This window comes from Pseudophryne corroboree, chromosome 8, assembly GCF_028390025.1.
Source record: "Pseudophryne corroboree isolate aPseCor3 chromosome 8, aPseCor3.hap2, whole genome shotgun sequence".
NCBI lineage: Eukaryota > Metazoa > Chordata > Amphibia > Anura > Myobatrachidae > Pseudophryne > Pseudophryne corroboree.
This window is the reverse complement of record NC_086451.1, coordinates 221,762,169-221,906,347: the sequence shown is the minus strand read 5'-3', so window position 1 is coordinate 221,906,347 and position 144,179 is coordinate 221,762,169. Positions and strand designations below refer to the sequence as shown.

Here is a 144,179-nt window from a genome sequence, read left to right as displayed (position 1 = left end):
GAAGGAGGAAATTGACACTGAGGGAGTTGGTGGGGTGGTTTGCGTGAGCTTGGTTACAAGAGGAAGGGATTTACTGGTCAGTGGACTGCTTCCGCTGTCACCCAAAGTTTTTGAACTTGTCACTGACTTATTATGAATGCGCTGCAGGTGACGTATAAGGGAGGATGTTCCGAGGTGGTTAACGTCCTTACCCCTACTTATTACAGCTTGACAAAGGGAACACACGGCTTGACACCTGTTGTCCGCATTTCTGGTGAAATACCTCCACACCGAAGAGCTGATTTTTTTGGTATTTTCACCTGGCATGTCAACGGCCATATTCCTCCCACGGACAACAGGTGTCTCCCCGGGTGCCTGACTTAAACAAACCACCTCACCATCAGAATCCTTCTGGTCAATTTCCTCCCCAGCGCCAGCAACACCCATATCCTCCTCATCCTGGTGTACTTCAACACTGACATCTTCATCAGGAACTGGACTGCGGGTGCTCCTTCCAGCACTTGCAGGGGGCATGCAAATAGTGGAAGGCGCATGCTCTTCACGTCCAGTGTTGGGAAGGTCAGGCATCGCAACCGACACAATTGGACTCTCCTTGTGGATTTGGGATTTCAAAGAACGCACAGTTCTTTGCGGTGCTTTTGCCAGCTTGAGTCTTTTCAGTTTTCTAGCGAGAGGCTGAGTGCTTCCATCCTCATGTGAAGCTGAACCACTAGCCATGAACATAGGCCAGGGCCTCAGCCGTTCCTTGCCACTCCGTGTGGTAAACGGCATATTGGCAAGTTTACGCTTCTCCTCCGACAATTTTATTTTAGGTTTTGGAGTCCTTTTTTTTCTGATATTTGGTGTTTTGGATTTGACATGCTCTGTACTATGACATTGGGCATCGGCCTTGGCAGACGACGTTGCTGGCATTTCATCGTCTCGGCCATGACTAGTGGCAGCAGCTTCAGCACGAGGTGGAAGTGGATCTTGATCTTTCCCTAATTTTGGAACCTCAACTTTTTTGTTCTCCATATTTTATAGGCAGAACTAAAAGGCACCTCAGGTAAACAATGGAGATGGATGGATTGGATACTAGTATACAATTATGGACGGACTGCCACGGTTAGGTGGTATAAAAAAACCACGGTTAGGTGGTATATATTGTAATACAATTATGGATGGACGGACTGCCTGCCGAGTGCCGACACAGAGGTAGCCACAGCCGTGAACTACCGCACTGTACACTGGTTGATAAAGAGATAGTAGTATACTCGTAACAACTAGTATGACTGACTATGACGGTATAAAGAATGAAAAAAAAAACACGGTTAGGTGGTATATATTGTAATACAATTATGGATGGACGGACTGCCTGCCGAGTTCCGACACAGAGGTAGCCACAGCCGTGAACTACCGCACTGTACACTGGTTGATAAAGAGATAGTAGTATACTCGTAACAACTAGTATGACTGACTATGACGGTATAAAGAATGGAAAAAAAACCACGGTTAGGTGGTATATATTATAATACAATTATGGATGGACGGACTGCCTGCCGACTGCCGACACAGAGGTAGCCACAGCCGTGAACTACCGCACTGTACACTGGTTGATAAAGAGATAGTAGTATACTCGTAACAACTAGTATGACACTATGACGGTATAAAGAATGAAAAAAAACCCACGGTTAGGTGGTATATATTATAATACAATTATGGATGGACGGACTGCCTGCCGAGTGCCGACACAGAGGTAGCCACAGCCGTGAACTACCGCACTGTACACTGGTTGATAAAGAGATAGTAGTATACTCGTAACAACTAGTATGACTGACTATGACGGTATAAAGAATGAAAAAAAAACCACGGTTAGGTGGTATATATTATAATACAATTATGGATGGACGGACTGCCTGCCGACTGCCGACACAGAGGTAGCCACAGCCGTGAACTACCGCACTGTACACTGGTTGATAAAGAGATAGTAGTATACTCGTAACAACTAGTATGACACTATGACGGTATAAAGAATGAAAAAAAACCACGGTTAGGTGGTATATATTATAATACAATTATGGATGGACGGACTGCCTGCCGAGTGCCGACACAGAGGTAGCCACAGCCGTGAACTACCGCACTGTACACTGGTTGATAAAGAGATAGTAGTATACTCGTAACAACTAGTATGACTGACTATGACGGTATAAAGAATGAAAAAAAAACCACGGTTAGGTGGTATATATTATAATACAATTATGGATGGACGGACTGCCTGCCGACTGCCGACACAGAGGTAGCCACAGCCGTGAACTACCGCACTGTACACTGGTTGATAAAGAGATAGTAGTATACTCGTAACAACTAGTATGACACTATGACGGTATAAAGAATGAAAAAAAAACCACGGTTAGGTGGTATATATTATAATACAATTATGGATGGACGGACTGCCTGCCGACTGCCGACACAGAGGTAGCCACAGCCGTGAACTACCGCACTGTACACTGGTTGATAAAGAGATAGTAGTATACTCGTAACAACTAGTATGACACTATGACGGTATAAAGAATGAAAAAAAAACCACGGTTAGGTGGTATATATTATAATAATACAATTATGGATGGACGGACTGCCTGCCGACTGCCGACACAGAGGTAGCCACAGCCGTGAACTACCGCACTGTACACTGGTTGATAAAGAGATAGTAGTATACTCGTAACAACTAGTATGACTATGACGACGGTATAAAGAAAGAAAAAAAAATACCACGGTTAGGTGGTATATAATTATACAATTATGGATGGACGGACTGCCTGCCGAGTGCCGACTGCCGACACAGAGGTAGCCACAGCCGTGAACTACCGCACTGTACTGTGTCTGCTGCTAATATAGACTGGTTGATAAAGAGATAGTATACAACAATATACTACTATACTGGTGGTCAGGCACTGGTCACCACTAGTCACACTGGCAGTGGCACTCCTGCAGCAAAAGTGTGCACTGTTTAATTTTAAATTAATATAATATTATGTACTCCTGGCTCCTGCTATAACAACCTGCAGTGCTCCCCAGTCTCCCCCACAATTATTATAAGCTTTTATACATTGATGTGCAGCACACTGGGCTGAGCTGAGTGCACACAGACTGAGTCACACTGTGTGACTGCTGTGTATCGTTTTTTTCAGGCAGAGAACGGATATAGCAGAGAACGGATATATTAAATAAAAGTTAACTTAACAACAACTGCACTGGTCACTGTGGTAAACTCTGTCTGCACAATCTCTCTCTCTCTCTCTCTCTTCTAATCTATTCTAATGGAGAGGACGCCAGCCACGTCCTCTCCCTATCAATCTCAATGCACGTGTGAAAATGGCGGCGACGCGCGGCTCCTTATATAGAATCCGAGTCTCGCGAGAATCCGACAGCGTCATGATGACGTTCGGGCGCGCTCGGGTTAACCGAGCAAGGCGGGAAGATCCGAGTCGCTCGGACCCGTGAAAAAAAAAGTGAAGTTCGTGCGGGTTCGGATTCAAAGAAACCGAACCCGCTCATCTCTACTTATAATATATATATATATATAGAAGTCCAAATGGAGCGGCACTCAGCGGGTCTTTCGTATAGAAACTGAGATCTGTATCATTAGTGACGATAGGCCACAACTCTCTTGCTCTCCTCACATTAAATGAACTATTAGAGTGGTATTGTTGGACAAATACCATTTTGTCCTTAATGGATTTATTTGGAGCAGGACATAATAATTTCTCTCTGGGTATTGAGAGGGCCTTGCATTTAGCCTTCATAAGATCTTCGTGAAGATAACCTTTAGTTAGAAATCGCAATATGAGGTCATCAATTGTCAATGCCTCATTGACTGCTGTATCTGAAGTGCGACATACCCGGATAAATTGGGACAGAGGTAGGCTGCTCACACATGCTGGGGGGTGCTGGCTTGATGCATGAAGGTAGGTATTACGATCGGTAGGCTTGCGGAAAACATCCGTATGTTGTTGACCATCTTTCAGGGAAACTGAGACGTCCAAGAAGTTAACACACTCATTGTTGACATTATAAGTGAATTTGATGTGCTCATCCACATTGTTGATTGTGTTGATGGCATCAACCAGTAATGACTCCTGACCTCTCCATATAAGGAAGAGATCATCTATGTATCTAGTTATCCAGATGATACCCTCTGAAAAAACTTGATTAGAAAACAACAGCTGGCGCTCTTTGGTGAACATAAAGGAGTTGGCGAACGCCGGGGCCATACAAGACCCCATCGCACAACCCCTTTGTTGCAGGTACCATTTGCCGTCAAACAAAAAATAATTTAGTTTGAGGGTTAACTCAAGTAAATGTATAAAGAAGTCCTCATCAGGGCCCGTATAATTGTTACTCTGGGTAATTAGTTCCCTAACGGCATTGAGTCCTTCTTCATGCTGTATGTTTGTATACAGGGATACTACATCCATAGTGCAACGGATGCACCCTTCAGGTAGATTGGAAAACCCCTGAATTTTCTTCAGGAACATAGTTGTGTCCCTCAGGTACATCTCCTGTTGCTGCACTGTGGGTTGTAGATGAATGTCCAGGTATTGTGAGATTTTATAGTACAGAGAATCCCTGGCAGCAATAATGGGCCTCGTGCAGGTTTTCCTGGGGCGCCCCGCTGAGTGCGGGTGCGAACCCCTAAAGGGGGCTTTGCTGTACTGGACATGGTAGATTCCTCTCGTTCACTGTGCGAGGTATAATCAGCACTGGACATGTCTGTGTCGAAAGTCCTAGGAGCCCTCCTTCTTTCTCTGAACCTCTGTTGGCGTGTGCTGTTGGGGTTCTGTACCCAAGCATAAACCTTCCCTTCCTGGTAATCCCTTTGTACCGCTGACAGTTTATCTCTTTTGTATTTGATAAGATTTTGTTTATAAGAATCAACTTGCACCTTGAGCTTATCCAGCCAGTCAGTTTGCTTGTCAGTTTTTAGAGACTCCATGTGGGCATTTTCAAAAGATGTAATTTCAGTCTTAATAAGTCCAAGTTCCCGGGCTGACTCCTCAATGACTAGGAGGATCAAATCATAGCTGCACTTATTAAGCACAGCTACCCATCTCCTGCAAAAGTCATGATTATACTTCCCTATGGTCGGGGTATTTTTAATCCTGAATCCTCTAGGGATATATTTACTTTTGTGATAATCGGAGAGTGTCACCCCGTGCATGAAAAAGTCCAACTCCTTTTTCTTGAGCCTCAGAATTTTATAGTATAGTTGTTCATTGGAGAGTGAACTTCCAGTTGTCTCAAAATCCTCATTGAAATAGATGTCACTTGCTTCTGCTTCAGAAAAGCAAATTATTGATCAGGTACCTGTAAATATTAGAGGAGGTGACAGATAAAGGCGACTTCTCCAGCTGGAGGCATGCTGGATTCACTCCCTGGACACTTTGGTACCCAGGGGACTGAATGAACAATTAAACTGGAATTGTTTTCTTTAGTATAATTTATTTGTTATGGCCTGTGCAGTATTTATTCATTATAGTGCACAGTAGTTTATAGTTTGGGATTTTGAGACAACTGGAGGTTCACTCTCCAATGAACAACTATACTATAAAATTCTGAGGCTCAAGAAAAAGGAGTTGGACTTTTTCATGCACGGGGTGACACTCTCCGATTATCACAAAAGTAAACATATCCCTAGAGGATTCAGGATTAAAAATACCCCGACCATAGGGAAGTATAATCATGACTTTTGCAGGAGATGGGTAGCTGTGCTTAATAAGTGCAGCTATGATTTGATCCTCCTAGTCATTGAGGAGTCAGCCCGGGAACTTGGACTTATTAAGACTGAAATTACATCTTTTGAAAATGCCCACATGGAGTCTCTAAAAACTGACAAGCAAACTGACTGGCTGGATAAGCTCAAGGTGCAAGTTGATTCTTATAAACAAAATCTTATCAAATACAAAAGAGATAAACTGTCAGCGGTACAAAGGGATTACCAGGAAGGGAAGGTTTATGCTTGGGTACAGAACCCCAACAGCACACGCCAACAGAGGTTCAGAGAAAGAAGGAGGGCTCCTAGGACTTTCGACACAGACACGTCCAGTGCTGATTATACCTCGCACAGTGAACGAGAGGAATCTACCATGTCCAGTACAGCTAAGCCCCCTTTAGGGGTTCGCACCCGCACTCAGCGGGGCGCCCCAGGAAAACCTGCACGAGGCGGGGGGGACAATGGAGGAGGAACCACAAAAAAGCAGCCAAAGAAAAGGAAATGAGTATAGTCTTTAACTTATCAGACTGGAACCTGACCCCATCTGAAATGAGTATCCTTAACAGAGGACTTTCCTTTATTCCTACTGGAAAATTCGATGAAATCCAATGGCAGACAGATTCTTACAGATTTGCTAGGAATTTACGTTTGAAAGAATTTTTTGACAGAACTCCAGCACAATTGGACACAGGACGGACCGCCATTTCCCCTCAAATAAAGACCAAATCTAAATTTGATCCGTTGTCTCATAACATTTCCCTTAAATGTTTTTCCAGGACTTTGGACAAAGAAGTTCTGCGGTACTCAAGAACATCTAAAGAGATACATAACAACATTTCCAAACAGGAACGTATTGCTTTGAATAATTTACGCAAATATACGGACATTGTCATACGTCCAGCGGACAAGGGGGGAGGGGTTGTCGTCTTGAATCTTAGTGATTATAAAACAGAAATTTATTCTCAATTAGCTGACACTTCTGTATATTTGGCCATTGAGAAGGATCCAACTACCGTTTACAAGGCTGAACTTGATTCCATTCTACATGAGGCATGTCATGCCCATATCATCTCAGAGGAATTATGTAACAGCCTTATACAAGACTTTCCAATAGCTCCTATCCTCTATACTATTCCCAAAATACATAAAAGCATTACCCACCCACCTGGCAGGCCCATTATTGCTGCCAGGAATTCTCTGTACTATAAAATCTCACAATACCTGGACATTCATCTACAACCCACAGTGCAGCAACAGGAGATGTACCTGAGGGACACAACTATGTTCCTGAAGAAAATTCAGGGGTTTTCCAATCTAGGTAAACAGAAAAAGTGCAGTACTTTCAGATGAGCACAGTAATGAAAATAATGCTGCCCAGGCCCAATACAAAGGAGACAAACACAAATCTCCTAAAATATATAGACAAAAAAAGGGTGATATTGGACCCCTGGCGCACAATGATCGTAGAGGCTAATTGGTACTTTTAGTATTGAATAATGGAACCAACATGTGCCAATTAACACATAAACATCAATATTTATTAAGACACAATCCCAAACTTGGTGAATAAAACACAATAAAATGTAATAAAACCAATGTGCAAAAGATGGGGTAAGATGGATGGGAACCAGGTGACTTCATAAAGTGCTTTATGTGCTTAGAGTCCTTCTTAAATGGAAGACAATCTCTCAACATGATCCATGACTGCGGTGGGCTAGCTTAAAGGTAGCTGGGGTCCTAGGCTGAATGGCCCAGCACCACCGCACTAAGCGTATCAGCTCAGAGTCTCCTGTCCCAGAGTGTACCCCTCGTTTGTCCTCGTCCAAATAACGCGTTTCGGTCCTTTATTGGCCTTTCTCAAAGATGGATGGGTTTTCCAATCGACCTGAAGGGTGCATCCTTTGCACTATGGATGTAGTATCCCTGTATACAAACATACAGCATGAAGAAGGACTCAATGCCGTTAGGGAACTAATTACCCAGAGTAACAATTATACGGGCCCTGATGAGGACTTCTTTATACATTTACTTGAGTTAACCCTCAAACGAAATTATTTTTTGTTTGACGGCAAATGGTACCTGCAACAAAGGGGTTGTGCGATGGGGTCTTGTGTGGCCCCGGCGTTCGCCAACTCCTTTATGTTCACCAAAGAGCGCCAGCTGTTGTTTTCTAATCAAGTTTTTTCAGAGGGTATCATCTGGATAACTAGATACATAGATGATCTCTTCCTTATATGGAGAGGTCAGGAGTCATTACTGGTTGATGCCATCAACACAATCAACAATGTGGATGAGCACATCAAATTCACTTATAATGTCAACAATGAGTGTGTTAAATTCTTGGACGTCTCAGTTTCCCTGAAAGATGGTCAACTACATACGGATGTTTTCCACAAGCCTACCGATCGTAATACCTACCTTCATGCATCAAGCCAGCACCCCCCAGCATGTGTGAGCAGCCTACCTCTGTCCCAATTTATCCGGGTATGTCGCATTTCAGATACAGCAGTCAAAGCCTCATTGGCAATTGATGACCTCATATTGCGATTTCTAACTAAAGGTTATCTTCACGAAGATCTTATGAAGGCTAAATGCAAGGCCCTCTCAATACCCAGAGAGAAATTATTATGTCCTGCTCCAAATAAATCCATTAAGGACAAAATGGTATTTGTCCAACAATACCACTCTAATAGTTCATTTAATGTGAGGAGAGCAAGAGAGTTGTGGCCTATCGTCACTAATGATACGGATCTCAGTGGCTTCAAAAACAAGACTATCCTACCGAGCTATAAATGAGGACGTAATCTAAAAGATTTACTAGTGGTGAATGATGTTGGAAGATTACTCCCTGCTTCGACCTCCACATTCCTTACGCGTAAGCCAGGATGCTATAAGTGCACAGGATGCACTACGTGCAGATATATGGAGGCAGGTTCTTCTTTTGCCCACCCGCATACGGGAAAACGACTGACAATCAAGCATGTTCTTACTTGCTCTAGTAAATTTGTAGTGTATTTCATCCGCTGTCCATGTGGACTTCTGTATGTGGGTAAAACCACTTGTAGTTTCAAGGAAAGGATGGCCACTCACAGGATGTCTATTAGACATGCACTTGAAGGATCAGATTCGGAGCAACCAGTAGCCAGGCATTTTAAATTTATGCATCATAGTCTGGCTACTCTTAAATATAAAATTATTGATCAGGTACCTGTAAATATTAGAGGAGGTGACAGATCAAGGCGACTTCTCCAGCTGGAGGCACGCTGGATTCACTCCCTGGACACTTTGGTACCCAGGGGACTGAATGAACAATTAAACTGGAATTGTTTTCTTTAGTATAATTTATTTGTTATGGCCTGTGCAGTATTTATTCATTATAGTGCACGGTAGTTTATAGTTTGGCGATTGAGCAGCGCACTATAAAGTAACAATAAGTAGTAAAGTGTTTTGGATATGTTTAGTGCGATTCTGGTTATCCTGCCTACCAGTATTACCTATGGATTCATATGTCATCTGTCCGGTTGTTATGGTGATGGTGTTGTATTGTTTATTCTGTCTCCTAGTTACGGCCCGACCGGAAGTAGCGCTGCAGAGCGCACGTCGCACTCACGTGACGTCACCGGAAGGCGCCGCGGTCAGCGTCCATGCTGTCTGTCTCACATGGTGAATTCAAGGTATAAAGGTATGTACATTCTATTGCTTCTTTGTTCTGACGAAAGTTTATGTATTAAACTGAAACGTTAACCTCTGCCAGGCGTCACTCCGCCGTTCATTTATTATTTCTATACGAAAGACCCGCTGAGTGCCGCTCCATTTGGACTTCTACATTGTCTGCCGCAATACAGATAAGTGAAGGCACCGGGGCAAATATTGTCCATTATCCGGAGTGCCAGCTTTTGTGTCCTCATATATATATATATATATATATATATATACATACATCCACACACATCCACACACATACACACACACACACACACACACACAGGCAGCCTTATGTGGACATTGGTGGCAGTATGGGAGTCGGATTGCAGGATACCTGCATCTGAAGATTGCATGGAGTGCTCAGTACAACGGTGGGAAGACTTGCACTGAAGGGTTGCTGGTGATAAACTGCGGCTACCTGTGCTGCTGTGGCCGCGGCTCTGGACAGTCAGTGTCTCACGGGATTTGACGTAATTATCCCGCGAGACTCTGAATGTATGAAGCTCTTCGGCGGCCAGTAGAAAGTATATGAGCCAGAGCCGCCGCGGAGGAAGAAACCAGAGGCGCAGCTAAATGCTGTACTCCGGTTTCATGTTAATAACACTTGTGAGTCTGGGGGACAGCATGTGGGGGCCCCTAATGTGGGGGCCCCAGGACGGCCGCCCCTATTGCCCCTCCCATAATCCGGCTATGCCAACTGCTAACAAATTTGCTGCTGCGATCAACTCTGAATTAGGCCCATAACACCATTTTATTAATTGAGATTCTTAGGCGTGAATTTAATTGTGCCCCAAAATATTTCTTGAAAAAAAAAGGGATTTACCGCAATTTTTATGCCCAATATATTTCAGTTTAAATCAGCTAAAGCCCCTTTTATCATGAAAAAAAAACAAAAAACATTTTTGAGCGAAAACCCATAAGACCCAGGTTAAGTTCCTGGACCTGCGTGTTTTAACTTATCGCTGCTGCTAAAACAGGTCACTTATCAGGTTTTTCTTTTTAGAACCTGAGCAGGTCCCGAAAAGAAATGAGCAATAAATGCCAGTATCAGGGCTATCTGGATTGCCCCAGGGGGATCAATTAGTCATGCCAATTTTCCGCAGCCAATTGAATTCCCCCTTAGTCTAAATTGCACTAGATAAACCAAAGGTACTCGATTGTTGGTTTCTATGGGGTACTGCATATTTGTACCTGACTAATAAATAACCCACTGTGTAGTGCTTAAACAGTATTTCCATTTCATGGTGACTCTGTAATGAAAATAAGCATTTGCCTGCAACATACAAAAGTCAAGCTGCACTCATCAGAAGACTCGTGCCAGCAAAGAGTCTAATTGCCTTTATTATGCCAGTTTAATCTAATTTAGGGGGTCATTCAGACCTGATCGCTCGCCAGGGGTTTTTTGCACTGCTGCAAGCAGATAGTCGCCGACCATAGGGTAGTGTATTTTTGCTTTGCAAGTGTGTGATCGCATGTGCAGCCATCCGGTACAAAAATGTTTTGTGCAGTTTCTGAGTAGCCCAGAACTTACTCAGCCGCTGCGATCACTTCAGCCTGTCCGGGGCCGGAATTGACGTCAGACACCTTCCCTTGCCACCCACAAACGCCTTCTTCCTGTTAATCTCCTTGCGATCGCTCGTGTGAATGGATTCGTCATACCATCCATCGCTGGGCAACGATACGCTTTGTACTTGTACGGCGTGCCTGCACATTGCGGTGCATACGCATGCGCAGTTCTGACCTGATTGCAGCTCAGCGAAAAAACCTAGCGTGCTGTCAGGTCTGAATGACCCCCTTAAACCTTCAATTCCTAATACTGTAACTCAAATACCACTACAGCGGCTAATAAAACAAACAGAATTTGAGGATAAATGTAACTCACAGAGAGCAGTGTATTGTGATATAGGGTGTGTTTGAATATTATTGTCATTCGTCTAATTTTATTATAATTACCCAGCACTGCTTCTATAAACAGGCAACTGTGTAACCTCCCTATGAGACTAGCAGACCCACTCAGTATACACTAACATCCCAGAGAGGCAGCTTGTAAAGAGATGCTATCTGTGCCTCTCACAAATTAAACCAGAATGTGTTGATTTCAACCTTCATCATGATCAACTAGCTTCCTTCCCAGGGCTTTAATCACAGCATCCTATGGATTACACCCCCTCATATGCAGCGGGCATGTTGCCAGCTTGTGGTGGTGTGCAGGCTAAAGTAGTGGTCTTAACCACTAACAGGCCGGGAGGGCCTCCCTATACTGCATAATGTAATGTATGTGTGATATTTCAATCACGTCATCTCTAACATGGTCATTAATATAATCTTAACCCGAAAGGCAAGATATGCCATGTATCATTCAATACGTCATCAATGTTGTCTAGGATCTGTCAAGTGCAGCAAGATAATCTCATTTATTGTAATATGACCGTAAATGTATCTACTGTAGAGATTAGTGCATTTGTGAAATGTCAATCAGTCTAAACCTTCTGAGTATATAGAGTAGAGCACAATAATGAAGCCATTCACGGGATGCAGCTGAGGAAAACATTCTTATCTTGCACATCAGCCTTTTATTTTTCTTCATACATAGAAATTACTGTACACTGGAAATACATCATCCACAGTCATACAAGAGAAGCATTTTCTAAATCTCAAAGATGTTTACTTTAATGCAGTTGATTATTGTACCTCTATTTTATGTCACTCTGTCGGCTTAGAATAAGAAAAGAAAAAAAAAATCAGCCCACCAACAATACAGTAAATGGATACAGTTTCTGGAATATGTTTGTGATTTCAATAGCTTAAACTATGGTAAATAATCTAATTGCAGAAGCCACATCTGCACATACTCAGCCAGCTGTGTGATCTTTCCTATGCCTCTCCGTGCTGGAGCAGATAGCTGCCTATGGCTTTCTGTCTACTTCTATTGTGTGTCTGTTTTACAGTCACTTTCTTTCAAAGATTTCTGGAGCAGGCTGAATATTTTAAACAGAGGATGATTTTCCGTTTCTTGTCACAAAATACTGTAAACACTTGTACAGATCACTTCAACGTCAGTGTCTTAGAACAAGAAAGCAACAGAAAAAATACCCCTTTATACAACTGAATTAACAAAACCATGCTGGTCAAAATGTAAAATCAAATAGGCCATACATCTACCCAATGGGCTGTCACAGTCATATAGTCCTTAGTCTGCCCTGCTCCACTTGTCCACATGTCCGTGGTTAAGTGTACAGTGGGTGCAACTGCATTTTTAGGACACTGAGGAGACTTTTTCTGACGTCTCTGTCAGGAGCGGATCTTGGTGCGGGCAAGCAGTGCCTTTGCCCGGGGCGCTGCGGCCTGGGGGCGCGGCCTAAGTCACCCCACAGGCATTGCCGCCTGCCCGCACCCCGCTCCCCGGCTGCAGCAGACGCCATGGGCTGTGTGGGCGTCCGCTGCAGCCGGCTCCAGGCACAGACACTAGAGGTCATTATTGACCTCTAGTGTCTGTGCGGCGCTATGGGAAAGACGTCATGACGTCTCTCCCATAGAGAGGAGCGGGCGGCCAGACTGACGGAGCAGCAGCAGCAGCAGCAGAAGCAGTCGGGAAGCAGGAGCGGGGCAGTGGTAAGTATTGTTTTTATTATTTTGTGTGTGTGTGTGTGTGTGTGTGTGTTTGTAAGTGGCGATAGGGGGCACAGCGACAGGGGGCAAATAAAGAGGGGGCACAACTACTGGGGGCAAATAAAGAGGAGGCTCAAATACTGGGGGCAAATAAAGAGGGGGCACAACTACTGGGGGCAAACAGAGAGGAGGCACAAATACTGGGGGCAAATAAAGAGGGGGCAAAACTACTGGGGGCAAATAAAGAGGGGGCATATCTACAGGGGCAAATCAACTGGGGGGCACAGCTACTGGGAGTATAACTGGCCACGCCCCTCCCCTATGAAGCCACCCCCCCACCCCCCGCACACTAACTGTTTTGCCACCATGGGGGGGGCGCCAGTGGAAACTCTCGCACTGGGCGCCACAAGGGGTAGAACCGTCCCTGGTCTCTGTACATTCTCAGTATCGCCTGCCTAGTGAAGTGGAACCTAGATGAGATTTGGTACCGGAGGGACACTACCTCCATCAATTTTCTAAGTACCACTGCACTAATGGCAGATACCGGACGCACGTCTAACCCCAACATAAGTGTCAAGGCCTCAGTTATGAGGGCTTCCATCGTCATGTGAAGCTGAACCACTAGTCATGAACATAGGCCAGGACCTCAGCCGTTCCTTGCCACTCCGTGTCGTAAATGGCATATTGGCAAGTTTACGTTTCTCCTCAGACCATTTAAATTTCTTTTTTTTGGGTCTTTTTACTGAGCTTTGGCTTTTTGGATTTTACACACCCTCTGCTATCACATTGGGCTTCGGCCTTGGCAGACGACGTTGATGGCATTTCATTGTCTATGTCATGGCTAGTGGCAGCAGCTTCAGCACTAGGAGGAAGTGGTTCTTGATCTTTCCCTGTTTTATCCTCCAAATTTTTGTTCTCCATTATTTTTTTGGAGTTAGATAACACAATGGGGGTCATTCTGAGTTGTTCGCTTGTTGCCGATTTTCGCTATGCTGCGATTTGCTGGTAAATGCGCATGCGCATGGTACGCAGAGCGCATGCGCTTAGTTATTTAACTAAGAACTTAGTAGATTTACACAAGCTCGAGCAAAGTTTTTTGAACGCTCGAGTGATCGTAGTGTGATTGACAGGAAGTGGGTGTTTCTGGGCGGCAACTCAGCGTTTTCACAGCGTTTGCTAAAAAACGCAGGCGTGCCAGGGAAAAACGTGGGAGTGGCTGGAGAAACGGGGGAGTGGCAGGTCGAACGCAGGGTGTGTTTGTGACGTCAAACCAGGAACTAACCGGACTGAACTGATCCCAATCTGTGAGTAGATCCGGAGCTACTCAGAAACTGCAAAGAATTATTTAGTAGCAGTTCTGCTAATCTTTCGTTCGCTATTCTGCTAAGCTAAGATACACTCCCAGAGGGCGGTGGCCTAGCGTGTGCAATACTGCTAAAAGCAGCTAACGAGCGAACAACTCGGAATAAGGGCCAATATGCGGCACAGGAATGACTGATGGCTGATGGCCAGGACACTACCACTGGTCTGATGCAGCACAACACAGCAACACTGTTAGGGACTTGTTTTTATTATTATTATTATTATTATTATTATTATTATACGGCAGCAGTGGACATATAGCAGCAGCGTAGACCACTGTGACTGCCTGGTCACTGGAATGACTGATGGCCAGGACACTACCACTGGTCTGATGCAACACAACACAGCAACACTGTAAGGGACTTGTGGTTGTTGTTGTTGTTATTATTATTATTATTATTATACGGCAGCAGTGGACATATAGCAGCAGCGTATACCACTGTGACTGCTATGTCACTGGAATGACTGATGGCCAGGACACTACCACTGGTCTGATGCAGCACAACACAACAACACTGTAAGTGACTTGTTGTTGTTGTTGTTGTTGTTATTATTATTATTATTATACGGTAGCAGTGGACATACAGCAGCAGCGTATACCACTGTGACTGCCTCGTCACTGGAATGACTGATGGCCAGGACACTACCACTGGTCTGATGCAGCACAACACAACACTGTAAGGGACTTATACAGCTACACTGGATATATGGCAGCAGAGGACACCACCACCGTGACTGGTCACTGGACTGATGCTGCACAAGACACTTCCCCTGGTCTAATGCAGGACAACACAGCCCCACTGAAAGGGACTTATACAGATACACTGGATATATGGCAGCAGAGGACACCACCACTGTGACTGGTTACTGGACTGATGCTGCATAATCGAGACACTACCCCTGGTCTGGTGCAAGACAACACAGCAAAAATGCAAGGGACTTACACAGCAGCCAGCAGCACTGGGGACATATAGCAGCAGAGGACACCAATACTGTGACTGGCTGGACTGATGCAGCACAATACACTGACTATACTGGACTGGACTGAGCAGCACAACACAGCACAAGACTCGCCACCCCACGTTCCCGCCCACACAGACACTGAGGACACATCCTCTCAATACACTCTCCGAGACTGGAGTGAAAATGGCCGTGATGCGCGGCTCCTTAAATGGAATCCAAATCCCGCGAGAATCCGACAGCAGGATGATGACGTTTTGCCTCGTTCGGGTTTACGAATCAGGCGCGAAAACCCGAGCCTGACTCGGATCCGGACTCGGGTAGCGAGGTTCGGTAGGGTTCGGATCTCAGGGTTCCGAACCCTCTCATCTCTAGTTATAAGGCACAATTATCCCTATGGCTACATGAGTTTTAAATAAGGTTTCTCATGGCCAATTACAGTATATGGAACCTCTTTTAAAACACAATACACAAACAAATCCTGCAAAATATCAGTGAATTTTCTTCAACAAGTAGATTACTAACTTTGGGGCTCATTTACATTTGGATGTAAGTCATTTTTATGACACGCCTCTCACATGTAGCAGTACACATCTGCGCTGATAGATATCACTTTCACAATCTCCCTGAAATGCATTTTCAAAGGTAGGCAAGTACAGTGTCGGACTGGGACATAGAGGACACCCCCCCGGGGGAATGCTGTTGTAGGGGCCCATGGTTAAGGGTTTGACCAGGCTCCACTGGGGCGTGGCCAGCCACCACAGAGGTTTGGCTACCCATTACAGAGTACATGTTCTGTACCCCTTCGTAAATATATAATAAACTGTATTCTTGATAAGTAAAATGTAACATAAGTATAATGCATAATTCAAGTGCACTAGTGTAACCCCTATCTACTCGTGACTACCCTGTGATCTGGAGTTACTAATGAGTATATCTATGGTGTGCCTCCACCCAAGCTTTTATAGTTGTCAGGCTTGCTTGGGAAAGCCTACATGTAGTGTTTAACTTAATCTTTATACAGCAAGATACATACAGTTACGCACCTAACCAAATTTACCTAGAATCATCTTTCTTTGTTTTTCAGATCCTTTCCAGCAACCTTCACGGAGATCCCGATGAACAGGCAAGTTTATTAAATAATGACCACTTCCTAGATATTAAATTAGTAACTGTATTAGCCTATATATATATATATTTATAACTGTTGAGATTAAAATGTACTTCCTAAAATACCCTTATGCTATAGACTTTTTTTATGCATGCAATACAAAAAAGTATAACCGGTTGGATAGGAAAATTTTAGAACATATGCAACATGAAAACCTACGATTCCCTGAGTCACTTTTGTATTATTATACCTAGTCACATAATATAGTACTTATACCTCTCTCTTTAGTTAGGAGAGTACTACGTTGGTGCACAGTTGGGGCCCGGGTTAAAGTGTAGTAATGATGAGCCTTGCACGGCCGATCTCTAGGTCCTGTTCATAGCTTTATTTATATATTTATCCTCACCGACCATTTCCCTTAGATCCAAGGCAAGCGGTAGCTAGCACCACTACTATGTGGCAGCTTTCATTAGGTCTCCCACTCTCCAATCCAGCTTCCTCCTCCAATATAAAGGGAATAATGCAAAAGGTGGGTCAGATCGGTGCCTCCGGGTGAACTGCTCTTTTGCCATTTCCAGTAGAATTATACTTCCTTAACTTTCTGCATGAGGTCTGACAATAGCGGAGTCAGTCACCGGCCTTGAGGATTTTCCTTGTCTACCTGGCTGGGCGGTGCTACATCCCTCTTGCCTCTATATCACACCTGCAGTCTCTTAACAGAGGTTCCCATTACTGTATAAGTCACTACTACTCGATAGCTCCCTGGACCACCTTTTTCCATAGATCTGCCTCTCTGTGTCTTCACTGAGCTGGCTGCAATAGGAACAAGGGTGCCTGCTTTCTTACTTGCCCCCCCCCCAGAGGTAGTCCCTCTCTCGTATTCACTGCCTGTGATATATACTGTGGGTGTAACTGTCATTGACTCCCTGGGTAAGTGTCAGATGCAGGGGTTGTCACTCACTGTGCCACAATGTTGCTACTGGGGGCGCAGCCCTCCTCCACTCCTCCCTCAGACTAGCAGGACTGTTGTCAGCTCTGATTACTGCTGCTGCCGCCTCAGTCCGGAGGGTGCGTCAATGTCCTCCCTCCTTCCTTCGTTACGGATGTGGGGATCGTGGCAGAGGCTCTCTGGGCTCCCCCGTCTATAGCGGGTCCCGCTTGTCTCGTCTCACCGCTCCCGGGGCCGGCTCTGTCCAGCGGTTCCTCTCTAGCGGCTCCCGCTTGTCTCGTCTCACCGCTCCCGGGGCCGGCTGTGTCCAGCGGTTCCCAGCCGCATCCCGTCTGTCCTGCGTCACCGGCACCAACTGAACTTAGCGCACCCGCTCTCCTCCTCTCTGGTAAGGTCTCTCTCTCCCACCCCTCATGCGGTCTCTGCCACTTGACAGTTATAGCAGCGCGAGGGTCAGTTTCTGGAACAGTCTCTCCAGCTGCCCCACAAGTAGTATCATCCCTGTACACCATGTTATCGTTACCAGCCACATACATAGTTAAATATATATATATATACAATGGAAAATGCATAAATTCATTTATATACACCATTACCTAGTATAATACAATGGGTCATAGTAACTTTTCATACACCTATATAAACTCCCATGGTCTTCCTATGTTAAGGCGCTACACTAGGATAGAGTCTGGTACCTGATCCCTTGAGGAGGAGGAGGGCCCACAGGCAGTGGGGCCTACCGGTGGTTTCCCCTGTTCCCCTGTGGGCCAGTCCGACCCTGGGCAAGTATGGATTGTATATAACTTATTTTGTCTTCTTGGGCAAAACCATGTTCCTTTTGCAGTTAATACCACATAGGCATTTGCTGCCATCTGAGTTCCTAGCAAAAGGGATTTGTGTTATATGGTTAAAAGGCACAATAACATCAAGAACATGTTTACATTATATCCTCGTATTCAGTCTGCCAGTACACGTATGTGCAATCATCACAGTATATCCTTGTCAGCCTAAATGGTCTATGGGCCTGATTCATGTTTGTAAGTAAAGCAAAACAATCAAGTGACTTTGTGTCTGGAGCAAACCATGTTGTCATGTAAGGAAAGCAAATACAATTATATTGTTTCTGTGCAGGGTAAATACTGGATGCTTTTGCATGTAGCCCACAAATGTCAGACAGCTTTATTTTTACACTGCAATTTAGATTTCAGTTTGAACACACCTCACCCACATCTATGGCTCTCTGCACATGTTACGTCTGCGACCCTGCAGTGAAGCATGGTTTTGCCCAGTGGCTTGCTTTTTTGCTTTACATGCAAACATGAATCAGGCACTATCGGCAGGATGTATTGGAGTCCGAGATTGCCGGAGGTGCGGGATGTCGGCTGATTTTAGACATTTTTTAAATGAGCAATCACTTACAAGGCATGGTTTTGCTTGTAGGTATTTTCCCATTTAAAAAATGTAGAGATGAGCCAGCATCCCGCACCTCCGGCAATCTCGGACTCCATTACACCCCGCCATATATGTGGTAGTGACGTATTCTTTTGGGGTATTAGTGTGAGTAGTTTGCATTTTGATCAGCAAAGAAATTTAACCCCAAATCTGAGCAGGTCTAAACCAGTAAACTATGAACGTTGCAAAATCATATTGAGCCACCTTAGGTGCTATAATATGTCCAATGTTACAGTAGCAATACTATGATAACCAGAAAAAGTAGACTTCATTTAATAGGCTGTAAGAATTCAAGCTACACAGATAAAGTAAACATCCATGATGCTCATTTAGAAGTGAACACATGTGCACAGGATGTGTGTTATGAAGATGAACATAAAAGAAAGCATACTGACAGGCATCTGTTGTGCTGAACGTATCTCAAGATTTGTAAACATATAATACTATAAAGAAATGTCATTTACACAAGAGGGAATATTGTCTTGACAGTGCTGGTAATAAATGCAAGTCACATGTTCCATATAAAATGTGATTAAATAAAAACACAAATACAAAACACAAATACAAATTCAATTAAACTAAATACAAACATCTGCTTTTTCCCCCTTTAAAATGAATGGGTATCTTCTTTCCAGCGATAGTCCAAATGGGAATGTCAGTGAAGTAATGTGAATAGTTAGTCATGACACGTGGTGTAACAGGGCGGCTGTGTGCCTTGTTCTGGCAGCATCCCCAGAGAGCATGACATCATTATGTCGTACAAAAGGGGGCAGGGCTGCCAGCACCAGGAAGTGCAGCACTGTCCAAAGCATCCTGAGGAAGCTCTGCACGGTACTGCAGCAGTAATACTGGCTGCAAGGTGCTATTTCAGGGGTGTGGGTCGTTGGGTCGACTCAACTTAGGTCGACAGTCATTGGGTCGACCATGGAAAGTCGACAGGGGCAATATGTCGACATGGTCATTATGTCGACATGTACTAGTTCGAGGGGTCAAAAGGTCGACATGGGTTTTTTGACTTTTTTGGGTGTAGTTTTCTTCGTAAAGTGACAGGGAACCCCAATTAGTGCACCGTGTCCCCTCGCATGGATCGCTTCGCTCGCCATGCTATGGGCAAGGTGCCTCGCTCCGCTACCGCTGCGCTCGGCACAGGTTACCGTTCTCAATTGTAGTCCACATGGATTGTCAAGTGTGAAAAAAGTCCAAAAAATGGAAAAAAAATTGAAAAACTCAAGTCGACCTTTTGACCTGTCGACCTAGTACATGTCGACCTAATGGCCATGTCGACCTAATGCATGTTGGCCTTCAGTGGTCGACCTTATGACTGTAGATCTAAGCTGTGTCGACCTAACGACCGTATCCCCTATTTCAGGCATCCTACTATGCCACGGGATAGCAATGCTGCCACTCAGGAGTCTGCTCTCTGCGACGGCGCCACTCACATACCCCTAGTTACAGCCCTGGTCATGACTTAAGTACTATCAGTTTGAGGGGTCCATACATTGGGGTTTCTATAATGGGTGCAGTGTGTGTGGTGCACATGGGCCCCTGGATCCAGGGGGGCCCACACCACACACACTGCACCCATTTAATATACTTACCATTCCGGAGTCCCACGGTGACGGTCCTCTAGTGCAGAGGTTCTCAAACTCGGTCCTCGGGGGCACACACAGGTCATGTTTTGCAGGTCTCCTCACAGAATCGCAAGTGAAATAATTAGCTCCACCTGTGGACCTTTTAAAATGTGTCAGTGAGTAATTAATACACCTGTGCACTTGCTGGGTTACCTGCAAAACATGCACTGTGTGGGGTCCTGAGGACCGAGTTTGAGAACCTCTGCTCTAGTGCATGCATAAATCACTCAGAAGATGGCCGTCGAGGTCATTTCCGAGTGATTTGCGTACGCGCTCTGGAGATGTCCCCGGGAACAAGGCGTGGCGCCATGTTCCTGGAGACCTGCGCATGTGCAGTAGACTCTGGCAGTATGTCAGAGTCTACTTGCTGCCGGAGAGGAGGGGGTCCGCAATGGAGGCTGCACGTGGGTCCCCTCCTCTCTTAAAACGCACCTGGGTCGACATAATTAGCCAATCAGAAACAGCCAGCTAGTGCAGATAGTCATCTTCATAATTGCATATTATTATACTAGCACCCGCAAAACATACAATTCCTATCTGCAGATGCTTCTACATCTAATTGTGTCGTAATTACTGTATGTGTCCTTGGACCACACTATTCCATCCCTATTTCTAGAGAAGCCATCAGTAATGGGTGTAGTATGGTATGCCGGCGGTCGGGCTCCCGGCGACCAGCATACCGGTGCCGGGAGCCCGACCGCCGGCTTACCGACAGTGTGGCGAGCGCAAATGAGCCCCTTGCGGGCTCGCTGCGCTCGCCACGCTGCAAGCACGGTGGCGCGCTACGCGCGCCACGCTATTTTATTCTCCTTCCAGGGGGGTCGTGGACCCCCATGAGGGAGAATAAGTGTCGGTATGCCGGCTGTCGGGATTCCGGCGCCAGTATACTGGGCGCCGGGATCCCGACAGCCGGCATACTGAAGACCACCCATCAATAATACAAGTAAACTATATATGGATGTATGCATATGCATTCTGGTGCACATGCCCAGTACGGAAATGCACAATGAAAGGATAAGAACAGACCCACATCCAATTCTGAAGCAGCCTCCATGTGTACAAGGCTTTACTGTGAAATCTAATGACCTGTACTTTCCTTGTATCTGTTTCATCTCCCCAATGCACAACACTATAGAATATGTAGAAATAAAACCCAATAAAACTATTGATCTTTGTTTTTATTAGTAACAGGAGAATAATGTAGCAACAAGACATGAATAAAAAAAATGCATTCTGAGAGTTCCCAAACACACATATGACAAAATGGATCAAATACATTTGCTCTTATGTTTTTTTGAATGTGGTGCTCAAGAATGGATGGGGGGGCTTATTTTACATACCCCACAATTACTGCATGGCTGTACGATATGAGATCCTCTATTTTTCCTCTAACGCAGGCGTTCCTCCCCCACTGTGAGCGGATTTTAGCTTCCTTCTCCATTCTTACCCTAAATCCCCCAGATTTTGCTCTGCTTGTCCTTCAGAAGATCTGTTTTGACATGTTTACAGAAACCTGAGGTGATGACATCATTAAGCCGCATGTCATATGACCAGCAGAGACCATACAACTCAGATGTGTGGCATTGGGGAAAAAAGTAGCCTGTGTCTAAGAGATGACTCTTACATATTACACTTTAGAATTACTTGAAATGTGATAGGACTAAAATCATGGGCATATATACAAAAGTAATAAGTATAATAATATATGTTGAGTGTAAATGTACATGTGCCGTTACTCAATGAACAATTACGCTTCTGTAAATTGTACTGCAAAACTGCTTCTAGCAATCCAAACAACACCTGTATGGTACAAATGTACATTTCTCCAGTACATAAATTACTTTTATGCTGGATCAAAAAGAAATGTTATTCTTGTTTGTACTAACACATTAAAAACATATTGAAATATTATAATAATTAAAATATAAGGTACATTTTCATCACTGCCAATCTTCAGGGGGACAAATGTGTGAAGGCATAAAAACTTGACTACTTATCGGGTGATGTCGGACACACTTTCCAGACAGTTAACAAATTAAGCTTATCTTAAATATGTCACAACTGAGGGCCTGAGCTGACGGGAGGCAGCCTCAGTTGTAGGGGCTGAGATGTACCGGAACCTGGGAGGTTGTATCAGACCCCTGGACATGTAAGTAACATGAATAATAACTGCCCGAAGGCGTGACCACGACAACTTGGATAAAAGTCAATGATGTTTATTATGACAACTCCGCAACACAGCAGCAGTAAAAGAAAACGTAAAAGTCAGCAAAGAATAAATACAGTTCCTGGGTACTACAGGATGGCAGGAGCCACAGGGCACTGGTAGTGTGAGATAGTTCTTATGATCTTCTAGATGGAAAGTCCTTACCAGGCCCGACTGTAGCAATGGAGATAACCCAGGATTGTGCCAGCTGGTGTTCCAGGAAAAGCTGGGTTGCTGAAGATAAAACAGCTGCTGTGGATACTGGCTGGAACCAGACTGTTGTTAGCACGGAGTGGATACTGGCTGGAACCAGTTAAATAATAAATGAACTTGGGAGCGATGAAATATGAACTGAAATGTAGAACTTGAGAGCGGAGAAATAATAATACCGGTGGAGAGTGGTAAAGTGTAGAAAGGACACCGGCCCTTTAAGGGAAGCTGTACTCTACTGGAAGCTGAGCTGGAAGCAGGTAATGTTGTAGCTGGAAACAGATGAATCCACAATGGATTGGAGAGTCAGGCTACACCGCAGGTGGAATGCTGGTGCGGGTCTCTATGGTGGAAGTCTTGAGACAGGAGCTGGAACCTGGAAGACAATCACAGGAGAGAGACAAACAGGAACTAGGTTTGACAACCAAAGCACTGACGCCTTCCTTGCTCAGGCACAGTGTATTTATACCTGCAGCAAGGAAGGGATTGGCTAGGCAATTATGCAGATTATCAATACTGAGAACAGATTGGTGGAAATGATCAGCTGACAGAATCCAAGATGGCTGCGCCCATGCAGACACTTGGAGGGAAGTTTGGTTTGTAATCCATGTGGTAATGAAAACAGTAATGGCGGCGCCGGCCACCGGAGACAGGAGGCGCCAGGCTGACAGATGCACATCCAACCACGCGGACACAGCGGAGGCCGCGGCTGACGTAATCGCCACTCAGACACTCTGCATGCAGAAGTTCAGGGACGGCGGCGGAGGCCGCGGGAGACGCCATGCCAGGTGTAATATGGCGTTTACTGTGACAGCGTCCCAGAGTGACAGGAGAGGATACAGGAATGTACACATCAGGATAACAGATGGGATCCGGTCCTGGAGCGCTGAGCCAGCCTTAGGAGGCATCTGATGGGTAAGAAATGGCGTCCAGATACCCGGATCGTGACAAAATAAAGACACAGACACATATGTTGGTGGCAAAAAAGAGTCAGCTTTATTTATTTATTTATTTATGATAAATGTTAACTAAGTGGGGTAGTTTGGTGATGAAAAAAGAACGGCCCTACTCACAGCAATAACCATCCCCTCAATCACATCAGAACTAGATGGGGCCTTCCGCCTTCCCATCATACTCTACTTAAGGTAGCCAGCTCCCCTCCCAATGACACAAATCAAAGGTCCACCAGGACTGACGGTGCCTCTGGTCAGTGTCAGACTGGGGCATGAATGGGCCACCAGGTGAATGCATTGGTAGGGGCCCATATTTAGGGGTGTGCTCAGTCTCCAGAGGGGGTGTGGCCAGCAGCCACATTGGTTTGCCTAACCATTAGAGAGTGAATGGTCTGGGCACCTTGATAAATATATAGATTGTAAATACTGCTAGTGCATGCATGATAATGTACCAGATTAATAACAGCAATGCATTGTAGCAAATACACCATAGTCCTGTGCAGTGCAATGTAACATTTGTATAATGTATAATGTATAATTCAAGTACACAGCTTGGAACCTGCACTCTATAGGAGGAGGTGGGGCCCCATGCAGTGGGATTCTCTGGAGGTTTCACCTGTACCCGTGTGGGCCAGTCCAACCCTGCCTCTGACCCAGTAAGGTAGAATCAGCCTAACCCATGTGTTTGGGGGAATGGACCCAAGATATAATAACAAGTCCCTGAGGCCATTCTTTTCCTCAAATCCTCAAAAGCAAATAGGAAGGACAGCATCCCAAACAGTCAAAGAAGAAGTGTTGTAGTCATCCCTGAGTGACACAAATACACCCCTAATTCCACCTACAACTAGACTAACCAATAAACTAACAGGAACTAAATAAATTACATACATAAACCTGCCTTGCCAGTGTTAGCTGAGCCAACCTTAATGTTTTAATGTCTGCAAAACATAGTAAATTCCCACTGTGACTCAAAACGGCAAAGCTGTACATTGTAGCACTAATAACAATAACACAGGCAGGCTACTGAGGATTTGCCGAGATAAAATTATGTTGGCACTGGCAGAACATTGAGTAAAATCTTTCTTCGGAATGGAAATGTTTTTGATTGGCTGATGTGTGGTCAGAAGACGGAAAACTGTTTAAACCCAGCATCTTGATTGTGACTTACAGACTCATAAAAATACAGCCATATGACATGTTGCAAGACAATTAAATGAATTACCTACTGTATGAGTATATATATATATATATGTATATATGTATATATGTATATATATTGTACAAATATACAAACATCAGGAGATCAGGGTAGGGGTGCCCTCTCCTGGGGTAGACGGGAAACTCCAAACACACAGCAGCTAGGAAAACAGCACACTAGTCCAGGGTTTTCGTGCAATATAGCCGTGGCTAGTTTTATTGTGCAGTATGAAACAAAACATAAAAATGAATCCTAACCCGTCTGAGCACTAACTAAACAGAATAGATTCCCTCTCACAGAGTGGTAGGACTTAATGCCCCTTCCACAAACAGAGACATATGCAGAGTATTTACAGTGAGTAACTCACACTGTCTCACAACAAGCTTGCTGCCTATTTCCCCAGGTAGTGAGCTCAACCCAAACCCTGGCAGAGCTTATATCAGCTTCCTACTGGTGCAGGGCCTAATTAGACTGCTTTCAGACTGGATTCCTAAAAACCCAAAATTGGCCTTGTTGATGGAGCCCCCCCTTCCATCCCACATCCACACTCCCAGGACCCATATCTGGCTTTTCCTAAAAGCCCACACTCTCAACAAGTCTGTTTAGCAAAACAGACATTTCCTGGGAGTTTAAAATACATACAGGAACCTGGAACAAACATATCTCCCACTTGTCACTTTACCAGTGTATATATATATATATATATATATATATATATATATATATAGTATATATATATATATATATATAAACACTGATAAAGTGACAAGTGGGAGATATGTTTGTTCCAGGTTCCTGTATGTATTTTAAATTTATATATATATATATATATAGAGAGAGAGAGAGAGAGAGAGAGAGTCTATACATATTATTGTGCTGTCATATATAGCACAGAGTATAGCGACACATATAACAAAGTTGCTTACTGTACTTTATTACTTAGGAATGCTGTTTTTTGCTGTAATACTGGATAGAAAACGCCATTATTAGGGGTCTATTTAATTAAACAAAATGGATTTTCTCCAGCATTTTAACTGGCGGAAGTCATAATTTTGTGTTCTCTCTAGATACTAAAAAGTGTGGAGAATTCACTGATTCCTCCACCTTTTAATTTCTCTATTCTAATCTTGTAGCTCTCATAGGTTTTAATGGGGCTGTGCATGAGCAATATTTATATAGGTGAGAGAAGCAAAGCGAAATAGACCCCTTAATGTTTCTGTTGGAGATACTGTTTCTGATTATAATACTTATTTTATATATACTGTTCAATACATTTTGTTGGATCACAGGACGGTTATAGAACACTTGCGCAAATTAAGTAGAATGAGTGGAAGTACGCCTTTTACTTTATGCTTCACCTGTGCCCGCTGCCATCTTTGACCTCCTAGCGTTTTAATCTGAGCTATTATAAATCACACAAAACATATCCATAGCGTTTTTTTGCCTTAATACAAACCAGCAAGAATGGCATAAACTTCTATTATATTGCTATAGTCATATGACATTTGACTATGCTTTCTGGGGTTTTTTTACTGTCAACTATGATTGTCCTCAGTAATGATCCTGCAAACTATTGGCCATTCAGGAGCGATTTGCAGATTCAATTGCTGACTGATATCATTAAAACGCTTTAAAATCAATATAATTTAAACCACCGATCATACTTAGGAAGGTCAGAGACAGAACCTGATCCCTGATCTGAGTTCCTGAACTTGAGAAATGAAAATGTGGGATATGTTAAGCTATTCCTCACCTAATCTGCCATAAAATGTCATAAGCATTAAAATGTCATATGCATCTGGTATCCTTTTATTGTAAACACGGTCATCAAGCAAGAACATCATAGCATTACCCAGAGAAGATGAACTGGTTTAACTCCACTAGTGTTAAGTCGATCACCTTAAGGACCGGGTAGGAGGCTTTCATATGGATTCCTAAAAATAATATATTGATTTTTGTGAGATTAATCCTTCCAGAAAATGCATACAGGTCATTACTATAGACTTTACGTAGGATAGCACCTGGCAACTCTTCAGGAATATTCTTCAGGAATATAAAACAAATAGCTCTAAAGCCAACCAATTCATCTAACCAATTCATCTTATTGGAATTCTGCAAGAAGAGTCGTCAGACATCACAGTGCTCTCCTTATTCATGTTCTCCACTAGCACAATGCTTACGTGAGCAGTCTGGAGTGAGTGGAATCGTGGTGAATCCACATCTAAATGCCAGGGCCTAGGTAAGTATTCACTGATAATGTTTAGTTTTGATTGGAAAGATTTTTTAACCATTCCCATCTGCTCCATATTACTGGAGATTTGCTTCATTTTATACGTGGTAAAGACACAAATGTTTTTTTTTTTTTTTTAATAGGATAGAAATGTCTTTGAAGAAAGAACCCCCTAAATGGAATTTTTGTCTTGTTTCACTCTGTTGGCAATCATAGGTCAGGTACTAAGCAATCTTAACCTCATTGTAGGCCCTGAGTAAAGTAATGTACTAGGACCCTATCCACCCATTCACTGGAATAATTAAATAAATAAATAAATAAAAACATAAATTACCCCTCCTGCATTCCCAAGCCATCTCTTCATACACTTTCATACAGTGAATGGCTGTCAGCACTCTGATTGGTGGATAGCGCTAAACATCCATCAATCAGTATGCTGACAGCCTTTCCTGTCTGGCTGTAGACTAGGAGGCAGGTAGAGAATGCTGTTCTGATTGTTTGTAATTCACAATCAAAGTGGCTAGGCAGCATACACTACCTGTCTCCCAAGAAGCTCCAAAGGCACCAGCCCTGGGATGCAGATGCTCTCCAGCCCATCCCGCCCCTGCTCGAAAGGCCCCTAGAATCGTGGGGTCTTTGCATCTGCCCAGTGACCCAATGCATTAAGATGGCCATGGTCAATTACTGTACATCAAGGGGCATAAGCACTGCACAATGTTTCAAACACTTAATTTTAGTAACTTTTCATGTTTGTGAGGTCCATGTTATACACCTCTTCCAACCTGCAGTGCTAACCTTGAGTAGCTGTCATTTACCGTCCCCCTGGCCTCTTTCAACCTGCTAACCTTCAAGTAGCTGTCATTTACTGTCCCCTTGGCATTCCCATCATATTCCTCAATCACAGAATCCTCTGCCTCTAAACTCCTTAACCTAACATCATTGCTTAGTCTCTCCCAGTGGATCTCCTAACCCTCCCATGTGAATGGGCACTCACTTGATCTTGTCTTCACTCACCAATGTGATATTTCTTACTTCTCCATCTCCCCATTTCCCCTCTCTCACCATCACCTCCTCTCTTTTAACTTATCCCTTTCTGCTTCTCCACCTCTACCTACAAAGGCTACCATCACTAAGCGTAACATTGAGACTATCGACAACGTTTCATTATCCTCCCTGATTGACTCATTTCTCTCTCCCATTCTCTGGTCTCCTATCCTGAACTAGCCACTTCCCTATACAATGCCTCCCTTTCTTCTTCTCTTGACTCTGTTGCTCCAGACACTATTCACCCTCGCAGATCAACACTTCAACCGTGGCATTCCAAACTCACCAGATATCTGAAAAATATGATTTTGGCTGTGATGCTCTCTACCTCTGGATTTCCCTACCTCTCCCTATTAGACTCTCCACCTTTCTACAAAACTTAAAATGGACTCTCAAGTTCTTCATCAAACCCAGATGTCTCTCATACTAACCCTCTGTTACATGCTCACTTCTACCCCATCTGTGTCACCCCTGTCTGTCTGCCCCTCCCATTTAGAATGATCGAGCAGGGCCCTCTCCCCTCATGTGCTTTTTCTCTTTTAGACAATTGTCTACTCCATACTCCCTACAACAGCTCCTAACCCTCGGTTTCTACCTCCCTGATACTGATTTCAGTGTCCTGTCCCCTGGGGCAGAAATTAGAGATGAGCGCCTGAAATTTTTCGGGTTTTGTGTTTTGGTTTTGGGTTCGGTTCCGCGGCCGTGTTTTGGGTTCGAACGCGTTTTGGCAAAACCTCACCGAATTTTTTTTGTCGGATTCGGGTGTGTTTTGGATTCGGGTGTTTTTTTCAAAAAACACTAAAAAACAGCTTAAATCATAGAATTTGGGGGTCATTTTGATCCCAAAGTATTATTAACCTCAAAAACCATAATTTACACTCATTTTCAGTCTATTCTGAATACCTCACACCTCACAATATTATTTTTAGTCCTAAAATTTGCACCGAGGTCGCTGTGTGAGTAAGATAAGCGACCCTAGTGGCCGACACAAACACCGGGCCCATCTAGGAGTGGCACTGCAGTGTCACGCAGGATGTCCCTTCCAAAAAACCCTCCCCAAACAGCACATGACGCAAAGAAAAAAAGAGGCGCAATAAGGTAGCTGTGTGAGTAAGATTAGCGACCCTAGTGGCCGACACAAACACCGGGCCCATCTAGGAGTGGCACTGCAGTGTCACGCAGGATGGCCCTTCCAAAAAACCCTCCCCAAACAGCACATGACGCAAAGAAAAAAAGAGGCGCAATGAGGTAGCTGTGTGAGTAAGATTAGCGACCCTAGTGGCCGACACAAACACCGGGCCCATCTAGGAGTGGCACTGCAGTGTCACGCAGGATGTCCCTTCCAAAAAACCCTCCCCAAACAGCACATGACGCAAAGAAAAAAAGAGGCGCAATGAGGTAGCTGTGTGAGTAAGATTAGCGACCCTAGTGGCCGACACAAACACCGGGCCCATCTAGGAGTGGCACTGCAGTGTCACGCAGGATGTCCCTTCCAAAAAACCCTCCCCAAACAGCACATGACGCAAAGAAAAAAAGAGGCGCAATGAGGTAGCTGACTGTGTGAGTAAGATTAGCGACCCTAGTGGCCGACACAAACACCGGGCCCATTTAGGAGTGGCACTGCAGTGTCACGCAGGATGTCCCTTCCAAAAAACCCTCCCCAATCAGCACATGATGCAAAGAAAAAGAAAAGAAAAAAGAGGTGCAAGATGGAATTGTCCTTGGGCCCTCCCACCCACCCTTATGTTGTATAAACAAAACAGGACATGCACACTTTAACCAACCCATCATTTCAGTGACAGGGTCTGCCACACGACTGTGACTGATATGACGGGTTGGTTTGGACCCCCCCAAAAAAGAAGCAATTAATCTCTCCTTGCACAAACTGGCTCTACAGAGGCAAGATGTCCACCTCATCATCACCCTCCGATATATCACCGTGTACATCCCCCTCCTCACAGATTATCTTCACGTCCAGTGTTGGGAAGGTCAGGCATCGCAACCGACACAATTGGACTCTCCTTGTGGATTTGGGATTTCGAAGAATGCACAGTTCTTTGCTGTGCTGCTTTTGCCAGCTTGAGTCTTTTCATTTTTCTAGCGAGAGGCTGAGTGCTTCCATCCTCATGTGAAGCTGAACCACTAGCCATGAACATAGGCCAGGGCCTCAGCCGTTCCTTGCCACTCCGTGTGGTAAATGGCATATTGGCAAGTTTACGCTTCTCCTCCGACAATTTTATTTTAGGTTTTGGAGTCCTTTTTTTTCTGATATTTGGTGTTTTGGATTTGACATGCTCTGTACTATGACATTGGGCATCGGCCTTGGCAGACGACGTTGCTGGCATTTCATCGTCTCGGCCATGACTAGTGGCAGCAGCTTCAGCACGAGGTGGAAGTGGATCTTGATCTTTCCCTAATTTTGGAACCTCAACATTTTTGTTCTCCATATTTTAATAGGCACAACTAAAAGGCACCTCAGGTAAACAATGGAGATGGATACTAGTATACAATTATGGACTGCCTGCCGAGTGCAGACACAGAGGTAGCCACAGCCGTGAACTACCGTACTGTACTGTGTCTGCTGCTAATATAGACTGGTTGATAAAGAGATGTCTATGTAACTATGTATGTATAAAGAAGAAAGAAAAAAAAACCACGGTTAGGTGGTATACAATTATGGACGGACTGCCTGCCGAGTGCAGACACAGAGGTAGCCACAGCCGTGAACTACCGTACTGTACTGTGTCTGCTGCTAAAAATATAGACTGGTTGATAAAGAGATGTCGTAGTAGTATGTATGTATAAAGAAGAAAGAAAAAAAAACCATGGTTAGGTGGTATACAATTATGGACGGACTGCCTGCCGAGTGCAGACACAGAGGTTGCCACAGCCGTGAACTACCGTACTGTACTGTGTCTGCTGCTAATATAGACTGGTTGATAAAGAGATGTCTATGTAACTATGTATGTATAAAGAAGAAAGAAAAAAAAAACACGGTTAGGTGGTATACAATTATGGACGGACTGCCTGCCGAGTGCAGACACAGAGGTAGCCACAGCCGTGAACTACTGTACTGTACTGTGTCTGCTGCTAATATAGACTGGTTGATAAAGAGATGTCTATGTAACTATGTATGTATAAAGAAGAAAGAAAAAAAAACCACGGTTAGGTGGTATACAATTATGGACGGACTGCCTGCCGAGTGCAGACACAGAGGTAGCCACAGCCGTGAACTACCGTACTGTACTGTGTCTGCTGCTAATATAGACTGGTTGATAAAGAGATGTCTATGTAACTATGTATGTATAAAGAAGAAAGAAAAAAAAACCACGGTTAGGTGGTATACAATTATGGACGGACTGCCTGCCGAGTGCAGACACAGAGGTAGCCACAGCCGTGAACTACCGTACTGTACTGTGTCTGCTGCTAATATAGACTGGTTAATAAAGAGATGTCGTAGTAGTATGTATGTATAAAGAAGAAAAAAAAACCACGGTTAGGTGGTATACAATTATGGACGGACTGCCTGCCGAGTGCAGACACAGAGGTAGCCACAGCCGTGAACTACCGTACTGTGTCTGCTGCGACTGGATGATAAATGATATAAAAAATATATATATATCACTACTGCAGCCGGACAGGTATATATTATATATTATATAATGACGGACCTGCTGGACACTGTCTGTCAGCAGAATGAGTTTTATTTTTATAGAATAAAAAAAAAAACAACACACAAGTGAAGTCACACGACGAGTGTTTAACTTTTTCAGGCAATCACAATATAAGTATACTACTAACTATACTGGTGGTCAGTGTGGTCAGGTCACTGGTCAGTCACACTGGCAGTGGCACTCCTGCAGCAAAAGTGTGCACTGTTTAATTTTAATATAATATTATGTACTCCTGGCTCCTGCTATAACCTATAACTGGCACTGCAGTGCTCCCCAGTCTCCCCCACAATTATTAGCTGTGTGAGCTGAGCAGTCAGACAGATATATAATATATATAGATGATGCAGCACACTGGGCTGAGCCTGAGCAGTGCACACAGATATGGTATGTGACTGAGTCACTGTGTGTATCGCTTTTTTCAGGCAGAGAACGGATATATTAAATAAACTGCACTGTCTGGTGGTCACTCACTATATAATATTATGTACTCCTGGCTCCTGCTATAACCTATAACTGGCACTGCAGTGCTCCCCAGTCTCCCCCACAATTATAAGCTGTGTGAGCTGAGCAGTCAGACAGATATATAATATATATAGATGATGCAGCACACTGGGCTGAGCCTGAGCAGTGCACACAGATATGGTATGTGACTGAGTCACTGTGTGTATCGCTTTTTTCAGGCAGAGAACGGATATATTAAATAAACTGTACTGTCTGGTGGTCACTCACTAGTAAACTCTCTGCACTCTCTACACTTCTACAGTACTCCTCCTAGTCCTAAGCTCCAGTAAATCTCTCTCTCTTATAATCTAAATGGAGAGGACGCCAGCCACGTCCTCTCCCTATCAATCTCAATGCACGTGTGAAAATGGCGGCGACGCGCGGCTCCTTATATAGAATCCGAGTCTCGCGAGAATCCGACAGCGTCATGATGACGTTCGGGCGCGCTCGGGTTAACCGAGCAAGGCGGGAGGATCCGAGTCTGCTCGGACCCGTGAAAAAAACCATGAAGTTCGGGCGGGTTCGGATTCAGAGAAACCGAACCCGCTCATCTCTAGCAGAAATGTTAATATACCATGTACTTCTCCTACATTGTCTTGTACTGTAAGTCATTGTTTTCTTATCTTGCTCATTGTACCTATATATTTTGTTTATGTACTGTGTTAGGCGTTGGGATGCCATATTATTAAAAGCTAGTTATAATCACAAACGTGTTTCTATAATACTATATTATTTATATTCACATATCATATTTAAGGGTATATGTAATTTTTAATCCCTTAAAATATGTTACTTTGTTGCCTTGTTTACCCTGTTTTGTACCTTCAATATGTATGGTGCCTTATAAATAAATAAATAAATAATAATAATAATAATAATTAATATTATAAGTTTTAGTACACAATAAGATTATAAGAAAAGGAAACTTGAGGGGACCAAATACTTAATTTCAATGTTTTACTGTTATTTTCTTAGACATCAAACATAATAATGTACTGTAGGTGATACTATGGCTGTGCAGCTAGTCAATACTAAAAGTAAAGTAGAGCAATGTGCCAGGCAAGGGTTAACTCTTTACAAATAAAAATATTTCTGCAGTTCAGGGACAATTGCCATTTATTTACTAGTTACCAGCCCGTTAAAATGACAGAATAATATGACAGTAATGCATACTTGCCTACCTTGCTGCCCCCTCCTCCGGGAGGAGTCAGCGTTGTAGGCGCATGGGGGCGTGGCTGGCGGCATGATGGGCCATCCGAGGGGCATGATGACGGGGTAGTGGGCAGTCCGGGGGGGCGTAACATCACGATTGCGTCATCGTGGCTCCGCCCCCGCTATACAGTGCCGAGAAACTAGGCACTGTATAGCGGGGAGCGGACCCATGATGACACGATTCAGCGCGAATTGCGTCATCGGATCCCCTCGGCCGCCCACTTGTTCTCTGCTGCGGGTGGCCGAAGGGAGTAGCGGAGAGCCTGATGGGAGGGAAAACAGTAGGGCCACCCGATTTTCGGGAGTCTCCTGGCCATTCCGGGAGGGTAGGCAAGTATGCAGTAATGTCAACACCGGCGGATGTGCGCGCCTGAACGGAGCAAAACTTGAAGTGCTCTGTCGGGTGCCATCTAGTGGCCGCTGGTGCGCAAAACACTTGAATTCCCCCCTTAGAGGTGATGAGCAGCGTTAGCCTTTTATTATATAGGATATGCAGTCTTGCCTCTACATGTTTTTTGGTCATCGTTTTTGAACCACTATGTAAAATATGGTGCTGTATAAATCAGATGTGTACCTACATATGTTCCGCCTATTGTAATACAGTATGTCATATTTGCATATGCTGATGGGAGTACATGGGTAAAATTATGTAAACATGCATACCATGGGATTGAAGATTTTCATATGACCCCAACAAAGACACAGGTTAGAACATATATTTGCATTCTTTGGATTAAAAATGAGTTTATACAGCTTGTTGGCTGCATATGAATATAACACCCCCACCTTGACCGTACGCCTCCTCTCTCCCTCGATTCACTGGCTTCAGTTCTATTCTCCCCATGCCTCTGGTTGAGATAGGAGAAATAAATCTGTACAAAGATTTTCAGGGGGAGTGATATACAAAGGGGAATGGAGGGAGAGATGCCTAGAAAACTCAATGAGAAACAGATGTGGGGAGAAAGCTGGAAATGTTTTCAATGTCTGTCCAGAGAAGTCTATCTGTCACCCACTCCATCACTGTGCTGCTTCCCCATCACTTACAGCCTGCTTATCCTAGCAGCTGTCTGCTAGGCTGTTATACAGCTCAACTCTTTATGTCAGCCCACTTGTCTTGCAATGGATATACAAAGGAGTTAAACTGGTTCATACTATAGCCCTGCATATTAAACATCCCAGTTTGTACATCCACATGTCAAAATAAATAAATGTGTGGCTTTAAAAAAAAAATAGAAAATACTGCACTAATCCCAGCCCTTTTAAAAAACAGGGAAGGAATAGCGCGATCGCAACTGCAGTTCAACTCACCATATAAGGCAACAGCTGCCTGCCCAGCCAGCCTGTGGCACAGACAGAGAAGCATTGCAATCAAAGGGAATACATCTTCCTGAGGCATAGAGCTCCACATCATTGGGGGTAATTCCAAGTTGATCGCAGCAGGAAATGTTTTAGCAGTTGGGCAAAACCATGTGCACTGCAGGGGAGGCAGATATAACATGTGCAGAGAGAGATAGATTTGGGTGTGGTGAGTTAAATCTGCAATCTAAATTGCAGTGTAAAATAAAGCAGCCAGTATTTACCCTGCACAGAAACAAAATAACCCACCCAAATCTAACTCTCTCTGCACATGTTATATCTGCCCCCCCCCCCCCCCCTGCAGTGCACATGGTTTTGCCCAACTGCTAAAAAATTTCCTGCAGCGATCAACTTGGAATTACCCCCATTGTACGTATCCATCCACCGGCCGGCCGGCACTCGGTATATAAAGCAAGCTGCCCTGCCTGACTGCGACCTGGACACAGAAGTGCGACCCTGCACCTCATAACCCATCATTACCCACACACCCTCCCCATCCATCATTTTGTCATAATTAACATATATTTCCTGTATGGTTTCTTATTGTATTGGTCAGTACCTTAACATACAGTACACATTGTTTCTCTTTGCTATATTACACCATGGCCGGCTGACACGTACATTGTGACCCCCTATATGTATCCATAAATACCTCTGCTTGCACACACATGGGCAAGTATCACATTTTGTATTTGCACGCACAAGTACTAAACAGATTTTTTACACCTACTGTACCCCAATTTCTGTATTTATTCATTTACATATCGAACAGTACCATTACACCTTTTTAGACACCAAGGTTAGAGCTAGGTTATCCAAGTTATTTGTACCTAACAGCAGGGCTGCTTTCTGTAAAGTCTAGACTACATGAGTTACTTTAAGCGAAGGTAGGCAGGGGTGTGTCAAACTTGTGGTTATTTGGGAACCCAGACTTGAATCACAGGTTGGAGTGGGGTCAGGAGAAGGTAGCAGGAAGCTGATTGGCCTAATAAAATTCCTTCTCATGGATTGAAGTTAAATACAACTGGACTGAAACTAGGAGCACACAGAATGATATATAATATTAAGAACTTGATGGAAGACTGGAAGATTCACAGAAGAAAGCTGCTGGAATCCAACTAAAAACAGGGATAACTTAATACTGAACAGCCACCCTGCACACTAGAAGAGGCAGATGTCGGAAACACTAGACCCCTGGTTAGCACTTTAGCACTTTAACACTGGATAGCCACCTGGGACACTAGGGTAGGTAGGCATTGGGAACGCTGGACCTTTGAACTGTACAGTAATAACGTGCAGCTGGAGTGGCACCGGGCTGAACAGAAACTGGACTTGGATCGGAATGAGCGGGAACCAGAATGGCATTGGAATGAGCAGGAACTAAACTGGCACCAGACTGAGCAGGAACCAGACTGAGCTGGAATTGGACTGGAGCCAGACTGACTGCAAAGTGGTAACTGCATAGTAGTTTGTTCTGTAATTAACACAGGTAGTTCACATTGAGGAAGACAGAGTCTCTGGAAAAAGACTGTGAACAACATTGCACTGGCAACCTGAAGCTTCTCCAGGAAATCCTTTTATATCTAAGCACTGTTGCAAATTGGCTGGCCGCATCAGATAAGTGAGAGGTGGTATGCCAGTGGTTAAACAGTGGTCATCTGACCAACATGGCTGCACCCAGCAGTCGGCACTAGCGGGAATCACCGCACATGAAACGCCACAGACAGCCTTGCAGCAGCAGGGAGAGAGAGCAGAAGCTGCGGCCAGATGAATAGAGCAAGGAAGACCTGGATCCTCTCTAAGCAATCTGGTCATGGTATGGAGCGGCAGGTAATGGGACTTGCAGTTAGCAGTCTTGGCGCTTTTTGTGACAAGATGTATCTAAAACTATAAAAAAAATCATGCTCCCAACCCCTCCTCCTGACCCCTGTGAGCGACTTTTCATTTCTTGCAAGTGTCTTTCTGCAGAGCGGCTCATATGGTGTCCTGGCCAGCTTCGTCTCTCCTCACTGATAGAGATGGCTACTGACTCACTGTCTCAACACAGTGACTCAAATCATCAGGAAGTGTGAATGATTCGAGTCACTCACTGTTTAATGAGTCGAGACAGCTGCAGCAGTAGCTTCTCTCAGCCAGAGGGAGGAAACTCAGTGTGTCCTTCAGTCAGTGTCTTCTGCTGAGTGTCTTTATCTGTGATTGGCCAGAGTCTATACCAGATGACACCCAGTGGGAGGGGGGAGGGAGCAGCCACGACTCACCAGTCAGTGAGTGCTGTGTTGCTGTGCCTGAGTCATGTCATGAATCATGATTCATCCTGAGTCTGCCAGTGAGTTGAGACAGTTGTACACTGTGTAGACTCAGTGACTCAGTGGATAGATCTGATTCATGCAGCATAAGCCTGCAGGAGGTGGAGCCCCTGTGGTACAGGACTCTCAGCTCAGTGCTCACTGATCCTGCTCAGTGTGATTGTGGGTGGCAAACTCCCTGCAGGCTAGATAGTGGATAATATAATAAATCCAAGCCCACCTAAAATCATCCAATTAGCAAAGTATACAAAATAAAAAATATTTTTTTTTTATTTGGTTTAGTTACAGACTGAATGATGTGTTTCATGGCTGTTACGCTTTCTCTCCTCAACCAGAAGTAATGTGCATATTCTGTAACTAGTATGCAATAAGTGCTTATTAAAAATATATCAACATAACAGTGAATCTATGTTAATATATTATTAACAATCAGTGCATAAGCAGCTGCATCCCCCAGATACACTGCACATTCACTGCAGCTGAATAACTCACTCCATGAGTCCAGCACTGATCTGCCAGCACTGGCAACTCACTGATTCATGTGCAGTCTCTGCAATACATTAAAACACAAATGAGTCATGACTCATGTGCAGAGACACTGACTCCAGACACTTCACTGAACTGAGTCATGTGTCTCAACTCAGTTCAGTGAATCACTTTGCCCATGACTACTCACTGATGCTGGGATGAGGTTTGGTGTGGTCTGAGGATGTCCCAGCAGGCTCATCAGAGCACCGCCCCCTCCCAGCATCAGTGAGGAGAAACAGAGCCGGCCAGGACAGCAGATGTGCTGCTCTGCAGTAGCACACTGCTAGGAAATGAAAAACCGCCTATGGAGCTCAGAAGGTGAGAGCCCATCTACTGGCAGCATAACTGTGTGTAGGGGGAGGGCCTGGCTCCATAGCAACCCCACCCTCTGCACCTATTATAGCTACGCCCTTGAATGTAGGGGTTTATTTATTAAAATGTCAATAGGGCTTTGCTGTGTACATGATTGGATTACCACTAGTGACAGCATTGCTAGCATCAGATATAATTAATGCTGGCAAATTAAAAATTTCACTGAAACGCGTTAAGTTGTTTCTAAGTACAGTGGTTTAGTTCTAGCATACTCTGGGATAGAGACCATCTCATGGTGTTTGGCAAGTTATTACCTTCTATATTTTGTAGCCCATTTTATCAAGCTTGGGAATTCAGGACTGCAGCTTGCTACTTTAGTATTCCTGCTAGTCTCTACAATTTTTTTTTTAGATCAGACACTTTCAACCGGAGAGCCTCCTTGGTGAGAAATCACTATTCCGGACGGAGGAAGTTTGATTGGTTCCGTATGTTCAGGTCTCCATTATAACAATTTCTCTCCATATGATCTCTTATTGTTAGAGACATTATTGCTGCAAATGAAATGAGCCCTGATTATATCCATTTATCTTGGTGAGCTGTATCATGACCTACTTACTAAATATATAAAAAGCTGCTATTTGAAGTTACTGTTCAATATGTTGTAAGATTTTAGGTGATTTTAAGTTAAAGGCTCTGCAATTCATAAGAGTTATTGTATTTAGACAACGGACAATGGGGGTTATTCAGGTTGGATTGCAGATTCTGTTAAAAAGTAGAATCTGCAATCCATTCTTTAGCATGCTGGAGGCCACCCATCGCAGGGCAAGCCACCCAGCATGGTAACCAGACCGCCCAGCAGCTGTGACCGCAATTTAATTGTAGTTGCAGCAGCTGTGGATGACCCCCTGCCTTCACAGCCTGGCTGCAAAGGCAGGCGGCACACAATTATTATTTTTATCGGAGCGGCTGCATGTGACATCACTCAGCCGCCTCGAAAACGCCATTGACCTCTCCCTGTTTTCCCCGGAACGGTCCGTCGCCACCCACACAAATGCTTCTACTTGTCAATCAGGTAGAAGCGTTCGCAGCCATTGGCCGGGCTGCACATGGGGATATTGCGGTTGCATCACTTAGCGATGTGACCTGAATAATCCCCAATTATCTTTATTTTTGTTTTTTAATATCATCATTATTGTCACTCAAGTGATAACAAGGGTCATTTATTTTATATCTAATGCCCTGCTACCTATGTTCTATTTCAATCTCTCAATGAAATGCAATTGAATCACCTTGTAAGCGCTAGGGAAATAGCTGCACGCACACACACACACACACACACACACACACACACACACACACACACACACACACACACACACACACACACACACACACACACACACACACACACACACACACACACACACACACCACGTGAGCCTATTCAAAGAACCAATAACCAGTGGGTCAATTGGCTGCAGTATCATTTGCTGGATGAAGATACTTGCAGAGGAGGAACGGGAGAGAATGCAACCCAAATGAGTGCGTTAGAAGACAGGGGAGTGAGAGGGGGTTCCCGGTACCAAACTCCACCTTAGTGTGTGTCTGAGTTGGTGAGAAAGTATTACATTATCTGTAGTAAAGATAAACTGGGGATATAGTTTTTTGCTCTTCTGTTGCATGTGTTTTTAATGTGTCCTTATAAGTCAGATGATCTGCTAAACTTAAAATAATTTCAACAAATAATCCAAATTCACTCATTCCCTTAGGCAATGTACATGCTGGCGTTACAATTCTGTATTTCTAATACAAGTTAAGCGCATATAAACAGATGTGAAAATAAAAATTACTGTATTACATATTTTTGTCCATGTCTTGTTCCATTCCAGGCTCCAGCAAGTATGTCAGTGCATCAATACCATTGATCAGTTACAGTCAGTGTTGGACTGGGGCATGTAGGGCCCACCGGGGGAATGCAGTGGTAGGGGCCCATGTTTAGGGGTGTGGCCAGTCTGCTGAGGAGATGTGGTCTGCCGCCTCATTGTTATGACTAACCATTAGAGAGTGCAACATCTGGGCCCCGCCATAAATATATACAGTAAATTCAGCTGCTGCATGCATGATAATGTACCAGATTAATAACAGATTCATAACAGCAATGCACTGTAGAAAATACACTATAGTCCAGTATAAGATAACACATGTATAATTCAAGTGCACAGTCTAGGACCTGATCCTTAGAGCAGTGGGGCCCACCGGTGGTTACCCCTGTACCCCTGTGGGCTAGGCCAAGCCTGCTTACAGTATGTACATCTCAATGAGAACACATTATAAAAGCAATGAGATATGCTTAAGAAACGTTTACACATGTATTATTACACAAGCGTTTGGCTTAAACAAAATAATAACAGACACATACTGTATTTAAAAATATACAGCCTGCCATATTTGTAAAATACATGTATTGTACATATAGACACAGAGTGAAGTTTTACTTGCGTTTTAATTTCCCTTATAAAACACATTGTGATCACCAGTGTGAAAGTTGTATTACTGGAGCATGCACAATGCAAAAACGCATAACTCCCCTCCGCCAACCCACTTATGTTTACTTTATGGTGTGTGTCCATGGTGTGTATTTCAGGAATCCACTGCATGGTGCATGCAGCAGGAACCTATCTGTTAATAGAGATCATTGATCTATATGGGAGCCACACAGTTTGTATTTACTGACATCCAGTAGCAGACTCTACCTATGGACTACAGCCCCCACCCCCTGAAAATGCTGCCACCCTGCTCAGTGTCAGTGAGCCAGATGTAGTCAATGACTGCACTGACTTCATTGTGACTGGCAGTGACTTCCTACTGGCAATTATTCCTGTCAGTCACATTCACTACAGGCAGTCCCATTGGGAGATGTTTCCTCCCTCTGGCAGTGGTGGATTTCCCACTAGGCATGAGAGGCATGTGCTTATAGTTGCCCCTTGCTGGGGGGCGTACAGTAGGTTACCCTGCATTAGTGCCCTCCCAGGCCGCTGGGAAGATGAAGCCATGTAATTCTTTTTTTGTGGAGGGGATGGTGAGGTTGGGACTGTTTTGGTGGTGTGGAGGCATCGGGACTGGCCCCACGTGAAGGGGGCAGTGACGTGATGGGGGACGAATAATGTTGTGCCTGACCCCTAAATTTGCCCCTAACCTCCAGGACTGCCAGACCAGGCTGCAATAAGCAGACAGCTGGCTTTCTGTAGCAACTACCTGCCTTTCACGCAGCCCAATTACTTCTATGGGCAACAGCCGGTGCAGTCTGTTGAAGCCGGGGGTTTGCGCATGTGCAGCCGCACTGCAGCATCATCGCATGTGCTGGCCCCAGCAACTGCCAGATCCTTTGCGAAGGTGTCGGGACATGGGGCTGGCTGTCTCCTCTCCAGGCACCGGGGTAGCGGCAGCACCCTTACTAAAATTAAGTAGGTGCTGCTGCTATCTGTTTCACTTGCTGGTCAGCCCTGAAAGCTGCTTTTAGCATTTATGGTCCATCTACAGTTAGGTTGCCATTGAGATTAATAATAATAATAATAATAATAATAATCAGAAATCTATGTTACTATATCATTCCAATTCAAACTGTGTTTGCCATTTAGTGAATGCAGAACAATGCCTGGGCATGGGACTACATCTGGACCGCAACTCAAATTCAAGTGGGTTTTATACTGTACATATGTCCCCTATGATTAAAGATCCCCAAACATTTCAAACCAGTTCTAAATGAAACTGAATTTCACTGGTTCATTGGCCAGGAACAAGTTCATGGCACAATCATCAATACTAGCTGAAATTATGGGTCCAGTTTATAATTACTGCTAGCATTTTGTGTTAGTAGATTGTACAGTGTTTGGCAATACCTAATTGCTTTCAAGGTTTGCTATTCGCAGTTCATGTTCATGTAAAATGAATGTACTTGAATTTTAAATGTCATTGAATTTTAGAACATATTCCAGATATGTGCTCGGTACAAGCATCTCTACTTAAGAGTATCAAAACAAGCAGAGCACAGATCTAATCAAGTTATTTTTAAAATGCTCTTTTGGATAGGAGGTGAATTTGCTGCGATGAGGTCATGTTCTAAGCAGAAAACATGAGTGCTGTCGGACCTTGTCTATGGTAATGTGCAGAAAAGAGGTTATTCTGAAGTGCCCTAGATGGAAACCTGTCCCAGTTAATTTGCAGTTATGAATACAATCTTGATTCAATTTTAACCTGTCGCTGTCCTATCTTGCCTCTGACAATTTGTAGCCAAGCCAACATTTTATGAACTTCACTGAATCCGGTTCACATCTTATATACTGTCATCCTCCCTCTAGTTCAGGATGACTCAGAGCAATGAAGAGGAGACAGCTATTCCTGATAACAGAGGTGGGAGGGTGACAGGACCCTTATTACATGCTACAGTGAAGGTGTTTCCTTTGCTGAAAGAATATGAGAGATGCTGTCAGTGCAGATATGTGGGGAGCTTGGGATTCAGTCCAGACTTACTATCTGTGTAATATATAACTTCCAATTTGAAATTGTTCAAATCATAACTCCTCAAACCTTTCCTCACCCACTCACTGAGCCAAAAAGAACAGAATAAATGCAGCTTACAAAGAAATTAATTTTCCTGTTATTGCCTATGTGTATTTAAGGAAAAACTATATTAAATAAATAATATCACAACAAAATAAACTTTACAAGAGATGCTGACCTACATATATACATTCATTAGAGTGAGGGCACTGCTGCCATACCCAGGGGGCGTTACTCTGGCACTAACCCGGGTCGGTAACCGTAATGGTGCCAACCTGTCCAGAGTACCATTGCAATGGATGAAGCATCCTAATTCCTCCTTCCTCTTTACATTGCATCATGCAACATCATGATGTCACAAAGTCATAACATCTCATCCCCAAGAGAAAAGGAGTGTCCCGACCAGTCCAGGGACCAGAGAAAGAAGAACAGAACTATAGAGGAAGAAGAGATAGAATCAGAGGAACGGGTAAGTCAGATAAACAGACATTTCTATCAGTTATTGTTGAAGGCTACACTTATTTTTTGTAACATAAGGTGTCCAATGACATTCTGCATTGCCTTCCTTTGCAGAAAGAACAGCGCTACCTTGTCTGCTATTGTCTATCCAGCATCAAAACCCAACACATTATAGGTGCAAAATCCACCTTTCAATACTGTGCGTGCTCAGTAAAATAAAATATGCCTCATGCAGACTGACATGTATATTATCTGTTGCTTAGGGAGAAAGAAGGAGCAGACTAGCAAAGTCCTGTGAGGCTATGTTCATGCTCCTTACATATTATGTAGAGGGGAAGATACAAATACTCATATACTCAGCCTGATTACTGTTGCTACCCCACGCATTAAGCCCCAGGAGCTGGGAGGAATACCCCACATTAAGTGCACAGGGTCATTCCATATCTCCAGGCACTTAGCCCAGGAGATATGATTTAATACACGTTAGTTGCGTCTTTACTGCACATGGAAATTGGGAAGTACTTTAATAGGTCTGGTCATTAAATCCAAAAGCTGCAGCCATGTGCTAAGTCCTGCTGCCCTATAGTCTAGGATAGTACTTGTAAAGCTGAGATGAGCAGAAAGTGTAGGGCTCCGACTATCAGCGCTAGGCTATGCCAGCCAGGACTAATGGCGCTTTAGCAGGTAAACACACAGCATGGTTGTCCCCATGCCACAGTGTCAACCAGCAACAGCACAGGAATTTCTTGAGATAGTTTAATAGATGAGTGCAACTTCTAAAAATATAGTCCAAAGGTTTGTCCAAAGAGGAAAAAAAGATTCACCTGATGAGTCCACTGACGTCAAAAAAGAAGTTCTGCTGTATGCTGTCCAATACAGAATATTAAGTTGCTTGCAAATTTTCATTTTAGAGGTATAGATGAAACCTTGACTATCCCATGCGTCACTGATTGCTAGCAGTCATCAGCATGTTAGAAAAACATCAAAAAGAAAGCAACATAGTAGTGATGAGCGGGTTCGGTTCCTCGGAATCCGAACCCCCCCGAACTTCACCCTCTTTACACGGGTCCGAGGCAGACTCGGATCCTCCCGCCTTGCTCGGTTAACCCGAGCGCGCCCAGAACGTCATCATCCCGCTGTCGGATTCTCGCGAGATTCGGATTCTATATAAGGAGCCGCGCGTCTCCGCCATTTTTCACTCGTGCATTGGAAATGATAGTGAGAGGACGTGGCTGGCGTCCTCTCACTTTGTTTCAGGGGGCTGCAGTGCAAATATCTTTATTCTGGGGACCAGCAGTATTATAGGAGGAGTACAGTGCAGAGTTTTGCTGACCAGTGACCACCAGTATTATACGTTGTCTGCATGAAAAACGCTCCATATCTGTGCTCAGTGTGCTGCATATATCTGTGCTCACACTGCTTTATTGTGGGGACTGGGGACCAGCAGTATTATATAGGAGGAGTACAGTGCAGAGTTTTGCTGACCAGTGACCACCAGTATTATACGTTCTCTGCCTGCAAAACGCTCCATATCTGTGCTCAGTGTGCTGCATATATCTGTGCTCACACTGCTTTATTGTGGGGACTGGGGACCAGCAGTATTATATAGGAGGAGTACAGTGCAGAGTTTTGCTGACCAGTGACCACCAGTATTATACGTTCTCTGCCTGCAAAACGCTCCATATCTGTGCTCAGTGTGCTGCATATATCTGTGCTCACACTGCTTTATTGTGGGGACTGGGGACCAGCAGTATTATATAGGAGGAGTACTGTGCAGAGTTTTGCTGACCAGTGACCACCAGTATTATACGTTCTTTGCCTGAAAAACGCTCCATATCTGTGCTCAGTGTGCTGCATATATCTGTGCTCACACTGCTTTATTGTGGGGACTGGGGACCAGCAGTATTATATAGGAGGAGTACAGTGCAGAGTTTTGCTGACCAGTGACCACCAGTATTATATGTTCTCTGCCTGCAAAACGCTCCATATCTGTGCTCAGTGTGCTGCATATATCTGTGCTCACACTGCTTTATTGTGGGGACTGGGGACCAGCAGTATTATATAAGAGGAGTACAGTGCAGAGTTTTGCTGACCAGTGACCACCAGTATTATACGTTCTCTGCCTGCAAAACGCTCCATATCTGTGCTCAGTGTGCTGCATATATCTGTGCTAACACTGCTTTATTGTGGGGACTGGGGACCAGCAGTATTATATAGGAGGAGTACAGTGCAGAGTTTTGCTGACCAGTGACCACCAGTATTATACGTTCTCTGCCTGAAAAACGCTCCATATCTGTGCTGCATTGTAGTATATAGTAGGAGTACAGTGCATCATTTTGCTGACCACCAGTATATAATATATAGGAGTACGGTACAGAAGGCCACTGCTCTACCTACCTCTTTGTCGTCAAGTATACTATCCATCCATACCTGTGGTGCATTTCAGTTTTGCACAGTTTGCTGACCACCAGTATATAATATATAGCAGTACGGTACAGTAGGCCACTGCTCTACCTACCTCTGTGTAGTCAAGTATACTATCCATCCATACCTGTGGTGCATTTCAGTTTTGCACAGTTTGCTGACCACCAGTATATAATATATAGCAGTACAGTACAGTAGGCCACTGCTCTACCTACCTCTGTGTCGTCAAGTATACTATCCATCCATACCTGTGGTGCATTTCAGTTTTGCACAGTTTGCTGACCACCAGTCTATAATATATAGCAGTACGGTACAGTAGGCCACTGCTCTACCTACCTCTGTGTTGTCAAGTATACTATCCATCCATACCTGTGGTGCATTTCAGTTGTGCGCAGTATATATAGTAGGAGGCCATTGCTATTGATACTGGCATATAATTCCACACATTAAAAAATGGAGAACAAAAATGGGGTTGGTAAAATAGGGAAAGATCAAGATCCACTTCCACCTTCTCACCAGCAGGTGCTGAAGCTGCTGCCACTAGTCATGGCCGAGACGATGAAATGCCATCAACGTCGTCTGCCAAGGCCGATGCCCAATGTCATAGTAGAGAGCATGTAAGATCCAAAAAACAAAAGTTCAGTAAAATGACCCAAAAATCAAAATTAAAAGCGTCTGAGGAGAAGCGTAAACTTGCCAATATGCCATTTACGACACGGAGTGGCAAGGAACGGCTGAGGCCCTGGCCTATGTTCATGGCTAGTGGTTCAGCTTCACATGAGGATGGAAGCACTCATCCTCTCGCTAGAAAAATGAAAAGACTTAAGCTGGCAAAAGCACAGCAAAGAACTGTGCGTTCTTCTAAATCACAAATCCCCAAGGAGAGTCCAATTGTGTCGGCTGACCTTCCCAACACCGGACGGGAAGAGGTGGCGCCTTCCACCATTTGCACGCCCCCTGCAAGTGCTGGAAGGAGCACCCGCAGTCCAGTTCCTGATAGTCAAATTGAAGATGTCACTGTTGAAGTACACCAGGATGAGGATATGGGTGTTGCTGGCGCTGAGGAGTAAATTGACAAGGAGGATTCTGATGGTGAGGTGGTTTGTTTAAGTCAGGGACCCGGGGAGACACCTTTTGTCCGTGGCACGAATATGGCCATAGACATGCCTGGTCAAATTACAAAAAAAAATCACCTCTTCGGCGTGGAATTATTTTAACACAAATGCGGACAACAGGTGTCAAGCCGTGTGTTGCCTTTGTCAAGCTGTAATAAGTAGGGGTAAGGATGTTAACCACCTCGGAACATCCTCCCTTATACGTCACCTGCAGCGCATTCATCATAAGTCAGTGACAAGTTCAAAAACTTTGGATGACAGCGGAAGCAGTCCACTGACCACTAAATCCCTTCCTCTTGTAACCAAGGTCCTGCAAACCACACCACCAACTCCCTCAGTGTCAATTTCCTCCTTACACAGGAAAGCCAATAGTCCTGCAGGCAATGTCACTGGCAAGTCTGACGAGTCCTCTCCTGCCTGGGATTCCTCCGATGCATCCTTGAGTGTAACGCCTACTGCTGCTGGCGCTGCTGTTGTTGCTGCTGGGAGTCGATCGTCATCCCAGAGGGGAAGTCGGAAGACCACTTGTACTACTTTCAATAAGCAATTGACTGTCCAACAGTCCTTTGCGAGGAAGATGAAATATCACAGCAGTCATCCTGCTGCAAAGCGGATAACTCAGGCCTTGGCAGCCTGGGCGGTGAGAAACGTGTTTCCGTTATCCACCGTTAATTCACAGGCAACTATAGACTTGATTGAGGTACTGTGTCCCCGGTACCAAATACCATCTAGGTTCCTTGAAAAAGACCTTTGGGTCGAAACGGCGTTGGTGCTCCTAGACAGTGATTTATTCGTGTTTTTTACTGCGTCCTCCTTTTACCATCCAAATCTTGAAGGTATAGTACACGGGTGTTACCTAGGTGTTAGTCCGGAATTCACCTATGTTAGTCTCATTTCATCTGACCCTCCCTTTGTGTATATACCTTGTGATGGTAATATATAAGGAGAAATTTTTATGTAATTTTTAATTTTGTGACAATAAACAAGCTTTTTTGGAAAGAGACGGCTTCGTTCATATCCATTCTAAAGAAACCGTTACATGAGGATACCCACACTCCAAGAAAGTGAGTGTGGTACGTTCAAATTGAACGAATTTCGATTTGTTTTATTGTCTTTTATTCATGAATTGATAAAGATACCTTGATATGTATGATACTACACCATTTTAAGTGAGTTTTGGTACGTTTATCCTTAAATGAAACGGTGGTGAGGAACTGTCCCTTTCTCAGCTATCAAGATTTCCACCATACAGGGTTCTTTTCCCATTGGAGAAGTCACTGGATTCATTTATATCACCTTATAACAAACATTACTACACATTGTGTGCCTCTTTCCCGTTTTTTGTTTCCTATGTATTTCACGTTGGAGATTTATCTGAATTGAAAAAGGAAAAATTTTTATTGTAGACATTGGATGAGAAAGAAATTCAAATTGATACCAGCTCGTCGAAATTCCATGTGATGTATATTTAATTATTTATTTGCTCTACCTTGTTTCAATTATTCAGTATCGCCTTTGATTTCCCCTCAACGACCTTTATTACCAAATACCATCTAGGTTCCATTTCTCTAGGCAGGCGATACCGAAAATGTACACAGACCTCAGAAAAAGAGTCACCAGTGTCCTAAAAAATGCAGTTGTACCCAATGTCCACTTAACCACGGACATGTGGACAAGTGGAGCAGGGCAGACTCAGGACTATATGACTGTGACAGCCCACTGGGTAGATGTATTGCCTCCCGCAGCAAGAACAGCAGCGGCGGCACCAGTAGCAGCATCTCGCAAATGCCAACAGCATCTCGCAAATGCCAACTCGTTCCTAGGCAGGCTACGCTTTGTATCACCGCTTTCCAGAAGAGGCACACAGCTGACAACCTCTTACGGAAACTGTGGAATATCATCGCAGAATGGCTTACCCCAAATGGACTCTCCTGGGGATTTGTGACATCGGACAACGCCAGCAAAATTGTGCGTGCATTACATCTGGGCAAATTCCAGCATGTTCCATGTTTTGCACATACATTGAATTTGGTGGTGCAGAATTATTTAAAAAACGACAGGGGCGTGCAAGAGATGCTGTCGGTGGCCTGAAGAATTGCGGGCCACTTTCGGCATTCAGCCACCGCGTGCCGAAGACTGGAGCACCAGCAAACCACCAGCAAACAGTCCTGAACCTGCCCTGTCATCATCTGAAGCAAGAGGTGGTAACGAGGTGGAATTCAACCCTCTATATGCTTCAGAGGATGGAGAAGCAGCAAAAGGCCATTCAAGCCTATACATCTGCCTACGATATAGGCAAAGGAGGGGGAATGCACCTGACTCAAGCGCAGTGGAGAATGATTTCAACGTCGTGCAAGGTTCTGCAACCCTTTGAACTTGCCACACGTGAAGTCAGTTCAGACACTGCCAGCCTGAGTCAGGTCATTCCCCTCATAAGGCTTTTGCAGAAGAAGCTGGAGACATTGAAGGAGGAGCTAAAACAGAGCGATTCCGCTAGGCATGTGGGACTTGGGGATGGAGCCCTTAATTCGCTTAACCAGGATTCACGGGTGGTCAATCTGTTGAAATCAGAGCACTACATTTTAGCCACCGTGCTCGATCCTAGATTTAAAACCTACGTTATATTTCTCTTTCCGGCAGACACAAGTCTGCAGAGGTTCAAAGACCTGCTGGTGAGAAAATTGTCAAGTCAAGCGGAACGTGACCCGTCAACAGCTGCTCCTTCACATTCTCCCGCAACTGGGGGTGCGAGGAAAAGGCTAAGAATTCCGAGCCCACCCGCTGGCGGTGATGCAGGGCAGTCTGGAGCGAGTGCTGACACCTGGTCCGGACTGAAGGACCTGCCAACGATTACTGACATGTCGTCTACTGTCACTGCATATGATTCTCTCACCATTGAAAGAATGGTGGATGATTATATGAGTGACCGCATCCAAGTAGGCACGTCAGACAGTCCGTACGTACACTGGCAGGAAAAAGAGGCAATTTGGAGGCCCTTACAGAAACTGGCTTTATTTTACCTAAGTTGCCCTCCCTCCAGTGTGTACTCCGAAAGAGTGTTTAGTGCAGCCGCTCATCTTGTCAGCAATCGGCGTACGAGGTTACTTCCAGAAAATGTGGAGAAGATGATGTTCATCAAAATGAATTATAATCAATTCCTCCGTGGAGACATTCACCAGCAATTGCCTCCAGAAAGTACACAGGGACCTGAGATGGTGGATTCCAGTGGGGACGAATTAATAATCTGTGAGGAGGGGGATGTACACAGTGAAAGGGGTGAGGAATCGAACGATGAGGAGGAGGTGGACATCTTGCCTCTGTAGAGCCAGTTTGTGCAAGGAGAGATTGATTGCTTCTTTTTTGGTGTGGGCCCAAACCAACCAGTCATTTCAGTCACAGTCGTGTGGCAGACCCTGTCGTTGAAATGATGGGTTTGTTAAAGTGTGCATGTCCTGTTTATACAACATAAGGGTGGGTGGGAGGGCCCAAGGACAATTCCATCTTGCACCTCTTTTTTCTTTCATTTTTCTTTGCATCATGTGCTGTTTGGGGACTATTTTTTTGAAGTGCCATCCTGCCTGACACTGCAGTGCCACTCCTAGGTGGGCCAGGTGTTTGTGTCGGCCACTTGTGTCGCTTAGCTTAGCCATACAGCGACCACAGTGCACCTCTTTTTTTCTTTGCATCATGTGCTGTTTGGGGACTATTTTTTAAATCGACCATCCTGTCTGACACTGCAGTGCCACTCCTAGATGGGCCAGGTGTTTGTGTCGGCCACTTGGGTCGCTTAGCTTAGTCATCCAACGACCTCGGTGCAAATTTTAGGACTAAAAATAATATTGTGAGGTGTGAGGTGTTCAGAATAGACTGGAAATGAGTGGAAATTATGGTTATTGAGGTTAATAATACTATGGGATCAAAATGACCCCCAAATTCTATGATTTAAGCTGTTTTTGAGGGTTTTTTGTAAAAAACACCCGAATCCAAAACACACCCGAATCCGACAAAAAATTTTCAGGGAGGTTTTGCCAAAACGCGTCCGAATCCAAAACACGGCCGCGGAACCGAATTCAAAACCAAAACACAAAACCCGAAAAATGTCCGGTGCACATCACTAATAACATAGGGCCTAATTCAGAGTTGATCGCAGTAGAAATTTCTGCAAATGTTATATCTGCCACACCTGCAGTGCACATTGGTGGTCATTCTGAGTTGTTCGCAGCCAGCAACTTTTTGCTGCTGCTGCGATCAACTAGTCCACGCCTATGGGGGAGTGTATTTTAGCTTAGCAGGGCTGCGATCGCTTAAGCAGCCCTGCTAAGCTAAAAAAATTTAAAGCAGAACATGACTAGCCCTGGACATACTTACCCTGTGCGACGATCTCAGCAATGCTGGGGCCGGCTTTGACGTCAGACATCCACCCTCCGTTCTCCTGGACACGCCTGCGTTTTCTTCACCACTCCCCGAAAATGGCAGGCAACGGTCCAGTGACGCCCAGGAACGCCTTCTTTCTGTTAATCTTCTTGCGGTTGTCTATGCGACCGCTTTCTTCTTTCTCCGCGACGTAACCCGGCGACCCCTGTCGATGGGCAATGACGCGCGTGCACAGTGCGGCCGCCGCGCATGCGCATTCAAGACCCGTTCGCACCGCATCGACAAACCGCTGCGCGCGAATGGGTCGGAATGACCCCCATGGCTTTGCCCAACTGCTAACAAATCTGCTGATGTGATCAACTCTGCATTACCCCCACAGTGCAATCCAGTTCTTTTTTTATAAAAAGTTAAATTTTTATCACAAAACAAATGATGAAGCTTCCATACAAAATGGTTATCATCCACAGTAATAGATTGGAACCGTGCAGTGTGTGGCATACCATCCAACATGACCCACCCCACTAGGTACAAAAGGCTCTGTTTCTGGACTTCCCTCTTAATTTATTATTGCCATCACTTGTGAAGAAACAGCTTTCTTATCATTTAACTAGTTCAACACAGGTGATGGAAATCATAAATTAAGAGGGAAGTCCAGAAACAGAGCATTTTGTACCTAGTGGGGCGGGTCATGTTGGAGGGTCTGGTGTGACTCCCAGTCAGGAGCTATGGAGAGAATATTATACGGAGGTTCCGGATACCATTACCCACCCCTAAAACAAATCACCCGCAACCAGGCATGTAGGTTCTCAAACTCTTAGGATGCAGGCAAGTGATACCAATATTGCAATCTGTGTCACATGGGATAGCCAAAGTTTCATCTATACCTCTAAAATGAAAATTAACTTAATATTCTGTATTGAACAGCGGTCATAATTCAAGATTGATTGCAAAACAAAATTTTCCTCTAATGAGGCAAAACCATGTGCAGTGCAGGTGGGGCAGATTGTTTTGCAATCAAACTTGAATTAGGCCCAGCATACAGCAGAATTTATTTTTTGACGTCAGTGGCATACTTGCCTACCTGACCCTCTCCATGAGGGAGAAAATGCTCTGTTCCTGGATTTTCCTGGTAATGTATGATTGCCATCACCTGTGGTGAGCTAGTTAATTGATAATAAAGGTGTTTCACCACAGGTGATGGCAATCATACATTACCAGGAAAGTCCAGGAACAGAGCATTTTCTCCCTCATGGAGAGGGTCAGGTCAGCAAGTATGCCGTCAGTGGACTCATCATGTGAACTTTTTTTTCCCCAGCCTTTTTTCCTCCATTTTTTTACACTTTTGAGTTTTGACACACCTTTGACTTTATGGGGGAGATTCAAATGTTTGAAAAGTCAGTTGGGAGTCTGTTTTTTCCTATCTAATAGACAGGAAAAAACAGACACCCAACTGACTTTTCAAACATTTGAATCTCCCCCTATATGTTTTTTTTAGAATTTACATTTATCTGTTGAACTATCTAAAGAAATTCCTTTTATTAATTATTATTTTCCACTTGGCAGTTTGTCTCTCTTTTGTTATAATTATTGCTCAACGTGGGTGGGTTCCACTAAAAAAATACCTGTACAGCTATTGGGCATAATTTAGACCTGATCACAGCAGCAAATTTGTTAGCTAATGGGTAAAACCATCGGGCTAATTTAGACCTGATCGCTACTGTGCGTTTTCGCACAGCGAGCGATCAGGTCTGAACTGCGCATGTTCAGGCGCGGCAGTGCACTGGCGCATACCAGAGATGCGATCGGCATCTCAGCCCAGCGATCGCCTCTGCCTGATTGATAGGCAGAGGCGTTCGCTGGGCGGTAGGTGGCAGGCCAGCGGCATTGGGTCGCTGTTTTGGGGGAATGGTCCAGGCAACGCAGGCGTGCCCGGACCGTGTGTGTGTGGGGGGGGGCGCGACAGTTGCGTGATGTCACACGCAGCTGTTGTGACCCAGAGAGCGACGGATAGCTCACTGTCAGTGCGCAGGAGCTGCGCTGGTGGGGAGCTACTCTTCAGGTACAAAAGCATCGCCGCCATGCGATGCTTTGTACCCGTGCAGGGGGGAGGGGGGGCAGAGCCAGACATGCTGGGCGGACTAGCCTTGTGCTGGGCATCCCCCCGCATGTCTGTGAAAGTGATCGTAGATGTGCTAAACTTAGCCTAATGCTGACTTCACAGGGGGTGTGGGTTAATGGAAAAATATAATTTAACTGTGCTGAACTAGAGATATCAGCATGATATGCTGGCACATGTAACCCCAAGTGCATCCAAGGTATCTTGGGACCTGTAGTGCGCCAAGGAGAAATTAGGTAATAAGAAAAAAAACATGTTGACTTTAACCTTTTTTTATTATTATTATTATTATTAGAAATAAATACTGCCACACACCCTTGTTATGCAATTTATTCCAAAATGTGGGATTTGGAGGGGTAATTTTCGGTCCATGTAGGCATCCATGACTTCATAAAATGGCCCTCATAAAAAGACAACTTACAGTACTCCTTACAGAGTCCCAGTGCAAATAACTAAGAAATGTCTCTTCTGTTGTGACAGGTTTTCAAAAGGTCTGAGTCAGTCCATGTGGAGTCTTCACTTTCATACACTGCAGAACTACACTAATCAGTAAGGTACAGTTCAGTGTAACATTTTCAGTTCTAAAACTTGGTGGTATTTGTGTCCTTGTATAGCCAGCCATCTATGATTACTAACAAGTATATATGCAGTATGGATGGTGTAATGGTTAGCATTACTGCCTCACAGCACTAAGGTCATGGGTTCGATTCCCACCATGGCCCTAACTGTGCGGAGTTTGTATATTGCCCCCGTACTTGCGTGGGTTTCCTCCGGGCTCTCCAGTTTCCTCCCACACTCCAAAAATATACTTGTAGGAAAAAAATTAACCCTAGTGTGAATGTGTACATGTGGTAGGGAATATAGATTGTAAGCTCCACTGGGGCAGGGACTGATGTGCATGGGCAAAATATTATCTGTAAAGCGCTACGGAATATGTGTGCACTATATAAGTAACTGGTAATAATAATAAATAATAATTATATATATATATATCCCTTTGAAGAAGTCCTCTGCCAAAGGATGAAACGCGTTGGGATTTGCTGCTCACCCGATACTTCTAACAGTGGACAGATAAGCCGTTTCTATGTTTTTATCTCGTACATATGCTACCTGCATTTGCTACAGGATTTTAAATTGAACATCTGGTTATGGAACTGGGATTTGCTGTTCACGCGACTTTTCCAATTGTGGATAGATAAGCTATCTAATTGTTTTTATCTTGTACATTTGCTACCTGCATTTGCGTCAGGATTGTTGTATTAAATTCTGTTTATATTTGTAATTTGATAAGCTTCTGTATGGTTATTGGGACCAGCAAGGTTCCTAATTTCAGAGTCTTATGCGGATTTTAACTTTGTGAAAACAGAACACACTATGTTTGTCTTTTGTTTTCTAATTTACATGTCCTAAAGTGTCATCCGATCAAAGCTGTCCTCAAGGAGCTAAGTTGTTCTTTTTTAAATTTTGCACTTTGCACACCTCACAGGGTGAACTGGCTATATAATAATACATATAACACTATTAGGCGCTCTATTGCACTCTATTTTTTATCTATTCCCCCCGTACTGGGCACAAGCTGCCACCCATTGACTGATGGGGTGTGTTTCAATATCTTAATTGATCCCATAATATTTTATCAGTGTGTCTTAATTAGGATTGTCCTAGGCGCTATTCTTCATTTTTCTTCATATATATATATATATATATATATATATATATAAACCACTGATCTGAGAGCGCTAATGGTAATCATAGTCTACTAAATGATTAAACCATCTCAATTGCAATTTAAAATCCTTCAAATGAATTAATAAAATAAAATCAATAACTTTCATACAGATAAAATTTATTCACAGTTAAATACAAAGTAGCACATAGGCAATATCTATGAAGTTTCATGGAAAGGCACTAAAGATTTATCCGAACTGTATTCGATATGGCAGATTTCTTTGTTGATAATTGTTCAAAATGTGATACAGAAATCAAGTGGACAATGAACCCAACGCGTTTCATCCCGAAGGACTTCCTCAGGGGTACAGTATCAGCTGGCTTGAAAGTGATGTATCCATGTATATCATATTGTCTAAGAGCCTAATTCAGACCTAATCGCTGCTGCAAATTTGTTAGCAGTTGTGCAAAAACCATGTGCACTGCATGGGAGGCAGATATAACATGTGCAGAGAGAGTTAGATTTGGGTGGGGTGTGTTCAACCTAGTGATGAGCGGGTTCGGTTTTACTCGGTTCTACTCGGTTCTCAAAACGGCATCTTATTGGCTCACGGATGTCACGTGTTTTGGATAGCCAATAAGATGGCGTTTTGAGAACGGAGTAAAACCGAGTAAAACCGAACCCGCTCATCACTAGTTCAATCTGAAATCTAAATTGCAGTGCAAAAATAAAGCAGTCAGTATTTACCCTGCACAGAAACAAAATAACCCACCCAAATCTAACGCTCTCTGCAAATGTTATATCTGCCCCCCCTGCAGTGCACATGGTTTTGCCCAACTGCTAACAAATTTGCTGCAGCGATCAGGTCGGAATTAGGCCCTAAGACAATATGATATACACAGATACATCACTTTCAAGCCAGCTTGAAAGAATCTGGTAACGAAATAGCATTTTAGATATAGGGAATCAGTAGAGTTGTTGCATAGACATTCTTCAATTGCTAAACAGTCATTAAAAGGACTAATAGTACAAAGTTGGCAACACTAAATGTTGGACTTTATAGATATTGCCTATGTACTACTTTGTATTTAACTGTGAATTAATGTTATCTGTATGAAACTTATTGCTTTTATTTTATTAATTTATCTGTCATATTTTAAATTGTAATTGGGATGGTTTAATCACTTTAGAACGCTATCATTAGCGCCCTCAGATCAGTGTTATTTACGTTTGTTTTGAAATTTATCTAGAGGTGCTGCTTTCTGTCTGTCCTAGCGCAACTGGATATTTGTTGTGTATATATATATATATATATATATACAGGGACGGATTGGGATCAAACACCAGTCCGGGAAATTTATGGAAGCAGCCCTAATGGGGGCAGAGTCTGTTGAGGGGGAGGGGCCTGTCAAGAGGGCCGGGTCACTCCTTAGAGGTCCTGATTCTGAGATAGACACAGTTGGGGCCTCCGTTGCTTTACGTTATGTTAATGTTTATATGTGACTTTATGCATATGCTGCTACAATGCCCTTCCCTGATGGACATCTGCACGTCTGAATATACAAGGATGGATATGCCCACTTTCAGTGTCTCATGACACTGCAGTCATGCCTTTAATCTACTTCTGATTTTATTGATTTTTCATTCTACAAACCCCATTTTTTTTTAAACCTTATATGTTTCAGAGTACAAGGAGGGGGAGCACACACTACATACAGCACAATATAGGGAGGGAGAACACACTACACACAGCACAGTACAGGGAGGGAGCACACACTACATACAGCACAGTACAGGAAGGGAGCACACACTACATACAGCACAGTACAGGGAGGGAGCACACACTACATACAGCACAGTACAGGGAGGGAGCACACACTACATACAGCACAGTACAGGGAGGGAACACACACTACATACAGCACAGTACAGGGAGGGAGCACACACTACATACAGCACAGTACAGGGAGGGGGAGCACACACTACATACAGCACAGTACAGGAAGGGAGCACACACTACATACAGCACAGTACAGGGAGGGAGAACACACTACATACAGCACAGTACAGGGAGGGGGAGCACACACTACATACAGCACAGTACAGGGAGGGAGCACACACTACATACAGCACAGTACATGTAGGGGGAGCACACACTACATACAGCACAGTACAGGAAGGGAGCACACACTACATACAGTACAGGGAGGGAGCACACACTACATACAGCACAGTACGGGAAGGGAGCACACACTACATACAGCACAGTACAGGGAGGGAGCACACACTACATACAGCACAGTACAGGGAGGGAGCACACACTACATACAGCACAGTACAGGGAGGGGGAGCACACACTACATACAGCACAGTACAGGAAGAGAGCACACTCTACATACAGCACAGTACAGGGAGGGAGCACACACTACATACAGCACAGTACAGGAAGGGAGCACACACTACATACAGCACAGTACAGGGAGGGAGCACACACTACATACAGCACAGTACATGGAGGGGGAGCACACACTACATACAGCACAGTACAGGAAGGGAGCACACACTACATAAAGCACAGTACAGGGAGGGAGCACACACTACATACAGCACAGTACAGGAAGGGAGCACACACTACATACAGCACAGTACAGGGAGGGAGCACACACTACATACAGTACAGTACAGGGAGGGAGCACACACTACATACAGCACAGTACAGGGAGGGGGAGCACACACTACATACAGCACAGTACAGGAAGGGAGCACACACTACATACAGCACAGTACAGGGAGGGAGAACACACTACATACAGCACAGTACAGGGAGGGGGAGCACACACTACATACAGCACAGTACAGGAAGGGAGCACACACTACATACAGCACAGTACAGGGAGGGAGAACACACTACATACAGCACAGTACAGGGAGGGGGAGCACACACTACATACAGCACAGTACAGGGAGGGAGCACACACTACATACAGCACAGTACATGGAGGGGGAGCACACACTACATACAGCACAGTACAGGAAGGGAGCACACACTACATACAGTACAGGGAGGGAGCACACACTACATACAGCACAGTACGGGAAGGGAGCACACACTACATACAGCACAGTACAGGGAGGGAGAACACACTACATACAGCACAGTACAGGGAGGGGGAGCACACACTACATACAGCACAGTACAGGGAGGGAGCACACACTACATACAGCACAGTACATGGAGGGGGAGCACACACTACATACAGCACAGTACAGGAAGGGAGCACACACTACATACAGTACAGGGAGGGAGCACACACTACATACAGCACAGTACAGGGAGGGAGCACACACTACATACAGCACAGTACAGGGAGGGAACACACACTACATACAGCACAGTACAGGGAGGGGGAGCACACACTACATACAGCACAGTACAGGAAGGGAGCACACACTACATACAGCACAGTACAGGGAGGGAAAACACACTACATACAGCACAGTACAGGAAGGGAGCACACACTACATACAGCACAGTACAGGGAGGGAGCACACACTACATACAGCACAGTACATGGAGGGGGAGCACACACTACATACAGCACAGTACAGGAAGGGAGCACACACTACATACAGTACAGGGAGGGAGCACACACTACATACAGCACAGTACATGGAGGGGGAGCACCAGAGCCGGCCCTAACCAATATGATGCCCTAGGCAAGATTTTGGCTGGTGCCCCCTAGCACCACCGCTGGTTCTGCCTCTGACCTTGCACCTCTTTCCCAGCACCATTACCCCTCACCCATAGCAGTCCTTGTACCCCCTATATTTTAAATAGGAACAGTTCGCACATTTGACGCACAGACCAAAAAGGGGCATCTTCTTGCTGGGAAGGGGCATGGTCACACAATAGTAACCCCAATTCCAATTACGCCACACAGTGCTGCAACTTTATTCACATTTTATCTTGCGATAGTGTCCATAATTCATATTACATCCCACAGTAGTATCACTTTACCTTATAAACGTTACTCCTCACAGTAGAGCCCCTTATTCACATTACATCACACTGAATTGCTCCTTATTCACATTACACCACACCTTATTGCTCTTTATTCACATTAGACGACACAGTAGTGCCCTTTCTATATGCAATGCCACATAGTAGAGCACCTTATACACATAATGCCACATATTAGTAATGCATTTATACACAATTCCACACAGTAATGCCCCTTACACATATGAGACACATTAATGTCCTTATAAACATAATGCACCTTACACATTATGACAACCTTTATTAATGCCCTTTTACACATAATGTCCCTTACACATATGTCGCACATTATTAATGCCATTATACACATAATGACACACATAGTGCCCCCTACACATTTGCTGCACATTATAAGTGCCCCTGTACACATAATGACACACATACAGTAGTACCCTGTTACACATATGCCGCACATTATTAATGCCCTTATAGACATAATGACACACATAGTGGCCCTTTACACATATGTTGCACATTATTAAAGCATTTTTACATGACACACATAATGCTCCTTACACATATTCTGAACACTACTGCACAACCAACCCACTCACATGCACACAGCACTCACACTTCCACTAACACTGTGACCTCTGCCTCTGCTTGGATACAGATGTGTCCTCACAAATCTTGCATCAATGCTAACGTCGTGCACCTTTTTTTTAAAATGAAAATGCATCTTATTTGCATTGCTATGTGGCTAGGATGCACAAGCAGCTTCTGCTGATTAAACTGATATGCAGCATACCAATATACTGTGTGAGATTGTGGCTGTATCTGCATATGAAATGCTACATACAGAATATAGGCATGCCGCATATCATTTTAATCAGCAGAAGCTGATAATCCCCCTAGGCACATCAAATGCCCTAGGCAATTGCCTAGTTTGCCTATGCCTATGGCCGGCTCTGGGGAGCACACACTACATACAGCACAGTACAAGAAGGGAGCACACACTACATACAGCACAGCACAGTACAAGAAGGGAGCACACACTACATACAGCACAGTACAGGGAGGGAGCACACACAAGTAGTGAAACACAGACACAGGGGACCAGCACAGGCGGAATCTGTCCCAGTGGCCAATCCGTCCCTGATTACATACATAGCCACCACATTATTACACGAATAGCACTATATTACACGTATAGCACCGCATTCCATGTTTAGCACCGCACTACACGTATAGCACTGCATTACGCAAATAGCACCACATAACATGAATAGCACCATATTACATGTATAGCACGGACTACACGTATAGCACAGCATTAAACGAATAGCACCACATAACACGAATAACACCACATTCCATGTTTAGCACCGCACTACACGTATAGCACTGCATTACGCAAATAGCACCACATAACATGAATAGCACCACATTACATGTATAGCACGGACTACACGTATAGCACAGCATTAAACGAATAGCACCACATAACACGAATAACACCACATTCCATGTTTAGCACCGGACTACACGTATAGCACAGCATTACACGAATAGCACCACATATCATGAATAGCACCACATTACATGTATAGCACAGGACTACACGTATAGCACAGAATTACATGAATAGCACCACATACCACGAATAGCACCACATTACAGGTATAGCACCTCATTACACGTATAGCACCTCATTACATACATAGCCACCACATTACATACATAGCCACCGCATTACATACATAGTCACCGCATTACATACGCAGCCACCGTATTACATACGTAGACACCGCATTACATACGTAGACACTGCATTACATAAAGAGGCCCATCATCATGGACAGACATTGGGCAGCTATAGGGCTGAAGGACTTTGCATCAGAGATTGTCCCAGGGCTGGCTGTGAGTGCTGCCTGATCAGCTGGCATCCTGAGAACAAGGTACAACCTGCTCCTGTCCAGTCCCCAAACCATACACTGTGACCGGGGACGCCCTAACCCTTACACCATTTCACCATCATGATAATGCAAATAATGTCATTAAAAATAACCTCTCTGCCTGTCACGATCTGGGTTATTAGCCCCCATTAATTACCTGCTAAGTGCCTTCTGAGACTGGCCCGGCGTTCTAGGCCTGGATTCCACCTGCGTTGTCTGCGGGCAGCGCGCTGCAGGTCTGTGTCTCAAGGTTCTCTTCAGTGATCGCTGCAGAGCTGGCTTGGCAACAATATACAAAATATCCATTGTTTAAAGTATGGCATCTCCTGCACTCCGCGGCCTTCCCCGCCATTACTACCGATTCCCACATGTAAAGCACAAACAGACTTTCCCTCCAGTTTCAAACATGGGCTCAGCCATGTTTGTTTTTCATCACATGTTGTTTTCAACCTATCCGCTGCAGTCTGGACTCTGCCTTAATTATCCAGCCAATCCTTGCTCACCAGCTGGTATAAATATCCTGCTCCAGGGCTGGATAATCGTCAGTGCTTTGGTTGTCAATCCTTGCATACATGTCTCTCCAGTTTGGTGAATTTACAGCTTGACTTTCCAGGTATTCCAGCTCCTGTGATTCAGCTTCTCCAAGAGACCGCAACCAATTCCCACCCTGCGGTGCAGCCTGACTCCTGCAGTGTTCCAGCTCTGCTTCCTGGCTATCTGCTGCGATCCTGACATCGGCTTCCAGCTTTGGACCTACTCTCCCCCCAGCTTCCAGCGGTGTTCTGGTATCGTTGCTACTTCCATTATCTACAGCATCGCTCACTAGCCTCTATGGTAAAGTTGTCACTGGCTTCCAGCTTCCAGCGTTCCATTCATATCGCTTCCAGCTTCCAGTAGTGCTTGGTGTTACCATCTGCCTACAGCGGTGCTTCACGTCATCTCCAGCGGTATTCATATATCGCTCTGCATATCCTTCTACACAACATCGGACCACAATATTCATCGATGCTCACCATCGAACTTTTGCTCCAGCGGTGAGTTCAGTACATCTTTCCTCACACCGGTTCCGTCCGGTAGTCTCTAGTAATTCTAGTTCCATCTCTACAACGACAGAGTATCAGTGCCTATCCCAGTCTCCTGTCAACCACCTACTGGGCAGTACTTGTTTGTTCCTCATTACAGTGGTTAGCTGTGGCAACGGACTTTTCAACTCCGGAGTTTGGCAAGGACTTCTAGTCATCTTGTTCTGCATAGCCACAGTCTCAAATACCTTTTGCATTATCAGGAACTGTACTGCATTTCTCTCTGCACTTAACTGTTGAAGATATCTTATTGCCAAGATACATACTGTGTATTCAATAAATTGACTTTTATATTTTACTTTGTTGTTGTGGTCACACCTTCGGGTGGATGGTGTTCAAACATCCTGTATGTATAGGAACCTAATCCTACCTCCTCGGTTCACCTACACTCCAACCCCTACATCTGAGGTTTCCTTAAGTCAGCCTCAGCCCTCAGTTGTGACAGTAAGCACTGACCTAATGGATCCGGCCGGAGACCAGGCCCAAGCGAATACCCCGATGCAACAACGTGCAGTCCACCTTGAACATCAAGAGGCTGCACAGGGGCAAGTGATTCGCTGTCTCCAGGACCTCTCCTCCTGGCTGGATGGGGTTCAAGCAACCCTCCGTGGTTCAGGGGCATCCAGTGTTCTGACTACAGTACCTCAGGTGGTAACCCCACCCACCAGTCCCGTTTCTGCTTCTTGTCTTCATTTGCCGACACCAGCCAAGTTCGATGGTTCCCCTAAAGCCTGTCGAGGCTTTTTAAATCAGTGTGAAATACACTTTGAGTTACAGCCTGGTAATTTCCCAACCGACTGCACTAAGGTTGCCTATATCATCTCCCTCCTCAGTGGTCCTGCATTGGATTGGGCCTCACCTCTATGGGAGAAGTCTGATGCCTTGCTTTCATCATATGCAAATTTCGTGGCAACCTTCAGGTGCATCTTCGACGAGCCAGGTCGTGTGACGTCTGCTTCCACTGATCTTTTCCGGCTACGTCAGGGGACACGGACAGTCGGGCAATATTTAGTACAATTCCAGATTCTAGCGTCTAAACTCTCCTGGAATGACAACGCTCTCTATGCAGCATTCTGGCATGGGTTGTCTGAACGAATTAAGGATGAGCTTGCTACTAGAGACTTACCTCCTAAAATTGATGAGCTCATATCCCTCTGTACCAAAGTTGATCTCAGATTCCGTGAAAAGGCGATTGAGCGAGGAAGGTCCACGCTTCCTAAAACCTCTAGTGTTTTACCTCCTCGTCAGTTATCTCCCCCCAAAGATGAGCCTATGCAGATCAACCGCTCTCATCTGTCGCCTGCAGAGCGTAGAAGATGCCTATCTGAACACCTGTGTTTATATTGTGCTGCTCCATCCCATGTCATCAATGCTTGTCCGAAGCGTCAGGGAAACTCCAAATCCTATCCAGTCAAGGAGAGGGTCGGCTAGGAGTAATGAGTTCCTCTCCATTATTGTGTGATTGTACTCTTCCAATTTCTCTTCAGGTATCTCAGTGCTTCAGGAACCTCATCGCTTTGTTGGATTCTGGAGCAGCTGGAAACTTCGTGACTGCGGAGTTCGTTAAGCGGTGGTCCCTACCCACCAAGAGACTTTTGTCTTCCATATGCCTGACTGTGGTGGATGGCAGCAGGATTTCCGATGCAGTCATTAATCTCAGGACTTTGCCTATCCATCTGAAGGTAGGAGCTCTTCACTCTGAGTTGATATCGTTCCTGGTCATTCCTAAAGCAACACATCCTGTGGTTCCAGGCCTTCCATGGCTTCGTCTTCACAACCCACAAATTGATTGGACAACTATGGACATCCTGGCATGGAGTCCTTCCTGTTTAGAGACTTGTCTTTAAAAGGTACTTCCAGCCCGTACCTCTTCTTCCAAGTCTACAGATGTTCCACCTCCACCGTACCAAGACTTCACTGATGTATTTAGTAAGTCCTCTGCAGATATTCTTCCTCCTCATAGGGAGTGGGATTGTCCCATTGATCTCATTCCAGGGAAGTCTCCACCGCGAGGACGTACCTATCCGTTGTCGCTTCCAGAGACCCACTCTATGGAGGAGTATATAAAAGAAAACCTTGCCAAAGGTTTCATTCGACCTTCCTCCTCACCGGCTGGCGCAGGCTTCTTCTTTGTGAAAAAGAAAGATGGTGGTCTGCGTCCCTGTATTGACTACCGTGGGCTCAACGACATCACAGTGAAAAACCGGTATCCTTTGACTCTTATCACCGAGCTATTTGATCGTGTCAGTGGAGCCACCATCTTTTCCAAGTAGGATCTGAGGGGTGCGTACAATCTCATCCGTATCTGGAAGGGTGACGAGTGGAAGACCGCGTTTAACACCCGTGACGGACATTATGAGTACCTCGTCATGCCTTTCGGACTCAGTAACGTGCCAGCAGTATTCCAGCATTTCGTGAACTAAATTTTTCATGATATCCTCTACCGATATGTTGTGGTCTACCTCAATGATATTCTCATCTTTGCTAATGACTTAAAGGAACATCGTCATTGGGTCAAGGAAGTTCTGTCCCATCTCCGTGCCAACCATCTCTATTGTAAATTGGAAAAATGTGTTTTCGAGGTCAAGTCAATTCCGTTTCTGGGGTACATCGTGTCCGGTTCTGGATTAGAGATGGATCCTGAGAAACTCCCGGCTATCTGTGATTGGCCAATACCCACAACACTCAAGGGTGTTCAAAGATTTCTGGGGTTCGCCAATTATTACAGGAGGTTCATTCGGGGCTTCTCTACTATTGTGGCACCTATCACTGCTCTTACAAGGAAAGGTGCTAATCCCTCCAAATGGTCGGAAGAAGCCACTCAAGCTTTTTATCTACTTAAACAGAAGTTTGTCTCCGCTCCAGTTCTAAAGCAGCCTGATGCCAGCTCACCCTTCACCCTAGAGGTGGAATGCCTCTTCAGTTGAAGTCGGCGCAGTGCTGTCTCAAAGAGCCAAGGATGGCCACCTACATCCATGTGGCTTCTTCTCCCGGAAGTTCTCTCCTGCTGAGCGTAATTACGCCATTGGCGATCAAGAACTTTTAGCTATTAAGCTCGCTCTTGAAGTATGGAGATATCTACTGGAGGGAGCTTCTCATACCATCACTATCCTGACAGACCACAAGAACCTTCTGTACTTAAAAGCTGCCCAATGCCTCAAACCTCGTCAAGCCAGATGGGCACTCTTCTTCTCCAGGTTTGACTTTAAACTTTCTTTTTGTCCAGGGTCACAGAATCGTAAGGCTGATGCTCTTTCCCGCTCCTGGGAGCAAGAAAATGAGTCTGAATCTACTGGTAAATATCCCATTCTCGATCCAGTGGCATTCTCCGCCGTGAGAGTAGACTCTATGCCTCCACCAGGGAAAAGCTTCGTGAAACCAGCCCTTAGAAGAATACTCCTGCAATGGGCACATTCCTCTCACTTCACTGGACATGCGGGTATTTAGAAAACCTTCGAATTTATTTTCAGATCATACTGGTGGCCGACCCTGAAGAAAGACACTACAGAGTTTATTGCATCCTGCCCCAAGTGTGCCCAGCAGAAGGTACCTCGCCAGTCACCCGCTGGTCAACTGGTACCCTTGTCTGTTCCTCATCGCCCATGGACCCATTTATCTATGGACTTTATTTCAGATCTTCCTGAGTGTTACAAGTATAACACCATCTGGGTGGTAGTTGACCGGTTCACCAAGATGGTTCACTTCGTCCCTCTTACCAGTCTTTCATCAGCTTCCAAGCTGGCTCAAGTTTTTGTTCAAGAAATCTTCAGATTACATGGTCTACCTGAAGAAATTATTTCTGATAGAGGTGTCCAGTTCGTAGCCAAATTCTGGCGAAGTCTGTGTTCAGCACTCCAAGTCAAGCTAAAGTTTTCCACAGCTTATCACCCCCAAACCAATGGGAAAACCGAAAGGGTGAATCAGGACTTGGAGTCCTTCCTCCGAATTTATATATCCTTTTCTCAAGACGACTGGGTACATCTTCTTCCATGGGTCGAATTTTGTCACAATAATCAGTACCATTCATCATCCTCTTCTATGCCACTCTTTACCAACTACGGTTTCCATCCAAAGGCTCCAGAGTTTCAACCGCATCCAGCAACAGCAGTACCTGCAGCTGATGTCACCCTTCGTCAGTTTTCTAAAAACTGGAAGAATATCCGGACAGCTCTCTTAAAAGCTTCCTCAAGGTACAAGAAGTTTGCAGATAAGAAGCGTAGGGCAATTCCAGTTCTCAAACCTGGTGACCGTGTTTGGCTGTCAACTAAAAATCTGAGATTGAGAGTTCCAAGTATGAAGTTTGCTCCTCGGTATATCGGTCCTTTTCAGATTGAACAAGTCGTCAATCCAGTCACTTATAGACTCAAGTTGCCTCCATTTCTGAAGATTCCCTGGACATTTCACATTTCTCTTCTCAAGCCAGTGGTCCTGAATCGTTTCCATTCTGCGCTCCCCATAGCACCCAAGGTTCAAACTCAACGAGGTGTCGAGTATTAGGTCGCCAAGATTCTGGACTCACGCTTCTGGTACGCTCATCTTCAGTACCTGATTGATTGGAAGGGCTATGGCCCCGAGGAACGGTCCTGGACAAATGCTTCAGATGTCCATGCTCCCAAGTTGGTCCAGGCGTTTCACGCCAGATTTCCTCGGAAGCCTAAGAAGTGTCCTGGGGCCACTCTTAAAGGAGGCGTGCTGTCATGATCTGGGTTACTAGCCCCCATTATTTACCTGCTAAGTGCCTCCTGAGACTGGCCCGGCGTTCCAGGCCTGGATTCCACCTGCGCTGTCTGCGGGCAGCGCGCTGCAGGTCTGTGTCTCAATGTTCTCTTCAGTGATCGCGGCAGCGTTGGCATGGCAACATTATACAAAATATCCATTTGTTCCTGTAATTCAACTTCTCCAAGAGATCGGCACCAATTCCCACCCTGCGATGCAGCCTGACTCCTGTAGTGTTCCAGCTCTGCTTCCTGGCTATCTACTGCGATCCTGACATCGGCTTCCAGCTTTGAAACTACTCTGCTCCCAGCTTCCAGCCATGTTCTGGTATTGCTGCTACTTCCATTATCTAGAGCATTGCTCACTAGCCTCTATGGTAAAGTTGTCACTGGCTTCCAGCTTCCAGTGTTCCATTCATATCGCTTCCAGCAGTGCTTGGTGTTACCATCTGCCTACAGCGGTACTTCACGTCATCTCCAGCGGTATTCAAATATCGCTCTGCATATCCTGCTACACAACATCGGACCACAGTATTCATCGATGCTCACCATCGAACTTTTGCTCCAGCGGTGAGTTCAGCACATCTTTCCTCACACCGGTTCTGTCCGGTAGTCTCTGGCAATTCTAATTCCATCTCTTCAACCTCAGTGTTTCAGTGCCTATCCCAGTCTCCTGTCAACCACCTACTGGGCAGTACTTGTTTGTTCCTCATTACAGTGGTTAGCTGTGGCCACAGACTTTTCAACTCCAGAGTTTGGCAAGGACTTCTAGTCATCTTGTTCTGCATAGCCACAGTCTCAAATACCTCTTGCATTATCAGGAACTCTACTGCATTTCTCTCTGCACTTAACTGTTGAAGATATTTCATTGCCAAGATACATACTGTGTATTCAATAAATTTACTTTTATATTTTCCTTCGTTGTTGTGGTCACACCTTCAGGTTGATGGTGTTCAAACATCCTGTATGTCTAGGAACCTAATCCTACCTCCTCGGTTCACCTACACTCCAACCCCTACATATGAGGCTTCCTCAAGTCAGCCTCAGCCCTCAGTTGTGACACTGCCGAGTCCTCTTCAGTGCTCAGTTGCCGCTCTGGCCAGTTCTGTGATGGTGCGGGAGATAGGGTGGCGGTGGGTGTAGTGAACGCGACTCCGACCATCGCTATGCTGCTGCTCCCGGGCTCGTTGAAGAGACCTTTGGCCGAGGCCAGAGAGAGGATGCTGCTGGGCTGGTTAAATTTTTCGAGGTCCCCCAGTGGTAGAACAGCTTCGCCAGTTTTCACGGCTAGCGGCACCTGGAAGTGCCTGCTAGCCTAACTTCCGGATTGCCTTCCAATGAACCGCAAGTACTGGAAGCAGTATGAGCCAGCCCAGCCTGAGTGTGAATCAGCCTGGCTGAGGGTGACATGGGACCAGCCCATCGGAATCTGTCATGGTGTCCTGGTGGGCCAATCCGCCCCTGTATATATATATATATATACACTGCTCAAAAAAATAAAGGGAACACTAAAATAACACATCCTAGCTCTGAATGAATGAAATATTCTTATTAAATACTTTGTTTTTTACATAGTTGAATGTGCTGACAACAAAATCACACAAAAATGATCAATGCAAATCAAATTTATTAACCCATGGAGGTCTGGATTTGGAGTCACACTCAAAATGAAAGTGGAAAAACACACTACAGGCTGATCCAACTTTGATGTAATGTCCTTAAAACAAGTCAAAATGAGGCTCAGTAGTGTGTGTGGCCTCCACGTGCCTGTATGACCTCCCTACAACGCCTGGGCAATGCTCCTGATGAGGTGGCGGATGGTCTCCTGAGGGATCTCCTCCCAGACCTGGACTAAAGCATCCACCAACTCCTGGACAGTCTGTGGTTGGTGGATGGAGCGAGACATGATGTCCCAGATGTGCTCAAATGGATTCAGGTCTGGGGAACGGGCGGGCCAGTCCATAGCATCAATGCCTTCGTCTTGCAGGAACTGCTGACACACTCCAGCCACATGAGGTCTAGCATTGTCTTGCATTAGGAGGAACCCAGGGCCAACCGCACCAGCATATGGTCTCACAAGGGGTCTGAGGATCTCATTTCGGTACCTAATGGCAGTCAGGCTACCTCTGGCGAGCACATGGAGGGCTGTGCAGCCCCCCAAAGATATGCCACCCCACACCATTACTGACCCACTGCCAAACCAGTCATGCTGGAGGATGTTGCAGGCAGCAGAACGTTCTCCTTGGCATCTCCAGACTCTGTCATGTCTGTCACATGTGCTCAGTGAGAACCTGCTTTCATCTGTGAAGAGCACAGGGCGTCAGCGGCGAATTTGCCAATCTTGGTGTTCTTTGGCAAATGCCAAACGTCCTGCACGGTGTTGGGCTGTAAGCACAACCCCCACCTGTGGACGTCGGGCCCTCATACCACCCTCTATGGAGTCTGTTTCTGATCGTTTGAGTAGACACATACACATTTGTGGCTTTCTGGAGGTCATTTTGCAGGGCTCTGGCAGTGCTCCTCCTGTTCCTCCTTGCACAAAGGCGGAGGTAGCGGTCCTGCTGCTGGGTTGTTGCCCACCTACGGCCTCCTCCACGTCTCCTGATGTACTGGCCTGTCTCCTGGTGGCGCCTCCATGCTCTGGACACTACGCTGACAGACACAGCAAACCTTCTTGCCACAGCTCACATTGATGTGCCATCCTGGATGAGCTGCACTACCTGAGCCACTTGTGTGGGTTGTAGGGAGGTCATACAGGGATGTGGAGGCCACACACACTACTGAGCCTCATTTTGACTTGTTTTAAGGACATTACATCAAAGTTGGATCAGCCTGTAGTGTGTTTTTCCACTTTAATTTTGAGTGTGCCTCCAAATCCAGACCTCCATGGGTTAATAAATTTGATTTCCATTGATCATTTTTGTGTGATTTTGTTGTCAGCACATTCAACTATGTAAAGAACAAAGTATTTAATAAGAATATTTCATTCATTCAGATCTAGGATGTGTTATTTTAGTGCCCCCTTTATTTTTTTAAACAGTGTATATATATATATACATATATATATATATATATATATATTATTGAATAAATGCTATACTTTACTTTAAAAAAAAATGGCCATGGAAGGGTGTGATATGATTTACCGGCGGTCGGCATGCTGGCAGTCTGAACACCAACCGCAGCATCACATTGGAAAGAATCCTCACAGGGGCTAGGTAAATATATTTACCCACCTCCAATACCCTCCTAACCATAACCCCCTGTTCCAGCAGCCTAACCCTATTCCTCCCCTCCCTGAAGCCTAACCCTAACCATCCCTGATGGTGCCTATACCTAACCCCCCTTCCCCTCCCCACAGCCTAAACCTAACACTCCCTCCCCTGCAGCCTAACCCTAACCTTCCCTATGGGTGCCTAAACCTATCTCCCCCTTCCCACAGTCTAATCCTCCCTTCCCCGCAGCAGAACCCTAACCCTCCCCAGAAGGGGCCTAAACACACCTCCACGGGCTAACACTGACAGTCCCCGTGTACATACAATCGGGATGCTGGTTGTCGGAATTCCGACGTCTGCATTTCGTCCGATGTTGGAGTTCCGGCGTCGACATTATGGCTATGTGTTGGGATTTCGGCAACGGGATTCCGGTTGCTGGCATCCCCCAACCACCGGCATCCTGACTGCATCCCCCATGGACAGGTACAGGTTCCCTTTTGTAATTTAATTAACTGAATAAATTATACTAGTACTCTATGGTGCTGACTGCTGTTTATCATACCAGTTCTTCATAAATGGAAACGGATCTTATTTAATATGAGATCAGATTGGGGGCTTGTAACCATGCCAACCTACATTATAAAACACATAATGAGACTTATACTTGTTTCAGATTAGGTAGGTATTCACTGACACTGAGACTATATGCACTAATTATAAATAGAATCCATTATGTCTGCACACAGTTAGGGGGTCGTAAAAGCATGTAAAAACGAGGGTTTCAGACGGGTCTGCATGCCTTTGAATTTTGGGAAGGCCGGAGCCTGAGATTTTTCAGCGTGAAGTTTATTTACTTATGCCGTGAAGCGTGGAGCGTTCCTGTGACACAATATGATTTCCTTGGTAATAGATGCCACATGCTAAACTATGAGAGGAGATCAGGCACATCAGCCAGATATACTTGTGATCCTCCATCTCACGCACAGCATGCTACCTGACTGGCAATAAGGCATTCCTCACCCACGTACTGTAGCATTAGATAAATACTACTCATCATCCGTCAGAGGACACAACTAGTTAGTGTAAGCATTTCCTGCTCTACATTTTGTGTGCTGGTTACCAAACTTTTTCACATACATATCTAATTAGTGACCCTTCCCCATCAAAAGCACACGTGTTACTAGTTCCGTTACCTCGTTCAGTCACACACATGCAACTAGTTATAGCAACGATCCTGCGCCTGAGTAAAACTACTGACTGCGCTGCACAATCTCTGTCTCTGTTTTGTCTCGAGTATCTTGTTCCTAGTTACTACTCCTAATTCTCCACACCTTAATACACATGCATTTCAAAAGCATAAAGATTTTCCATATATGTTAAATATATAGTTATTGTTTTCCTGGGGCAGATGTACTAAGCTTTGGAGACAGATAAACTGGAGAGAGATAAAGTACCAGCCAACCAGTTCTTAACTGCATGTCCCAGGCTGTATTTAAAAGATGCCAGTTAGAATCTGATTGGTTGGTATTTTCTCTCTGTCCACTTTATCTCTCTCCAATCTTCCCCCCTCCTCCCCATCTTTTTTGTTAACTATTTAAAAGTGCATTTATATAATATCACTGAACGCACAGTTTAACATAACTACCAGTAACAATAGAGAGCACAGCACAGAAAATATATAAAAAGCTTATGATCTACAGAAAAGATTTTTAGTGGAGATGGGCCACACTCAGGAATGAAGTGCACTTTGTTTGCCCTTTTTGGAGACCATGAGACCTGGCTTCAGGGTGTACTAGGGGGGCAGCTGTAGCGACTCCTGGTGGCTCTGGTCACTCAACAGACCACAGAGTCCAATCTACAGAGCACAAGACAGACAGAAATGGAGGGGAAGGGAGGGAGGACAGGGATGCTGAAGCCAGAGCGACAAAGAGGGGGATAAAGCCAGAGAGACACAGACGGGGAAGAGGCTGGATATGGACACTAAGAGGAAAGGCTGAGGCTGGAGAAATAGAGAGGGGAATGCAGCTGGAGATGGAGAGACAGAGAAGGGAATAAGGCTGAAGTTGGAGATACAGAGAGGGGGATTAGGCTGGAAAGACAGAAATGGGGATGAGGCTGGAGATGGACAGACAGAGCGCAGGATTCAGAGATGTATGCAAACCTAATAGTTTGCGTATATAGATGTGTCCTTCCTTATACATCTAGCCTCAATACGTCACACAGTGAGAGATGCCTAGCGTGAATGAGCTGACAGGTCCCTTGTAACTCAGCTAGCGTCGAGCATCTGTTTTTGTCCAAAAATGTGTCTTAGACGCAACACATGGGAAGCATCGGGAGACTGTGCTGATCAATTTGATGTGACACTTGTATATCTGTGTGTGACTGAGTCTATCACATATCAGACAGAGATCTGCACATACTCAGTACAGAACGGGAGCATGCACAGATCTGAGAACATCAGAGATACAGATGTATCCTCATATATTTTTGCTGCATCTGGGCCAAACAGCGCCTCTTGGCAAGCCAGATCCCGTGACACTCTGCTAGCATCAGGCGTCTTTTTGGCATCTTTTTTGACGAAACAACAACTGGTGCGTCTGAGTCTTTATATGAAGCACAGAGGAACTGGACATGAAAAAAGCCACAACTGCTGCATTGTAACACTTCGTATACAGACTCAGAGACTCAGTAGCACACAGATAGACAAGTGTCATGTATCAAATTTATCAGCACAGTCTCCTGGTGCGTCTTAATCACATTGCATTGCAAGATGTATTTTTGACAAAAAAAGATGCAGAAAAGACACCTGACAGTCTCACGAAACCTGCCACGCCAAGATGGACTGTTTGGAGGACACATCTGTATTTCAGATCTGTGTGTGAGGACACATCTGTATTTCAGATCTGTGCATCATGTACCCCCTAAGCCGCAGCATGATTGACATGCTGAGGTCATTTGGGGGCAGGGAAGAAGCGGCGACGGTTGCATGAAAACACTGAGGGTTACTCAGATGACCGATGTTGAAGCAAAATGATCCGATGCTGCGTTTTTGTACGCAGGAGCGGACCACAGAATCCGACAGAAGGCGTCTATTTACACAGGATGCCTCTTACAGCATTGGCATATTTTAGCACAGCCGTTGTGTACAGGAAAAGGGGTAAGGCTGGAGAGACAAAGAGAAACAAAGAGGGGGATGAGGCTGTAGATTGAAAGATAGAGAGGGACATGACAATAGAGAGGGAGAGATAGAGAGGGGGGAGAGACTGGAGAGGGAGAGATAGAGGGGGTGAGGTTGAGGATGGACAGACAAAGGGAGGGAGTAGCTGGAAAGACAGCAAGGAGGTTGAGGCTGGAGATGAAGAGACTGAGAGGGGGATGAAGCTGGAGAGTCATAGGAGGGATGGTATTGTCTTCAAATGGGAGTTATGGTGCTTGATAGACATAGGTGTAATGAGCTGATAGTAGACCAGCCTGTACCTACTGGAGAGGGTTTGGCGGCTTCAAAAACATGAGTTTACTAGGACCCAAGATTTCTGTTCCAGCCCTGCAGACTATCTAAAAATTAATACAACACCTGTGTTTTCTTTCAGTGTAGATGACTTCTTCCAGTAGGTATTTTATCTGCAAAAGCAGAATTTATTATACTGTAATTTAAAGTCATACATATATACGCACCTACATATATTTTTATGTTACTGTGTTTTCTCTAATGTGCTGTGCAAACTAAGACTTCCCAACAGTTTGTATCAGTGTCGGTATCTCTGACACCCACCCCCTGTGTATTATATGTCTCAATCACCCCTTCACTTTGATTTTCCCCTTAGTTTTATGCTTAGATCTCCAATTTTGTATGTAATGTCTCCCTATCTCCCCATGTGTGTACCTTTCTACCTCTCCCCAATTATGTATTGTTTGTTTATCCACATATTGCTCATAGGCTGGTGTAAGTTAGATGACAACCTGGGATTGCATCCACAACCTGCAAGACTGACATTGTGACTTAGACAGCCTAGGAGAGGAGAGAAAGGAAACAGTGGAGAGATAAGAAAGAGGGGTGTATTCTAAAGTACTAGCCAATTAGTTTCTGCTGGACATGTTACAGGCTGTGTTTGAAAAATTACAGTTAGGAGCTGATTTGTTGGTACTTTATTTCCTACAATTTTATCTCTCTCCAAGCTGTGATAAATCCCCCAGTTATTTATGTAAATCGGACAGGTATGTACACTTATTGTATACATTATTTTTATGTGATTATAAATGTACTTATTTTATTTTTTGTTATTAAAAATACTTCCACTTGCAGACTATATAGAATAATTATCTAAAACACCAACACACACATAACTATATATATATAACTATATATATATATATATATATATATATACAGGTTGAGTATCCCATATCCAAATATCCGAAATACGGAATATTCCGAAATACTGACTTTTTTGAGGGAGAGTGAGATAGTGAAACTTTTGTTTTTTGATGGCTCAATGTATACAAACCTTGTTTAATACACAAAGTTATTAAAAATATTGTATTAAATGACCTTCAGGCTGTGTGTATAAGGTGTAAAAGAAACATAAATGAATTGTGTGAATGTACACACACTTTGTTTAATGCACAAAGTTATAAAAAATATTGGCTAAAATGACATTCAGGCTGTGTGTATAAGGTATATATGAAACATAAATACATTCTGTGCTTAGACTTGGGTCCCATCACCATGATATCTCATTATGGTATGCAATTATTCCAAGATACGGAAAAATCCCATATCCAAAATACCTCTGGTCCCAAGCATTTTGGATAAGGGATACTCAACCTGTATATATATATATATATATATATATAAACAGGTTGAGTATCCCTTATCAAAAATGCTTGGGACCAGAAGTATTTTGGATATTGGATTTTTCCGTATTTTGGAATAATTGCATACCATAATGAGATATCATGGCGATGTGACCCAAGTCTAGGCACAGAATGCATTTATATTTCATATACACCTTATACACACAGCCTGAAGGTAATTTAATACAAGATTTTTAATACCTCTGTGTATTGAACAAAATTTGTGTACATTGAGCCACCAGAAAACAAAGGTTTCACTCTCACTTTCACTCAAAATATTCCGTATTTCGATATAAATATTCCATATTTCGGAATATTTGGATATGGAATACTCATATATATATAACAACTTAAATGAAGTGTTGCTTTTTTTAAACTTACAAGTTGCGGTTTGATTTAGTTACACACGCAGACCACTGAGGCTCACCAGCGTCATGTGACTATTTTCACTTCAACTGCTATTTTCAAATCTTTTGCAACTTGGCTGAAGTCATAACTTACTGACTTCAGCCAGGCAGTGTGACATTTATAAACAGTGGTTCAAGCGTATGAAGCATCACATGCTGGAGCGTTTCAGTGGGTTATAATTAAGTACAAATAAGTTATTTTTTTGTAAATAAAAACAATTGAAATAACACTGCATTAAACATAAGATTTATTCCAAGGACAGTGAGTACTGCACCACCTTGATGCTTGATAAGTAGGATCCCCCAGAAGGGTTATTGTGAGCAGTAAGTGACCCCACTAAAATGATACAAATTTTTGCCCTTTCAGAAATTGGAATCAGTAGGAAATGCTGGCGCTTGGTATCCCGGTGGTCAGGAGACTGACGCTGGGATACCGAAGTTTGGAATCCCGACAGGGGAGAGTCTGAGCTGTTTTCCCCTTTCCCCTACCCCTAAACCCTCACTTGTCGCAGCCTAACCCTAACCTCTCCTCGGCGGTGCCTAAACCTAAACATAAGATTTATTCCAAGGACAGTGAGTACTGCACCACCTTGATGCTTGATAAGTAGGATACCCCAGAAGGGTTATTGTGAGCAGTAAGTGACCCCACTAAAATGATACTAATTTTTGCCCTTTCAGAAATTGGAATCAGTAGGAAATGCTTCATTCATTGATTCATTGATCTAGTAATGACATTCTTATATGATGACATGAGTGTGCATCTGGATTTCTGGAAAATAAATGTACAGTATGTGGTGGGAACGGGGATTAGAACTGTACAGTATGTAGGTGCTTAATTAAATTTTTTGACATTCTAGATTAGTACATGCTCCATGTGTTCTAATTAACGTGGGAATAGAGCCTGATGAAGAACAGAGGAGTGCAGCCTTGTGATGCATGTGTACACAGCACATGTTTCTTTCTGCAATACATATGTAGAAGTGTTGAAGTTACTGCCCTCACCTATAAAAAACAGTAATTGATTGGCCTCAATGGCATAAAGTACCTCTAAGAACTTCAAAAGCCCAGAATAAACACTTACCAATGTTATACAGCCACCTCTGTATGTCTAGCACACCATTTATTAAACAGGGGTAAGTAATACTCCCCCATTACTGCCATGTCACATGATGCTGGGAGCAGAACTACTGTACTGTACTCTGTGCATGTGTGGACAGTCCTTGTATAGGAGGTCACAAGGAGAGTGTGTGTCACAGGAAATACTGTAATACCCCTTTCACACCGCACAAATAACCCGGTATCGACCCGGCATATTGCCGGGTCGACATGGGTCAGTGTGCGGTGTGAAAGGGCCATGGTCAAATTCTGAGGTCGCCTGACCCGGTAATTCAACCTGGGAATAAAGCAGTGTTATTCCTGGGTTGAATACCGGGTCAGTGGTAGTGTGAACGGGTTCCCGGGACCCGTTCACTACATAGGGAAGAGGCGGCACGGAGATGAGCTCATCTCCCAGCGCTGCCTCTACCACCGCTGCCACTCCGGGCCCCGCCGCTATGACAACCGCCCCGGCATATTGCCAGGTCGGGAAGCCAGCAGCCTGTTTCCAATTCCCAGGTGGAATCCAGCATTGGCAGTGTGAAAGGGGTATATGTGCAACAAGATTAGGAGAAAAGGACAGATAGCAGATATACATGAGTGATTTCAAACATACCATATAAATGCATTATCCCCAGTCTTTATTTTCATCCCATGTGTACTGTACATGAGGAGAAAAGCTGGTAAATCTGTACAGTACATGTCCAGGGACTGTAGTTCCATAGGTGAATGGCAAACAGCTACTGTGCCCTCCTCTGTTGCTGTAAATCAGGCATGTCCAAACTGCGGCCCTCCAGCTGTTGAGAAACTACACATCCCAGCATGTCCTGACACAGCTTTAGCATTCTCTGACAGCAAAACTGTGTCAGGGCATGCTGGGATATGTAGTTTCACAACAGCTGGAGGGCCGCAGTTTGGACATGCCTGCTGTAAATATATCAACATTCTGAGAAATGGAAACAAGAACAAGCTTATTTGAAATTGCTGTGTAAATACAAAATCACTTGAAAGGCAAAGAACAGAAAATATATAGTTTCAAATTTATTATAAAATATATAAATATGCAAAAGATGAAATAACAGATATAATTTAATTCTGGCTATAAAATCCACTGGACATAAAGAAATGTAATTACTCTATGTGCAATATCTTACAGCGTGGGGCTGCAGAATGCTACATTTTGCAGGCCCTATATAAAGACATGACAAAGAGGCAGAGTCTGATGAGCCCCTGGCTATTATCATCCTGTGACGGCTCATAAGACTTTAGTCTTCAAGGCTTCAAAACTGGCAGATTTCCCAGCTTTAAATACACAAGAAAATGTTTAAATAAAGGCAAAAAAGTGAATGTAATCATTACTAATTTAATTGTCCTGAAGTATTCCTCCAGCACTGTGAAAAACAAATGTGGACAAGGTGGGCCCCATAACTCAGCGATGTGCAGTCTCTGACAGTAATGGAGCCAGAAAGCCTATAAAGCAGTCAGTGGAATGAGGAATTGTCCGGTACAGAGTGCTCTCCATCACTGTACGCAGCGAGTTCCCAGCCAGAACAATCCCAGGGATCACAGGAGACATACGCAGACAGACTGCGCGAACAATTACATATGCAGAAATTCTGTGTTAATTACTATACAGCACATAGGGGTCTATTCATCATGAAAATATTCTCATCAGTGAAACTTTAGTTTTAAATTTGCTGTGATAAATAGCATTTTTCCTTTAAAAATTGGAATTAATCAATAGTTCTGAGTTTTCTAATTATTACTTTCAGAGGCTCTTTCTGAGGAGACGGCTATTCGGAGGTGTGATACACTTCACCTGATCCCTGCTCTAGCGTTGATATTCTCTGACATTTTTTAAACAGCACATCATGTGCCTTTTACCTTGATGCACATGTGCAGTGTTATTTATAAAACATTCCACTGAAGTCTTATATATATATATATATATATATATATGTGTATGTGTATCTATATATAACTATCCTCTTAAACATGATAATTTTATAAAACATTACATGCGCCCCCATGAATATTGAGCGTCTGCAGTGTCCTGCAGTGGGTTTGGGGGCAGCAGGGGCGGGTAAACTAGAGCGGTTGCACTAGTGGAGGGTGTCATGTACCAGGTAGGTAGGCACTGGAGATGGGTACTGTGGACAGGGTAGGAGGGCAACAATGGCTCGTACCCTCGAGGGGTTGCATCGTTGGAGGGGGTCATGCCCCGGGAAGGAGGGCAACGGAGGTGTATGCAATGGAGCAGAGCCATCTTAAGGTGTGGGCACACTGGGCAGTTGCCCAGGGCCCCAAAATTTTAGGGGCCTTCAAGCAGGAGTGGACTGTTACCTGAGGAGCTTCTTGGGAGGCAGGTAGAGAATGCTGTCTAGCCACTCTGATTGTGAATTACACACAATCAGAGCAATGAGGCAGCATTCTCTCCCTGCCTCCTTGCCTGCAGCGACAGTGAATGGCTGTCAACATGCTGATTGGTGGATGGCTGGTGTCCTATGGTGAGCTCAGGGAGGACAGAAACCTTCAGTGGAGCAGAAGGGCTACATGGCTGGAGCCATGTGGAGAGACAGCGAGGGACTGCAGGAAAGGTAAATTATTATTATTATTATTATTATTATTATTATTTTTAAATGTATTCCCGTGAATGGGTGAGGAGGTGTCTCAGTACATTGCTTTGCACAGGGCCTACAATACTGTTAAGATAGCCCTGCCATAGAGAGGTGAGGAGGGCAACAGAGGTGCCGTGGGGAGGGTAGGAAGGTATGAGAAGCATGTGCCATGGAGTTGATTGGAGGGCAATGGAGTCGGGTGTCACGAAGCAGTGAGGAGGGAATTAGGTGGAGCTGGCAAATGCAGGCAGGGAGGACACAGCAGGAGGGATATAAAAATATCCCTCTGCTGCATAAGTTGCCATGTAAACAGCAGCTTGTGAAGATATTTGATTACTGTACACCATCGTAATATAGGGCCGAATTCAGACTGGATCGCTGCAGCAATCACAGTCTGAATCCCTATGTGGAGTGTGCACAGCATCTCTGTGCTGCGATCGCCTCTGCTTGATTGACAGGCAGAAGTGGTCGCGGGGCGGGAGGGTGTGTGCCAACGGCATTAGAAGGCCGTTGGCGGGGTGTGGTCCGGACAACGCAGGCGTGTCTGGACTGCTGGGGATGACATCACACGCAGCTGCTGCGACCCAGGACGTGGCGGGTAACAGCCTGCCACCGCGTAGGAGCTGCGCAAGCAGGAAGCTACTCAGCAGGTGCAAAAGCATCGCCACAGTGCGATGCTTTTGCACCTGTGCGGGGGGGGGGGGGCTGACATGCGAGGCGGACTAGCCCTGTGCCGGGCATCCCCCCGCATGTCAGAGTAAATGATCGTAGATGTGCTAAATTTAGAACATCTACGATCAGATCTGAATTACCCCCATAGTGTACTGGGGATGTAGTCATGTGACCGCCAGTCACAATACATCCCCCTACATCCCGAAGCCGACTAAAAGGGACTATTCTCACTCGTGGGTGTCCATGACACCCATGGAGCGGGAATAGAACCTGTGGCGTCGGGATGCGGACTGCCGGAATCCTGGCCGCTGGTAAAACATACCCATCACATGTACTGTAATACCACCAAGCTACAAAAAAAATGCTTTTTTGGAAACTTGATGAATACCATAATTTCTTCATCCCTATACTAGAGTATGGGGACAGAGGAAATTATCAGGGAAGAATAGTAACTAGGAGATATCAGTGATATCTCCTGCATAACACTGTTAAAACTAATAATTTAGAATTTATAGTGATAACTATGTAATAAAAAGCTGTTTATGGTGATGACTAGGTCCCATAGACACATATCTCCATAAATAACTAAAGTCTTCACCTTCCGGCCCTACAGTATCTACAGTAAATATAAACATGAATTCAGTAAGAGTTTTAACACGATTATTGCTGGTTTTTAACTTAGTTGAGCTTTACCTACGCAGAGCTTTTATATGCCAATAATCCAGTACCAGCAGCAGCTGTTATGCTGTACACCGAGAAAATTACCTGAACAATGGCACTGGAGGAGAGAAACAATAAGGTGTAGTCACCAAACCAGAGGCGGAACTACCATTGGTGCAGCAGGTGCATTGCGTCCGGCCCCTGAGGACAAAGGGGCCCAATGCTGTCCATCCCAGCAATGAGTTATCCCCTGCCTCCACCCCCCCACCCCCCTTCCCATAGACCATGTTAAATTTGTTTAACTTACAGGGAAATATTATACCATACAATACACTGGTTCGGGCCGCTACGGCCGCTGAATGCAGATATAACCCTTTTCGACTTTGACAACCATGTTCAGCAATGTCAAATGAATGGCATAGTGCAGAGAGCAGGGTGGCCCCCACTGCCTGAGGGACCTGCTCATTACCTTAGCAGGGCCGACCTTGTGTGTGCCAGACTGATAGAGGAGTCCTGCCACCTATCAGCACGGTTGTGTCTATGCTCCTTTCATGATCAGGACCTGGAAGCGACATAACGAGAGGGCAGGAGAGAACTTCCGCCCTTACAGCACCTAAAATGTTTTTTCCGTTCTCCTTTCATTTGAGGTTGTTATTTTTTTTTTCTATGCACCATTGGACCGTCGCTACGCTCGCCACGCTTCGGGCTTGGTGTCTCGCTCCGCTTCACTCGCCACAGGTTACTATTCCAAATACTTTGTGACATGGACCCAGGGGTTTATGGGAAAAGTCTTCTCCACGAAGGGAAACTAAACGCTACCCTATCAGCACTGATGATCACAGCCAGTGCCGTAACTAGGCATTTTAGCGCTGTGTGCAAGAAACGACAGTGGCGCCCCCCCCCCCCATGTAAGGTAGGGGCAGAGCAAAAAAATTCTAGGGGCGTGGCTTCACGGGAAGGGGCGTGGCCACACAATAATAGCAATTCATACTACGGTGCACAGTAGTCTACATTATTCAAATTACGCTGCACAGTAGCGCCACTACACCAGGTAGAGCCCCTTTTATACATTACAGCAGACAGTGTCCCCCTTTTTACACATTGCGGCAGCCAGTCCCCCTTTTTACACATTACAGCAGCCAGTCTCCCTTTTAACACATTGCGGCAGCCAGTCCTTCTTTTTACACATTGCGGCAGACAGCGTCCCTTTTTTACAATTACAGCAGACAGCGTCCCCGTTTTTACACATTACGGCAGACGGTGTCCCCCTTTATACACATTGCGGCAGCCAGTCCCCCTTTTTACACATTGCGGCAGCCAGTCCCATTTTACACATTGCGGCAGCCAGGACCCCATTTTACACATTGCGGCAGCCAGTCCCCATTTTTTACACATTGCGGCAGCCAGTCCCATTTTTTACACATTGCGGCAGCCATCCCCATTTTTTACACATTGCTGCAGGCGGTGTCCGAGAGAGAGACAGAGAGAGAGAGACAGAGAGAGAGAGAGAGAGAGAGAGAGAGAGGGGGGGGGAATATACTTACCTTCTCCCCGCTGACAGGCTCATCGTGCTGCTCCATCGGTGGCGGCAGTGAGATGAGAAGGAGGAGGAGGGAGGGGGAGCAGGGAGCCGCAGCAGCGCTATGTTATTGGTAGTAAGCGCCGCTGCAGCATCCCCCTCTCCTTCTGTATTGGCTGCCGGGCAGCCAATACGGAAGGAGAGGGGGATGCTGCAGCGGCGCTTACTACCAATAACATAGCGCTGCTGCGGCTCCCTGCTCCCCCTCCCTCCTCCTCCTTGTCCGCTGCCTCCGGCGCTAGTCTCTCTCCTCCAGCGCGGCGCACGGCGCACACAGAGGCGGCATGTAATGAGTCAATTTGACTCATTACATGCCGCTGGCCGTGCGCCCCCAGGGCAACTGCGCTGTGTGCCAAACCCCCTTGGCACACACGTAGTTACGGCTCTGATCACAGCCACATACTGCCTTTAATTAAAAGACAGCTGTACATTTTTTTTCTGATTCACTGCTGTCTGTGAATTAAAGGCAGCTCACAACCAGTGTAACTGGCACTGACTGAGTGCCAAACTGAGGAAAGCACTAGGGGATGGGAGCCACTGTCAAAGACAGAGCAGATTCCGCTGTGTTCCTGCCATCACCAAGGTACATGCCCCCTGTTTTACACACTACAAAGGACATTGTGCTTGTACCCCTGTAATCCACTGTCTCGCTATGTCGCCCTCTGCCTCCACTTGCCTTCAGTTGTCATCCTCTACCTCCCCTGCCTTACGCTGTCACCCTCTGCCTCTTCCTGTCACCCAATGCCGTTTGGCATATTGTGAACTTGGGTTAGGGTGGGGGAGGGGGGGCCCAAATTATATTTTTGCACCTGGGTCCACCACTCACAAGTTCTGCCACTGCACCAAACCTATTTCAAAACAAAAAGAAACAATACAGTATAAACTATTGTGAGCTACATCTGCTTAATAACTGTAAGGAACTGACAAGTGAGGTGCACAGGCGTGTGGTCATCTGCAGTCACCATAGGCATTATTAAAGATATTCAAGCGACTTTGCGCTCTACAAGGAATGGTAACTCTGCAGATTACAATATATTTTCTCTTACGCTAGGGGATACTGGGAATCCATTTAGTACCATGGGGTATAGACGGGTCCACTAGGAGCCATGGCACTTTAAGAAATTAATAGTGTGCGCTGGCTCCTCCCTCTATGCCCCTCCTACAAGACTCAGTTTAGAAAATGTGCGCAGAGGAGCCTGTCACATTTCTGGAAGCTCCTGAAGAGTTTTCTGCATTTATTTTCTGTGCCTTTTGTTTTCAGGCAGGACTGGATGGCACCAGCCTGCCTGCTTCGTGGGACTTAGGGGGTGGCGCGGCCCAAACTCTCTCAGGGTTAATGGTCCTGTTCCCCGCTGACAGGACACTAGCTCCTGAGGGAACTATTCGCAAGCCCCACCACGGCGAGCGTACATTCCCGCAGCACGCTGCCACCCCTAACAGAGCCAGAAGAATGAAGAGTGGTGGGTACTAAGCCAGCGTCCCGGTTAGCGGGTCACCAGCCATTATGGTGGCATGAGGGTACGGAGATGCACGGCTTCTAAACAGGGCGGACTGTGTCTCCCGCTGTGTAAGGACACAGATGCTGAACAGTGGACACAGTGGACACAGTAGCCAGACTGGCAACAAAGCCATAAAAGGAGTCTGTTTCCATTTTCTGCACTTAGACACATACAGCCAGTATAAGAAAGAGCGGGAAGATGGAGGAGTGTAAGGTGGACTCAGAGGTGGGGGAGTGTACTATGTCACAGGGAATAGAGGCTCTCATAGAAGCTATCAGAGAAGTTCTAAATGTCCTTGATAAGGTGACAGAGGAGAGTGAGGAATCTTATTTTAATATAAAAAAGAAATCCTCAGCCACTTTTCCTGTGTTAAAGGAACTAAATACACTGTTTGAAGAAGCATGGGTTAGTCCTGATAGGAAATTTCAAATCCCTAAACGGTTGTTATCATCCTTTCCTTTTCCTTCTGAGTATAGGAAAAAATGGGAAAATCCACCAATAGTGAATGCATCAATATCCAGGCTTTCACGAAAAATAGTTTTGCCTGTCCCGGGGGCAGCCTCCCTAAAAGACGCGGCTGATCGTAAAATTGAGAATATGCTCAAATTCTTGTATACAGCTGCGGTGGTGGCCCAGAGACCCACTATAGCATGTGGGTGGATTACAAGAGCCATTGGCAAATGGTCGGGTAACCTAATTGAGAGGTTAGATACCTTGCCTAAAGGGGAGATTATTTTACTCCTGCAACATATACAGGACTCTGCAAACTTTATGGTGAAAGCCATAAAAGAAATAGGCTTGCTTAATGCATGCACTACTGCTATGGCAGTGGCAGCATGCAGGGGCTTGTGGCTACACCAGTGGACTGCGGACGCAGACTCCAGGAAAGGTGTGGATGGCCTACCCTTCACAGACAAGACCTTATTTGGATATGAACTAGACAAATGGATCTCCAAAGCTACTGCGGGTAAGTCCACATACCTTCCTTCTGCAGCTCTCCCAACTAGGGGGACTGCCAAGCTTAGGGGCAAACCCAGAGGTTCTTCTACAGCCACCAGAGGTGCTAGAGGTAAACCATGCAAACTAGCAACTGCCAAAGGGCTCAGACTCTGCTTCCTCAAAACCTTCAGCATGATGGTGGACCGCGATGCCTGGAAGACTGGCAGGTGGGAGCCCGCTAAAATTCTTCAGTCACATCTGGACAAGTTCGTGCCAGGATCCCTGGGCCATAGATCTTATTTACCAGGGCTACAGACTGGAGTTCTAGGAGCTCCCACCTCACAGATTCTTCAAATCAGGCTTACCAGTTTCACAAGAGGCAAGTATAACTTTACAGGACGCCATTTAAAAACTGGTACAGACTCAGGTCATTGTTCCACTTCCACCTCATCTGCAAAACAAGGGGTACTATTCCAACTTGTTTGTAGTACCGAAACCGGACGGTTCAGTAAGACCAATTCTGAACCTCAAGTCGTTGAACCCGTACTTACGAGTGTTCAAATTCAAGATGGAGTGTCTAAGAGCGGTGATCTCAGGTCTGGAGGAGGGCGAATTCCTAGTGTCTCTGGATATCAAGGATGCGTACCTTCACATTTCAATCTGGCCGCCTCATCAGGCTTTTCTACATGCACTGCAGGACTGTCACTACCAGTTCCAGGCCCTGCCATTTGGTCTCTCCACAGCACCGAGGGTGTTCACTAAAGTGATGGCAGAGATGATGTTTCTACTCTGCAAACAGGGAGTGAACATAATTCTGTACTTGGATGATCTTCTGATAAAGGCACTGTCCAGGGAGCGGTTGTTGGACACCATTGGCCTCTCAACCAGACTACTCCTGGATCACGGGTGGATTCTGAACCTACCAAAATCTCACCTAGAACCAACACAGAGGCATCCTTTCCTGGAAATGATACTGGACACAGAGTCTCAGAAAGTGTTTCTTCCCTTGGAAAAGGCAATGGTAATCCAGTTGATGGTTCGGACTGTCCTGAAGCCAACCCAGATCTTGGTGCATCTGTGCATTCACCTTCTGGGGAAAATGGTGGCCTCTTACGAGGCGCTTCAGTACGGAAGGTTTCATGCAAGGCCCTTCCAGCTAGATCTGTTGGACAAATGGTCCATCGCATCTTCACATACACCGGAGGATCCGTCTGTCGCCAAAAGCCAGGATCTCCCTCCTGTGGTGGCTACAGACTTCTCACCTAGTCGAAGGTCAGAGGTTTGGGATTCAGAATTGGATTTTGCTAACCACAGATGCAAGCCTCAGAGTTTGGGGCGCAGTCACCCAGGGGGTGCAATTTCAATGAAGATGGTCAAGTCAGGAAGTCGTCCTTCCAATAAATATCCCGGAACTCAGGGCTATATACAACGCCCTTCTGCAGGCCTCATCTCTTCTTCAGAATCAGGCCATTCAGGTCCACTTGGACAATGTGACGGCGGTGACGTACATAAACCGACAGGGCGTAACGAAAAGCAGAGCTGCAATATCAGAGGTGTCAATAATTCTCCTCTGGGTGGAAAAACGCTGTGGCATTGTTAGCGGTCTTCATTCTGGGAGTAGACAAGTGGGAAGCAGGCTTCCTCAGCAGACACGACCTGCACCTGGGGGAGTGGGGCCTTCACCCAGGGGTGTTCCGGTGGTTGACACATTGGTGGGGATATCCACAAATCGACATGATGGCCTCTCGACTCAACAAGAAGCTCAAGCGGCATTGTTCCAAGTCAAGGGACCCACAAGTAGTGGCGGTAGACGCTCTGACAACTCTGTGGGTCTACCAGATGGTGTACGTGTTTCCTCCACTTCCTCTGATCCCAAGAATTCTAAAAAGAATAAAAAGTGAAAAAGTTCAAGCAATCCTCATTGCTCCGGACTGGCCATGAAGGTATGTGACCTTCTCGAGATGCTGCTTAAAGATCCGTGGCCTCTACCTCTTCGCGAGAATCTTCTGCAACAGGGCCTGTTCATCTATCAAGACTTACCGCGGCTATCTTTAACGGCATGGAAGTTGAACGGCTGATTCTAGCCAGGAGAGGGTTTCCTGATAAGGTCATCCCGACTATGATCCAAGCTACGTCTAGGCTCCATAAAAGTACAGATTTTGGCCTTGTCTATTTTCTGTCAGAAACAATTGGCTTCTCTCTCTGAGGTCCAGACGTTCTTGAAAGGTGTTCTGCACATCCAACCTCCCTTTGTGCCTCCCATGGCACCTTGGGATCTCAATTTGATGCTGCAGTTCCTCCAATCGGACTGGTTTGAACTGTTACAGGAGGTTGACGTAAAGTATCTTACGTGGAAGACCGTCACACTGTTGGCCTTGGCTTCAGCGAGACGTGTGTCGGAGCTAGAGGCGTTGTCTCACAAGAGCCCCTACTTAATTTTCCATGAGGACAGAGCTGAACTCAGAACTCGTCAGCAATTTCTTCCTAAGGTGGTGTCTGCATTTCACATCAACCAACTAATAAAGATGGAAGCCATACTTGTTCATAGACTCCATGTTTTAATATAAATCATTGAGATCTGATAGTCTGTTTAAAATTGTTTTCAGCTTAGAGCTGATACAGGAAAAAGTGCAAGGCGTTATACTTGGTTTAGACCCATATTGTGAATTCATGATCTTTATCTAAGATACATTTTCTGATAATTTCCTAACTGAAATGTAACTGTCAGCAGCTAAACATGTAAACTTCAAAAGGTATTTGTCAGTTTGTGGTATAGCAGGTGTGAAAACGTAACCAGACAAATGTATGTCTCGTGCTTAGCAAAAGCCCACTGTTATCCCACTTAAAAGTACATATAGGAATTTTAGACGTTACTAAGCATATTACGTATAAGATAGGAGTTTATTAACCAATAGGATTAAACTTTGTATCAGGAAACTACGACACTGTATGCAAATGTATATCACTTTATAATGTGCTGCTTTCAGGAAATAAAGCACTGCTCTGTTACGTTTTACTAAACACACGTGGCTAGTTATTACAAAGGTTACTTTGTTTTCTGGTCACTGGCTGCAGTCGTGAATGAACCTGATGCTGACTGATTGAGTGTGTGCTTAAGCTTGGATAAGTTAGGGGTGCCCTGTCCTGGGGCTGCCTTTATCACAAACTCTGCTACTTCAAAGTCTTGAGATGTTGTGAGGACATTGAAGGTGTATGTAAAGAGAACAGCTCGTCACAGGAAATCGGACTCGCTGTTCGTTCTCTATGATCCAAATAAAATTGGGTGTCTTGCTTCAAAGCAGTCAATTGCACGCTGGATCAGGCTCACTATCCAGCATGCTTATTCCACGGCAGGCTTGCCAGTTCCAAAATCTGTACAGGCCCACTCAACTAGGTTGGTGGGTTCTTCCTGGGCGGCTGCCCGGGATGTCTCGGCTTTACAGCTCTGCCGAGCAGCTACTTGGTCAGGTTCAAACACGTTTGCTAAGTTTTACAAGTTCGATACTTTGGCCTCTGAGGCCCTTCAGTTTGGTCACTCAGTTCTGCAGGAACCTCAGCACTCTCCCACCCGGTTTGGGAGCTTTGGTACATCCCCATGGTACTAAATGGATTCCCAGTATCCTCTAGGATGTAAGAGAAAATAGGATTTTAATTACCTACTGGTAAATCCTTTTCTCGTAGTCCATTGGGGATACTGGGCGCCCGTCTGGTGTTTCGTTCTTCCTGCACTGTTACTTGGTTAAGTATTCTGGTTTGCTCAGCTGTTGCTGTTCCTGTTTCCAGTTTGGTTAGCATGGCTTTCCTCTTGTTTTGTGTGTTCGTAATCTCACCACTTTCCTTATTTATCCTTCTCTCAAAGTATGTCCGTCTCCTTGGGCACAGTTTCCTAGACTGAGGGGACATTTACTAAGCAGTGATAAGAGCGGAGAAGTGAGCCAGTGGAGAAGTTGCCCATGGCAACCAATCAGCACTGAAGTAACATAATATATAATAATTTGCATACTATAAAATTATACAGAGCTGCTGATTGGTTGATGGAGCAACTTTTCCACTGGCTCACTTCTCCGCTTTTATCACTGCTTAGTAAATGTCCCCTTGATTCTGGTAGGAGGGGTATAGAGGGAGGAGTCAGCACACACTATCAATTTCTTAAAGTGCACATGGCTCCTAGTGGACCTGTCTATACCCCATAGTACTAAATTGATTCCCAGTATCCCCTATGGACTACAAGAAAAGGTTTTACCGGTAGGTCATTAAAATCCTATTTTAACAGGGCCGGATTAAGGTTGTGGGGGTCCCTACGAATAAAGTTGTCAATATGATATGTTGGTGATGTTATGAAAAAGATAAAGCCTAATGTATACTCCATACAATGCAAATGTGTTAAACACTGTAGCGTCCCCATTTCACATTATGCTACACAGAAATCCCTGCTTATTAATGCCACAGTGCCCCCCCATGCTGGTGATGTGTAGGTGCCCCCCAACTGCTCTGTTGTTAATCTAGCTCTGCATTTTAAGATGACAAATATATATCTACAGGTATGTCCTCCTACATCATTGCTGCAGTCGTGCCAAACAGCTCCTCTCAGTGTAACAGGTCCCATCAGGCTTTTTTTTTTATTTTTGTCTTTTTGTTGAAAATGCATTGAGACTAGGATGCACCACGAGACTGTGCTGATTAATTTAAGATGTAATACTTATAGATTTGTGTGCAACTGAGCCCCTGAATCTGTACACAAAGCAGCGGCCGTGAGTTATTTTCATGCCAAATTCCGTTTTGCTTCGCATACAGACTCAGTCACCCACATATTTACAAGTGTTGCATATCAAATTAATCAGCACAGTCACCAGGTATACCCTAGGTGCATTGTTTTGCAACTAAGAAGCATTTTTGCCCCCCCCCCCAAAAAAAAAAAAAAAGACACCCAACACCAGGGGCGGATTTAGGGGTGAGGGCACCCTAGGCACAAATGTAATGGGCTCCACCCCCCACCCCACCCTTGCCTAATTTTATTATTTTCATTTATTGGTTATAAGCTCTCATTTAATGATAGCCAATTTAATACTGTACATTATTTAAAAAAAACACTATGACTTTTTTTAGTTTTAAGTACTGTATGTATACATATTTACTAAGTAGACAGCTTACAGGGCATGTCCTACATGTTTACACTCCATTCAAGATGGCGTATGGTGCATTACAGTGGAAATATTTTACAGTTGTTGATACATTTCGGGCTGACAGTACCAACACAAGCATCCAAGTTCCGCCCTCAAATAAGTGTCATCCCTAGGCATGCCTCATGAGCCTAATGAAAATTTGCCACTGCCCAACACTAGCAGAGTTGCATGGGACCTGTCGGCTCACTCGCACTGCTAGATATTTGAGGACACATCTGTAAATATATATATATATATATATATATATATATATATGAAAGAAAGGAGGGATGAGGGATATATAGCGACTAATGTGTTAATACAATGTACAGTTGCCACTTAGATATAAAAAATATATTTATTAATGTAAACATAAAAGAAACATAAAGGCATATATAAAAATGGGACAACAAAACATACACAGCTGGGCTAAAAACACTTAAATGAAACCTTAAAATTACAATAAAACCAAGTAAAATGGATTTTCCTTATCTTAGGTGAGGTAGGTACAGGATTTTCACAACGCGTTTCGTCTCAAAAGACTTCTTCAAGGGGTCCCCTTGAAGAAGTCTTTTGAGACGAAACGCGTTGGGGTAACACATTATTAAAACATTAGTCGCTATATATCCCTCATCCCCCCTTCCTTTCACATTGTTTCAGGGGCTTACCACCCCTGTATTTTTTGAGGGACCCAGCAGACGCCCCATTAACAGTAGAGGGGAGTGTTTTTTAGGTTGCCGGTTGCACAACATATCTGTGTTCTAGCACAAGTGGCGCAATATTATTCCTTGCTTCTATATATATATATATATATATATATATATATATATAATTCAAGGATATTGAGGCGGCACTCAATCAGACTTGGCAACTGCAATATAGATATAGATAATTAATTTATTGTGCCAACATGTTTCGGGGATTAGACCCCGTCCTCAGGGCCAGGACGGGGTCTAATCCCCAAAACATGTTGGCACAATAAATTAATTATCTATATCGCAGTTGCCAAGTCTGATTGAGTGCCGCCACAATATCCTTGAATTATATAGTGTAACTGAGTTTCCACCAGGAGGGCACTGTTATGATTCCAGCACTCCTGACCAGAGGAGATCTTATGACAATGACCAGAGCGCTGGAATGGAATGCTGGTAACGGGAGCAGGAAAGACTAGTTGCCCCTGGCGCCCTAACTCTATTGTCTCACCCGTGCTATCGGAAATCCCTTGCGAGACTATGGTTTCTTGAGCCCTTGGCAGCCACGTTTGAAGGGCGGATTATGTCTGCCCAACTCCGGTGCCCCCCGGTCTTAATGAGAGACAAAGGGAAATCCGAGGCAGGATGATAACAAGAGGACCTCTGACTGACAACAGGCCAGGGGCAACAAGCTAACTAGCAAAGACCTGAAGTATGTGTGGAAAAACCGCCAATGAAAAGGACAACCAAAAATCCACTTGTCCAATACTCCTACCCAGCACCGCCGGATACCAGAGTGGACATGTGGAAGTGGAACCCTCCGCAAAATGCTCCAAAACACAAATAATAAATGGTAAAGCGGCCAAGCCGCAACACACGGCAAAGCCGTGACTCACGAACACCACTGGATGTTAAACGGTGATCAGTCAGGACTCCAGGAACAAGATGACAACTTCCGAGTACAGGACTACTGGAGACTGGAACGACTGGATACAGCAAGACTGGAAACAGACTCTCAGCAAACAAGGACAGCATGCAGGAAGCTATTACCGGCGTCTGTGAGAAGCCCTGAGAGTGCATATAAACAGGAGTCCTCCAATCAGCTGCTGACAGGGCTAATTACACAAATGCCGTGCAGCTGCCTTGCTGCACGGCCAGGAAACAGGTGCACAATCATTTTAACTGGACCCAGCAACGGGGAACGCGGTCCGCCAGTGGCGTCCCCGTTGCTAGGGTCCGTGCGGCTCAGTGCGCCCGGCGTCTAGCGTTGCCAGGGAGCCGGCGGCTGTACGCGTACGGCGTCCCTGGTTGCTAGGCGCCGGGCCGCACCGACAAGCGGACCCTGGCGCCTAACAGTACCCCCCCCTTGAGGAGGGGTCAAGGAATCCCTAAAGCCAGGCTTCCGAGGAAATTCCCGAAAAAATGCCCTCTTGAGCCTCGGGGCATGAAGATCCTTATCCAGGACCCAAGACCTTTCCTCTGGACCATAGCCTCTCCAGTGAACCAGAAAATAAAGCCTGCCCCGGGACAATTTGGAATCGAGAACCTTCTCCACCAGGAACTCCTGTTGTCCCTGTACATCCACTGGAGATCTTCCCTGAGAGATCTTCTGAGGAAATCTACTGGAAGAAACGTATGGTTTCAACAGGGAGCAATGAAACGTATTTCCAATCCGGAGAGATCTTGGTAAACGTAACCGGAAAGCAACTGGGTTGACTTTTTTAATAATATGAAATGGTCCAATAAATTTGGGTCCCAATCTAGCCGAGGATTGTTGAAGTCTAATGTTACGAGTCGACAACCATACCCTATCTCCCACCTTAAAAGTGCAAGGACGTCGGAGCCTGTCAGAAATTTTTTTCTCTTGAAAGGCCGCTTTTCTGAGAGCAAGGTGCACTTTTTTCCAAATGGCTCTGAGATGGGAGGTTAAGGTTAGCGAGGAAACTGAGGAATGTTGAAAAAAAGAATTAGCTCTGGGGTGAAAACCAAAAACTGAAAAGAATGGAGACACATTAGTGGAGGAATGACAAGAATTATTGTAAGCAAACTCCGCCAATGGAAGAAACTCGGACCAATCATTCTGGAGTTTGGCTGAGTACAAACGCAAATACTGTTTCAATGATTGGTTAACTCGCTCGGTTTGCCCGTTGGATTGGGGGTGGTAACCGGATGTTAATGACAATTTCATCTTTAATGAAGAACAAAAACACTTCCAGAATTGTGCAATGAATTGTGGACCCCGATCAGAAACAATATCAGTGGGCAACCCATGAAGTCTGAAAACATGGCGGAGAAACAAAACTGCCAATCCTTGGGCAGATGGCAGTCGGGGAAGAGCAATGAAATGAGCCATCTTGCTAAAACGGTCCACTACCACCCATATGACTCGGAATCCGGCTGAAAGGGGAAGGTCTACCACAAAATCCATGGAAATATGAGACCATGGCCTGAGGGGGACATTTAAGGGCATAAGTTGCCCGATAGGCAAGGAACGGGGAACCTTATGCTGTGCACAAACCTGACATGAAAAAACAAACTCCTTAACGTCTTTAGAAAGACCAGGCCACCATACTGAGCGGGAGACTAACTCCAAAGTCTTAGAGATCCCCGGATGCCCGGAAACTTTGTTATCATGGAACTCAGTCAAAACAGTAGCTCTCAAAAACTCAGGGACGTAAAGACGACCAGCAGGAGTATTTCCAGGAGCTTGGTGTTGAAGCTGTTTTAACTGGGTAAATAAATCTTGTGTGAGGCCTGCCCAAATGACTGAAGATGGAAGTATGGGAGTAACAGGACTGTTATTGTGAACCGGAAGAAAACTGCGTGACAGGGCATCCGCCTTGGTATTCTTGGAACCTGGCCTGAAAGTGATAATAAATTTGAAACGAGTAAAGAATAAAGCCCAACGAGCCTGCCGGGCATTCAGCCGCTTAGCTGATTCGATGTATTGCAGGTTTTTATGGTCAGTCAATACTGAAATAGTATGTGTTGCTCCCTCCAGCCAATGCCTCCACTCCTCGAAAGCCCATTTTATTGCCAGTAACTCCCGGTTACCAACGTCATAGTTGGATTCAGCGGAGGAGAATTTCCTGGACATAAAGGCACAAGGATGTAGTTCCAGAGACTCCGGATCCTTTTGAGATAGGATAGCCCCCACTCCAACCTCCGAGGCATCAACCTCCACAACGAAGGGCAATTCTGGATTGGGATGTCTGAGGACTGGAGCCGAGACAAAAGCTTGTTTCAGGGCCCGAAAGGACAACTCAGCTTCACGCGACCAGTTGGTAGGATCCGCTCCTTTCTTTGTCAGAGCCACAATGGGAGCAACCAGGTCGGAAAAAGAATGAATGAACCTCCTATAATAATTTGCAAACCCTAAAAAGCGCTGAATTGCTTTTAAATTGGTGGCTTGCGCCCAACTAAGGATGGCCTGGAGCTTCTTAGGTTCCATGAAAAATCCCCCAGGGGAAATAATGTACCCTAAAAAAGATACCTCTGTGACATGAAACTCACATTTCTCCAGCTTGGCATATAGATGATTCTCACGTAACTTTTGAAGAACCTGACGCACCTGGGTAACATGTTGTTCAATTGAGTCAGAATAAATCAGGATGTCGTCTAAGTAAACGACCACGAATTTCCCTAGGAAGTCACGGAGCACATCGTTAATGAGGTCCTGGAAAACTGCTGGAGCGTTAGACAAGCCGAACGGCATCACCAGGTACTCGTAGTGACCCGACTGAGTACTGAAGGCCGTCTTCCACTCATCTCCAGACTTGATTCGGATGAGGTTATACGCTCCTCTTAGGTCAATTTTAGAAAAAATCACAGCCGAACACAGCTGATCAAAGAGGACAGAAATCAGCGGCAGAGGATAAGTATTTTTTACTGAGATTTTATTCAGGGCTCTAAAGTCAATGAAAGGTCTAAGCGAGCCATCCTTTTTCTCCACAAAGAAGAAGCCTGCACTTAAAGGAGATTTTGATGGCCTAATAAATCCTTTCCCTAGGCTCTCCTTAACATAATCATTCATGGCCGCAGTTTCAGGCCCGGATAAAGCATATAACCTTCCCTTTGGCAATGCGGCACCAGGAATTAGCTCAATAGCACAATCATATGGCCGATGTGGAGGCAGAATGTCTGCATTGCCCTTGGAGAACACATCAGCAAACTCTTGGTATTCCACGGGAATGAGTTCAGGAATGGCAGCTGCTATTCTGACTGGAAACGTAATACATTCCTTATCACAGAAGGTACCCCATTGTGAAATCTCCCTCGACCGCCAATCAATGGTGGGATTATGAAAGGCCAGCCAAGGGTGACCCAGAACCACTGGAACTGCTGGGCAATGGGTAAGGAAGAACTCGATTTTTTTCAGAATGAAGAGCTCCTACCGTAAGTAGTACAGGGGGTGTACAGAGGGAAATAACCCCATTGGACAGTGGACTCCCATCTAAGCCATGCATGGTGACACACCTACCCAAAGATAACTGAGGAATACCTAAGGCCTTAGCCCAAGTTAAATCCATAAAGTTTCCTGCAGCTCCACTGTCAACAAAAGCCGACACCGAAGAACTGAGGCTGCCAAAGGAAACTTTAGCTGGGACTAAAAGGGAGTTATTCGAGGAGATAAGCTGCAGACCTAGGTGAACCCCCTCACAATTCACCTGGTCGAGGCGTTTCCCGACTTGTTCGGACAATTACGAGCAAAATGTCCCTTACCCCCACAGTACAAACAAAGACCAGAGTTTTGCCTTCTGGCTCTTTCTTCAGGAGACAGCCGGGAGAGACCCATCTGCATGGGCTCCTCTACGTCCTCAGGAATGGAATATACACATGGAGTTGACCTGACAGGTGCTCCTTTTTCAGCCCTCCGCTCTCTGAGACGACGATCAATCTTAATAGAAAGCTCCATGAGTTTATCGAGAGTCTCAGGAGCGGGATACTGAAGGAGACTGTCTTTTATAGACTCTGATAAGCCGAGGCGAAACTGACTGCGCAGGGCTGGGTCATTCCAGCCACAGTCGTTCGACCAACGGCGAAACTCCGTACAATAAACCTCTGCAGGATTCCTACCCTGTCTGAGAGCGCGCAACTGACCTTCAGCGGATGCCTCTCTATCAGAGTCATCATACAATAGCCCTAAAGACCCAAAAAAGGCGTCTACTGACAACAAGGCCGGATCCTCTGCTTTTAAACCAAATGCCCAGGTCTGAGGATCCCCCTGGAGCAAAGAAATAATAATCCCAACCCGCTGAGATTCAGTACCCGAGGAGATCGGTCTTAAACGAAAATAAAGTTTACAGGATTCTTTAAAATTAAAAAACTCTTTCCTATCACCAGAAAAACGGTCAGGCAAATGCATCTTTGGTTCAGGGACTACCTTCGGGGAAGTTCGCAAAAGATCTTCCTGCGACTTCACCCGAAGGGAAAGATCCTGAACCATCTGAGTAAGTTCTTGAATCTGGCTGACTAAGAGCTGACCAGGATTTGGCCCTAAACCTGTTGGATTCATGAGGCCGATAAACTCTTACAAAACTGAATGAGAAAAAAATGAAACCCCATTTAATTTTAAGTTTTGGTGTGGCCGGTAATAATGTTATGATTCCAGCACTCCTGACCAGAGGAGATCTTATGACAATGACCAGAGTGCTGGAATGGAACGCTGGTAACGGGAGCAGGAAAGACTAGTTGCCCCTGGCGCCCTAACTCTATTGTCTCACCCGTGCTATCGGAAATCCCTTGCGAGACTATGGTTTCTTGAGCCCTTGGCAGCCACGTTTGAAGGGCGGATTATGTCTGCCCAACTCCGGTGCCCCCCGGTCTTAATGAGAGACAAAGGGAAATCCGAGGCAGGATGATAACAAGAGGACCTCTGACTGACAACAGGCCAGGGGCAACAAGTTAACTAGCAAAGACCTGAAGTATGTGCGGAAAAACCGCCAGGGAAAAGGACAACCAAAAATCCACTTGTCCAATACTCCTACCCAGCACCGCCGGATACCAGAGTGGACATGTGGAAGCGGAACCCTCCGCAAAATGCTCCAAAACACAAATAATAAATGGTAAAGCGGCCAAGCCGCAACACACGGCAAAGCCGTGACTCACGAACACCACTGGATGTTAAACGGTGATCAGTCAGAACTCCAGGAACAAGATGACAACTTCCGAGTACAGGACTACTGGAGACTGGAAGCATGCAGGAAGCTATTACCGGCGTCTGTGAGAAGCCCTGAGAGTGCATATAAACAGGAGTCCTCCAATCAGCTGCTGACAGGGCTGATTACACAAATGCCGTGCAGCTGCCTTGCTGCACGGCCAGGAAACAGGTGCACAATCATTTTAACTGGACCCAGCAACGGGGAACGCGGTCCGCCAGTGGCGTCCCCGTTGCTATGGTCCGTGCGGCTCAGTGCGCCCGGCGTCTAGCGTTGCCAGGGAGCCGGCGGCTGTACGCGTACGGCGTCCCTGGTTGCTAGGCGCCGGGCCGCACCGACGAGCGGACCCCGGCGCCTAACAGGCACCTCAGCAGTTAAATTCATACAAGGGGAGTGCTGGGACGATCAGCAACTTATATTATTTATATATATATATATATATATATATATATACATACATACAAATATATTGATAATGTTGATATTATCTTAAACCATAAGTAGCGCTGACAGTATAAAGTACCCGCAGTGCGTACACCTTATCAATACTTATACACCTTATACAGATAAATACACTTTAAACTCCCTTGCAGGAAATTGAAGACACCACACCGATTTGTAGTTGAAACCACAGGGTTCTAAGGCCACTGTGAATTGATTCCAAAAAGGTAAACAATACAATTTATACACTACAGGCTAACAAGAAATTCTAAACAGAATAATGGCTACAGAGAATGTACATACATGAGAATGTTTCGCAAGCGCAACCCGGTCCGGTCCTCCGCCATCTGATAGATAGAGTTGTGAGCCTTCTGTCTGACTAAGCCTGCTGTAGGCTCTCTTTATTCACTTCATCCAAAACATAACACAATGGATACTGTAATCTCTTTATCCATTGGACACAGGGATGGTCATTTACATTACAGGAGAGGTCATAGGTGGATTTGAATAGGTTGGCAATGTCTTTCCCCAACTGCTCTTGTGGGTGGTCTCCTCTGGATACCCCCCGCATACATAATATACAGTAAACACAGTTAATGTTCATATTCTACTTTTGCACATAACTATACGCAGGAACAAGCAATCTTTCTCAAACCAACACCAGAATGTTTCCCTTAAAATACCCTACAGCTGGATACAAAACACCACCTTGTAACCTTGTTCTGTCCCCTCCTATCCTGTAAAGGTGAATCCCTTAGTTCTGTTACTATTTTAAACAGCTATTTCTTTCTGATGTGGTGCAGGGGGCTATGTGTACAATGTGCACTATTTGGGTTAAATATGTAATGTTCTAATAACCCTCTATGCGCTCACAAACTCCGCTGTAAATACCCATATCACGCACATGATCGCCGGAGAGATCCTACGCAAATTGCGGATATGTGCACTCACGGAGGACTGAGTGCACGAGCAGCGGGCATGTGCATGGGGTTAGTACATGGGGCATGCATTACAATATTTTTCGACTTTGACAGTCCACCCTTTGGCAGTCAACAATAACTGCCACTATCTAAACATTAAACAGAAAAATATACAATACAATATCTACAGATTGGATGGTATGAGGAGAGGTGTAGGTGGGAAATGTATGACCTAGTGAAAAAGTAAAAGCATGTATGTATGAAATCCATGTCTGAGGGGCATGTATCATCGTGCCGTATATGTTCTAAATAAGCTTCGAGGTATTGCGAAGTATACATTAAATCCTTCTCATCCCGTATTAAGGGTCTGTAAGTGGGCCAACAAACACTACCGAGCTCTTTTCGGCTTTTTGTTTCAATAAATGGGGTGCACATTTAGTTGATGATACATACATACATGTGAATGCTAATATATATATATGGATATTACCTATCGACTATGTGTGACACTACCTTAAGGTTGTAGAGATGAAGATAAGACACGTATCACAAATACATTCACATAACATTTGTGCAATCGTTCTTGGGTGTTGATTGAAGTCTTGTCCGTGTGGGTGTATCTTTGCTGTGAGTGTCAATCAAAATCTTTAGAGTGTCCATTAAAGTCTTTAGAGTGTCCATTAAAGTCTTTAGAGTGTCCATTAAAGTCTTTTCCAGATGGATGTATTTTCGCTGAGGGAAAACAAAGGAGAAACGGGTGAAAGAAACGGACCGTGGAATCACGTCTTATCACAACATTGTCTCTATCGATGAGTCATAAATTAAATCAGTTGTTGTAACAATGCCCCCGCTCCTCAAACTCATCACTTTGGTACCGCGCTTGCACCGCATTAAAATTCGAACACATCTAAATATCAAACCAATCATTATGACAACTCCCAGGATACAAAGGAGAAACTTTCCTACACTCACGATAACATTTTGAGCCCATTCTCCTAAACCTGAGAACCAATTGCGTGGGTTCAACCATGAGACCCAGCCGGTCAGTTCATTACTCACAGCAGTAAGGGTAAGGTTGTGTCTCCTTCGGAACTCCCACTTCAACTGCAAGATATCATCCATCTTTTGATCTATGACCTCGGTTGGGTCGTCAGTGCTGTTTGTAATGTACGTGCAACACTTCACATCATACTGAGTTGCCAAGGAGACACAATACCCGCCTGTCACCGCTGCAATATAATTTAGAACCATCCTGTGCTGGATCAGTTCCATTTTGTAAGCTTGCAACTCCCTCCCTGTATACCTGAAGGTGTCATCATACATCTCGGTGATATTATCTATCAGGTTCGCTAGCGCATGAATATACCTATAATTTATAATTCCTCTGGTGGTACGGGTGATATCTAACGCGAGTAGGAATTGAAACCCGGTGGATTCGTGGATCAAATCAGAGGCTGCGTGCTCTGTCCTATCTATAAGGTGTCTCTTAACGATGTGTTCATAGTGAGTATGAGTGTAAGGAGCTTGAGCATTGCGGTAAACGTCTTTCATCTTATTATGGGTTATGGTCATTACTTCTGGCAACACTCTTCCAATGTAACACAATCTCGCTGAGTTTGGGGCAAGCCACTTATACACCTTCCTCCCACATATGAAATATGCATCATCGGGGAGAACATATGGGACAGAATATGACATTATCATATTGAAACTTTCCAAGTGAAAAATCCTATCCCTAACTCTCTCATCTGTTCAGTACACGTATCAGGCTATATGATATGTGCACAGTACCCTGGTGATACTTCTCCAACCCGCATGGTCCAACTTCCTATAGTATACCTATACCGAAAATACCTTCCACTGTTGGCTATTTGGCATATAAGTTCAGGGTCTACAGGCATTCTGTCAGCTCTGTGTGAAAATGCCATGGTTTGGTTATTCCATGTCACTTCCCAATTTCCCGGGAATTGGAAATGTTGAAACATACTAAGGACCTATCCACATGATATTGGTGGAGCTTCAGACTAGGGGGCTTAGAAATATTAAATTTCTTGTCCACCGGTCTCCCACCCCGTAATTCAAGTACCTCATCTATTGTTAATGGATACGGTACTAGTCCTGACTTGCTCTGACCTTGAGGTACTTGTGAGCACACCCAGCATTCTGTTTGGTTTAAAGCCTTACCCACTAGTGAGTGATAATCACTCAATGGATGACGGTCCATGTTAATATTAAGGCTGGACTGACATCTCTGGATGCACCCGTACTCAACTATGTTTTCACAGTTTCTCCAAATACAATTTTCCTCAGCCAATAACCCTTCACAGTGCCTCCTAGTTTCTTGACTACTAGATCATTTTCTGATACTCGCCTTTGCTCGATGGATGTGTTGCTCTTTGAATTCTACAAATCCGTCCTTGCCATCAGAACCCATTCCAGATCCTTTCTCGACCTCTCTGGTACTCTCACCGAAACAGACTGCTCTGGTCAACAACAGGGTCAACAGGAAAACCCGGAATGCAGTCTCTTGGGGTAAGTCCATCTTGTTAAGGGGAGAGAAAGGGAACAAGAAGGGGGAGGAAAGGAGGGTAATGGGAGATGGAGAAAATAATAAAAAGGAAAAAGAAAACTGGTACGACAACCGCCTCTAGTCTTGTTGTTCTCCGTGCTCAGGTGCCGTCTCAACAGTGCTGCCTCTCAACCTTCCTGGAACAGACACTCCAGTGATACGATGTTCTCTCCGAGTCAGCGACCTTTCTGTAGGGAACATAAATCTTGCATTACCATGTGTTTAACTGTTGTGTGAAATAAACCATCCGTAGAAAATGAAAAAAGAGAGAGAGAATAATAAAAAGAAAATTTGTCAGATTTGCGTTCACTATCAGGCTGTCACACCATCATGTCTATCGGTATCTCTGCACATTCTCCCTTCACCAGTATCTCCACTCTCCACCCTCTGTGCATGGCCAGGCACAATGATGCTGGTGAGATATACTGGGGTTGGGCAGACCTCTGAAAAGACCGAGTAGATATGTGACGTTTGAGCTGTAAATCTGTCGGTGAACGTCAGAGATGAAGAGGAAACTTTAAAGATAAATCACAGAGTTTACCTGGCCGCCCCTGCATCTACAAGGAATGATCTACCAACTACATCAACTGTGACCTCAGGTTTACTACCAAGGCTAGCAATCAACTTCACTGGCTGCAGACTACGGGTGCGGCCCAAAATTTTTCCTATGTGATCCCTGATCCCAATTACGTGTATCATAACTTTGCTCGTGTTCTTGTCTAGGGGGTCTGAATTTATGTGTGCTGTTATAGTTGCTGGCATAATGCCCTTCCCTTTTACACAGATAACAAACTCTTGGCTTCCTCCATGTGCCAGGGGCCTGGGGTTTTGGTCGAGTTGATGCTTCCAGTGCTTGGATGCTCATCACCATCAACCGCTCTCCCTGTGCCTCTCTGGTTCTTTGGATATTACGGTCATGTTCAATAGCGGACTCTCTTAATGCAGCCACCGAAATACCTCTCCAGTTAGGTAGAGAGGTTTGTACCCTGGTTCTTAGTGTGTCTTTTAACCCGTCCATTAATACGGACACAGCTACCTCTCTATGATGAACATTTTCCTTAATGTCCTCAATCCCAGTGTATCTAGCCATTTCCTGCAGTGCTCGATGGAAATATTCAGAAGCCGTTTCACCTTCTTTTTGTCTAATGGAGAAGATTTTATTCCACTTGACAACAGTTGGTAAATATACTCCTAATTGCAGATTGATCTGTCGTACATTCTCCTGAGTGTATTCATCAGTGAGTGGTACTTCTACATCTAATTTACAATCAGTAATGAATTTCGCAGTGTCAATATTGGAGGGTAAACATGCCCGTAGCACTGTTCGCCAATCTTTGTTTGTGGGTTCGGTGGCGTTACCTAGTTCTCTAATAAACCTCTGACATGCGGCTAGATCCTTTCTGGGATTGGGAAATTCAGACATAATTGTCCTCAATTCTGTCCGGGACCAAGGACAATGCATAGCAATGTTCCTGACGGGAGTGATTCCCTGAGCGTCAGTCTTCCCATTGGGGACTGCGATCACCCTGACAGGATTTAGTTCAATGACACCATTTTGTGTTGACTCTACAATGTGAGGTGCTATTATCTCTGCATAATGTACAGTACCGTACTTACCTGTGGACACGACCTCACTTATCCCTCCGCTAGGGGGCTTTACTACTGCTCTTACCGGTTGGGCCGTGCCCACCTGGGTGTCCTGTATGGTGGCTGCTAGAGAAAGTGCCGATATCGTGCTGGGTTCATCTTCTTGCTTGTAGTCCTGAGGGAAGTTTAAAATGGGATGCAACTTGCACGGGTTAGAATTAATACATTTATCAGTTTTACTCTTATCGTCATTAATACATTTATCAACTTTACTCTTATCATATATCGGTATGCCATTGTCTGTAGCCACTTTCTTCCCTGTAATATACGGTGGTGGTGGTGCGGTTGCCATCAGTTTCCTGCTAGGGTTGGAACCGGCTGTGTAAGCTAGTTCCCTCTGCATATCACCCTCTTGCTGCCATAAATTTAAACAGTTTGTGTGTCTAATCCTTTGTTATTGAGATTTTATCAGACAGATCCTAAGCCTTAGATTATGCAATACCTCTGAGTCAAAACTACCTATCCCAGGAAATGGTGCTTTATCCCCCAGTCATTCGTGTCCATTCATCACAAAAAAGTCTCAGTGTGGGGACCATACTTCCCCCACATTACTAACCGAGCTGACCCCCTGGGTCTGAAATCTGCAGTCTGAACCCTGACTGCTGAACGTCCCTGTGTTGTGCACTTGGCTTCCATTGTGGACCTTTTTAACACGGTAAAACTTCCTAAAATGCACCAAACACAGTAGTCTACCGGTGGAAGTCCTCAAAGTTCTTCCACTAACTTCTTCTGCTCCGATTAGCAGGGATCCGCCTTTTAGCAGACACGTGTAGCCGTTGCAGGCCCTACTTCGACCTATATCCCCTGGGCCTTTAGGTACCCAGTGAATATCTGCCTCTGGAGATTTTCCTGAGAGACCAGCGAAAACTCCCTAAACCTTTACTTTACACAAATCACGCTTGTATGTGCTTCACAGAACACTTATGATGACGATATTTACGCACAAATATGCAAAACTTCGTATCACGTTGCGCCGTGTATTGCCCACACAACCGTGCGGTCCAATCATACCGCTCATAGACACTTGCTATCTATAAGTGGTAGGATCACTGGAGTCTCCACACTGTGCTCCAAAACAGCCGGAGCGTAATACCACGAAAACTTTATCACACTCTGTTGCACGTATTCACCTAGACCGTGCTTCACCAAGCTTCACCAAGATTCACCAAGATCACCAAGTTCACCAAGCGGGGTTAAATATATTCACACCCTATTCAGCCCACACTAACATTCTATAGTTTTCTGATCAGAAAAATCCTTTCCTGTTAACTGATAGCTTTCCCCAGAGGTAATACAGAAAAAAAAGTTTTTTAAACTAAATTTTGGAAACTGAACAAATTTGTGCTATTATCGCGTGGCTACCGTCTTGCGCTTAAAATAAAACAATGCTATTGTGTGATTTGTACTTAGTGGGCGTACTTTTACGCACGTTGCGTAAACCCGCCACGTGTGTATGCCTTTATGTTGCGTACGTAGTCCCGTACACTGTCCGAGACATGTGTACAAAGGCCATACGTCCGCAATACTACAAATCCCACACTTCTATAAATGTAAGCGATATTTAACTATAATCACTTTCTTAACACTAAAGAGAAATAAGTAATTGAAAATATCTTTGGCGCTACCACCTTTATATTAGTCAATGATGGAAAAGTCTATAGGATTGTCCCATAAGCTTTCTCTGTAACTGAATTTTGATCTTGCTGTCTTCCAAATTTCTTCAGATCTTGGAATTCCTTACGGATAGGTATACATATAAACAGAAGAAAGAAGAATATATAGTGTAGTATTTTTTTTTAAAAAAGTTCAAATTTATTTTAGATGACACGGATGATAAAAAGCATTTAAAAAGAATTTTTCTTCCATCCAATAAAATTCTGTGTTTTTTATATATGATTGGAACCGTACCGTGTCAAGCTCCCAGCATGGAGCAATGGAAAGAGCACAAAGTTGGAGTCTCCGGAATTCCTCCTTACTCCCTCCAGGCAAAACACCGGCAGCTGGACCAGGCAGGCTCCCTTCCAAATTAGGATGCAGGTAGATGGATTCAATAGCCGCCAACGCGTTTCGAGTTCTAATAAACTCTTCCTCAAGGCAGAATCTTAACACTACACACAGTTTCTACTGTATAAACCTTTACTAGGCCAGGCTGCGTGTGCGTCTTACACTTATTTCCTTAACTATTAACTCTATATTTTAACTAAATAGCAACAAATTTTCTCAGTACAGGTCAAAATAAATCTAGTAATCGCTAATTCAAATGGTATGATTCAGATTGGATAGCCATCTTGCAGAACATACATTGATATAAACACACACATAATTATAATATTATATATATGTACCATTCACTGGTCTCCTGAGACTCATTTACCCATTAAGTGCTTCTAATTTGCATATGAATGCTATGTGCTATTGACTGCCTGTAAAGGTGGGTTTTTTTTCCACTGCTAGGAAAAAGCAGTTACACAGGTTAATTTGCATTTCAATGGCTATCTTACAGCAAGTAAAGTTAACTGAATCCTAGAGGTAAAAGAAAAAAAAAACTTTGTTTATATCTGTGTGTCGTTCTTACATCAAGTATTCATCTTACTATTAACTTTCATTAGGCCCCATCTGAAACTATTTATAATTGACTATGGCATGGGTTAAATAAATGCATTGGTAACTCATAAATGTTGATTTATTTTTGACCAGAGAGGGCTGATTATTCTTGGCAGTGAAAATCAGCCATTTAGAAAAATGACCTTCCCAACATGGCCGCTGCTCCTCCCCCTTCCACATCCATGAGGGTTACACAAAATGGTGGACAGGCCATGTGGTTAGTCCAAAATGGAGGACAAACCATGCGGCTTCCTTTGTCACAAAGAAATCACACACCATGCAAGCCCCTGAAGTTATTTTAGGCCTGAGTTAAAAAAAAAAACACTATATTAAGGCTTTTGCAGCAACTTTTAAATGTACTTTTACCCTACTTAACAGATAAGCAATCCAATCTGAATCAAACACAACATGACTCATTTGAACCTTGTTTTGCAACAATATAATCAGATATGCAGAGTACAGGTGTATGCTTGTATTGTGTGCGCATTTGGCGCCAAACAGAAATTTACAGATTTTAAAATAGCTTTGCGTTCTTACCTTCCGGATCCCACCAGCATCCCAACAAACCTTGCAGAGCAGACACCATCTTATCAGCAATGAAATAGGGTTTACCAGTGTATTCTACAGCCAAAAAAAAGCTTACGTAGGATACCTGTCCGCCCTTTTGCTGATAGATAGAGTCTGCTTTAACCTGCTAGGCTGTGGGTATGAGGAAAACCAGGACGTAGCCCCCAATTGATAATGTTGATATTATCTTAAACCATAAGTAGCGCTGACGGTATAAAGTACCCACAGTGCGTACACCTTATCAATACTTATACACCTTATACAGATAAATACACTTTAAACTCCCTTGCAGGAAATTGAAGACACCACACCGATTTGTAGTTGAAACCACAGGGTTCTAAGGCCACTGTGGATTGATTCCAAAAAGGTAAACAATACAATTTATACACTACAGGCTAACAAGAAATTCTAAACAGAATAATGGCTACAGAGAATGTACATACGTGAGAATGTTTTGCAAGCGCAACCCGGTCCGGTCCTCCGCCTTCTGTCTGACTAAGCCTGCTGTCGGCTCTCTTTATTCACTTCATCCAAAACATAACACAATGGATACTGTAATCTCTTTGTCCATTGGACACAGGGATGGTCATGTACATTACAGGAGAGGTCATAGGTGGATTTGAATAGGTGGGCGATGTCTTTCCCCAACTGCTCTTGTGGGTGGTCTCCTCTGGATTCCCCCCGCATACATAATATACAGTAAACACAGTTAATGTTCATATTCTACTTTTGCACATAACTATATGCAGGAACAAGCGATCTTTCTCAAACCGACAACAGAATGTTTCCCTTAAAATTAGGGATGTGCACTTGAAATATTTCGGGTTTTGTGTTTTGGTTTTGGGTTCGGTTCCGCGGCCGTATTTTGGGTTCGAACGCGTTTTGGCAAAACCTCACCGAATTTTTTTTGTCGGATTCGGGTGTGTTTTGGATTCGGGTGTTTTTTTCAAAAAACCCTAAAAAACAGCTTAAATCATAGAATTTGGGGGTCATTTTGATCCCAAAGTATTATTAACCTCAAAAACCATAATTTCCACTCATTTTCAGTCTATTCTGAACACCTCACACCTCACAATATTATTTTTAGTCCTAAAATTTGCACCGAGGTCGCTGGATGACTAAGCTAAGCGACCCAAGTGGCCGACACAAACACCTGGCCCATCTAGGAGTGGCACTGCAGTGTCACGCAGGATGGCCCTTCCAAAAAACACTCCCCAAACAGCACATGACGCAAAGAAAAAAAGAGGCGCAATGAGGTAGCTGTGTGACTAAGCTCAACGACCCAAGTGGCCGACACAAACACCTGGCCCATCTAGGAGTGGCACTGCAGTGTCACGCAGGATGGCCCTTCCAAAAAACACTCCCCAAACAGCACATGACGCAAAGAAAAAAAGAGGCGCAATGAGGTAGCTGTGTGACTAAGCTCAACGACCCAAGTGGCCGACACAAACACCTGGCCCATCTAGGAGTGGCACTGCAGTGTCACGCAGGATGGCCCTTCCAAAAAACACTCCCCAAACAGCACATGACGCAAAGAAAAAAAGAGGCGCAATGAGGTAGCTGTGTGACTAAGCTCAGCGACCCAAGTGGCCGACACAAACACCTGGCCCATCTAGGAGTGGCACTGCAGTGTCACGCAGAATGGCCCTTCCAAAAACACTCCCCAAACAGCACATGATGCAAAGAAAAAAAGAGGCGCAATGAGGTAGCTGTGTGACTAAGCTCAACGACCCAAGTGGCCGACACAAACACCTGGCCCATCTAGGAGTGGCACTGCAGTGTCACGCAGGATGGCCCTTCCAAAAAACACCCCCCAAACAGCACATGACGCAAAGAAAAAAAGAGGCGCAATGAGGTAGCTGTGTGAGTAAGCTAAGCGACCCTAGTGGCCGACACAAACACCTGGCCCATCTAGGAGTGGCACTGCAGTGTCACGCAGGCTGGCCCTTCAAAAAACTACTCCCCAAACAGAACATGACGCAAAGAAAAAAAGAGGCGCAATGAGGTAGCTGTGTGAGTAAGCTAAGCGACCCTAGTGGCCGACACAAACACCTGGCCCATCTAGGAGTGGCACCGCAGTGTCACGCAGGATGGCCCTTCAAAAAACACTCCCCAAACAGCACATGACGCAAAGAAGAAAAAAAAGAGGCGCAATGAGGTAGCTGTGTGAGTAAGCTAAGCGACCCTAGTGGCCGACACAAACACCTGGCCCATCTAGGAGTGGCACTGCAGTGTCACGCAGGATGGCCCTTCAAAAAAATACTCCCCAAACAGCACATGACGCAAAGAAAAATTAAAGAAAAAAGAGGTGCAAGATGGAATTGTCCTTGGGCCCTCCCACCCACCCTTATGTTGTATAAACAGGACATGCACACTTTAACCAACCCATCATTTCAGTGACAGGGTCTGCCACACGTCTGTGACTGAAATGACAGGTTGGTTTGGACCCCCACCAAAAAAGAAGCAATTAATCTCTCCTTGCACAAACTGGCTCTGCAGAGGCAAGATGTCCACCTCATCATCATCCTCCGATATATCACCGTGTACATCCCCCTCCTCACAGATTATCAATTCGTCCCCACTGGAATCCACCATCTCAGCTCCCTGTGTACTTTGTGGAGGCAATTGCTGCTGGTCAATGTCTCCACGGAGGAATTGATTATAATTCATTTTAATGAACATCATCTTCTCCACATTTTCTGGAAGTAACCTCGTACGCCGATTGCTGACAAGGTGAGCGGTGGCACTAAACACTCTTTCGGAGTACACACTTGTGGGAGGGCAACTTAGGTAGAATAAAGCCAGTTTGTGCAAGGGCCTCCAAATTGCCTCTTTTTCCTGCCAGTATAAGTACGGACTGTCTGACGTGCCTACTTGGATGCGGTCACTCATATAATCCTCCACCATTCTTTCAATGGGGAGAGAATCATATGCAGTGCCAGTAGACGACATGTCCGTAATCGTTGGCAGGTCCTTCAGTCCGGACCAGATGTCAGCATCAGCAGTCGCTCCAGACTGCCCTGCATCACCGCCAGCGGGTGGGCTCGGAATTCTGAGCCTTTTCCTCGCACCCCCAGTTGCGGGAGAATGTGAAGGAGGAGATGTTGACAGGTCGCGTTCCGCTTGACTTGACAATTTTCTCACCAGCAGGTCTTTGAACCCCAGCAGACTTGTGTCTGCCGGAAAGAGAGATCCAAGGTAGGTTTTAAATCTAGGATCGAGCACGGTGGCCAAAATGTAGTGCTCTGATTTCAACAGATTGACCACCCGTGAATCCTTGTTAAGCGAATTAAGGGCTCCATCCACAAGTCCCACATGCCTAGCGGAATCGCTCTGTGTTAGCTCCTCCTTCAATGTCTCCAGCTTCTTCTGCAAAAGCCTGATGAGGGGAATTACCTGACTCAGGCTGGAAGTGTCTGAACTGACTTCACGTGTGGCAAGTTCAAAAGGTTGCAGAACCTTGCACAACGTTGAAATCATTCTCCACTGCGCTTGAGACAGGTGCATTCCACCTCCTATATCGTGCTCAGTTGTATAGGCTTGAATGGCCTTTTGCTGCTCCTCCAACCTCTGAAGCATATAGAAGGTTGAATTCCACCTCGTTACCACTTCTTGCTTCAGATGATGGCAGGGCAGGTTCAGGCGTTTTTGGTGTTGCTCCAGTCTTCTGTACGTGGTGCCTGTACGCCGAAAGTGTCCCGCAATTCTTCTGGCCACCGACAGCATCTCTTGCACGCCCCTCTCGTTTTTAAAATAATTCTGCACCACTAAATTCAAGGTATGTGCAAAACATGGGACGTGCTGAAATTTGCCCAGATTTAATGCACACACAATATTGCTGGCGTTGTCCGATGCCACAAATCCACAGGAGAGTCCAATTGGGGTAAGCCATTCCGCGATGATCTTCCTCAGTTGCCGTAAGAGGTTTTCAGCTGTGTGCGTATTCTGGAAACCGGTGATACAAAGCGTAGCCTGCCTAGGAAAGAGTTGGCGTTTGCGAGATGCTGCTACTGGTGCCGCCGCTGCTGTTCTTGCGGCGGGAGTCCATACATCTACCCAGTGGGCTGTCACAGTCATGTAGTCCTGACCCTGCCCTGCTCCACTTGTCCACATGTCCGTGGTTAAGTGGACATTGGGTACAGCTGCATTTTTTAGGACACTGGTGACTCTTTTTCTGAGGTCTGTGTACATTTTCGGTATCGCCTGCCTAGAGAAATGGAACCTAGATGGTATTTGGTACCGGGGACACAGTACCTCCAACAAGTCTCTAGTTGCCTCTGCAGTAATGATGGATACCGGAACCACGTTTCTCACCACCCAGGCTGCCAAGGCCTGAGTTATCCGCTTTGCAGCAGGATGACTGCTGTGATATTTCATCTTCCTCGCAAAGGACTGTTGGACAGTCAATTGCTTGGTGGAAGTAGTAAAAGTGGTCTTACGACTTCCCCTCTGGGATGACCATCGACTCCCAGCAGCAACAACAGCAGCGCCAGCAGCAGTAGGCGTTACACGCAAGGATGCATCGGAGGAATCCCAGGCAGGAGAGGACTCGTCAGAATTGCCAGTGACATGGCCTGCAGGACTATTGGCATTCCTGGGGAAGGAGGAAATTGACACTGAGGAAGTTGGTGGGGTGGTTTGCGTGAGCTTGGTTACAAGAGGAAGGGATTTACTGGTCAGTGGACTGCTTCCGCTGTCGCCCAAAGTTTTTGAACTTGTCACTGACTTATTATGAATGCGCTGCAGGTGACGTATAAGGGAGGATGTTCCGAGGTGGTTAACGTCCTTACCCCTACTTATTACAGCTTGACAAAGGCAACACACGGCTTGACAAATGTTGTCCACATTTCTGTTGAAATACTTCCACACCGAAGAGCTGATTTTTTTGGTATTTTCACCAGGCATGTCAATGGCCATATTCCTCCCACGGACAACAGGTGTCTCCCCGGGTGCCTGACTTAAACAAACCACCTCACCATCAGAATCCTCCTTGTCAATTTCCTCCCCAGCGCCAGCAACACCCATATCCTCCTCATCCTGGTGTACTTCAACACTGACATCTTCAATCTGACTATCAGGAACTGGACTGCGGGTGCTCCTTCCAGCACTTGCAGGGGGCATGCAAATGGTGGAAGGCGCATGCTCTTCACGTCCAGTGTTGGGAAGGTCAGGCATCGCAACCGACACAATTGGACTCTCCTTGTGGATTTGGGATTTCGAAGAACGCACAGTTCTTTGCTGTGCTTTTGCCAGCTTGAGTCTTTTCATTTTTCTAGCGAGAGGCTGAGTGCTTCCATCCTCATGTGAAGCTGAACCACTAGCCATGAACATAGGCCAGGGCCTCAGCCGTTCCTTGCCACTCCGTGTGGTAAATGGCATATTGGCAAGTTTACGCTTCTCCTCCGACAATTTTATTTTAGATTTTTGAGTCCTTTTTTTACTGATATTTGGTGTTTTGGATTTTACATGCTCTCTACTATGACATTGGGCATCGGCCTTGGCAGACGACGTTGATGGAATTTCATCGTCTCGGCCATGACTAGTGGCAGCAGCTTCAGCACGAGGTGGAAGTGGATCTTGATCTTTCCCTATTTTTGGAAAATCAACATTTTTGTTCTCCATATTTTAATAGGCACAACTAAAAGGCACCTCAGGTAAACAATGGAGATGGATGGATACTAGTATACTTATGGATGACGAGCGACTGCCGACACAGAGGTAGCTACAGCCGTGGACTACCGTACTGTGTGTGCTGCTAATATAGACTGGATGATAATGAGATAAAATTAAAATATATATATATATATATCACACTAGTACTGCAGCCGGACAGGTATATATTATGTAATGACGGACCTGCTGGACACTGTCTGTCAGCACTGCAGACTCCTAAAGTAAGCTACTAGTATCAAGAAGATAGAAAAAAAAAAAAACCACGGGTAGGTGGTATACAATTATGGATGGACGAGCGACTGCCGACACAGAGGTAGCTACAGCCGTGGACTACCGTACTGTGTCTGCTGCTAATATAGACTGGATGATAATGAGATAAAATTAAAATATATATATATATCACACTAGTACTGCAGCCGGACAGGTATATATTATGTAATGACGGACCTGCTGGACACTGTCTGTCAGCACTGCAGACTCCTAAAGTAAGCTACTAGTATCAAGAAGATAGAAAAAAAAAACCACGGGTAGGTGGTATACAATTATGGATGGACGAGCGACTGCCGACACAGAGGTAGCTACAGCCGTGGACTACCGTACTGTGTCTGCTGCTAATATAGACTGGATGATAATGAGATAAAATTAAAATATATATATATATCACACTAGTACTGCAGCCGGACAGGTATATATTATGTAATGACGGACCTGCTGGACACTGTCTGTCAGCACTGCAGACTCCTAAAGTAAGCTACTAGTATCAAGAAGATAGAAAAAAAAAACCACGGGTAGGTGGTATACAATTATGGATGGACGAGCGACTGCCGACACAGAGGTAGCTACAGCCGTGGACTACCGTACTGTGTCTGCTGCTAATATAGACTGGATCAGGGCCGGTGCTAGGGTGTTCGGCGCCCCCCTGCAAACTATAAATTTGTGCCCTCCCATACTTTACAAAGGGACAGCGCTGGTCAATAAAATGATGTGGTCTCACAAGGAAGGGACGTGGCCACACAATAGTACCCCCATTTAAAACACCCCCAGTAGAGGCGCTGTTTACACATAACGCCCCAGTTGTATCACAGCTTACACATAATGCCCCAGTAGTAGCGCCACTTACACATAACGACCCCAGTAGTAGCGCCGCTTACACATAACGACCCCAGTAGTAGCGCCGCTTACACATAACGCCCCCAGTAGTAGCGCAGCTTACATGTAACGCCCCCAGTAGTAGCGCAGCTTACACATAATGCCCCAGTAGTAGCGCTGCTTCCACATAACACCCCCAGTAGTAGCGCAGCTTACACATAATGCCCCAGTAGTAGCGCTGCTTCCACATAACACCCCCAGTAGTAGCGCAGCTTACAAATAACGCCCACAGAAGTGCAGTTTATTCACATTTTTACCCCACCGCACACATACATAAATACACCCACACACACACTCACTCTCCCTTCACTTACTTATCAGTCTGGCTGGCAGGATCTGGAGCAGCATGTCCTCTGTGCAGTGGCGTAAGTTCATCCCTGTCTCCCGGAGGCAAGTTCGAATTTTGTGCCCCCCTGGAAAAAAAATGGAAAATTAAATATAATTCGGGGCTAGAACAAAGGTGACAAGACCAGGAGGGACAGTGCCAGGACAGTGGTAATAGGGCCAGTACTGAGATGGAAGAGACAGTCCGGTGGGGCCAGGACTAATGCTGGCCATACACTAGGTTGATATCGTGTACAAATACACTATATCGACCTATCATTCGACCCATTGCATGTACCTTATACATGTTAATGGGTGCAAATACGATGTGATGCACGTCCCTGCAGCTCTCACTTTGCATCAGCTGATCAAATGTGCTGCACATGTATGATCAGCCGACCCCGGCACCCGGCAATTGCGGAGTTACGATAGATTGTACGATGCAATAGCATCTGGCGGGTGGCAGGGGGTATCATTAGTACGACTTGCATCTAATGTGAGTCGTACTAATGTATGGCCAGCATTAGACAGAGGGGATAGGCACAGGACAGGGGTGTCTGGGCCAGGACAGAACAGAGGGAGCATGAGAGACGGGTGACAGGGCCAGGACAGAGAGAGGACAGGGACATGACAGAGGGGACAGGAGAGAAGGGTGTCATGGACAGCACAGAGGTGACACAGTACAGTGGGGAAGAACAGAAATGACAGGGCCAAGACAGAGAACCAAGAGAGACATGATAGGGACAAGATAGAGGTGACAGTGACAGCGCCAAAACACAGGTGACAGGGCCAGGGCAGAGGGGACAGAGACAGTACAGGACAGAGGAGACAGGGGTGACAGTATCAGGATAGAGATGATAGGGACAAGACAGGGGCAGAACCAGGGCAGAGATACCAGGACAAAATCGATGGCATAGGAGGGAGGGTTAACAGGGCCAGAACAGAGGTGGTAGGGACAGGACAGATGTGACAGGGACAGGAGAGAGGGAAGGCAGTAATGGGGCAGGACAGGAGTGACAGGGACAGGAAAAAGGGGAGACAGGGCCAGGCTTAGTAAATAGATCCTGTGAGCAGTGACAGCAGCGGGCATTGTGGGCAGTTTCCTGACACTGTTACAGTACCTAGCAACAGGACAAACAGCCGCTTCACAGCCCTGCTCCCTGCGCCGTCCCCTGTCCCATACCGCTGCCTCTCTCCGCTCCATGCGTGCATGTAGACTTTTGTTTGAGGGTTTGTTGTTTAACAATTAATCCTGACTCATCCCCTTACTAGTCACAACTTCTTCCCTTGCACCTGCCGGATGTCAGTGTGATGCTGGGACTTGTAGTTCCTCAGCAGTAAGACAGAGAGGCAGTAGTAGGTAAATATTATTATATAGTATGTGATTCTGGGACTTGTAGTCCCATGACTGTATGACAGACAGTACATGTTATTACACAGTGTGTGATGCTGGGACTTGTAGTTCGGCAGTAGGTACATATGATAATATAAGTGATGCTTGTAGTCCCCACAGCTCTACGATAGATAGATCTGAACAGAGCACCCATATAAAGAGTTCTATACATTATCATACAGTACATGTCTTAAGGTCGAGGGAGAGGAGACTGCTGGGATCGCTGCTGCTGTGATATTGGAGCAGGTCATCATGCAGGCTAGCAGAGAGATATACACCAGCATCAGCGTGGCTCTGGGGTCAGGCAGGTTCACGATCAGCTCTGTGCTCGATTAATCCAGACTCCGGGAGACATCATAATTGATCTACAGAGATTACTCACAGCCCCGCAGTGCTGCAGCTAGCGGATGGTAGCAGCGGGGCATACACTGCCAGCTCCACTAACGCTCGGCAACAGCGCAGAGAGGTCAGGCGCAGCAGCGGGGATACAGTGTAGGGAAAGCGCCTCTCCTTCCTGGCGCCTACCTGCACTGCATCCCTTTGCTGAGCGGGTAGCGCCGGGCCTGGACTGGATGATAATGAGATAAAATTAAAATATATATATATATATCACACTAGTACTGCAGCCGGACAGGTATATATTATGTAATGACGGACCTGCTGGACACTGTCTGTCAGCACTGCAGACTCCTAAAGTAAGCTACTAGTATCAAGAAGATAGAAAAAAAAAAAAAACCACGGGTAGGTGGTATACAATTATGGATGGACGAGCGACTGCCGACACAGAGGTAGCTACAGCCGTGGACTACCGTACTGTGTCTGCTGCTAATATAGACTGGATGATAATGAGATAAAATTAAAATATATATATATCACACTAGTACTGCAGCCGGACAGGTATATATTATGTAATGACGGACCTGCTGGACACTGTCTGCAGAATGCGTTTATAAAAACACCACACGACGAGTGTTTAACTTTTTCAGGCAGACAATCACAATATACTGGTGGTCAGCAGACAATCACAATATACTGGTGGTCAGTGGTCACTGGTCAGTCACACTGGCAGTGGCACTCTGGCAGCAAAAGTGTGCACTGTACTTAAAATATGTACTCCTGCTATAACTGCTCCCCAGTCTCCCCCACAATTAAGCTGTGTGAGCAGTGAGCACTCAGCACAGTCAGATAATGATATACAGTATTACATATGATGCAGCACACTGGGCTGAGCACAGATATGGTATGTGACTGTGTCACACTGTGTATCGTTTTTTTTCAGGCAGAGAACGGATTAATTAAACTGGTGGTGGTCACTGGTCACTGGTCACACTATCAGCAAGTAGTACTCCGTCCTAAGCAGACAATCACAATATACTGGTGGTCAGTGTGGTCACTGGTCAGTCACACTGGCAGTGTGGCACTCTGGCAGCAAAAGTGTGCACTGTACTTAAAATATATTATTTATGTACTCCTGCTCTAACTGCTCCCCAGTCTCCCCCACAATTAAGCTGTGTGAGCAGTGAGCACTCAGCACAGTCAGATATACAGTATTACATATGATGATGCAGCACACTGAGGCTGAGCACAGATATGGTATGTGACTGTGTCACACTGTGTATCGTTTTTTTTCAGGCAGAGAACGGATTAATTAAACTGGTGGGTCAATGGTCACTGGTCACACTATCAGCAAGTAGTAGTACTCCAGTCCTAATATGCTCCCCAAAATTAGTAAATAGTGTCTCTAACTCTCTACTCTCTTCTCTATAAACGGAGAGGAGGCCAGCCACGTCCTCTCCCTATCAATCTCAATGCACGTGTATAAATGGCGGCGACGCGCGGCTCCTTATATAGAATCCGAGTCTCGCGATAGAATCCGAGCCTCGCGAGAATCCGACAGCGGGATGATGACGTTCGGGCGCGCTCGGGTCAACCGAGCAAGGCGGGAGGATCCGAGCCTGCTCGGCCCCGTGTAAAAAAAGCTGAAGTTCGGCGGGTTCGGATTCCGAGAAACCGAACCCGCTCATCACTACTTAAAATACCCTACAGCTGGATACCAAACACCACCTTGTAACCTTGTTCTGTCCCCTCCTATCCTGTAAAGGTGAATCCCTTTGTTCTGTTACTATTTTAAACAGCTATTTCTTTCTGATGTGATGCATGGGGCTAAGTGTACAATGTGCACTATTTGGGTTAAATATGTAATGTTCTAATAACCCTCTACGCGCTCACAAACTCCACCGTAAATACCCATATCACGCACATGATTGCCGGAGAGAGATCCTACGCAAATTGCGGATATGTGCACTCACGGAGGACTGAGTGCACGAGCAGCGGGCATGTGCATGGGGTTAGTACATGGGGCATGCATTACAATATTTTTCGACTTTGACAATATGTATACATGTATCGCTTGTCCCTGACGATGGGGCTTGACCCCGAAACGGCGTAGGACCACAATAAAGGCATAATATTTCTCTTCAAGTCTGCTGAGTGCCGCTGTCTTCTATGCACTATATATATATATATATATATATATATATATGCACAATGTTGTGTTATGACAGAAAAGGCACTAACATGATTGGATACACTAGATCACACAAAGTAACGTGCATTATTTCCCCCCGACCACACAATTTCCTACATAATCGCACGCCTGAGCTACTGTCACCAAAATGTAATCACAAAGCCAAAGCATCGCTCACAGAGCCTGTACACACAGAACAGCAGCACATCTGTGCCTCGCTGACAGCAGCATATTCTTACCTCACCGACAGCAGCACATTCCTACCTCACTGACAGCAGCACATTCTTGCCTCACTGACAGCAGAACATTCCTGCCTCACTGACAGCAGCACATTCCTACCTTACTGACAGTGGCACGTCCCTGCTTCACTGACAGCGGCATGTCCCTGCCTCAATGACAGCAGCACGTCCCTGCCTCACTGACAGTGGCATATCACCGTCTCACTGACAGCTGCACATCACTGCCTCACTGACAGCAGCACATCACTGTCTCATAGACGGCAGCACATCACTGCCTCACTGACAGCAGCACATCCCTGTCCCACTGATAGCAGCACATCACTGCCTCACTGACAGCAGCACATCACTGCCTTACTGCAGCAGCACATCCCTGCCTCAGTTCTAGCACTCCTTCTGCCGCACCGCTACACCCCTATTTGATGTCATACTTTGTAATGTTACATATAGGTGGAGCATTGTGGACCTACAGAAATAGTTCATAGTGAGCTGATGTACAGGGGAAGGCTTTTTTAAAGAAGTCATTCCTGTGCATCAGCCCACTGTTGTTTGACAGCCTGTTGCAGCACTCCAGGTATTGGCGGTAAGAGCAAGGGGTGGACCCCCAGTCTATAAGGGTTCAGGACACCAGTCCCCCCCCCCCCGATGGATGCCCTGGTCATCAGTCCCTGGCACTACGGAGACTCTGCTTTACTAACTGGCCTCTGGCACGCATCAGTGGGGAAGAACACTTTTCCCTTTGCGAGAGCCAAGTCCATTCAGCCTTTTCAAACTTTTGGGACAATACGTTGGTTTTTTATTCTAAGCCACAGAACAATGTTGTATTGTTAGAGGATCAAGAATACGGTGGCCAATCCCGGGATCAGGATCCTGGGATTTTGTCAAAAAATTGGCTGGGATTCAATCCAGGGATTGGGCCTTCCAATCCCAGGGATTTTGGGATTAGCAAACCCCTTTGTTTTTTCAATGCCGGGCAGTGTTGAGCTTCCTCAGGAGGCTCAGACGCTGCTCAGCTCCCCCTGCTCACCTCCCTCTGCACCCGGCTGTGCCCACTGTACATCGTGATGTGAAGTCAGAGGTCACGTTGCGCAGCCAGCCACTTCACCGCTCGCCACTCAGACCTCAGCGCCTGCACTGGCCCGCACCTCACCTCCTTGCAGCAGGTGGATCAACACTCCCTCCCATTCAAATGATGGTAAGTTATGTGGCCTGAGCAGGTAGGGGGGTGGACATTAAAAAGGAACCAATCCCGGGTATCCCGGGAATCGCAGGATTGATCATTTTTCAATCCCGATTCCTGGGATTTAAAAAATGTCCCAGGATTGGCCACCCTAGTCAAGAACCAATGCGTGACCCTGAGGTTGTTGACCTCTATTAAGGTGCATCCACCTGCGTGATCTGCGACTAGGATAAACTCCCTTCCCCAAAGATAATACTTCAAGGCTTCGAACACCCACTTGATCACTGAGCACTCTAGTTCAACTGTAGCACACTTTGTTTTCCATGGCAACAATTTTCTACTTAGGTAGAGGATCGGCTTTTCTCAGCTCCCATTGATTGAATGGCATCTTGGGGCATACACGTACTACATACTTGAAGAGAAACCTCCTTTCATCATTTCTGCACCATCTGCAAAATGGGGGATGAGCAGTACTGTAACACTGGCGAGTGTGTTTATGTGGTTGAGAGAGGTATCACAGGTGTTGGATGGCTATGTGATGGACCTTTCCCCTGAAATGTTTCTCCCTGTCCCTTGTCCTGTAGTACCATGATCAGAGAGGTAGGATAGATTGATGCGAGTCAGAAATTCCAACAGGATGTCTTTTTATTGAGATGCACTGAACTCTGGACTGAATATGATGATTGTTTAATTGCCATTATATTTTAATAATCACAAAACAGAATTGGGCAACAAATAAAAACAAAGAAAAGACAACTGGCTGCAGTTCACACCACAAAGGAGAATTCAATATGCAAAAGACAATCAATTTGAATCACAGAAGAATGGCAGAATATCATTGGAATCACAGTTGAACATGATATAACTGGAATCACAAATATTAGCATAGGATAATTGGATCACAGTCTATAATGTGGTCATGAGGAGAGTAATGAACAACACAATCAGCAATAACAAACACTAACTTTCCAACTTTCCCTAGCCAAGGTACGACAATCTTCACTGGCAATAAACGTTGGAGCACTGGTAGAATTCTGCAGTGCTACAATGTGTCAATGGGAGAAATAGGCACAGAGATTTATGGGGAAATCCTGGGTTGTGACAGGGACAATGTCCTTAATTATATCCAAAGAGGGTGTAGCTAGTGAAGGGATGGTAGTGTCTCTTCAGAAATTTAACTCACTTAAGAATGAGGGTCTCTTGGTTGATCAAACTCAGTCTCTCTCTTTCTGTTACAGAGCTTCATTTAACTTGCAGTAACCACTCAGTCTTTACAGAACTTTGATATCTCACATTATCAATGTGGGAGAAAGGGCTTTCTTTAATAACCTCTTTGCAAGGTTTAGCTGGTGGAATATGGCGCTTTGCCATCCGTGCCCTTTAAAAACTGGTGACAATGGTTACTTAAACTGAATATCAAACGTGCCCGGGACATTAGTCACTCAGTTTCCAATGTACTCACTCAGACCCTTTGAGCGGAGGATATCACTTGCTGGACCTGTTTTCAACTGCTCCTCACTGTCACAAGATGGCCGCGGCATCAATGCCTTTGACTAGACCTGGTGGTGTCCAGTCTCCGGCTGCGGTGTCTCAACACTCGCTCACCCGGCACTTGTCTCTCCAGCAGCCCCCCGCTGCTTACTCTCTACAGTGCTGCTCTAACCGCCCAATGTCCCTCTGCTGACACTAGTTCTCAGCTTCCACTCTTCCTCTCGCTCAGCATGTGTCCAACACCTCCGGTCTTCACTCAGCTCCACCTCCTTCTTCCCACCAGGCTCCTCTCTCTCCAGTCTGCCCTGTCCAATCAGTTTTACACAGTCAGCCCACGTGATTGGACCAGAGTCCCTGCTTAACTCCTGCTGTGCTAGCACCCTTCTCTGCTGCTGCTGTGGATTTGTCAGTGATCTTACAGGGACACACACAATTTCCCGGGGTACCAAATTGCAAGTAAAGATGGTATAATATAAAAAAAAATGAGGAGCTAGTGTGAAAGTGCAGGATAAGGGGGTATTTGTGTACTATCTGATGGTAATGAGGATATTGATAATGATGATGAGGTTGATGAGAATGTTGTTTGTGTAAGTCGGCCACCCGTAACAGCAGTTCTTGCCTGTGATGAATATAAAATCATTATAATGTCTTGGGTGTGTGATTATGTTTATCCAAATCCTGAGGTGTGTGAAGGCATCTGCTCCATTTGTGAGGCCAAAGTTAGTAGCAGTCAAGTATCAGCTACCAGCAGTTTAGAGCAGCCCATGCAATCTGCACCGCCAACATCCTCATCATCAACCTCTTCATTACAGATCAGAGGTAGTCCTTCCAAAAAAATTGTCTTCTGGGGGCCCAAATAAACCAAGCACTTCAGTCACAGAAGTGGCAGTCCCAGACATTGAGATGCTTGATTTGTTAAACTATGCATTTCCTTTTTAATATATAACATAAGAGTGAGTGTGAAGGACCAAGGACAATTCCATCTAGCACCACTTTTCTTTTAATTATGGGCTATTTGTGGTGGTCTATTTTGCAGAGAGAACCATTTTTATTGGTTTGGTTATTGCACTAAAGTCTGTACTAATTTGCAACATATTTGTAACCAGACATTATGTATTACGTTTAATCATTCAATCAATCAATCAATCAATCAATCAATCAATCTTGTATTCATGTATTACTTGTTCCCACTCAAAACTACAGGACTTTATCCAGGCTTCACCCACTCATGGAATGCCCTCCCATGCACAATAAGACTCACCCCTAGTCTCTAAACCTTTAAACGTTCCCTGAAAACTCACCTCTTCAGACAAGCCTATCAAATTCAAGACCCACCCACATAACCTTCATTGCTTCCCTATCTAATTATATCCTCTCAGTACAGAACACATAACCTCAAATATTTTGTCTTTCTTTGCTCTCACACCCTCCTGACCCTTGGCCAACATTGCTGGGTTATCATATTATACAACACATTAAGAACCTAGCAATCTTGTGGACCATTATGCAATAGGTAGCATCTCTCCTTGTGAATTAATGCCTATTTCCATATAGATTGTAAGCTTGCAAGCAGGGCCCTTTTACCTCTATGTCTGTCTGTTTTTGCCCAGTTTGTTCTATTACTGTTGTTCTAATTGTAGAGCGCAGCGGAATATGCTGCGCTATATAAGAAACTGGTAATAAACAATAAATATTTTATGGACTTTTTTTCTCTTCTAATTTGCTGTAGAACAGGTACAGTTCTTGAGCTAGGCCTCACACATGTTCATTTTAATTAATCAATAGTTAATTTTTGTAATCTTTTATGGCCTTTCCTCTCCTAATTTGCTGGAGAACAGGTACAGCTCTTGATCTAGGCTTCACACATGTTAATGTTAATTAATTAATCAATCAATCAATCATTTGTATTTTCTTTTACAGCCTTTTTGGCTCCTACTTCCCTAAAAAATAAAAACAAAAAGTCGATATAGTCCACATGTTAATTTTAATTTTTTTCAATAATCTATTTGATCAGTCTATCATTCTTTTCCCTGTACTTCCATTGGATCTCTGAGCTAGTTCTTCATTAATGAAAACATTCTTGGTTACTCTCTATGGGGTCGTATAGTTTATTAAACTGCCATCCTCCTGCTATGTGGCAGTGTTTCATAGATGTGCTATAAACTGCCACGTGTTAGCTCTGTTGCTTAGTTTAGCCAGCAAGCCTTTGCCCGATATTGGTGAAAACTATACTGTGAACTGTGAGGTGGTCATCATTATCTGGAAATGACTGGAAATGAATGTTTTTGATGTTAATAATACTGTAGGAACAAAAACAGCTCCACATTACATGATTTTTTATGTTTTTAGCATTTTGTTTAAAAAAAACAGATCCAAAACCAAAACATGTGAGGGTGGTTTTACCAAATTAGAACCATAACCAAAACAAGAAATTAATACAGATCCAAAATGAAAACACGAGGGTTGGCACACATCTCTCAATACTCCAAATACTGACTGAGGTGAACATACAAGTTCTGGCCACTTTGCCCATCCAAATGTATGAGTGACCACAAACAATACTATGGGGGTAATTCCAAGTTGATCGCAGCAGGAACTTTTTTAGCAGTTGGGCAAAACCATGGGGGTCATTCCGAGTTGTTCGCTCGGTAAATTTCATCGCATCTCAGCGATTTTCCGCTTAGTGCGCATGCGCAATGTTCGCACTGCGACTGCGCCAAGTAATTTTGCTATGAAGTTAGGAATTTTACTCCTGGCTTTTTCTTCGTTCAGGCGATCGTAATGTGATTGACAGGAAGTGGGTGTTTCTGGGCGGAAACAGGCCGTTTTATGGGCGTGTGGGAAAAAACGCTACCGTTTCTGGGAAAAACGTGGGAGTGGCTGGAGAAACGGAGGAGTGTCTGGGCGAACGCTGGGTGTGTTTGTGACGTCAAACCAGGAACGACAAGCACTGAACTGATCGCAGATGCCGAGTAAGTCTGGAGCTACTCAGAAACTGCACAGAGATGTCTTTTCTAGAGATGAGCGGGTTCGGTTCCTCGGAATCCGAACCCGCCCGAACTTCAGGTTTTTTTACACGGGGCCGAGCGACTCGGATCTTCCCGCCTTGCTCGGTTAACCCGAGCGCGCCCGAACGTCATCATCCCGCTGTCGGATTCTCGCGAGGCTCGTATTCTATCGCGAGACTCGAATTCTATATAAGGAGCCGCGCGTCGCCGCCATTTTCACACGTGCATTGAGATTGATAGGGAGAGGACGTGGCTGGCGTCCTCTCCGTTTAGACTAGAGTACTAGAGAGAGACACAAATTTTGGGGAGCATATTATTAGGAGGAGTACTACTTGCTGCTGATAGTGTGACCAGTGACCACCAGTTTAATTAATCCGTTCTCTGCCTGATAAAAAACGATACACAGTGTGACACAGTCACATACCATATCTGTGCTCAGCCCAGTGTGCTGCATCATATGTAATACTGTATATCATTATCTGACTGTGCTGAGTGCTCACTGCTCACACAGCTTAATTGTGGGGGAGACTGGGGAGCAGTTATAGCAGGAGTACATATTTTAAGTACAGTGCACACTTTTGCTGCCAGAGTGCCACTGCCAGTGTGACTGACCAGTGACCACTGACCACCAGTATTGTGATTGTCTGCTGACCACCAGTATATTGTGATTGTCTGCCTGAAAAAGTTAAACACTCGTCGTGTGGTGTTTTTATAAACGCATTCTGCAGACAGTGTCCAGCAGGTCCGTCATTACATAATATATACCTGTCCGGCTGCAGTACTAGTGTGATATATATATATATTTTAATTTTATCTCATTATCATCCAGTCTATATTAGCAGCAGACACAGTACGGTAGTCCACGGCTGTAGCTACCTCTGTGTCGGCAGTCGCTCGTCCATCCATAATTGTATACCACCTACCCGTGTTTTTTTTTTTTTTCTATCTTCTTGATACTAGTAGCTTACTTTAGGAGTCTGCAGTGCTGACAGACAGTGTCCAGCAGGTCCGTCATTACATAATATATACCTGTCCGGCTGCAGTACTAGTGTGATATATATATATATTTTAATTTTATCTCATTATCATCCAGTCTATATTAGCAGCAGACACAGTACGGTAGTCCACGGCTGTAGCTACCTCTGTGTCGGCAGTCGCTCGTCATCCATAAGTATACTAGTATCCATCCATCTCCATTGTTTACCTGAGGTGCCTTTTAGTTGTGCCTATTAAAATATGGAGAACAAAAATGTTGAGGTTCCAAAAATAGGGAAAGATCAAGATCTGCAGTGCCACTCCTAGATGGGCCAGGTGTTTGTGTCGGCCACTAGGGTCGCTTATCTTACTCACACAGCTACCTCATTGCGCCTCTTTTTTTCTTTGCGTCATGTGCTGTTTGGGGAGTGTTTTTTGGAAGGGCCATCCTGCGTGACACTGCAGTGCCACTCCTAGATAGGCCAGGTGTTTGTGTCGGCCACTAGGGTCGCTTATCTTACTCACACAGCTACCTCATTGCGCCTCTTTTTTTCTTTGCGTCATGTGTTGTTTGGGGAGTGTTTTTTGGAAGGGCCATCCTGCGTGACACTGCAGTGCCACTCCTAGATGGGCCAGGTGTTTGTGTCGGCCACTAGGGTCGCTTAGCTTACTCACACAGCTACCTCATTGCGCCTCTTTTTTTCTTTGCGTAATGTGCTGTTTGGGGAGTGTTTTTTGGAAGGGCCATCCTGCGTGACACTGCAGTGCCACTCCTAGATTGGCCAGGTGTTTGTGTCGGCCACTAGGGTCGCTTAGCTTAGTCATCCAGCGACCTCGGTGCAAATTTTAGGACTAAAAATAATATTGTGAGGTGTGAGGTGTTCAGAATAGACTGAAAATGAGTGGAAATTATGTTTTTTGAGGTTAATAATACTTTGGGATCAAAATGACCCCCAAATTCTATGATTTAAGCTGTTTTTTAGGGTTTTTTGAAAAAAACACCCGAATCCAAAACACACCCGAATCCGACAAAAAAAATTCGGTGAGGTTTTGCCAAAACGCGGTCGAACCCAAAACACGGCCGCGGAACCGAACCCAAAACCAAAACACGAAACCCGAAACCCGAAAAATTTCAAGTGCACATCTCTAGTATTTTCGCAATATTGCGAATCTTTCGTTCGCAATTTTACTATGCTAAGATTCACTCCCAGTAGGCGTAGGCTTAGCGTGTGCAAAGCTGCTAAAAACGGCTTGCGAGCGAACAACTCGGAATGACCCCCCATGTGCACTGCAGGGGGGCAAATATAACATGTGCAGAGAGTGTTAGATTTGGGTGTGGTGTGTTCAATCTGCAATCTAAATTGCAGTGTAAAAATAAAGCAGCCAGTATTTACCCTGCACAGAAACAGAGTAACCCACCCAAATCTATCTCTCTCTGCAAATGTTATATCTGCCTCCCCTGCAGTGCACATGGTTTTGCCCAACTGCTAAAAAATTTCCTGCTGCGATCAACTTGGAATTACCCCCTATTGGGCCCTACACACTGGCCGATATTTTGAAAGATATGAACGATCTCGTTCATAAATGAACGAGAACTCGTTCATATCTTTCAGTGTGGAGACTCCAGCGATGAACGATGCGCGGCCCCGCGCTCGTTCATCGCTGATCTCCCGTCGGCTGTGCATGCAGGCCAATATGGACGATCTCGTCCATATTTGCCTGCACTTCAATGCAGCCGGGTGACGGGGGGAGTGAAGAAACTTCACTCCCCCCGTCACTGCCCCCCCGCCGCCGGGTTGCTCGTCGGCCATATCGGCCGTCGGGCACCTCGGCGGCGCATCGCCGAGTGTGTAGGGCCCCTATGAGTGTGCTTACAAAGCTCACTGTGTACTGACCTAATGTTTAGTAAAGAGATCAATAATATTTTCTATAACAGACACCCATGCTCATAAATTAGTGTGAGCAGCTAATAATGCATGTTACATGCATGAATATCAATGTATACATCTTAAGCTTATAATGAAATATGATGTCTTTTCATACTAGATTTAGTTTTCTTTTAGGCTTAGTGGCCTTTTAATGGGAAAAATATCCCAAAAAAATGAGTCAGGCTTGATTACCTATAAACAATGTGTGTTGCTTGCAGGCATGATTAGTTCTGTTCTGCATAGTTGCAATGTTTCCGTTATTCCTTGCAAAGAGACCAAAATAAGGGTTTGGGGAGAAGCCATTTTCGTTTCAGCAATAGACTGTAAAAGTACTTGAAGAAAATTAACCTCAAGTAGAAATAAATACATTTGTGTCTAGGGGAAATACATAAATTCTTTGCACTTGCAGATATCTGCAAAACAAATCAGTGCTCAACAAAGGGGTTGCTATAATGAATGCTAGGGATAAACGAAATTGCAGCAAAATGTTACGCAAATGAGGTTTCATCGTAGGAACTGGCGTTTTGGCAATGGTTTGATACAGTCTTCGGTTTCTGAATTTGTTGCTGCAGAATGTAATTTCAATGAGTAGAGTTAGGATGATGTCCTCCAAATCATCAGTCATGGAAGGCCAAACACTGTACCTACAGTATGACGAAACAAGAAACATTTTACAAACACGTGACTTACGTAAATATTCTCATGACTGGTTCAGGAATAAGAATATTTTGCTCATCTCTTCTGAATACAAAGTTCATAAGACGCAGTTAAGATCTCAACTGGGAGTAACCTCAATAAAAGGGTGGAATCTACATCAGCTACATTAAAGCTGCAACCAAATAATGCCTTTATGTTTAGCAATTTTAATTATCTAAAATAGACCTATAATTTGTCATGGAAAACTCCCAAGTCAGAGGCGTTGCAAGGGGGGAGCAAAATGCTGGTTCCTGCTCAGTGACAGCACTGTTACATTATGTGCAGCATTCGGCACCTGTCACTGTGTAGGAGTCAGCACTGCAGGCACAGCACTCCCAGGGAGGCAGCCCACACCTCCCAAGCCCCCAAGTGACTAAAACACTGGTGCCTGGACGCAAAGCCCGGTCCCTCTATTGAAGCCATGCCCCCTTCCCCGCAATGCCTCGCCCCCTTTTTGGACCCCAAGTGATGAAAAATGGATGTTGGCCTGTGAAGCCCCGCCCTTTCTGTGAAGCCCTGCCCCCTTTTTTCGGTGCCACACCGGGTGTCCAGGAGGTAAGTGACCCCTCTGCCCCAAGTGTCCAGCTTTTGCTAGGGCGGTACTTATTTGAAGGTTTGTCCCTCCTTCTGATTGGGACAGCTTTGTCCCATTTGGGGTAGAGGGCTGGGAGGTATCTTCTGCTCTATACTAACAGGGCAGTGGTGAATAGATGTCATTGCTGGTGGGTGAAACAAGCAAATTGTGTTTTAGAGGAGGGGAACATGGTCAGCACAGTACATGGAACCCCCTCCCCCCCTTCCTCCCCCACCCGGGATGCATAGTCATGCTTCCTTGTATACATGCAGGGCCATCTTAATGTATATGCACACTGGGCAGCTTAATGTATAGGCACGGTTCTAGTTGCCTTCCAGCAGAGTTGGGCTGGTGCCACCGCAGCTTCTTGGAAGGCAGGTAGAAAATGTTGCCCAGCCGCTCTGATTGTGTATTACACAAAATCAGAGCAGTGAGGCAGTATTGTCTACCTAAATCCCAGCCTACACCCAGACAGTGAATGGCTGTCAGAATGCTGATTGGTGAGTGGCTGGCAGTCATTCACTGTATGGAAGCATGTCTAGAGACAGTGCGGTTCTGCAGACGTGTTTTTTATGTTTTATTTATTCCTGTGAATGGGTGGATAGAGGCCCAAGGGCATTGCTTTGCCTGGGGACTCTGCATGCAGCCGTGCAGCAGCACTAGCCCTGACTCTCCTACAGTAAATGTTGGGAGATATGGTCATGCCTATGTAACCCTCAGAATTTGAAACAAAGTTTATTGAGACACTTCTGTGTATTTTAGCTATAACAGCTGAGCATGTTAGTATGGGTGATTGTCCTAACAACTGTCAGGGGATAAAGTCTTAGTAAGCTTGTCTCTAAACAAGTGAGAGTTCATCTTGAAAAGTGGTTCGCCAAGGTCTTTCTAAATTAAATAAAGCTGCATTAGCCCATCTCCGGTCTGAGAGACGCTCTCCATCTTAAGAGAGTATATCAGAAGAATGCTGTATTTGTTTGAGAAAATACTGTGGGAGATCCATCACAGCATCCCAGCACAAACTGACCTAACACTGCACTGCCGACCAGAAAGTTATATGATACAGGCAGCACACTAAATAATAGAAGTCTTTTTTGTCCCCTGACCTCACCCCTCTTAGCAGAACTAATACCTAAGGAACTCTCCTAACTGTGAAAGAATTAGCCTGGGTCTCTCAGCCTGTGTGGAGGAGAGCTCGGCTTTACAATAGGAGAATGAAGAGGAGTGGATGGGCAAAGGAATTAAATGTATAATAAAGTGCTTCTAAGAAAGGCAGGACATATCCTCCGCCTATTCCTTCTCAGCGAGAAAAGCCTGCTTTACAGTTCATTGCTGACCAATTATCATCTATCTGGTAAGAAAAGTGATAGCTCAATTCTAATGCAGTATTAATCATAAAGAGTTGTTTCATGTCTCGGATCACTGTCCATAATTACAGCCTGACAAGTTATAAAGGCTTTATCATTAAGACAGTAGACAATAATTAAAAAATATGTATTTCTGCTGCAGGGTACACTGGGCTCCACAAGTCTGGACAATGGGGTGTAGAGTAGGATCTTGATCCGAGGCACCAACAGGCTCAAAGCTTTGACCTTCTTCCCAAGATGCATAGCGCCGCCTCCTATATCACCCCGCCTCCCAGAACAGGAGCTCAGTTTGTCAGTTGGTGCTGCAGTAAGCAGGCACTTAACAGAGGGGCTGCTCCAAGCAGCCCTGAGAAAAGCTTTTTATGAGGTAAAAAGTGAAGACTTCAAGGGCAGCAGCGGTGGTAAATGTCTTGTGACATTCACTGCTGCAGCTCCAGCTCTCCCCAGCGGCGCTGTACACTCCCGAGCCCTGGTTGCCGGGTACCTACAGCGGAGGCTCCGATTTTCTTCATGTTAGACACTCACGGCTGGGGCTCTCCAGGATCGCGTGGCCGTGCTTCGGGAGGTGGCAAGTGGGTCCCGCTGGCGGGACCCAGTCTTTATCGCGAACCGGCGCGGTCAGTGGGAGGCGGGCCGCGCGCACTGGTGGTGGACACTGTGGATACAGGCGATCCCACTAGATCACCAGGGCATGGGCGCAGGTCAGGTTTTCTCTTAAAACCGATTTTAATATCGCCCACAGTACCTGGTGGTTTTGCCAGCAAGGGGGATAAGGCTTAGACCTGAAGCCGCTCCCCCAGCCCCAGGGTGCCATTTCCAGCAAGTGTTCCCGCCCTGGAGCTGCATCTCTGTCTTTTCCTCACTCCCTGTCAGTGTCTGCGGCGCCATTATTCCTCAGCTCACTGTTCCTGGGACTGCTTGGGCAAATCCTCCTATGTAAAGCCGCCTGGTTGTCAGCGCTGTGCCTTTACGTGAAACTTAAGTATTCTACCTGCCTTTTTAGTCAGTGTTAGTAAGAAAGAGTGCATTTAGTCAGGGGTTTATAGTACAATTACCCTGTGATATACTTCCAGTTTCTTACTGTGTAGTGTGATATCTATTGACTATATAGCTGTGTAAGCTAGTCCAGTGCAGTATTATTGTCTGAAATAACCTCTGCATTGTACAAACCATGACTATTTGTGTGTGCATTGATAGCTGAGTGGTGTCCATCTCGTGTCTTTCACTCAACTTGCTATCCCTATATTCTATAACCTGAGGGGGCTTGGTGCGTCAGGTGTTATTTAATATAGGATTTTCACAAAGATATACTGTATTACATATTTTTCTCTGTGATTTAGTCACCATATCTCTCCTTTATCTCTGCTGGTGCTGACTACACTGCGCAGGGGTTTGGGTTTAGGGATATAGTGCTGCTAATAATTGTACTGTGTTACCTCATAATGCAAGTTATATCATGTCTGCTTCTGAGGGTAACGGTTCTGGGGCGGAACACACTGCTGGTGTTGCTGAAGCCACAGGCACATATGGGGAGAATATAGCAGCTGTGAGCTCTGGTTCTGGGGGCTCCTTGCCCCCCAGTGGGACTGTGGCAACGGAGGCACATACTGACCCTCCGTGGGCCGCTTTTTCCACGCTTCTGCATATGCTAGTTCATAAACTAACACCCCCTATGGGACCCCCAATGCCGGTACAACCGTATGTGGTTCCTGCAGCTAACCCGCCGTGGGCGGACGATTTATCTGCTCAATTAAAGAAGTTGAACCAGTCCCTGACTACTAAAAAGTCTGAACAACGCTCGCCTAAGTCCAAGAGGTCCTCTAAGTGAGCGCTCGTCTCCTCACAATCCACTGCTGTCACTGACATCTCGTCTGATGAAGACAGCACATACACTGACCCCACAGGTTCTGACTCAGATACGGCTGATGGGGAGGGTAGTTCACATGTGGATGTTCCTGATCTTTTGGAGGCTATTAAGTTAATTCTGCAGATTACGGATGATCCCGAGCCATCCGTTCCTCCTAAGAAACCAGATAGGTTCAAGCGTCAGAAGGTGATTAAACAAGTTTTACCTCACTCTGACCACCTAGTGGATATACGTCAGGAACCCTGGCAAAGCCCGGGTACGAAGTTTGTGCATCAAAAGAAGATGCTGGCTCGCTATCCTCTCACGCCAGAGCTGTCTAAGAATTGGGAAACGCCTCCTCCAGTAGACACACATGTGGCTAGGATGGTGGTATCCTCAGCTCTACCTTTTACTACCATCACGTCTCTAAAAGAGCCTACGGATAAACGTGTCGAGGGTTGTCTAAAAGCGATTTACACCTTCACGGGTGCTGCACAAAGGCCCACTATTGCAGCTACATGGGCGGCAGAGGCTATTGATGCATGGGCCTTAGAGTTAGAAGCTGAAATCTCCTCTGACCACGCTAGACAATGCTTGTCATATATTGTCACAGCTTCTTGCTATATTAAAGAGGCGGCTTCTGATGCCGGTATCCTAGCAGCCAAGGCCTCTACTACGTCAGTCCTGGCTCGCAGGATATTGTGGCTGAGATCCTGGTCTGTGAATCTGGACTCTAGAAAAACCCTGGAGGTACTCCCTTTCAAGGGGGATATTCTGTTTCGGGAGGACTTACATAAGATAGTGGCTGACTTGGCTACTGCCAAAACTGCCTGTCTGACTAATACAACTCCTTCTGTGTCGAAGGCCAAAGGCACGTCCTTTCGCCCCTTTTGTCCTTCAGGTAAAGCAAAAGGCCAGGCATCCCATAAGCAGGCCCGCACTTCCAAACCTGGTAAGACGAAGCCCAAAAGAGCCTGGGCTGCCCGTCAGCCGCATGACGGGGCGGGCCTCCCCCTGGGGAATCCCAGGGTGGGGGGCTGGCTTCTAGGGTATACCCTGGAATGGTTGAAGACCACTTCAGATGCCTGGGTACGGGAAGTCGTCACTCGAGGTTACGCCATAGCCTTCAAAAACCGACCCCCTCATCGATTTTGCCAGACAGACGTCCCATTGGACCAGACAAAGGCAAACACTCTGCATTCGGTGGTACAGACCCTCCAGGATACAGGAGTCGTAGTACAGGTGCCTCTTGCTCAGAGGGGCCGGGGGTACTATTCTCCGCTGTTTCTAGTCCCGAAACCGAATGGGTCCTCCCGGCCCATTCTCAACCTCAAGGCACTGAACAAGTTTGTGAAGGTTTCCAAGTTCTGTATGGAAACCCTTCACTCTATAGTTCTAGCCACGGAACCTGGGGACTACATGGTCTCCCTGGACATACAGGATGCTTACCTGCATATTCCTATAGCAGTGTCACATCAACAATACCTGAGGTTTGCTATTGGCAATCTCCATTACCAGTTTCGGGCGTTACCTTTTGGTTTAACAACGGCTCTGCGAGTCTTCACCAAAGTTATGGCGGTGCTGACGGTGGTACCCCGCCGTCAAGGGGTCAGGATACTGCCGTATCTGGACGACTTGTTAATCCTGGCAAATTCCCCAGATCTTCTCCTGCGTCATCTGGATATGACGGTCCGGTTTCTACAAGCCCACGGGTGGCTCATCAACTGGAAGAAATCCTCCCTGGTCCCTGCTCAGAGCATGGTGCATCTGGGAGCGCTGTTGGACACTCACAACCAGAGGTTGTTCTTGTCTCAGGAGAAAGTCCTGAAACTTAAGGACAGGATTCGTTGCTTCCTTTCTCGTCCGCAAGTGTCGATACATTCGGCAATGCAGGTGCTGGGCCTCATGGTATCAGCATTCGACATGGTGGAGTATGCTCAATTCCATTCTCACCCCCTCCAGAAGCTGATTCTAGCCAAGTGGGAAGGCCTGCCTCACCGGATCAGGTCTCAAATGATCTCTTTGACTCCGGAGGTCCGTCTGTCGCTGCTCTGGTGGCTCTAGGACCGACAATTGTGCAGAGGCCGTCCCTTCTGGATATCCAAATGGGTCCTGTTGACGACAGATGCCAGTCTAAGAGGTTGGGGTGCGGTGCTGGAGCAGCACTCCTTGCAGGGTCGGTGGACCATGGAGGAATCACTCCTCTCGATCAACATTCTGGAATTGCGGGCGGTCTTCAATGCTTTGAACCTAACCCAGCATTTGATTCAGAACCGTCCTGTTCAAGTACAGTCGGACAACGCCACCACAGTGGCTTACATAAATCATCAAGGCGGCACTCGAAGCCATTTGGCAATGAAGGAAGCCTCACGGATTCTACGTTGAGCAGAACGCCATCTACCGGCAATATCGGCAATATTCATTCTGGGAGTCCTGAATTGGGAAGCGGACTTTTTCAGTCGTCAGGACGTGCATGCCGGCGAGTGGGGCCTCCATCCAGAAGTGTTTCAACTCCTCGTGGAAAGGTGGGGTCTTCCAGATGTGGATCTGATGGCATCTCGACACAATCACAAGGTCCCGGTCTTCGGAGCAAGGACAAGGGATCCTCAAGCAGCATTCGTGGATGCGCTGGCAGTGCCGTGGAGGTTTCGGCTGCCGTACGTGTTCCCTCCGGTGTCACTCCTGCCCAGGGTAATTCGGAAGTTCAAGCAAGAAAAAGGAAATCTTCCTCTCATAGAGTCGGCGAGGCCCAGGCGGCACTGGTTCTCAGACCTGCAAGGCCTATCGTCAGAGCGTCCACTTCTACTTCCACAACGCCCAGTCCTCCTAGTTCAGGGCCCCTGTGTCTACCAGGTCCTAGCCCGACTGTCTTTGACTGCGTGGCTCTTGAAGCTTCCGTCTTAAGAGCTAAGGGGTTTTCTGAAGAGGTCATTAAAACTATGTTGCGGGCCCGGAAACCGGCCTCTGCTCGGATTTACCATCGGGTCTGGCATTCCTACTTTGTTTGGTGCGCATCTAACCATTATGACGCTTCCAAGTTTAGTACAGCCAAACTTTTGGCTTTTCTACAGCAGGGCCTAGATTTAGGCCTGCGTCTGGCCTCCCTCAAGGTTCATATTTCTGCCTTGTCAGTGTGGTTTCAGAGAAAAATTGTGACTTTACCTGATGTTCATACTTTCACTCAGCGTGTGTTGCGTATCCAACCTCCCTATGTCCCGCCTGTGGCTCCTTGGGACTTGTCGGTGGTTTTGGAGGCATTACAAGAGTCTCCATTTGAACCTCTTGGTTCAGCTGACCTTAAGTGGCTTTCCCTTAAGGTGGTGTTTCTGTTGGTTATTGACTCTGCTAGAAGAGTGTCGGATTTGGGTGCCTTGTCTTGTAGTTCCCCATATCTGATTTTTCACCGTGACCGGGCGGTTCTTAGGACTCGTCCCGGATATTTGCCTAAGGTAACATAGTATCTGAGGTTTAAAAAAGACAATTGTCCATCGAGTTCAACCTATTTGTTGTCTCCTATGCATGATGATTTGACTAAAATTTCTGACTGATGCTGCTGTCAGCCTTTGCATTTTATCCCTATTTATAGTAACTATAATGCATGACTATGCACCATACCCCTGGATATCCTTATCCGTTAGGAATTTATCTAACCCATTCTTAAAGGTGTTGACAGATTCCGCCATTACAACTCCCTCAGGCAGGGAATTCCAAACATGTATTGTCCTTACCGTGAAAAAGCCTTTATGCCGTATTGTGCGGAATCTCCTCTCCTCTAACCTGAGCGAGTGTCCACGAGTCCTCTGTGCTGATCTAACCAAAAACAGGTCCCGCGCAAGCTCTGTGTATTGTCCCCTTATATATTTGTAGATGTTGATCATATCCCCTCTTAGTCTCCGCTTTTCCAATGTAAACATACCTAGTCTTTCAAGCCTTTCCTTGTATTCCATCGTCTCCATGCCCTTAATTAGTTTGGTCGCCCTCCTCTGAACCTTTTCTAGCTCCAGGATATCCTTTTTGTAGTACGGTGCCCAGAATTGTACACAGTATTCAAGGTGTGGCCTCACTAGTGATTTATATAACGGGAGTATAATACTCTCGTCCCTAGCATCAATACCCCATTTTATGCATGCTAATATCTTATTAGCCTTCTTTGCTGCAGTCCTACTTTGGGTACTACTGCTTAGTTTGCTATCTATGAGGACACCTAAGTCCTTTTCCAGTACAGAATCCCCTAATTTTACCCCATTTAGTAGGTAGGTGTAATTTTTGTTCTTGTTACACCTACCTACTAAATGGGGTTTCTTCGTTACACCTTAATCAGGAGATTGTGGTTCCAGCTTTTGTCTCTCCTGATTTGTCTCCCAAAGAGCAGTCTTTGGATGTGGTACGGGCTCTCCGTTTCTATGTGAAGAGAACTGCTTCTATTCGAAAGTCTGATTCTCTCTTTGTTTTGTTTGGATTTCACAAACGTGGCTGGCCTGCTCACAAGCAGACCCTGGCCAGGTGGATCAGAATGGTGATTGCGCATGCTTATGTGAAGGCTGGTCTGTCAGCTCCTGTTCACATTACAGGCCATTCTACTCGGTCTGTTGGACCTTCTTGGGCGGCCCAACGTGGTGCGACCCTTGATCAATTGTGCAAGGCGGCTACGTGGTCCTCCGGGAACACGTTCATAAGGTTCTATGCCTTCGATACTGCCGCTTCCCAGGATGCTTCCTTTGGACGCCGGGTTCTTGTGCCCGCTACAGTGCGTCCCCTCCCATAAGGAACTGCTTTAGGACATCCCCATTGTCCAGACTTGTGGAGCCCAGTGTACCCTGCAGCAGAAAACGAGTTTTATGGTAAGAACTTACCCTTGTTAAAACTCTTTCTGCGAGGTACACTGGGCTCCACAAGGCGCCCACCCTGACGCACTTAGCTTCTTTGGGTTGATATGGCATTAGCCGCTGACACTTCTCTTGTCGTGAGAGTGTGGTGTATGTGGCTACTAACCGTTGTCGTCTCTTTTCCTGCTACTGCATTGGGCTGGTTAACTAAACTGAGCTCCTGTGCTGGGAGGCGTGGTGATATAGGAGGCGGCGCTATGCATCTTGGGAAGATAGTCAAAGCTTTGAGCCTGTTGGTGCCTCGGATCAAGATCCTACTCTACACCCCATTGTCCAGACTTGTGGAGCCCAGTGTACCTCGCAGAAAGAGTTTTAACAAGGGTAAGTTCTTACCATAAAACTCGTTTTTCTTTAAAACTGCAAAAATGTATTCCAACAATGTTCACATGCTGCAGAAATCACATCAGTAACAAATGTGGTAGTTGATGAACTATAATTGTATTTCTGTCAGGAGAAGAGTTGAGGTGGTCACTGTTGCTGTTTTAAATGAGAGCTGGCACTGACACAAGGGGGAAAATGTAATCAGGTGCAAGAAGCCAGAGTTGTACGAGGTTGTGTAAGAATTAAATATGTGCGACGGGCACTTTCCGTGTTTTGGTTTTGGATCTGGATCCCCGCTCATGTTTTAGATCTGGATTGGTTTTGCCAAAACCACCCTTTCGGGTTTTAGTTTTGGTTTTGGTTCTGGATGATTTTTGAAAAAAACATAAAAATAGCTAAAATCACAGAATTTGGGGGTAGTTTTGATACTACAGTATTATTAACCTTAATAACATTCATTTCCACTCATTTTCAGTCTATTCTGAACACTTCACACCTCACAATATCGTTTTTAGACCAAAAGGTTGCAATGAGGTAGCTGGATGACTAAGCTAAGCGACACAAGTGGGCGTCACAAACACCTGGCCCATCTAGGAGTGGCACTGCAGTGGCAGACAGGATGGCACTTTTAAAAACTAGGCCCCAAAGAGCACATAATGCAAAGAAGAAAAAGAGGTGCGAGATGGACCCCTATGTTGTATAAAGAGGACATGCACACTTTAACAAACCAATCATTTCAGCAACATGACTGGCTGAAATGATTGGTTTGTTTGGGCCCCCACCAAAAAAGTAGCAATTAATCTCTCCTTACACAAACTGGATCTACAGTGGCAAGATGTCATACTAATTCTCAGATACCACCACCCCCCCTCTCTTCAGTGTTTACATTGTCATCCTCACAGAGAAATAATATTTAAACAAACAAAACCACATCATTTAGGTGTCAGTGGATTGCTTACGCTATTACCAAAAATTTCTGAACTTAACAATGACTTATGATGAATGCGCTGCAGGTGACGTATAAGGGAGGATGTTCCAAGGTGGTTAACGTCCTTGCCCCTACTTATTATGGATTGACAAAGGCAACAGATGGCTTGACACCTGTTGTCCGGATTTGTGACTAAATAATTCCACACCGAAGAGGTGGCTTTTCTGGTATTTTGCCCAGGCATCACAATGGGCTTATTCCTCCCCCATGGACAACAACTGTCTCCACCAGTGCCTGTTTTAAACAAACCACATCACCATCAGTATCCTCGTCAACTTCCTCCTCAGCGCCAGCAACACTCATATCCTCATCCTGGTGTATTTCAACAGTGACATCTTCAATTTGAATATCAGAAACTGGACTGTGGGTGCTCATTCCAGCACTTGCAGAGGGCGTGCAAATGGTGGAAGGAGCCACCTCTTCCTGTCCAGTGTTGGGAAGGTTAGGCATCGCAACCGTAGACAGACTTGGACTCTCCTTGGGGATTTGTGATACCATCTTAGAATGCAGTTCTTTGCTGTGCTTTTGACAGCTTAACTCTTCATTTTTCTTGCGGGAGGATGAGGGCTTCCATCGTCTTGTGAAGCTGAACAACTAGTCATGAACATAGACCAGGGCCTTAGCCATTCCTTGCCACTCCGTGTTGTAAATGGCATATTGGCAAGTTTACGTTTCTCCTCAGACGATTTAAATTTATTTTTTTGGGTCATTTTACTGAACTTTGGCTTTCTGGATTTTACATGCCCTCTATTATGACATTGGGCATCGGCCTTGGCAGACGACATTGATGGCATTTCATCGTCTATGTCATGACTAGTGGCAGCAGCTTCAGCACTAGGAGGAAGTGGTTCTTGATCTTTACCTATTTTATCCTCCAAATTTTTGTTCTCCATTATTTTTCTGGTGTTATATAACAATATGCGGCACAGGAGAGCGTAACCCTACACCACACAGGGCAAACCCTGTAAAAATTATTTGGATAATAACCATTTTATTTGGAGTTATTATAATAATATGCAGCACAGGAGAGCGTACCCCTAAACCACACACACACGACAAAGCCTGTCAAAATTATTTGGATAATAACCCTTTTATTTGGAGTTATTATAATAATATGCAGCACAGGAGAGCATACCCCTAAACCACACACACGGCAAAGCCTGTAAAAATTATTTGGATAATAACCCTTTTTTTTGGAGTTATTATAATAATATGCAGCACAGGAGAGCATACCCCTGCACCACACAGCGAAAACCCTGTAAAAATTATTTTGATTAAATATTAATAACCCCTTTATTTGGAGTAAATAATATACAGCACAGGACAGCACCACTGGACTTATACAGCAGTACCGCTTGAGTTATACGGCAATACCGATGGACTTATACAGCAGCACCACTGGACTGGACTTATACAGCAGCACCACTGGACTGAACTTATACGTCAGCACCACTGGACTAAACTTGTATGGCAGCACCACTGGACTGGACTTATAAGGCAGTACCACTGGACTGGACTTATACAGCAGCACCACTGGACTTATGGCAGCACAGGACACCACCACTGGAGTGACTTGCCTGATGCAGCACAAGACAGCACCACTGGACTGGACTTATACAGCACCACTGGACTTATACAGAAGTACTGCTGGCATTATACGGCAGCATTGCCGGACTTATACGGCAGTACCCATGGACTTATACGGCAGTACCCCATGACTAATACGGCAATACCCCCGGATTTATACGGCAGTACCACTAGACTGGACTTATGCGGCAGCACCACTGGACTGGACTTATACGGCAGTACCGCTGGACTTATACGGCAGTACCGCTGGACTTATTTGGCAGCACCATTGGACTGGACTTATATGGCAGCACCACTAAACTTATGGCAGCACAGGACACCACCACTGGACTTATGGCAGCACAGGACACTGCCACTGGACTGATGCAGCACAAGACAGCACCACTGGACAGGACTTACACAGCAGCACTGGACTTATGGCACCACAGGACAACACCACTGTGATTGGACTGATACAGCCAAGACACCACCACTGGACTGATGCAGCACAAGACAGCACCACTTGAATGATACAAAAGAGCATGTCGCCATCCCACACGCCACGCCACTTTCCCACACAGACACTGAGGAGACATGTCCTCTCACTACACTCTCCAGGAATGGAGTGAAAATGGCAGTGACGCACAGATCCTTATATGGTATACAAAACCCGTGAGAATCCGACAGCGGGATGATGACATTTTGCCTCGTTCTGGTTTCTGAGTCTGGCGGGAAAACCCGAGCTGGACTCGGATCCAGACTCGAAGCGTGAAGTTTGGGGGGGTTCGATACTCAGGGAACCAAACCCGCTCATCTCTAGCAAGAATGCTCGTATTTTTAAAGTGGCAATCATTTTCAAGGCAAAACCAGATTGGTTTTGCCTTGTAAATGATTCCTTCTTTAAAAATAGGGTATTCTCGCACAATCTCCTGCACCTCCGGCTTCTCGCACCCTATTACATTTGCCCCCTTGTGTAAGTGCCAGCTCTCATTTACTATATTTACTAAAATTCGATTTTGGAAAGCACTTTATGAATCTTCAAAATCGATTAAAATCAATTCCTTTTGAGTTTCTACATTTTTAAAAGTTTTCCTTATTCACTAAAAAATCGATTTTGCTTCAATTTTCAAATCAAATTCGATGTTGCCCGATTTTGGGAAGGGATTTCGAGTTGAATTTATGAAATCCCTTACCAAATTGAACCTCAAACCATTAAAATCCCCAGCAAAGTCAAATGCAAAATCGAACAGAACTTCCTCATTGCTTCCTATTAGTCCAAATCTATCACATGCACACTATTTAAAGGGAAAGCTCTCTCTATGATGATTTTTTTTAAATACTTACAGCTGATTTGTTGCTAACAAAAACCCTCTGCCTGCTCCCTTTTATTGCATAATCTAGGAGGAGTGGTTTATTTAATTAATGTGCGATTATGCAACAGACAGCAGCAGAGCACACTATCGAACATTTTTGACAAATTATATAATAATATGCCTTCAGAATTGTATATATTTTTTTAAAACCAAAGATGCATTCTGCCATGGAGTGGGTTTCTATACTGTATGTGTCTCTTTATACTTATACTCAGCAGGAGTATGTGGATTTGACAATGAAGTCACAAGCCAAGAGCAACAGCCATAGCCTCAACAGCCTTTTGGAAGGGGAACAAATTAGAACAATATAATATAAATTATTATTAGCTGCTTTATTAGCCCATACTGGTATACAACATCCATCCATCTGACAGTTGTCCCATGAGAATTTTTTCAGACAGGGATGAATTGTTGAGGATGTAGGCATAATGGGTTGAATCAGGATAGCCAGTTACAACAGTCATGATTTTAAATTTCTATATATTTTCTAGCCAAATTTCCCAATATTGTGCTCTGGTGTGAACTATTGCACATTAATGGAATAAGTATAATGACTGTAAGTATAAATATGTGCACTATTCAACTCATAAAGCTGCTAATGGTGCTCTGATTGATCCTCCAGGGTTTTCTCAGTCAGGTGGTGATTTGCATTGTGCACCTACCTGCTCAACATACCATAAACTTGGACATCCATTATTACTAATTCCACACTGCCCTGCATGCTTTTGGGTACTTAAAAAGTCGTCAATATCAATTTCCTACCATTAGAGTGGATTTAGAAGCCAAAATCGAATGTCTAACACCACTCTAAACATTTGAGAATTTGAGGTTTGATTTGGAGTTCAATTTAGAGATTGATTTCAAATCGAATTTTAGTAAATGAGGGGGTTCTATGATGGGCTATGGGAAAATCAGAAATTCAATTTCTATTGGGATGTGAGTTAAATTTGGCAATAGAATCAATTTGACATTCGATTTGGTCTTTAGTAAATCTGTTCAACCCAAATCGAATAGAAATCTAATAGAAACAGAATGCCAAATCCCTTGAATCACCAATATCGAACTTTAGTAAATTTTGCACCAGGTCTTCAATACAGAACCCAGGTACAGCCTAGGCTAGGCAATAAAGTCAGATGCTAATGCTACACTACGTTACTGGTTGCCACATTGGGACAAGTTAGGCTATTCCTCGATCTGCCCTCACAAACAATGTGTGCTCCATCCATGACAATGAAATTTTGGGCCTGATTCTAAGTCGGTCGGATCTTTGTGCACAGGTGGAAAGTTTTTGCAGAAATCACATTCAAATTTCCACATTTGATTCTGGGTTTGATGCAACTTGGCTGAACCAACCTATCCATGAACATTTCATGCAGCAACAATGTGAGAGCACGGAACTGCCATGTCTTGTGGTTATAAGAATGTCACGGGAGTATATCTAAAGCTGAATAGTATGTTTGGAGGAGGGAAACCTGTTTCTGACCAATCTCTTGCATCTAGCATGAAGCTGGCAGTTGTGACACCTTACATTAAATCATACTTACAGATGTAGCCAGGCTCATTGTGGCTGTAATGTGGCCTCACAGGCACTCCCGGCGTGCCTAGTTGCACACGCTCCAGGCCATGCCGGGATGCGGCTTTTGTTGCCCAATACAATGTCAATGAGGCTCAGCTGTGACTAAGACATACACACATGCCAGCATGCACTCATTATGGCAAACGAGACACGCGTATTTGCAGCCACAATGAGTGCGGCTACATTTATTACTACTTTTTGAGTCTTCTCTCCACGAGATGCCTGGAGTACATTGTCACACCTCAGGCTCCCCGTACCCTGCTACAACTGTTAGAGCTGCCAATCTTCTCTATATCACCACTGCTTAAGTGCACCAGCACACTGCTGTCTTCACAGCAGTGCTTTCTTTTAGGGGGGAAGATGGGTGGTTTAAAATTAATCATAACTCCTCCCCCTCTACACATTACTCCTCCCACTTCCAGTCTTGGCTTCTCCAATTGAATGTGCTGTGAACACCAGGCACATCAGTCAATTAAATATACACACGCAGACACACAGGCAGCCGATTCATTATTTCTGATGTCACAACACAATTCAGCCAGAACACTGGTGAATGACATAACTGCAGCAGTGATATGACTTCCCCATGTTATTATAGGAGCTTATATTTTTTTTCTAGTGAAGACTGCAGCATTGTCTGTATTCAGCAGGATTCTAGAACCTCTATTTGTCAGACACACTACCTAGATTTGTGCCGCAAATTGAGACCAATTAAAAAAAAAGCTGGCCATTGTTTTGTTCATATGTTTGTAAATCCAGTCATCAGGACACAGAGACATGTGAGTTCACTGCTGTGCTGTTTATTCCATCACCAACTCCAGACACACTGCATACTGGACCACCCACTTCCCAGCATCCCCCTGGTCCCAGGGACCCTCACTGAAGATTCAGGCTTACACAGATTAATAAGGGAGTGTCTACAAATATTAAGCATTCTAATACACTAACATCACATCCTCTTTTCTTTAAAATAAGCCCTGTACGCTTCAATGCAACAATTAACAACATCATATTAAGAACATCATCTAACACGTTTCAATGAGTCTCTCAGGTCTGCGTATTTCCCTTTTGTGTCTTTCATACACAGTCTGTGTTTCATCTACCATGTTGGACCTTTCTAGAATCGTGGTTTGTTCACCATTATGAGGATCATCATACATGTCAGATGAAGGGTATTCTTCAGTCATGTTGTCTTCATTATGGTTAGGTTGAGATCTTAAATCCACCCAATTTCTTCTTACTTCCGTTCCATGCTCTGTACGTATAGTATAAGATCTTGGTGCTACTTGTGCTTGCACAATACCTTTCTGCACTCAAATCCCTTTCTCGTGATCTCTGAGACGGACTTGGTCACCTGATTTTAGATCAGATAAGCTTTTTGCTCGCCTGTCATGGAACAGTTTCTGTTTCGCCTGTTGACGTTCCTTACTCAGTCTGACCAACGCTGAGTTATGTGTATTAAGCAGTTCATCATGTATCGGGATATTTGCTCTAATTCTCCTTCCCATCAGCATTTGTTCAGGAGAAAGTCCATTCTGTAAAGGTGTATTGCGGTAGATTAAAAGACTTTTGTAGAAATCTTCTCTACCTTCTTGAGCTTTTTTCATGAGACTCTTTACAGTTTTTACTGAACTTTCCACCAACCCATTTGAGCGCGGATAGTGGGGACTTGACGTAGTATGGACAAATTCCCACTCATCAGCAAATTGTTTAAATTCAGCACTGGAAAACTGAGGACCATTGTCAGTGAACACTTCCATAGGAACACCATGCCTTGCAAAGATTGACTTCATGCAATTGATTACGGCTTTACTAGTAGTTGTATGTAGTGTCTTCACCTCAGGGTAGTTAGAGTAATAATCAATCACGACAATGTACGTTTTCCCATTACAATCAAACAAATCTGTGCCAACTTTCTGGTACGGTCTCTCTGGCACTGTGTGAGGACTCAGTGGCTCGACTTGTTGTTTCGGTCTATACGTAAGACATAATTCACATGTACCTGTAGTCTGTGCTATGTCTTGGTTCATTCTTGGCCAATACATAACTCCACGCGCTCTCTGCTTACATTTTTCTTCTCCTAAGTGGCCTTCATGTATCTTGCACAGCATAGTTTTTCTTAGTCGTGCAGGTATGACAAACCTATTGCCTTTGTAAATAATACCATCGACAACTGTAAGGTCACTGCGGTACATCCAATAATCATGGATAGACAGCGGGCACGCATGTTTTTCTGTTGGCCAACCTTTCAGAATGATATCTTTCAACACTTTCATTGTGTCATCTGTCTCAGTTTCTTTCCTAATCTGTTCTTGTCTTGCAAGAGACACTGGTAGAAAAGCTATGATCAAATTAACATAGGCTTCTATCTCTTCATCCATCAGACTTTTGGAACCTTCACTTTTGTTCACAGCACGAGAAAGTGTATCAGCAATGTACATGTATTTGCCGGACAGTACAGCAAGTGTACATCATATTTCTGTAGTCTGATAAGCATTCGTTGAATTCTCATGGGACAGTCATGTAATGATTAAGTCATGATAGCTACCAATGGCTTCTGGTCAGTTTCCACTGTAAATGTTTGACCATACACAAACTGATGAAATCACTCACATGCATATGTGATCGCTAGAAGTTCTTTTTCTATCTGAGCATACCTTGTTTCAGCACTTGTCAGTGCTCTTGATGCATAGATTACTGGTTGCCATGTATCCTCATGTTCTTGTAACAGCACTGAGCCTAGGCCAAATTGCGAAGCATCTGCTGAAATTCTTATTCTTTTCGCAGGATCAAAGAAGTTTAGCACTGGTTGCTCTGTAATGATCTGTTTCAAGTTTTGCCAACTGTCTTCTTGTTCATGTGACCACATCCACTCATTATCTTTGTCCAACAACCATCTAAGAGGGGCTGTTCGTTCTAGAGAGCTGAGAAATAAACTTTCCTAAGTAAGTAATCATTCCTAGGAATCTTCTGACGTCGTCTTTGTTGTTAGGACGTTCCATGTTCACTATGGCTGATATTTTCCTTGGGTCTGGTTTTACACCTTGATCCGAGACCACGTCGCCCATAAAGGTAAGTGTATTCACGCCAAATTCACATTTGTCCTTGTTTAGCTTTAGATTCACTTTCTTGACAAGTTCCATTATTTGTCTCAATCTAGAATCATGTTCTTCCTTTGTAGATCCCCAGACAATAATGTCATCCATCATTGTTTCAACACCTGGAATATGTTCAAAAATCATGTGTATCTTTTTGTGATATACTTCTGGAGCAGACAATATTCCATATGGTAGTCGAAGAAATCTGTATCGACCTTCTGGTGTATTAAATGTACAAAGCTTTGAGCTGGCCTCATCTAGCTTCATTTGCCAGAATCCTGAAGATGCGTCCAATTTACAGAACCATTTTGCTCCCGCAAATTGCGACATTATTTCATCTCTGGTTGGTAGTTTGAAATGTTCTCGTTTAATAGCTTTGTTTAAATCTCTGGGGTCTAGACATATTCTGAGTTGTCCATTTTTCTTTTCAACAATTACTAAGGAGCTTACCCATTCAGTAGGCTCATCAACTTTCTGTATCACACCCAAGGCTTCCATGCGATTTAATTCTTGTTTCAGTTTTTCTCTCAGCGCAAATGGCACTTTTCTACAGGGGTGTATCACTGAAGAAACTTGCGTGTCTATATTTATTTTATGCTCTCCAGGCAAACAACCTAGACCTTCAAACAAGTCTCTGTATTCTGTAAACATCGATTTGCAGTCATCTTCTCCTTGTGATGTCACCATAAAAACTTTCTTTAGCAAGCTTAGTTTCTCACAGGAACTTAATCCTAGAATCAGGTGCACATTTTTATCCACAATCAGTAGAGATGTTTTAAACTGTTGTCCCTTATATTTCAGTGTCACCAAGCATGTACCTTTCACAGGAATTTCCTCCCCAGTGTACCCTGTAACTTTCACTTTGGCTGGATGAATTTTAGGTTTTACTCTAAAAGTCTTATAGTCTTGAAAAAATATTAAATTCACCTGTGCGCCAGTATCAAACTTAAAGGGAATGACAATATCGTTCACAGTTAAAGGG

At 45.0% G+C, this 144,179-nt stretch overlaps 1 long non-coding RNA gene across 1 annotated transcript; it reads right to left on the bottom strand.

Annotated features, from left to right (window-relative positions):
* Positions 1-26,942: 26,942 nt before the first annotated feature.
* Positions 26,943-113,853, bottom strand: LOC134947631 (uncharacterized). The gene is made up of 3 exons (XR_010182664.1): positions 113,750-113,853; positions 112,162-112,260; positions 26,943-27,029 (listed from the first exon to the last, which is right to left on the bottom strand). It is a non-coding gene; the product is annotated as an uncharacterized LOC134947631 (long non-coding RNA).
* Between the last annotated feature and the right edge of the window lie 30,326 nt (positions 113,854-144,179).